General features: G+C 60.8%; 5 protein-coding genes across 13 annotated transcripts; 1 reads left to right on the top strand and 4 right to left on the bottom strand.

Annotated features, from left to right (window-relative positions):
• Window positions 1-425: 425 nt before the first annotated feature.
• LOC129405765 (cytochrome c oxidase subunit 8A, mitochondrial) lies at window positions 426-1,582 on the bottom strand. The gene is made up of 2 exons (XM_055143132.1): window positions 1,382-1,582; window positions 426-744 (listed from the first exon to the last, which is right to left on the bottom strand). The coding sequence occupies exons 1-2, from the start codon at window positions 1,493-1,495 to the stop codon at window positions 649-651; spliced, it is 210 nt and encodes a 69-aa protein (XP_054999107.1). The 5' UTR covers window positions 1,496-1,582; the 3' UTR covers window positions 426-648.
• A 4,397-nt stretch (window positions 1,583-5,979) lies between these two features.
• NAA40 (N-alpha-acetyltransferase 40, NatD catalytic subunit) lies at window positions 5,980-16,136 on the bottom strand. Of its 2 annotated transcripts, none has more exons than XM_055143488.1 (8): window positions 16,012-16,136; window positions 10,678-10,773; window positions 9,536-9,588; window positions 8,275-8,370; window positions 8,051-8,209; window positions 7,685-7,768; window positions 7,489-7,566; window positions 5,980-7,377 (listed from the first exon to the last, which is right to left on the bottom strand). In XM_055143488.1, the coding sequence occupies exons 1-8, from the start codon at window positions 16,015-16,017 to the stop codon at window positions 7,236-7,238; spliced, it is 714 nt and encodes a 237-aa protein (XP_054999463.1). In that variant the 5' UTR covers window positions 16,018-16,136; the 3' UTR covers window positions 5,980-7,235. The 2 variants fall into 2 exon arrangements, with proteins under 2 accessions (XP_054999463.1, XP_054999464.1); XM_055143489.1 differs by having other exon boundaries at window positions 15,996-16,132.
• A 14,713-nt stretch (window positions 16,137-30,849) lies between these two features.
• RCOR2 (REST corepressor 2) lies at window positions 30,850-35,401 on the top strand. 2 transcript variants are annotated; one of them, XM_055141875.1, is made up of 12 exons: window positions 30,850-31,667; window positions 32,369-32,425; window positions 32,690-32,770; window positions 32,891-32,943; window positions 33,034-33,195; window positions 33,288-33,412; window positions 33,501-33,573; window positions 33,652-33,867; window positions 34,035-34,112; window positions 34,190-34,247; window positions 34,382-34,626; window positions 34,708-35,401. In XM_055141875.1, the coding sequence occupies exons 1-12, from the start codon at window positions 31,541-31,543 to the stop codon at window positions 35,014-35,016; spliced, it is 1,584 nt and encodes a 527-aa protein (XP_054997850.1). In that variant the 5' UTR covers window positions 30,850-31,540; the 3' UTR covers window positions 35,017-35,401. The 2 variants fall into 2 exon arrangements, with proteins under 2 accessions (XP_054997850.1, XP_054997851.1); XM_055141876.1 differs by having other exon boundaries at window positions 30,861-31,667; window positions 33,504-33,573; window positions 34,708-35,399.
• A 150-nt stretch (window positions 35,402-35,551) lies between these two features.
• Window positions 35,552-92,244, bottom strand: MARK2 (microtubule affinity regulating kinase 2). 4 transcript variants are annotated; one of them, XM_012934963.2, is made up of 19 exons: window positions 91,612-92,244; window positions 47,791-47,970; window positions 47,626-47,679; window positions 45,908-45,956; window positions 45,653-45,718; window positions 45,494-45,564; window positions 45,257-45,313; window positions 44,524-44,760; window positions 44,022-44,141; window positions 43,824-43,923; window positions 43,608-43,720; window positions 41,738-41,870; window positions 41,390-41,568; window positions 41,194-41,291; window positions 40,584-40,745; window positions 39,859-40,116; window positions 38,961-38,987; window positions 37,543-37,587; window positions 35,552-37,420 (listed from the first exon to the last, which is right to left on the bottom strand). In XM_012934963.2, exons 1-19 carry the CDS (start codon window positions 91,663-91,665, stop codon window positions 37,063-37,065), a joined length of 2,361 nt encoding a protein of 786 aa, XP_012790417.2. In that variant the 5' UTR covers window positions 91,666-92,244; the 3' UTR covers window positions 35,552-37,062. The 4 variants fall into 4 exon arrangements, with proteins under 4 accessions (XP_012790417.2, XP_054997576.1, XP_054997575.1 ...); XM_055141601.1 differs by lacking the exon at window positions 40,584-40,745 and having other exon boundaries at window positions 91,612-92,241; XM_055141600.1 differs by lacking the exon at window positions 38,961-38,987 and having other exon boundaries at window positions 91,612-92,238.
• An 8,348-nt stretch (window positions 92,245-100,592) lies between these two features.
• On the bottom strand, window positions 100,593-113,445 carry SPINDOC (spindlin interactor and repressor of chromatin binding). Of its 4 annotated transcripts, none has more exons than XM_055142662.1 (7): window positions 113,234-113,445; window positions 109,458-109,784; window positions 109,227-109,370; window positions 108,965-109,117; window positions 108,688-108,861; window positions 105,546-105,612; window positions 100,593-101,326 (listed from the first exon to the last, which is right to left on the bottom strand). In XM_055142662.1, the coding sequence occupies exons 1-7, from the start codon at window positions 113,352-113,354 to the stop codon at window positions 101,197-101,199; spliced, it is 1,116 nt and encodes a 371-aa protein (XP_054998637.1). In that variant the 5' UTR covers window positions 113,355-113,445; the 3' UTR covers window positions 100,593-101,196. The 4 variants fall into 4 exon arrangements, with proteins under 4 accessions (XP_054998637.1, XP_054998636.1, XP_054998638.1 ...); XM_055142663.1 differs by lacking the exon at window positions 100,593-101,326 and adding an exon at window positions 103,123-104,378; XM_055142664.1 differs by lacking the exon at window positions 100,593-101,326 and adding an exon at window positions 103,123-104,375.
• Window positions 113,446-121,896: the final 8,451 nt, after the last annotated feature.

The raw sequence follows: 121,896 nt of genomic DNA, 5'->3' as shown, positions 1-121,896 counted from the left end.
GGCGGGGTCTGGGCAAAGGTGGGACAAGGTACAACGTGGTCAGCCAGAGCACAGCAGGGAGGGCACTTGCCTTGCATGCGGCCAACGCAGGCTAGATCCCCGGGATCCCCCTGTGGCCCCCAAAGCCCCGCCAAGAGTGATCCCTGTGTGCAGAGCCAGGAGGAACCCCCAAGTACTGCCAGGTGTAGCCCCAAACCAAAAAATAAAGATGCTGTCAGGACCCCACAGGACACCAACGCACAGCAGAGGGGACCGCCCCCCACCCCCACGAAAATGCAGGGACTCAGGAGAGCAGGCAAAGAAATCCCATTCCCGGGTGGGCGGCGGAGGACACGGGGACCACCGAGCATGAGCGGTGGAGGCCTCACCCCCCACTCCCCTCCTCAGCATCCCCAGGCGGAGAGCCAGCCTCCTCCTCCGTGAAGCCGGGTGGAAACAGACTTTATTGTTACAACAGGGGCCCTACCGCGCAGGGCCTTAGAAATCCAGCTGTGTGGCCCCGGGGTCGCCATGGCGAAATCGAGAGCTCAGGATGGCCGCGGAGGTCACTACGACTCAGGACATGATTCGGGGAGGCCGGCCAAGAATGCTGCGACATGATCGGGGCGGCCGGCGCGGGCAGGGCGGGGCGGGGCGGGCGGGCCCCCTTCACTCCCGCTTCTTGTAGCTCTCCAGGTTGGCCAGGACCCAGCCGGGCGGCACGAGGAAACACAGGAAGCAGGCGGTGAGCCCCACGACGACGTCCTACACGGCACGGAGAGAAGGGACCCCGCGGTGAGGCTCCCGGGCCCCCGCCGACGGGCCAGGACCCCCGAGGGACCCAGGACCTCCCGTTAAGCACCTGCTGGCAGGCCGGCGGGCAGGGCGCTCGCCTTGCGTGCAGGTCGCCGAGTTCGATCCCTGGCACCACCCGTGGTCCCCCAGGCAGAGCCGGAAGCCAGCCCTGCGCACTGTCAGGCGCGACCCAACCCTCCCTCAAACACAGCACCTGCTTAACCCACTCCCCCAAGGCCCTCCCCCCGTGGGATGGTGGGGGTCTCCTGACCCCCACTTCCCTTCGACATGCCCACCAAACAGGCAGCCCCGGCCAGGCTCACTGGTCCCCCAATTCCCTCTGGGCCACGGCCCCCCCGATTCCAGCTCCCACGACCACCCGGGGAGGCGTCCGTGCCCCTTGCCCGCGGGAGGCCTGGCATTCCGCCCGCGCCCGGGCACGGGCCCCGCAGCAGCGCCCGAGCTCGGGGCCCGGCTCCGGTACGGCCGAAAGGCCCCGCCACGGTCCCGCGCGTTGCAAGGGCCCTTCCCCGCGGGTCGCCTTGCGGCCCGCCGCGTCCCGCGCGCCCGCCCGAACCCCGCCGCGGGACCCGGGCCCGTTCCTCACCGTGGTGCCGAACGGCTCCCGCGGCGGCCTGGAGTGCACCTGGGCCCGCGGCACCAGGAGCCGCCGGGCCGGGCCTGCCAGACCCCTCAGGAGCAGCGGCGTCAGCGCAGACATGACGGCGGGGACCGGACCGCGCACAGTCGCGAACCGGAGCCCAAGGTCGGGGAGTCAAAATGGACGCCCCGGGCGGAAATTCCGGGCCGGGGAGGCCGGGAAGGGGCATCCCGGGACGCCGCCGGAAGTGACGCGGGACACGCCCCTCCACGCGCACGCCAGGTTTTGGCGCGTTCCTCGAAACAGCCAATCGACGCCGAGCCTACTGCTATGGGGCGGGGCTAGAGGGGCGTTGCCCTCAGGAGCGCCCCGCCTCTAAGGCGGGCCTCTTTGTGAGTGACATCTCCGACGGCCCAACCGCGTAAGGCATACAGCGAGGCGGCCTTCTTGACTCCTCCTTCCATTCATAGCGTTAAATCGCACTCTATTCAGAAACTCCACGCCGCCCTCGGCACACGCCAGGCGCCTCCACCTTACTGGTGCCAGATGCCTGACACTGATCACATCTCTAAGCTCTCCTCATTTGTTACTGGCCACATCGGGCAGTGCTCAGGGGTGGTGCCCGCTGGTACTCAAGTGACCACTGAGTTACAAATGGTGGCACAGTATGTGCAATGCTGGGGATTGAACTCCTGTTTCCTGCATGCAAGCGTGTGCTATCTCTTCTGCCTCTCCCCTCTTCTGTTGCTAATCTCTTCTATCAGAGAGGCACCCGTTGCAGCTCCCCTCTTCCTTCTATCCTCCCATCAATGCTTTATTATTGGAGGGTGGAGGCCCCACACCGGGCTCTACTCTCGGCTCACTCCTGGCTCTGTGCTGAGAGATCACGCCTGGTGATGCTTAGGGGACTATAGGGTGCCGAAGATCAAATCCACGTCAACAGTGTGCAAGGCAAGCTTCCTAACTGCTGTACTATCTCTCCAGCCCCCTTTTCTTTCTTTTTAAGCATAAATATAACTCAGTCAAATAATACTTTAAAAACTATGCTGAATGGGGCCAGAACAAAGGTACAGTGGGAAGGATGTTTGCCTTGTAGCCAGCCGGCCCAGGTTCACTCCATCTCCATAGCATCTCGTATGATTCCCTGAGTACAGCCAGGAGTAAGCCCTGAGCACTGCCAGGTATGGCCCAAAACACAAAAACAAAAACAAAAAAAAAGAAAAACTATTTTGGGGCCTAGAGAGATAGCTAGAGGACCGGAGTGCAGGTTTTGCAAATAGGAGCCCTAGGGTTTGAGCCTCCATCTCCTGTGCACCAACAGGAGTGAGGCCTGGGCAGCACCAGGAAAACATTTGGCTGGAGAGTCAGCTCGACAGGCTAGGCACATGCCAGCCTTGGTTGGTGGCTCCTGAGTACCACTAGGAGTCACCTTGAGAAAGGAGCTGAGCCCCTAATTCCTTTGTGGTGTGTCCCCAAAACAAATTTTCTGTGGCTCCCCAATGCTCACAAGAGGAAGTACCAGCTCCTGGATGTCACCCACCAGTATCATCGCTAAACATCCCTCTCCTTCATCTTTTCTTTTTTATTTTGGGCAACGCCCAGCAGTGCTCAGGGCTTAGTCCTGGCTCTGCACTCCTGAATCACTCCTGGCAGGACTCAGGGCACTATATAGGGTGCCAGGGACGGAAACCAGGTCAGCGGTATGCAAGGCAAGCACCCTGCACTCTCCTTTTGGCCTCCATCTTTCCTTTTTTTTTTTTTTTTTTTTAGCTTTTTTGAGTCACACCCGGTGATGCTCAGGAGTCACTCCTGGGGGTGCTCAAGGAACCATGTGGTACCAGTGATCAAACTGAGATTGGTTATGTGCAAGCCAAGCACTTTACCCCCTCAACTATCTCTCCAGCCCACTTACAAGGTACCGGCGTTCCCGGGAAGCTCCACAACCAGTACCCGTTGCAGATGGCATGGGGAAGGACTCTTCGGAAGTTCCAGTTTGAACTCATGTCAGTGGCCTCCATGCTGTGGTGCTGTGACTGAGAAACTTCAGCTCTTGGGGGCAGGGTGGGGGGGATTCAGGGGCAGCACCAGGCGTGCCTCAGTGTCTCAGAAGGGGCTGGGGCCTGTCCCGTGTGGGTTTGTTCATGACCAGCCTCACCCCACCGCAGGTACCAGGCCCCCCCCCACCTGCCCCCTGGCCTGGCAAACAGCCCAAGATAGAAGCTTCCAGCTCCCCTTGCACACCCCCAGGGGCCCAGGGCTGGGGAAGGGGTGCGACTTCACGCCACAGGGAGAGGAAGGGCCGGACCCCCCACAGCGGTCTGGACAGTCAAACCAGCCATCGCCAGGAAAGAGGCCAGAGTGCCTCAGGGGATGCAGAGTACCCCTGGGGGTCAACATGGTCGCCCCCACACTAAAAGCAGTGGCAGGGGGGCTGGAGTGATAGCACAGCGGGTAGGGCGTTTGCCTTGCACGCGGCCGACCCGGGTTCGATTCCCAGCATCCCATATGGTCCCCTGAGCACCGCCAGGGGTAATTCCTGAGTGCAGAGCCAGGAGTGACCCTTGTGCATCGCCAGGTGTGACCCAAAAAGCAAAAAAAAAAAAATAAAAAAAAAAATAAATAAAAGCAGTGGCAAGGCGGCAGCCAGAGCAGGGCCAGGCCATGTCAGAGAAAGGGGAGAAACTGTGCCAAGTCAGGCAGACTCAGGCCTAGGGCCTGGGGGACCCAGGGTGGAGGTGTGCTGAGGACTGGGAGGGGCTCGGGGCCCCAGGGTGCTCCCCAGATGCGGCCTGCTCAGCACGCGGACACAGGCACCAGGAGTCACTTTCGGTGGCGCCTCAGTTTCAAGTGTCTGCAGGACCCCAGGATTGGAAGGTCACAGGGCTGGACTCAGGCTCCACACAAGGGGCCCCACCTGGAGCAGCCAGAGCACTGAAAGAGGAGTAACCTCAAAGAACACCAGGTGTAACCCCCCAAAGCAAAGATGGCTTGCAGGGGCCCGGCCGCCAGCCCGTGGCAGAGCACAGTTGCTCCCCAAATGCCAAACCCTCAGGCCAACTGCCAGGATGCCGATGGTCCGTTTATTTTGGGGAGGTGCCACCCCTTGCAGTGCTGGGGAAAGATGGCAAAGACTGATAATGACTCAGCCGCAGAGCACAGGGCACCTGCTGGCACGTGTGTGTCCCCCGTTCTGTCCGGGACCCGGGGCACGGCAGCACGTGCCTTCTCTATGGTACTCAGCCCGGAGGGAGCCCGAGGGACCCCAGCGATGGCGGCCTGGCGCTGAACACTGGCACTGCCCACAGGGCACCCCCCCAAAGCTCCACTGCCAGACGGAGGCGGGCCCTGGGCCTCCAGGGCGAGAGGGCAAGGGAGCTGGGCAGGGAGTAGGCAGGTCGGACTCTTCCTGCTTTTCCCCAGATCGGGCGCTTTCCTAGGGTGCTGGGCAGCGCGTCACAGGTCCCGTGAGGGCTTTTTCTTTCAGTGACGGGGTATCATCAAGGGATGCTCAGGGGCTCACAAGGCACAAGCTCAGCCCTCTGGGGCATCTCCCCCGGCCCGTGACAGAGAGGAGCGCGGGGGCAGGACAGGCCCTCCCCTCCTGGCCTACTCGCTCACCCCTAACCCTGTTCATGCTGCTGCGATTCCTCAGTGTGGGCCGTTCCCCCGCAGGGCAGCCCCTGAACCCTGGCACTCACTCCCCGCCCCTGGACCCATCAGGCCAGGGGCTCTCCCTGACAGGGCGTCCTGAACCAGGGCTCCGGCTGTCTCCCAGCCTCTCCTGCAGGCGAATCCCTCTCCCTTCCTGGGCCCTGAGGGCTGCGCCCAGCTGCCGGCCACTGCTGACCCACCCGGATATGGAGCAGGAGGCCCAGGCAGGGGAAGAGACCAGCAGGTAAGGCCCCCTTTGCAGCCACCCACACCTTCTAAGATGTCATGTGGCAGAGCTAAGAACCTAAGCTGGCCACAGTGCAGGGGTTAAGCCTTGCACACTCGATTTGCTCAGCGGGCCCCAGTAACGTCTCCATTGTGAGACTTGTTACTGTTTTTGGCATAACGAATACACCACAGGTAGCTTGCAAGACTCTGCCATGCGGGCAGGATACTCTCGGTAGCTTGCCGGGCTCTCTGAGAGGGACGAAGGAACCAAACCGGGGTCAGCGGTGTGCAAGGCAAACACCCTACCCTCTGTGCTATCCTCCAGTCCGTCTTGCACACAGCTGATCATGTTCAACCACTTCCTGATTCCTGAGCACAGAGCCAGGAGAGCTCCCCGGGCATTCCCGGGCTTGCCCCAAACCCAGAGCGCAAAGGGCCTGCACTGCACTATCAGTTCCCTCCCCCTGGCCCCACGAGCAGGTGACGTGGGCACCAGACACCCAGGTCCCAGGAGGAGACCCCTCGACACCCCCAGAGCACAGTGCTCACAGCCTGGCCAAGGGCAAGCAGCCACAGATCTTGGGCAGAGGCCCAGGACCGCCACAGTGGCACCCACACCTGACATCATCACCCCGATAGCGGGGTCTCCCTAGGAAGGGGTGTCGGGCACTCCCAGCTGGACCCAGGACCTGTGGCTCCCCAGGGTCAGGCGGCCAGTCCCGCAGTTGAACAAAGTGGCTTTTATTTGTGACATACAAATACATCCAATGTAAAAGAGATCATAATTCCCTTTGATTCCAGTGATAACTCTAAAGAAAAAAAATATATATCAACAGGTTTATCTCCAAAGTTTCCTCTAAAAAAAAAAAAGAGAGAAAGGGCTAAAAAGAACCATACACGTCATATACAGGTCTGGCATCAATAAAAATAACCTGAAGGGCGGAGCCAACTAAAACCTTTGAAAATAGTTTAACATGCGCCCCAACAATCGAGCGCCAGCTGCAGCGGCCGCTCTCCTGAGCCCAGAGCGGGGGTCGGGAGGGGCAGGCGGGTGCCGGAGTGGGGGCTGTGGGGCGCACACGGGGGGTGCCTGTTGGTCCTGAGTGGGGGCATCAGAAACCCAGCACACCGGTGTCCTAAGAGGCGGGGCCCACACACACTCCCGCACCCCGAGACCCTGGGAGGGGCCTGTCAACCCCTGTCAGGTGCTTCGGGGGTCGGGACAGGGCCCAGGGCAGAGCCTCCAGGCTCCCCCAGGACGGCAAAGTCCTGGGGGGCAGCGGGCTGGTGACTCGAGACAGGGGGTGCTGGGAAGCGCAGGACCTCGCACTGCGTCTCCAGGCCCGGCTGGAAGGTCACAGTCTCTCCAGGGTTGGACGTGGTGGCTCCGTCCTTGCGAGGAGGCGCCCGGATGGCAGCAGGGGGCTGCAAGTGACCCCCGTCAGGAGGCGTTGTTCTGAGCCTGCCCGGTCCCTGAGTAAGCCTCTCCCCGCCCTGCCGAGCGCGGGGCCCGGGAAGGCAGCGGGGGCGGGTGGGGGCACAGCAGACAGGACCCCTGCAGAGAGCAGTGAGCACCGAGATGGGGGGGGGGGGGCTCCCTGGCACTGTCCCTCTGGGGGAGACGAGGTACCGGCAGAGGCGCGGGACAGGCACTGTGGGCGGGGCAGGCCTCTGTCTACAGATCCCGCGCGGATACGAGTGCCCGAGCCCAGAGCCACACGGAGGTGCTCCCCCAGGGGCCAAGAAGCCCCTCCAGGGCCGGCTGTCCCCTGGCGGATGCAGCTGATGAGGGTTGCCAGCAGCACTGTCCCCCGAGCCTGGCCTCAGGCCTCTTGCTGTGCCCTGATGTCACACCAGGTGGCTTTGCCCCCGAGAGCCAGCCGGAGCCGGGAGGGGAACGGGCCAGCTGCAGAGGAGCAGGGCCCCACCCCTCCCACAGCGGCCCGAGGGGGGCAGCAGGGCGCGCAGGGCAGGGAGCAGCTCAGTGGCAGCAGCCCCCACAGTGCCCGCCCGCGTGGGAGTGCTGGCTGTCCCCAAACTTGGTCCTCCGGCTCAGGATCTCGTAGGAACAATCCTCCCCGCAGCACCCCGACATGCTGGGGGACGAGTCGTCAATCTCAAACCTGCAAGGGGGCAGAGAGGCGGCTCCCAGGGCGGGTCCCCGCCAGAGGGCCCTGCCCCCGCCACCCACCCACCCCCACCCACCCCCACCCCCGCCCCGGGCCCGGCCTTACTGCAGCGCCTCTCGGAAGAACTGGTAGGCGCCGTGGTTGTGCTTGAACACCGTGAGCATCACCTTCTTCATCTGGGTGCTGGGGAGAAGCAGAGGGAAGCTTCCAGAAGCAGGAACATGCCTGGTCGCGGCCCTGCACCAGCGCCGCCAGCCTGAGGACGAGCCCGGCCCTGCCCCTGCCGTGGCCGGAGTCTCACCTGTTGGCCACGAGCTGCAGGATCTGAATGAGGAACTTGCCCAGGCCTTTCCGCCGCACCCGGCTCTCCAGCTGCACCTCGTAGCTGCAGACGGAAGCAGGAGGGGCTTTGTTTTGTTTTGTTTTTGCTTTCTTTTTGGGTCACACCCAGGGACGCTCAGGGGTTCCTCCTGGCTCTGCATTCAGGAATTACTCCTGGCGGTGCTCGGGGAACATTAATAGGGGGATGCTGGGAGTCGAATCCGGGTCGGCTGCGTGCATGGCAAACGCCCTCCCCGCTGCGCTGTGCTCTCGCTCCGGCCCCGGCCCCGGGAGACGGAAGCAGGGAGGGCTCAGGGGCGGGACGGGGCCCAGTGGTGGCGCCTACCAGTACAGGACTTCATCCCCGCACTCCACGTCGAAGCGGAAATGGGAGAAGGCCACGGGGGCCGAGCTGCTTTCCCAAGCTATGAGGTACCAGGCGCGGTCGTCCGCCATCTCCTCCCGCTTCTCTCGGTCCTTCCAGCCCCACTCGCTTTGCTCATACCTGGGGACGTGGGGCGTCAGGGACCGCGGTGCGGAGCCCCCCGACTGCGGGCGCACCCCGCTTACATGGACTGCATGTTGGTCTTGGTGAGGCCGAAGGCCCAGTCCAACGTGGCTGGCTCCAGGCCGGACACGCGCTTGCACTCGATCGAGACGTTTAACCTGAGGAGGGAGACGCGCCGCTCAGGCGCCGCAGGGCAACCGGCTTCCGGGAGGGCCGGGGACCCCCGCAGCCTCCGCCCCTCGCGCCCTCTGCGCCGCGCGGCTCTGCTTCCCGCACGGGCGCATCACGCGTGCTGGGGACTCTCACGGGGTCCCCAGGGCCCTTCTCCCCCGCACCTCACCTTCCGAGGCCCTTCCAGAGCCCAAAGGGGCCCGGCCACTGCCACCGTCCTCCTAGGCCATGGCTGGGAAGGGTCACCGCTGCCACGGCCTCCTGTACCTGCTGGCCACGCGTGCACCCCCCGGCCAGACAGCAAAGCGGCTGTCGCCAGGCCGGGCACAGCCTCATGAGGCCCCCTCGGCACTGACCCTGTCGGGGGCAGACGCCCACGCCACATGGCACAGGCCCAAGGGGAACTCCGGAGGGGAGTCTGTACGAATTGATTCTTTTTGTTTTGCTTTTGGGCCACACCCGGTGATGCTCAGGGGTTACTCCTGGTGGTGCTCGGGGGACCCTATGGGATGTCGGGGCTCAAACCCAGGCTGGCAATGTGCAAGGCAAACGCCCTCCCCACTGTGCTATCACTTGGGACTCGATTCTTCAATGATCCAAGTTCTCCAGGTACTTGTGGGTGACACCACGGGCACCCACAGCAGCCCCCGGGGAAGGAGGGGACGCCTGCCCAGAATCAGGGGTGACGGGCAAGCTCAAGCACTGTGTTGGGTCTCATCTGAGGCAGGAACAGGAAGGACGGGGACTGCGCAGTGACACAGGGCAGAGGGTGCCGACGCTGACATCTGTGTGCGCGTCTGTCTACTCCCGCCTGGTGACAGGCCAGTGACAGAGCCCAGAGGCTCAGGCAGATGAGGCGCTACCAACCGAAAGAACAGAAGGGGGCAGTGGGAGCTCCAACCCAGTGCTCAGTGCTCAGAGGGGCAGAGCCTGACCTCGCCTTTGCCCCGCCCCCACAGCGGAACTGCAGCTTGGACAGGCTCAGCACCTGCCCGTCCCAGGCCTTGTGCGGCCGGGCCATAAAGGGAAGCTCCCTGCGCTGTCTCCTCCAGAGTCACCTTCTGTGAGCCTCAGTTTCCCCACAGGAGAGAGAGAGCATCACAGCTCTGAGCCTTCCCCTGGAGACAGGGGTGGGGCCTGCTGTGCGCTCACCCGTTGCGGTCGTACTTCTTGAAGACGGGAAAGGCCTCCAAGGGGTCTCCAAGCTGCAGACAGGAAGGAAAGAGTGACACAGATGCCCCAGTGGTGTGGTCCTATCACCCACTAGGGGGCGCCACAGGCCTTCTCTGTGATGCGTCACATGGAGGGGGTGGCTCTGGCAAAGAGCCAAACTCAGCCAGTGGATACAAGCCACCTGGGCCCGAGCACCTGCGGGCTTCTTCGAAGCCCCCAACGACCCTCACCTGGTCAAACCCCAAAGAAAGGAGGCCAGAGAGAGCAGAGCTGGTAGGGCACCTGCCTTGCACACAACCGGCCTGGGTTCGATCCCCGACACCCCATACAATCCCCCAGTACCACCAGGAGTGATTCCTGAGTGCAGAGCCAGGAGTAACCCCTGAGCATCGCCAGATGCGGCCCCCCAATGCACACACAGAGAGAAAAAGGTCCTGCCCTGAACTCCATCCTTACCCACACGAGCCGGGGCAGGGGATCAGAGACAAGAGGCGGCCACAGGCCCATGAGAAATCAATCTCTGGAGCTGCAGGAGTGTTTTGCTTTTTGGGACACACCTGGTAACACTCAGGGGTTACTCCTGGCGGTGCTCGGGGAACCATGAAGGATGCCAGGGATTGAACCTGGTCACTGATCAGCCATGTGCAAGGCCAGCGCCTACCCGCTTTAATATCCCTCTGGCCCCAGGAGTGGTTTGGGGGCCACACCCGGCAGTGCTCAGGAATCACTCCTGGTGGCGTTCCGGGGATCATACGCAGTGTTAGGGACCAATCAGAGTCAGCCCCACACAGGGCAGCACCTAACCCGACGTGCACTCTCTCCGGGGCCGAGAAAAGCGGGTTCTTCTTCCCCACTGCACCCCCTGCACAGCCCCGGCGAGAAAACATTTTACAAGGGAGTTTTTCTCTCCCTGAGGCCAAACCCCGGTGTACTGTCCCCAAACCTCCGTCACGGTGAGGAAGAGAGTGCCAGAGGGGAGGGTCAACCACATTTCCTGCACACCTGGCTACCTCCCCGCCCCCCCCGTCCCTGCAGGAACTCAAGTCTGCCACACGGTGGCGCTGGAAGAACCGTGATCAGGGGCGGGGGGGGGGGGGGGGGGAGGGGAGGCAGGGAGTCACCCTGTTGGCGGCTTCCACTTTGGCACAGACGGCGTCCATGGCTGCTCGCTCCTCCAGCCGCTTCTGCTTCTTCTCCTTGCCTCTGCTCGACTTCCTCTGCAAGAGGGAAAGCGAGGCCGGCGGGTAAGGCTGCGGCAGCAGGACCGCCCCACGAGGCACGGCAGGGGTCGCACCCCAGCCAAGAGCGCCCAGACGCTGCACAGGAGAGGCCCGAGGAAGCAGGCAGATGACCCACAGACAGTTTGGGTCCGGCGCGGTTCCAAGCCTGGCAGGACAGTCCAGGCCGGCGCTCCCGCCAAGGGGTGAGGGGCCCGTGCAAGGTCCCGTGTTCCGGCCGCAGCGCCACCAGGCCCGAGCAGGGTCACGGGGTCGGAGCACAGAACCACCAGCCAAGCACTGCTGGGAGAGGCGGGACCCCCGCAACAGTGAAGGCGCCCCAGGTCACCCTGGGAAACGGGGGTAGTGAGGGCCCAGAGGGCTGGGCTCTGGAACCCTCCAGCTGCCCAAAGCCTCTCTGCGTTTGCTCCGCCCTGGGGCCCACTTGGGGGGCCACCTGGGGCGGGGAGTGGGGCCTGTGCGGGGAACAGGCGCTCCTGGTCTCCCTCGCAGAGGCTCGGGGCAGGTGCCCACATACACGGCTGCACGAGGGCGGGCAAAGTGCCAATGAAAGCCCCAGGTGAGGGGACAGGAAACCGTGAGGAGGAAGAAGTCCAGGCCCACGGGAGGAACCACTGAGCCAATGAGGACTGAGGGGGCCGCCCGGGATGGGGGATGTGTGCTGAAAGTCGACCAAGGACCAAACACGATCACCTCTTAGTAACTGCACTGCAAACCAAAATGCCCAACACTAGAGAGAGAGGAAGGAGGATGGTACCTGCCGCAGAAGCAGGGAGTGGGTGGGGTGGGGGTGGCGAGTGGGACACTGGGAACAACGGCGGTGGGAAATATGCACTGTAGAGGGATGCGTGCTTGAGCATTTGACTGAAACGCAATCACACAAGTTTGTAACTGTATCTCATGGTGATCCAGTAAACTTTTTTTTTTTTTTTGCTTTCTGGGTCACACCCAGCAATGCTCAGGGGTTACTCCTGGCTCTGCACTCAAGAATTACTCCTGGCAGTGCTCTGGGGACCATATGGGATGCTGGGAATCGAACCTGGGTCAGTCTCATGCAAGGCAAACGCCCTACCCGCTGTGCTATCGCTCCAGCCCCCAATAAAACTTCTTAAAAAAAAAAAAAAAGGCCCTGGGAGCAGAGGCTGCACCCGGAACCAAGGCTTAGGGAGACCCGCCCCAGCCGTGGGCCCTGGGCACCGGGCCGGGCCAACTATGTAACGAGGCGGGTGCTGCCCGCCCTGGGAAGCGGCGCCTGACCCTGGGCATGGGGCGCTGCTCTCCGTGGGGCGCGGCCGTGGCACCGTGTGCCCTGGAGAAGCCCGTGCTTGCTCCCGGGCACCCAACTCTCTCCCCCCTCACTTCCCAACAAGTGTCATCTGACTTCTCCTGAGACTGTTTCCTTGAGGGAAGGTGCGATTCCCGGAAGCCCTGGGTCGCAGAAGGGCCCGGCGCACCTCCCTGCAAAGAGCAATTCATTCCTCCAGCCTCAGCTCCACGGGCTCAGGGCCATTTCCCACGCCGGGCCGGCAGAGCGGGCGGCTTGAGGCCAGGAGCGCCGCGTGGGGGGCCGACTCTGGCAGCCCCAGCCCTGCCCTGCCCAGGCGGAGGTGGACAGAGGGAAGCAGGAGGGGCCGGAGCGACAGTGCAGCGGGGACGGCGTTTGCCCTGCACACAGCTGACCAGAGTTTGACCCCTGGCGTCCCACAGGGTCCCTCAAGCACCTCAAGGAGGGATTCCTGCGTGCAGGCTCAAAAGTAACCCGAGTATTGCCAGGTGTGACCAAAAAGGTTAAAAACAACAACAAAAAAAGAAGCAGGGGACACCTTTCTCCAGGCTGCCACCTTTCCCCCTCGCGTCACACAAGCTGCCCGCGACACAGTTCCAGGGCCCAGAGGACGCCCCAAACCATTGGTGGGCTGGCCCTGCCTTCCAGCAGCCTGACCCCCACCCACTCCTTGTCCCCCCAAGAGCACAGACTTGGCTGAGGAGCAATTGAGGCAAGAGCCCCTCAAGGCAGCTCCCAGGGCTGAGTCGCCCCGCAACTGCACAGCCAGGGCCGAGGGAGCGGTCGCGTGTGGGGGTGGCCAGCTCCGTCCCCTGGCCCAGGCGACACACCCTGCCCACACCTGGGGAGCGGCCCGGGGCTGGGCTGCAGGCCTCCCGCCGCCAGCCGGGACTCCCACCCAGCCTCCACTCACCCTGCTCAGATGGGATATTCCCAGCACCCCATCCTGAGGGCAGGTGGCTCAGGGCTCCCCTAAACCCAGTTCCCAGAAGCACTGGAGTGCCCGTACTGTGCAATTAGGCTGCCCGCCGTGTGGGAGCGCTCCTGGCAGCAGCCCGGGCCGGGTAAGTGCCTCCCGGGGGAGCGCTGGAGGCTAAGGTGCAGGATTCAGAGCCCGGAGACCTGGACTCGAGTCTGGGTAGCCACGGGACTGGGCACGTGCCGACGGCTCTGCAGCGTGTGGCCCGGGTCCTGCTCCGCCTGTCGCCTCACCCTAGGGGCCCCAGCGCGCTCAGCTCATCCCGCCTAGCGCCGGGCCGGCAGGTAGAGGCACCGCCAGGAGCGACCCCTCCCACACTGAGCAGGGCACAGCCCGGGACCACCCTACAGGTGGTTCCAAACGATCCCCCCAGGTTCTACGTACTGTGGGCGCGGGGGCAGTCAGCAGCCCCCAGGACAGCACACAGGGGTGGGGGTGCCACGGGGTCAGCTGCAGGCAGGGCGAGGCCGGCCCCCGGCTGCAAGTCCCAACCTGCCAGGAGCGCCGGGGAGGAGCGCGACCCTGGGCTCCACCCCCCGGGCCTCAGAACTTACGGGGTGCCGGGGATCAAACCCAGCCGCGACACATGCAAGGCATGCGCCCCACACGCCGCTGTGTTCTCTGTCCAGCCCCTTGGACGATCAGCCAGCTTCCTGCGCCCGTCTCTGACGGGGAAACCGCCTCGGGTCCAGAGAGCTGGCTTCTCGGAGGACCTCCGCCCCCCCCCTCCACCCCCACCCGGGGCAGGGACTGTCCCCTGCACACACAACGCAGCACACAGCCGCGCTCAGGCTCACGCCACTTCACAGGCACCTGGTACCGTCCCCGCCGCGCTGCCCCCGCCAAGGAGCCCGCACAGCCACTCGGCCGCCCGGGGTCACACAGCGCCAGGAGCAATCCCTGAGCTTCACCCAGGTGTGACCCAAAAAAAAAAGAAAAGAAACCCTGGCCTGTGGCTCCAGCTGCTCTGAATAATGAGGTGCCGAGGCACCGGTGGGGCCCATTTGCTTCCAGGCTCCTGCTGGGAAGACCCCAGTGAGCCTCTTAATTACACTCACACTGGGTTCCAGAACCTTCCACCCAAATCTAGGGGAAATCTGCCACCAGGGCATGAAACTTATTCCCTGCCTGTGAAGCACAGAGGATCCAAAATTCCCTTTTTCAGTTGTCTAGATAAGTATTTCCTACTACTTTTCTGCCATCAGGTTGTTTTGTTTACTACAGTGCGCGTAGGGCGCGCCTGTCTGCTGATGAGCCGCGGGGGAAGGGGCGTCCACAGCGGGCGGCGGCCTGTTCTGCCAAGGGCGCGGGGGACGGACAAGCCTAGTAACTGGCAACAGTCCCAACTGGCCTGAGACTCCTGGCAGAAGCACTCTTGGCTTGGGCATTCCTGGGTGTACATCACTTGGGGGGGCACACCCCCCACAGGGCATGGTCCTATACCCCCATCATGCCAGTCGCCCTCTGCGCCCTGAGGGGAAGACACAGGTGAGGGAACCGCGGTTCAGGAAGGCCCCAGTGTACCGCGCAGAGGCGGGCACCCCGGCACAGAGCCAGGAGTAGCCCCTGAGCAGTGACGGGAAGGGTGGGCGGGAGAGACAGTACAGCGGGTGGGGCATCTGCCTGGCACCCCATATGGTCCTCCTAACACCTCCCAGAGTGACTTTCTGAGTGCAGACCCAGGAGGACGCCCTGAGCATCATCAGGTGTGTCCAAAAAGGGCCAGGAAGAGGCACATCGGTTCCAAGTCAGGGATCCCCAAGGCGGTAGAAACTCCACGCAGAACCCAACACAGCGCGCTAGGCGGGGATGCCGGGGACCTTTCGATTTCTTTTTTGCTTCTGGGGTCGTCACTCCTGGTGATGCTTAGGACGACGGGGCCTGAATCAGCTGCTCTCACAGCAAGTGGCTCTTCCCCGTCCCCCACCCCCTCCCCCTTTGGCATTTCCAGGAGGGCGCTGACACTCCAATTAGTGACCCAGTGCCGGAGGAACGGGGACCCAAGGCAGGGCGGGCTGAGAAAGTACGCGGCAGGAGGCCGGCAGGGTGCAGCAGGGCACCCTCGCCAACAGCTGCTCCCCACGCAGCGTGCTCACCCGCAGCCCGAGCTAAGGAGCGACAGAAGGTGGGGTGGGCGATAAGGGAGCCGGCAGGGCGCTGGCCTTGCGCGTGGCCAAACCGGGATTCCATCCCCAGCCCCCCGAAAGGTTCTCCCGAACCTGCCAGGAGGTAAACCCTAAGCACTGAGGTGGGACCCCCAAAACTAAAATAAAAGAAGCTAGAAGGAGGGGCCAGGAAGACGGTGGACAGGGTCGGGGACCCATCTCGCAAGACGGAGCCCAGTTCTGTCCGGGTCCCCGGCCCGCGAGGAGGGTCCCGGAGACAGAGCAGGAACCCGGCTGAGCATCTCCGCGGGTGTGGCCCCGACCCGCAACGAAACAACCGAAAGAGAGAAAAGGAGGTTTCTCCACCCCGCGGGGCACCCTCCCCTCCCCTCCCCTCCCGCACAGGAAAGTTTCCACCGGCTCGGGCGGCGGGGCTCGGGCTGGAGCGTTCGAGAAACACCTGCACGGCCGCACAAACACGCCCCCCGGGCGGCTCGGCTCGGCCGCAGCAGCCCCCGGAGCTCGGGCCGGGCCGGCTCCCCGGGGCCGGCCAAGGTGTGACCTTGGCGCGGTCTCCCTTCTCCGGGCGGGGCGCGCCCCCGAAGGTGGGACGCGGGTGACAGCCGGGGGATGGGGGGCGGGGGGCCTCGCGAGGCGCGGCGGGGGGGCTCCCGGCCAGGCCCGGCGTGGGGACCACAGAACCACCGGGGAGTCATGTGTGGACCGGGGGTCACGTGAGGCCGTCGGGGGTCGGAGTCACGTGAGCAGGGGTTCGGGGAACAATGGGGGCGCGGGGGGCGCGCGGAAGGCCCCCCGGGGCGTCGGGGCTCACCCCCGGCCTCACTCACTCCCATGGCGGCGGCGGCGGCGGCGGCGGCCCGCGGCGGCTCCTTCTCACGCACTTGCCGGCGGGGAGGCGGCAACGGCGGCGGCAACGGCGGCGGCGGCGGCGGCGACTCCCGAGCGGCGGCGGGCCCCGCAGCGCGCATGCGCCTCTTGGGCTGCCTGGCGGGCACGGCGCCGGCGCAGAGCCGGGGGCGGGGACGCGCGCGGCCCGGCGCGCAGGTGGAGGGTCTCAAGCCCGAAAGAGGCGGGAGGCGCCGAGCCGCGTCGCGCCGAGAATGACGTCGCACCCGGGCCCGCCCCCCCTCCCCGCGCCCGGTGGCGTCTGTCGCCATGGCGACGGCGGAGCCACGCCGGGGAGACGCGCGCCGCGGGGCGGCAGCCGGGTGGGTGGCAGCGCCGCCCCCGCCGGGCTCGGGCGACCCCCCCCCAGGCGTCAAGCCCTCGGGGAGAACGGCCCCCTTGGCGCTTTGGGGAGACCTTTGGAGAAGTGCCCACCTTCTAGATCCGGAACGCTTCGGGCGCCCTTGCGAACCCGTTATTCGTGCGTGCACGTGACCGTTCACTCGCCTTCCGTTCATTGGCGCTCTCGCAAACGCTGCCCGACACCTGCACCGTGCTGAGCCCCGGCTGCGCAGGGCGGTGCAAGACGCCCGTGCTGGCCAAAGCTTGGGGCTTAGCGGGGAGACAGGCTTGTAATAAAAGTTACCGGAGGGAGGGGCCGGAGGGTCTGTGCAGCGAGTAGGGCGCTTGCCTTACATGCAGTGAGCCGGGTTCGACCCCAGCCGTCCCCGAGTACGATCGCTCAGCCATGGCTAACCCCTAAGCATCGCCACGTGGTGTGGCCCATAAACAAACGAAAAAGAGTTAACTGAGAGACTGGAGGAGTAAGTCCAACAGGCAGGCCACCTGCTTTGCACGAGACTGAGCGCCACCCAGTTCCATGCATAGCACTACATTCTAGTCTCCACTGCAGGAGTGATCTCCGAGCACCGAGCCAGGAATTAGCCCTGAGCACCGCCGGGTGGCCCAGAAAAACAAATAAACAAACGTGCAGGAGGTGAGGGAGGAAGTCCCAAGGACTCTGAGGCGGTGTGTGTTTGTGTGGGTGGCGGAACACGTGGCCTGGAGGGGGCGCGGGATCCTCCAGAACCTACAGGAAGTGAGTGGGGGCCGGGGCTGGTGAGAGTGCAGAGCCAGGTGTAACCCCTGATCATCACCTGGTGTGACCCAAAAAGAGGGAGAGAGAGAGGGAGAGAAAGAGAGAGAGAGAGGGGACGCTCGTGGACTCCTAGGGGCCTAGCTACTGAATCCAGAATAAGGGGAGGGGGTCCGGTCTGGGGAGGGGCGCAGCAGACGCCACCCCCAGAACCAAGGCTGGGGCAGGGCAGCCCAGCCTGACAGCTGGGGAACCCGGGGTCGAGATGCCAGAGGACGTGGCGGGGAAGCTGGAGTGGCTGCAGAGGGCGTGGCCGACGCCGGCCGCAGCCAGGTGAGGAATTCTGATCTGGCCACGTCACGTCCTAGTCATTCCCGGGCCGACGTGGGAATCCTCTGAATGTAGCGCCCCGGGAGCGCTTCACCCCGGAGACTCGCGTTTCCCTGCCGGCTGCGCCCGCCTCCCCTCCCGCCGCCAGACGGGGGCGCTCCGGGCAGGAGGAGGCCGGCCCAGGTGGGAAGCGGGGCCTGGGGACTTGTCCTTTAAAGGAGCAGGCCAGGACTTTCCAGGGAGGAGACCGCATCGGCCGGCCAGCCAAGTAGGAGGCGGTGGCCCAACGGGCTTTGCCAGGCGACAGGGCGGCAGGGTCGGGGGAAACGGGGTTCAGCCCCGCCCCCGCGCTCTCCCCCACCCCGAGTGGGCTTCCCTGGCCTCATGACCCCCCTTGAACTCCACCGTCAGCTGTTTCGGGGAACAGATGCCTGCTACCGACCGCCCCCCCCTCCCGCGCCCCGTTTCTCTGACCACGCCCCCAGGCGGCTGGAATGTGCTGGTGGTGACCTCATCCCGGCCCGAGGCCCGTTTCTAACCCACTGCTGAGCCCTGAGAGCCCCCATGGTGTCTCTCCCCCCACTGCTGGGTCTTGCGGGGGCGTGGGGGGAGGTAGGGGAGGGTCTCCTGGGGTGTAGACGGACTGCAGGGCGCAGGGTCTCATCTGAGAGCAATCACTGAGCTGCACCTACCTGGGTTCCATCCCACATGCTTCCCTGGACATGAACCCCCCAGCAGCAACCCGGCTGGAGCCCCCCAAGCCAAGAAAGAAGATAAAAACCGAAAAAGAAGATAAAAACCGAAAACCAAAATAAAGGTCGCCAAGGGGGGCTGGAGCGATAGTACAGCGGGTAGGGCGTTTGCCTTGCACGCCGCCGAGGCGGGTTCAATCCCCGGCATCCCAAATGGTCCCCTGAGCACCGCCAGGGCTAATTCCTGAGCGCAGAGCCAGGAGTAACCCCTGAGCATCGCTGGGTGTGACCCAAAAAGAAAAAAAAAGAAAAACAGACCGCCAAGCATGGTGCTGTCATCCCCCCTCTTTGGGGTGGGGGGAGAGGGTCTGGAGGAAGGCACTTGGCACCCCGAACCCCAGCCCCACACCCTCTTCCTGCCCAGCCCTGCCCCTCCCCATTCTCCCCCAGCCCGCCCTAGCACTCCCTCTGCTTTCGTCCAGGCTGGGTGGGGGCTGCCCTGGTCATCCACTGGCTCAAGTGCCTGGTTTCCCCAAAAGCATCAGGACACTCCCAGCCCTCCCCTCCCGCCACTGGAACGGGCCTCTTGGGGCCAGACCCCTCCCTCTATCTCTACCCGCCTTCTCCACCCTGGCTCTAATCAAACACTGAGAAACAGTGCCCCCCCCTTCCCCCCCCCCCCCGTCTGTCTGCGCACCTCAGCCACCTGGCTTCTGTTCCCAGGGAAGTTTCTCCCAGTGTTGTTTGTTTGCTTGCACAGGGGGTGCAGCTGGCAGTGCTCCAGGAACCATGTGGTGCCGGGGCTGAAGCCCAGCCCCCGCCAAGCCTGTGCCTGGCCCATTGGGCCATCTCCCCAGCCTTTGTTCAAGGGCTGCAACTTGGTTCTTATCTCTCCAGGCGTCCCCGGCGCATCTGGCCCTGGCTTTGGCCGCCCCCCTTGGAGCACACCCTTTTCCCCAAAACACATCTGCCGTCAGAGCGGGAGTTCAGGCTCTGCCCGGGGAAGGTCAGTCCCTGGCGCAGCACGATCCCCCGAGACCCTCGGGCCCCTAAGCACAGAGCCAGAACTCGCCCCAGCGCACAACTAGGTGTGACCCACACCCCCAAAACAAAATGACAAGGGGTTGGAGAGATAGGACAGAGATAGGCACTTGCCTCACCCGTGGGACACAGGTTCCATCCGTGTCACCATTTATGGTCCGTCCCGCCCAAGCCCCACCAGGAGGAAGCCCTGAGCACGGCCAGTGTTGGCCAAAAACCAGAACCCCAAATAGTTAAATGCACATTGGGTCTTGTGGGACCCCTTAAGCAGGGCTCCCCACCTCCACACCTCACCTCTGCCCCCGCTGTCCCCTGCCCCCTCCTTTTGCCTCAGGCCTGCAGTTCTCCCTCACGGAGCTGGCAGGGCTGCTGTCCCCTGCCCAGGACTGCAGGTTCCTGCGGCGGAGGGGGGCGGGGTGGAGGGCTCATAGTGCTCTCTGTCCCAGTGCTCTGAGGGTCAGTAGCTGGGACACGTGACACTCACCAGACAATCGACGTTCAGGCTGTACTGCAGCGTCCTGGCAGAGATGGGACCTGGGGACCCAGCCAGCCCTCCCTGGGGTGCTCCTGTGCAGGCTGGGGTGCACCTCCCCTGACCCGGGGCCCGGCCTTTGGGACCTGGGCCTGAGCCCAGACCTTTGCTGACTCAGGATGGGATCGGCCTGGAGTTAGGGGGCGCCCAGAGCCAATGGCTGATGTGATGTCCATGTCCTTTTTTGTTTAGGGCCCTGTGTGTGTGTGTGTGTGTGTGTGTGTGTGTGTGTGTGTGTGTGAGCGCACGCATGCTCAGGGCTTACTCTTGGCTCCATCCTCAGCAGTTCTGGGGGAACTCTACGGGGTGCAGGGGACAGGCTGGGGTGCCTGAGTACAGTGGGGAAGGCTCTTGTCCTGCACACACCCAAACCGGGTGCCATCACTAGAAACCCACAGAATTCCTGAACGCGCCAGGAGTGACTCCTGAGTGGGGAGCCAGGAGTAAGCCCTGAGCGCTGCGGGGTGTGCACCCCCAAGACGGCTGGAGCTTTGCACGGAAAGTCTTGAGTTTGATCCCCAGGACCACGTGGTCCCTGAGTAACCTGCCAGGAGTAGTCTGCAAGCATTGGGGAGTGTGGTCCCCCCCCAGAGAAAATTCCTTTGCTCACTGTCACCTTTTGGAACCTCAGGCCCCCCCCTTCACACTAGAGGCCACCTTGTCACTTGATTTGCTGGTGACGGGTCAGAGTCTCAAGGTGTGTGTTGGGGGATGCGGGTGGCCATCAAGCTAGTGGGAAACAGACCAGTTGAGGGGGTCTTGCTGAGGCAAAGGTGGGATGAGGGAGCTGCCACTCAGTTCTGGCTGAGAAGGAAGGCGGAGTCTTTGCTGGGAGGTGAGCCCAGCGCCCCCTGCCCCCTGCCGTATGGGCCCCTGTCCCCCACCCCGGCCACCCAGTGGACCTCCAACTCCCTCTGATGTGACTCCCTCACTCTTGTTTGGACCCTGCCCCTAAAGACTGCCGCATTGTGGGCTGGAGCGGGGAGGGCGTTTGCCTTTCACATGGCCAACCTGGGTTTGATTCCCAGCATCCCACATGGTCCACCAAGCACTGCCAGGAGTAATTCCTGAGTGCAGAGCCTGGAGTCACCCCTGAGCATCGCCGGGTGTGACTCAAAAAGCCAAAAAAAAAGCCACGTTCTGATTCCCTAGGTTAGGACTTAAACATAGAAATTGGGGTGAGGGCGGCTGGAGTGATAGCACAGCGGGTAGGGCGTTTGCCTTACACGCAGCTGACCCGGGTTCGATTCCCAGCATCCCATAAGGCCCCCTGAGCAGCACCAGGGGTAATTCCTGAGTGCAGAGCCAGGAGTAACCCCTGTGCATTGTCAAGTGTGACCCCCAAAAATTAAAAAAATGGGGTGAAGGCATCACTCAACCTATCCCCCCTAGTCCCCTCTTTCCAGCCAAGGTCTTTCTGCCCACCGTCATTCTGCCTCTGCTTCTTGCCTTCTCTCTGCCCCACCACCGGTTTGGGGCCTGAGGCAGACATTACTAATCCCTCCTGGCACCCTCTCTGCTTGAGCCCTCCCTGCAGTCTCCAGGGCATCCACCCACCTCTATCAACTGGTTACGACTTGCAGGGGAGAGGGAGGCATTGGGCGGGGACCGGGGACAAGAAGGACTTGTTGAGTCCCTGACCTCACAGTCCGGACCACAGGTCACCAGCCACCGCCTCATCCATCTGTCTGTCCAACAGTCTGTCTTTCCGGATGCGCGCCAGGGACGGTCTCCTGCAGGCTCTCCGGGCTGCTGTGAAGCTCCTGTCTACAGCGGGCACTGCGGGCCCTGAGCCCCCTCCCCCTGCCAGGAAGAGAACCACACCCTCAGTTCCTTCTCCTGTTTGTCCGTCAGCCAATACGCGGCTCTGAGCGCTCCCCTGCGCCAGGGGCCAGCTGACGGGTGGAGAGTTCCGGATGTCTTGGCAAATGGAGATGCGGGGGAACCCCCGCCTGCCAGATTCCAGCCCAGCCTGCAAAACCCTTTGGCAGGGGCTGGTTTAAGGGACATGGATCCGCTCCCAGGCTGCAGGGAGAGGTGCTCTCCCTGATCCAGACAGGCCAGGGGGCCAGAGAGAGAGTAGAGGAGGTAAAGTGCTTGCCGTGCACACAGCAGACCCGGGTTTGATCCCTGGGCACCCCCTGTGCCACTCCCCGAAGCTGGACAGAGGGATCCCTGAGCACAGGGCCAGGAATAGCCCCTCAGTACCACCAGGTGTGGCACCAACAACAAGGAAGACATGCCAGAAGAAGGCCACAGCCAGTCTCACTTGGAAAACTGCCTTCTGAAGTGGCATTCTTGGAGCAGCGGCAGCCATTCTGTGACCAGGAGGAGTCTGAGCAATGGAGGCCCTGAGGGCCGGGACTTCCACACTCATCTATAGAGATTGTAAAATGTCTGCTTGGCTCAAACCATGGGGACACAGAGATCAAAGTCAGTGCGCCTGTGTCTTCTGGCCTGGCGTTGTTCACAACCTGGCCAGCTCCTGGGTATGTCACCTGCAGAGGGCCCCTGGCCCATCTACTGTCGCTACAGCCCCTCAGGGGTCATTCTTTTTTTTTTTTTCTTTTTGGGTCACACCTGGCGATGCTCAGGGGTTACTCCTGGCTCTTTACTCTGGAATTACTCCTGGCAGTGCTCAGGGGATGCTATGGGATTCTGGGAGTTGAACCCGGGTCAGCCGCGTGCAAGGCAAACGCCCTCCCCACTGTGCTCCAGCCTGCCAGGGGTCATTTTTTTTTTCTTTTTGGGTCACACCCGGCGATGCACAGGGGTTACTCCTTACTCCTGGCTCTGCACTCAGGAATTACCCCTGGTGGTGTTCAGGGGACCATATGGGATGCTGGGATTTGAACCCGGGTCGGCCGCGTGCAAGGCAAACGCCCTACCCGCTGTGCTATCTCTCCAGTCCCCGCCAGGGGTCATTCTTGACGGTGCCCAGAGGACCATATGCCGTGCTGCGGATAGCAGCAGGGTGAGCTGCATGCAGGGCAAGAGCCTCACCCCTGTAACCCATCTCCCCCCGCCCCTGCCCTCTAGATAAGCTATTTTGCACCCTGTGGTGGTCACACACTTCCTTTGCTACACATTTGTTCAACAATAGTTACAGAGCCACCCACTGTCCACTCAGGCTTTGGGGATGGACTACTGTGAGAAAGGAAAGCCAGATCCAGGGAAAGAGGTCAGGGTCGGCCCGTGCCTGGCATGTATGAGGCCCCCAAGTTTACCGTCTCAAATCCCATGGCCTGAGCACCCTCCAAACAGCAAACTGTCAGACGTGAACCTCTGGGTTGAGCACCAATGGGAGTGAACTACCACTGTCACTGTCATCCCATTGCTCATCGATTTGTTCGAGTGGGCACCAGTAACGTCTCTCATTGAGAGACTTATTGTTACTGTTTTGGCATATCCAATACACACGGGTAGCTTGCCAGGCTCTCGAGAGGGGCGGAGGAATCGAACTCGGGTCGGCCGCATGAAAGGCGAACGCCCGACCGCTGTGCTATCGCTCCAGCCCAGGAGTGAACAATATTTAAAAAAAATATTTGGGGGTCTGGGGTGATAGTACAGCGGGTGGGGCGTTTGCCTTGTACGCGGCCGACCATGGTGCAATTCGTAGCATCCCATATGGTTCCTGGAGCACCGCCAGGAGTAATTCCTGAGTGCAGAGCCAGGAGTAAGCCCTGAGCATCACCGGGTGTGACCCAAAAAGCAAAAACAAATAAACAAACAAAACCAACCCATTCCTCCCCTTCCCTCTCTCCTTTTCCTTTCCCTTTCATTCCTCCTCCCCCTCTCCCTCCCCACACCTGGCCACGCTCAGGGCTTACTCCTGGCTCTCAGCTCAGGGATCACAACTGGCGGTGCCGTGGAGGGGTTGGTCCCAGCTGGCTGGAGGCAGGTGCGGTGCGTGTCCCCTGACCTGTCCCTCCAGCCGAGAATGAGTTGCAGGGACGGCCTGCAGGGGGCTCCTGCTGCGTTGGCGAAACCAGCCAGCAGGCAGGAGCAGATTTCCTGCACTGGGGTTCCAGCGAGTGAGGGGGAGGGCGCGATTTCCCTCTCCCTCCCCGTTGCAGGCACCTCCTGGGAGTCCCTGACTCACTCTGGACCTACTGGGTGCCAACTGGGGGTGCACAGGTGAGTAAGAGTCCCTGCAGCTCTTAGCCTCAGGATGGGGGGAGCTGTTGGGAGGCAGGTAGGTGGTCCTTGAGGGTGTGGGCAGTGATGAGAGGGGTGACCGGCAGGTGACAGGGTGTCTCTGAGCGTCATTTGCAACGCAAATAACCCTGTTGCGCCCTCAGGGGCAGGGGTGACCCAGGTAGGGAGTGGCGGGAGAGGCTTCCGTGGGGTGCGGTCTAAGGTCTAAAGGGTTCTGCAGTGCTGAGGTCCCGCGTGGGGGTCCCCTGGGTGCACTGGCAAGTGACAAAAGTCGGGAGCCTGCAGGCCCCAGCAGTAGCAGGGAGCCTGAGAAGGCCCGAGAAGGGCTGCAGGTTCGGGTGACGCTGCCCCGGGGGCTCCTGGGAAACGTTTTTTTCCACCTGGGGCCCTCCCCGCTCGGGCTCAGAGCCGCAGCCAGCACTACCTGGCTGGGCTCCCCGCTCGCTTCCTTTTTGGGGGGTAGGGGGCCAGAGCGGGGGGGGGGGGGGGCCCACACCTGGCGGTGCTCAGGAGCTATTCCTGGCGGTGTTGGGGGACCCTGTGCAGTGCTGAGATGGGGCTGGGGGCAAGGTGACCCCTGTCCTAGCGCCTCGCTCCTGAGCAGTTACGAAGCGCCTGTGGCAAGGTCGGTGTTGGGGGGGGCACCACACAGCACCACAGGGCCCCCCCGGGAGTGTAGGATGAGGCCAGAGCGAAGCAGCTACATGCAGCTGAGGCCCTGGCACGTGACTCTGTCGTGTGGGGGCCACACCCGGCAGTGCTCGGGGGGCCTTTGAGCCTGTGAAGGCAGCTGCCTGCGACCTTGGCAAAAACTGTCCTGTGCCCGGGTGAGCTGGCACCGCAGGGGTGCGAGAGTGGGAGGTGAGGACAGGGCCTGGGGTGCGAAGATGCCCGGTTTAAAAAAAGAAAAGGTGAGCGGGAGGGCAGCCCGGCTGAGGAGCGCGCGGGTGTGGTGGGGGGGGCCGCGCTCAGGAAGCAGGGGCTTAGCACACGCGAGCACCAGGGGCCAAGGAGCCTGTGTCCCTGTGTGCATATGTGTGCATGTGTCTCCCTGTGTGCGCTTGTCTCCCTGTGTCCAGGTGTGTCGTGTGTTTGTGCGTGCATTTGTATCTCCTTGTGTGCGTGTGTTTGTGTGGGCACGTCTCCCTCTGTCTACGTGTGTCATGTGTTTGTGTGGGCACTTATGTCTCCCTATGTGCACGTGTGTCTGTGTGCACGTGTCTCCCTCTATCCACATGTGTCGTGTGTTTGTGTGTGCACTTGTGTCTCCCTATGTGCACGTGTGTCTGTGCGTGTGTGTCTCCTTCTGTCCACGTGTCATGCGTTTGTGTGTGCACATGTGACTCTATGCACACAGAGCGGGGACTGCAGAGCTTAGGAGAGAGGGTGGCCTTGAAGGGGAGGGTCCCTGGAACTGAAGCTGAGAAGGAAGGAGCTAGAAGTGGGGGGTGGGGAGCGGCCTTGGGGGGCTCTTTCCAGCCGGCCTCCGTGCTCTGAAGCAGGAGCGAGACCAGGGTGGGAGCGGGGAGATGCTCAGTGCCAGGCCCAGAGCCCCGAGGGTCCCTGTGAAGGTACCGTCCGAGAGTGGCTGGGCGAGGGGCATGCTGACAGGAGGGCCGGGGGGCCTGGAGGCTGCTCCCCAGGCCGGCCGCAGTGGGGCGCTGACCCGTGCTGCTGGACCAGAAACAGGCCGAAGGGCCGGGAGGTGGCTCAGAGACTGAGCACGGGCTCTGCAGCCAGGAGCCCTGGGTTCTGACTCTGGCACCAGCACGTGGTCCTCTGAGCACTGTGCCAGGAGCAATCTCTAAGCGCTGGGTATGTCCCAAGGATCAAAAAAAAAAAAAAGGGCGAGGAATAAAAAGGGAAAAGGGAAAAAAAGGAAGAGGATAATTAAAAAGGAGAAAGGAAAGGGGCTGGTAAGTTTTTTTTTCTTTTCTTTTGATTTTTGGGTCATACCCGGCGATGCTCAGGGGTTCTTCCTGATTCTACTCAGAAATGACTCCTAGTGGTGCTCAGGGGACCACAGGGGGTGCCAGGGATTGAACCGGGGTCAGCGGTGTGTAAGCAGGGGTTCCCTGCTCTCCCATGGGGCTGGGAGAGTCGGGCCAGCCGGCCTGTGGGTCGGGGGCGCAGAAGCAGAGCCCGTCAGAGAGGGTGAAGGGTATAGACTTCGAAGCACTTTTTTATGGAATTTCTCACCGCAGACCCAGCCTGTGGGCACAGGTAGCAGTTTTGGGCGCAGCTGATTTTATGTGACTCTAAGTATTTTGATTCTAAAACCTGGGCCCGTGGCGGCCTATTATGACAGTTAAGAGAATACTGACATTTGGCTCTTATTTTGGTTTTAGGGCCACACCTGGTGGTGCTCAGGGCTTATTCCTCGAAGGGGCCATAGGGGTCCTGGGGACTGAACTGGGCCCGGCCACAGGCAAGGTGGGCACCCTACCCACTGTACTGTCTCTCCAGCCATTGAATTCAATTAAAAAAAAAAAAAAAGAATCCTGGCAGCTGACCCGGGTTGGATCGACGGCTCTCTATATGGCCCTCTGAGCACCGCCACGAGTGATTCCTGAGCACAGAGCCAGGAGTAACGCCTGAGCATTGCCAGGTGTGACCCAACATAACAAAACAAAACAGGTCTGCTGGTGAGAGACAGGAGGGGCTGGAGGCCGGAAGCTGGAACTCGGGCCAGCTGAGGCAGGAGGTCGCATCAGATGCCCCAGAGGAACGCTGAGCTCTGGAGCACGTGCGGGAGCTTCCAGCCCTTCTGGGGGGCCCAGGAGGGACCCCTGCTTTGGGAGGAGGCGGCACTGAGAAGACCCTGTGGTCATCCTTGGAACCACCTGAGATGGCGGGGCCCGCCGCGGAGGCTGGAGTCACAATTTCCTTTCAGAGGCGGCGGGACCGAGGCTCAGAGAGGCCAAGTCACTGCCCCAAGGCCACACAGGCCGCCAGGACTCTCTGCTCGGCTTGTTCTCGGGCCTCGCTGCCCTTCCTCCCCGGGCTTCAGGCCCGCCCCACGTTGTTCTGAGAGGTTCTGATTGGCTCTGACCCAGGAGCCTGGCTGAGGATTGGATCTGAAGCTGGCGGGCCGGGGAGTCTGGGTCCCAGAGCCGGGTCAGCCGGCGCCGGATGGACTGTCCCCCCCGCCCCCGCCCCCGCGGCCGGGCTGCCGCCGCCAGAGGGCGCCAGGGGGCCCGCAGGTGAGGGCGCGGGCGAACCCCCTGCGGGTCTGCGGCGCGGCTGGGGGCCGGGCACGCCTCCCCGTACGCCGGCTGCGCCTCCCCCTGGTCCCGCGTGCCCGGGGTCTCCCGTGAACCTGCCCTCCACGGGTGCCCTCCCGCATCCCTCGCAGGGGGCCCCGCCCCGCCTCCCGGAGCCCCCACGGTGCCAAACACCGGGTTGTCACCTCCTCCCCTGCCCCCCCCTCCCGGTGGCTGCACAGCCCAGGTGGGACGCGCAGGCCGGGCCTGGGGCTCCCCAGCTGCGCCCAGAGAGGGGGAGGGCGGCGCCCCAGGCCACACAGCCCGCCAGTGGGGCCCCTCCGGGCTGGAGGGAGGAATGGAATTCCTGTCTGGGCAGGAGTGAGGGGGTGGCTCCCCCAGGGCGCTCCCCGAGTTCCTCAGCTGCCTTTCCCCCAGGCCGCCGTGGGGTGGGGGGGGACACATCCCCTCCCAGCCCCGCCGCCCTGCCAGGCTCCCCAGGTTTCTGCCGGCTTCCCTCTCCTCTCCGGGCGGCGGCTGCCCAGGGCCTGGCTGGGGTCCCAAGCACCACACGGCAGAGGCCAGCCCCCCTTGGGCCAGCGCTGGGGACAGTCCCCGCCTGTCCAGCAGGGCTGCGGGGGTCAGGATTGGCTGGAGCTGCCCCCGCCTTTGGGAGGAGGGAGGCAGGGAGGCTGCGGTGGCTCCCTGGGCTCAAGGTCACCCCCGTTCCTTCCCAGCATCCCGGCTCAACCTTTGTCCCTTCGCCTCACCTTGGCGAGGGCCAGAGCCCAGAGCTGAGGTCAGAGGAGGCCTGGGAAGAGGAAGGCTCAGGGGGGGCTCCCGGCCTCCCGCCCCAGCTGACCACCCCTGCCCGGTGGTGCAGCCACCTGGAACCCCGCGGGGGCCCCCCAGGGGCCTGTCCCTGCCCCCGCAGCGCAGCGGGGACCCAGACAACTAAACTATCCACAGAAACCCCTGACCTGGGTCCCCAGCCTTGGGGGCTGGGAGACTGCGGGGAAGGGGTGCTGGGTGGGGGGTGGTGGGGGTGTGTCTGGCTTCCCAGGGGAGCTCTGGGGGAGGGAGCCCGCCCCCGCCTGACTCTGGGGGGCCGCCTCAGTTTCCTCCCGCAGAGGAGCAGGCCCAGGGAGCAGGCACAGGCTCCCCGAAGCCGCCCGCAGCCTGGCCCGCAGCCCTCGGAAGGCGCTGGCAGAGGCCCCGTGCCAGGCGGGTGGGAGGATGGGGGCAGGGCAGGCCAGAGTCCAGCGGCCCTCACAGCCCCGCGCCCAGGGAAGCGGGACCCCAGCTCTCAGGCCCTGCTGCCCAGCTCCGCCGGCCCCTAGGGCTGGGGGGAGTCGTGCGGCCCCTCCCAGCCTGCCTCTGCCCGGCTCCCCTCCCACACCCCTTGTTCCTGGCCACGTGGCACCTTGGCACCTCGGCCTGGGGGAGGTGGATTCCTGACCTGGGGGGCTGGGGAGCCGGGTGGGGGGGGGAAGTGGGGTGGGATTTGGCTCGGGCAGAGACCCACCCGAGGTGCTGCACCCCACCCTAGAGTCCCAGGGCGGCAGGGAAGGGGCGCTGTCTCTTTAAGAGCCTTCAGGCTGCTGGGAGCAGATGGCCAGGCCGGCCGGGGCCCCTTGTCCTTTGTGTGGCTTTGCACAAAAGAGGGGGCCAGCTGGGGAGGGGGCTGCTGCAGCAGGTGGGAGGGTGGGGCCTTGCCCCTCCCCCTGCCAACCAGTGCCCTGCACACCCCCTGGAGAGGGGGGGGTCTCTGCCTTGGAACCCATCTCCTCTCTGGGCGCGGTGGCCCCCCGCAGCCGCCCCCACTCTTAGGAGACCCCTCCCAGGTCCCATCTCCTAGGCTGCAGCCTCACCGCATGGGGCCTCGTGGCCCGGTGCACGGCCCCCCCCCAACTCCGAGGGATGGCGCTGCCCTCCCCGCCCCCACCCCCACAGCGGAATCTTCCTCTGGCCCTGAGCTGGGGCTCCAGGGAGCTGGGGGAGCAGAATTAGGTTCCTGGAGGGGGAGGGGGCGGAGGAGGGCGCCGGGGCCACCTGGGGCGGCGGGCGGAGGAGGCCGGCGGGCGCCCGCGGGTCGGGCGGGAGGCGAGAGGTGCAGGCGCTGCACCGGCCCCCCCCCCGCCCCCCCGCGGCCCGGCCCGGGGCGGGGTGCCGTGTGGACAAGATGGCAGTCTTCGCCACGGGGTGCAGCGTGCGGCCGGGGCGGCCTGCCAGGCAGGAGGGGACCGCGGAGGTGCTGGCGTGGGGGTGGCAGCGAGCCACGCCGGCCGCTGAGGCCCTTTTCATGCCGCCCTCGCGCACCCCACCCCCTGAGCTCAGGCCTGCCCCGGGCCAGTCACTCTCCATCTTTGTCCAGGCTCCCCACCCCTGGGGCCGGCGCCCAGTCCATCATTTCAGAGCAGGGCAAAGGCCCCGGAGGCGCTCCGGCCCGAGGTGTGGCCGGCAACGTGGCCACGGGCTGGGTGGCCCAAGGGCACCGCCCGCCTGCCGAGTGGGTCGTGCCGGTCGTCGCCCCGGGCCGCCCGCAGGAGCCCCCCAGGAGGCCGGGCGGCCCCGGGCCCGGGTCGTGGCCCGACCGCAGGACCGCGGGCGGCTGGCCGCAGGCGGCGGGTGGGGGCGGGGATCCCTGGCCGGGCCCAGGGCTGCTTCTAAATTTAGGGATCTGATTACAGAGTGGCCGAGGCCGGGAAGGGAGAGGTGGGCGCTGCAGCCCCGGCTCCGTCTGGGCACCGCGCGGCGGCCCGGCCCAAGGTGTGTCTGGGAGCCCTGGGCCCGCGGTGGGGGGCGGCGGGCGGGGGCTTCGGGCCGGCGGCGCCGCAGCACGTGGCCCGGACCCCGCACGGGCGCAGCCCGAAGGCCCCGAGCCGCAGGCGCCGTGCGCGCCGGTTCTTTGTGCGCCTGGCAGGGTGGCTGGGTCTGGCTCGGGAGTCTCTGCCCACCCCCTCCCCCATCTCCGTCTGTGCGCTCTCCCCCTTCCCTGTCTGTCACTCTGCCCGTGCTTGTCCTGGGGGAGGGGGGATGCTGCGCCCAGCTGGGGTGACAGAGAACCCAGTGGGTGTGTGTGTGTGGGGGGGAGCCCTGTTCCTCCCGCTCCCCATCCCTCAGCCCCTTAGGCCACGACTGAGGGGTGCGCACCGCAGCAGCGCACGGGGACCGGAGTGACCCCCCGGGGACCCACAGATGCCCCCGAAGCCCGGCTTTGGCCCGGTGGCTCTCGAGGCCAGTCATCCCTCGCCTGTCCGGCCTCCCTATCCGTTCTGGCCCCCAAGGGCGCCTGCAGGGAGGGGGGTCCCCCCTGCGGAAGGGGGGGGCGGGGAGTTCCTTGGCAGGAAGGGGAATGGAAGGAAAAGCCGGGCTCCACCCGGGCGGGCAGGCGGGCGGCCTCGGGGCCCAGGGGGCAGGCGTCGGTAACCCGAGCCCACGGGCGCGTGGGGGGCCGGTGGGCACGTGGGTGGGGTCGACCCCCGGGCTCGCCGGGGCTGTGCGGCGGGGTCTCCCCTAGGGGCAGGTCGGGGCGCCCCGGGGGGGGGTCCGGAGCGCGTCGCGGCGCAGCCCGGCCCTGACCCCACCCCCTGGAGGTCTAGCCCCGGCCCCAGGCCCCGCCCCCCGGGCCCTCCCTCCCACCCCAGGGCCAGATGTTCAGCTGGCGGAGGCATCGGCTGGGGGAGGGGTGCTGAGGCCGCAGCCGGCACTACTTCCCTGCCAGCAGCTTCATTGTGTGCGCGAGGAGCGAGCGGCGGCGGCGGCGGCAGCCCGAGCGCGGGGACCGCGAGCGCGCCGGGGCGGGTGCGGGGCGGCGTCCGCGGCTGCGCTCCGCCCGCCTCCCGGCAACTCTGCCCCAGCGCCGCGCGCCGTGCGCGCCGTCCCGCCGCCGCCTCCGCCAACGCCGGCGGCTGCCGTCGCGAGCCGGGGTCCGCTCGGGACACGGGGGGGTGGTCCCCTCCCGGCGGCTGGGACGTCCCGGGGCCGCCGAGGGGCGCCGGGGGTGGGGGCGCCCAGGGCCCCCCGCAGCTCGCGCCCCTGGCACTGCGCGTGGGCAGGAGGGGGGCGGTGGGGCTCGTGGGGGCGCCCCGAGGGCAGGGCTCCCCGACCGGTGCGGGGCAGCCCCTACCCGCTGGACGCCCCGAGCCAGCGCGCCCCAGTCGCCCCCGGAGCTGGCGCGCAGCCCCCCCCCGCGAACCCCACTTCTGCACAAACTTTTCTGACGCCCTCGCCCGCGGGGGGCGCGGGCGGCGCGGGGCGCGCCCCCCCACGCCCCGCCGGCCCCCGGCCACGCTGACCTCCCGCCGCTCGTAGCCTCAGTGGCGACCTCTCCAGGCCGGGCCGGGCGCGGCGCTCGAGGCTCCCGCGGCCGCCGCTGCCCGAAGGCTCCCGCGGCCCCCGGGGCCGCCGGCCGCGGCGATGCCCTCGGTGATGGAGAAGCCGAGCGCGGGCTCCGGGATCCTGTCCCGCAGCCGGGCCAAGACGGCGCCCAACGGCGGGCAGCCGCACTCGGAGGATGACAGCAGCGAGGAGGAGCACTCGCACGGTGAGCGCGGCCGCCGGGGGTGCGGGCGCACCGGCGGGGCGGGGGGCGCCGGGCGGGTGGGCGAGAGTTGCCGGCCTGGGCGTCTGCGCCCGCCGCCGTGGAGCCCTTGTTGGCTGCTCCCACGAACCGGGGGCTGCGGGCTCCGCGAATCGGGAGGCTGCCGAGGACGGGGTGCGACCTGTCCCCGTCCCGCCGCCAGAGCCGGCTGGGGGGGGGGACTCGGGCGAGCCTCCCTGCCGCTTTGGGCGCCCTCCCTCCCCACAGACCGTGGCACCTTGCAGGGGACCGAGTCAGAGGCGGCCCGGGGAGCTGCAAAGATTCCTCCACCCCGAGCTGCCCGGCTCACGTGGTGGGGTTAGCTTTCAATTCCTGCAGGGCACGAGTCCAGGTCTGGGGGCCGCCCTCCCACCCCGCACCCCAGACCCTTAGCCAGAACAAAGGGCTTTGCCTGAACGGGGCTCTGCCACCGGCCCCCCGGCCTGCCCCCCACCCCCTCCCGGACCATGACTAGGCAGAGGGGCTGCCCTTCCAGTTCCTTCTGGGGCTACGCTAACTGTCTGGGAAGAGCAGGGCGAGCGTCTCTGGAAGGTGGGGCCCTGGGTGGTCAGGAAGGAGCGCTGCAGGCCAGCCGCCTCCCCCGCCACATCCTCCCGGCCTCCCTCCTTCCCTGGGGCCCTCACTGCCTCCCCCTGGCCCCGCAGACAGCATGATCCGCGTTGGAACCAATTACCAGGCCGTAATTCCGGAGTGCAAGCCCGGTGAGTGGCAGGACGGCTGCAGAGGGCGGGGCGTGGAGACCCAGGGCTTGGCCTTGAGCCCCACCTGGGGGAGCCCTTGGCCGGCGCCCACTGGCAGGACCAGCGGGGGTGGGTGGCCCCGTGGCACGGGGAGTTTTCCTGCCCTGCCTTCCTGTCTGGGTCTCTGCCCCTCCGCCCTCCTGGGCCTCATCTCGGTGAGGCCGCGGGGGCCGGGCCCTGGCCACTGAGCTGGCCTGAGCGCCTCCCTGGCCCCGCCGCTTGCAGAGAGCCCAGCGCGTTACAGCAACAAGGAGCTGAAGGGGATGCTGGTGTGGTCACCCAACCACTGCGTGTCGGACGCCAAGCGTGAGTGGGTGGGACCCAGGGGCCACCCCCTGTCGGGGCAGGCGGGCTGGGTGGCACTGCGGGTGCCGAGCCCGCCCCCTCCTTTCCTGGGCCCTCCTGACACCGCCCTTGTCCCTGCAGTGGACAAGTACATTGCCATGGCCAAGGAGAAGCATGGCTACAACATCGAGCAGGTGGGCCTGGCCGCAGCCCCTGCAGCAGGGCAGGGGGTTGGGGGGGGGTCCTGGCCGGCGGGGCCTGACGTGGCGCCTCTCATGGGCCAGGCTCTGGGCATGCTCCTGTGGCACAAACACGACGTGGAGAAGTCCCTGGCAGACCTGGCCAACTTCACCCCGTTCCCCGACGAGTGGACGGTGGAGGACAAGGTGCTGTTCGAGCAGGCCTTCGGCTTTCACGGCAAGTGCTTCCAGCGCATCCAGCAGATGGTAATGCCCCGCCCCACCCGCCCCGCCCCTGCCTGCCCGCCTGCCCCAAGGGGGCCTCGGGTGGGCCCCAGCTTCTGGCATCGCCCCTCCAGCTGCCCGACAAGCTGATCCCCAGCCTGGTGAAGTATTACTACTCCTGGAAGAAAACCCGCAGCCGCACCAGCGTGATGGACCGGCAGGCACGGCGGCTGGGGGGCCGCAAGGACAAGGAGGACAGGTGGGCCCCGCGAGATGTGGGGGCTGGGGGGCAGGCGGCGCTCCCGGGCAGCCCCTGCCTCACGCCTGCCACCCCCCACCCCCGGCAGCAGCGATGAGCTGGAAGAGGGACGGGGCACCGTGAGTGAGGGCGAGCCGGACGCTGGGGACCCCAAGAGAGAGGTGAGACGACACCCCCCCACCCTCCGCCTCCCACTCTCTCCCTGGGCTCTGGCCCACTCCCCTCTCCTTCCCCGGCAGCCCCTGCCTTCTCGGCCCCTGAACGCCCGCCCGGGCCCCGGGAAGAAGGAGGCGCAGGGCTCTCAGTACCGCCACCACCCCCTGCGGACGAGGCGGCGCCCCCCCAAGGGCATGTACCTGAGCCCCGAGGGCCTCACGGCTGTGTCCGGAAGCCCCGACCTCGCCAACCTCACGCTCCGCGGCCTTGACTCGCAGCTCATCTCCCTCAAACGCCAGGTGGGGAGCGTGGTGTCCTTTCCCGACCCCGGAGGAGCACTGGGCAGTGGAAGGCGGGAACCGGGGTCCCCACGGGGGGCTGGGGAGGGAGGAAGGTGCAGTGGGGAGGAGGCGGGACCCTGAGCCCTGCTGGGAGGCTGAGGGGCCCTTTGCCGCCCACCCTCCAGGTGCAGAGCATGAAGCAGACCAACAGCAGCCTGCGCCAGGCCCTGGAGGGCGGCATCGACCCGCTGCGGCCCCCCGAGGTGAGGCTGCCTGCCGGGCGTGGGGGGGCTCAGGAGGGGGTCTCTGGGGTCTCTAAGGCAGTCTCTGGGCTCTCCAGGCCAACACCAAGTTCAACTCCCGCTGGACCACAGACGAGCAGCTTCTGGCTGTCCAAGGTGGGTCCTGCAGGGGGGCTCGGAGAGGCCCGAGCGGCTCATATGCTGGAGCGGCTCATATGCTGCTGGGCAGCCGCAGCGGGGTCCGAGTCGGAGGCCGAGGGTGCGCGCGCTCACGCCCCGGCTTCTCGCAGCCATCCGGAGGTACGGCAAGGACTTCGGCGCCATTGCCGAGGTGATCGGGAACAAGACGCTGACCCAGGTGAAGACCTTCTTTGTGAGCTACCGGCGCCGCTTCAACCTGGAGGAGGTGCTGCAGGAGTGGGAAGCCGAGCAGGACGGCGCCCCCACAGCCTCCGCCGCCGCCGCGCCAGCCCCCCGGGAGGAGGCCCGGGGAGGGGCCCCGGCGCCCACCCCGGCCCTGGAGGACGACGACGAGGTGAGGCCAAGGGGCCCCCGGCCACCCCTCAAGCGGGCCCGGAGGTGCGGGGCCCGGACCCTCACCGCTCCTCTCCCCCAGGTGCAGATCACGGCCGTGTCCACGTCCGCGCCGCGCTCCGGGCCCCCTGCGCCCCCGCCCCCGCCTGCCTCCCTGTCCCAGCCGCCCCCGCTGCTGAGGCCGCCGCTGCCCACGGCCCCCACTCTGCTCCGCCAGCCACCCCCGCTGCAGCAGGGCCGCTTCCTCCAGCCCCGGCTGGCCCCCAACCAGCCCCCGCCGCCCCTCATCCGCCCTGCCCTGGCCGCCACCCGCCACGGCGCCCGGCCGGGCCCCCAGCCGCCCCCCACATTGATCGGCGCGCCCCTGGAGCCCCCCGCACCCTCACTCTGAGCCAGGAGGCTCCCGCCCTGTGCTGCCATGCGGCATGCCTGCTTCCGGAAGGAGGGGGCGGTCCAGGCCTCGCCAAGACCCGGGGCGCCGTGGGCACCGCCCGGACCCGCGGGTCACCAGCGTTCCTGGAGGCTGAGCCGGGCGCCTGCTTCCTGGCTGGGACCGGGGGCCAGAGCGTAGCTTGGGGCCGGGAGAGGACAGTGTGGGTGCTGACTCTGTCCCTTCTTTTAGCAATAAGTGGGGTGTGGTGGGGAGGAGGGTCTTGAGGGGGGCAGTGGGGGCGCCCCTGGGAAGGGGCCCGCCCTGCTGCCACCCAGGAGCCGGCAGGAGGCTGGGGCACACGTAGACGGGGTTTATTTTTCAATGTTTTTAAAAAATAAATAAAAAACCTTCTGCCACGGTGTCTGCTAGCTCTCTCCTAGCTAGGGGGGGTCCAGGGGGAGCCCCGAGACCAAGCCGCATCCCCCACCCCTGCCCCACAGCCCACCCTGGGTCCTGTTGGGTCTGGGGAGGGTAAGAAACAGGAGGAGGCAGCTCAGATTCCAAACATTCTCTTTATTACGTGTTTGATCCGGAGGAGAACTAAGTGCAGGAGGGGGTTGGGTGGGGAGGGGCGCCTCGCCTCAGAGCACCCCCTCCCCAGGCTGCCACCCCCTTTGGGGAGTCAAGCCGTGCCCCCCACCTGCCCCCTGAGGCCCCTGGGAGCACCCGGGCAGGGGAGAAGGGGGGAGCCCGGGTCAGACCAGGGGCTGGAGAGCCTCCCTGGGACCGGGGGCTCCACTGGCCTCAGAGCCTGGCCTGGGAGGGGGTGATGAGTAGGGTGGGGTCATCATAAATCAAAAAAAAAAAAAAAACCAAAAAAAAACCCAATAATAAAATAAAAAATAAAACCCATCACAAAAAATGTACAACTCAGGTGCGGGCAGGGGCAGCCTCGCGGGCCCCTCCCCCATTTTCTCAAGAACAGAAACAGCAGAGAAATAAATTAAGGGATGCAGCGGCCGCCACCAACCAAGCGCCCGCCACCAGCCGTGCCCGCCCTGGCCGCGGGGCTGGCCGGGGGGCGTCCGGCCGCCGCTGCCCAGTGCCGCCCCCCGCGGGCGGGCGGGCCGTGTCTCCTGAGGAGGGCGACAGTGTCAGGAAGAGAAAGGCAAGGCCGAGAGATGAGTGGGGGGGAGGGGGGTCGCTGCCGCGGGGCGCGCGGTGCCCAGATTAATGCCAATGAGGGGAGCGGTGGGGGGGGCGGGGGCGCCGGGCCCGGGTTCCAGACAAAGGCTCTCCCAGAACGGAGAACGCCCCCCGGGCCCGTCTGCCCTGCAGCCCCCGCCCCGCGGGAGGGGGGGCGGGAGATGGCACAGACTTGAGGAGGGGACCCGAAGTCCCCACAGCAGCTTGTGGAGGAGATGCCCGGCTCCGGGGAGGGGCGGCGGAGGGTACAGTGTGGGGCCGCCCCCCACCGCGGGGCCACGCAACCCCCCTGCCCCCCCGCCCCCCGCAGCCGGGGGCCGGGCGCAGGGGAAGGCCACCTCTGGTGGGTCGCTGGGGGAGGGGGAGGAGCGGGGAGGAGCCCAGAGCGGGCCCGGCGGAGCCGCGGCCCCCCGCCACTCTTGCCTGAGAGTGTCCAGCCCTGAGCCGCCCTCCCGGGAGCCCCACAGATCCAGTCTCGGCTGTCCCGACGGGGCAGGGAGGAAAGGTGGCCGCTGGGCTTTGTTTTGTTTTTTTTTTTCTTTTTTTTCTTTTTGGTAATAAAAAAATTTCTTGGTTTAGGCGAAATACTCTGTGCAACCGCAGTACCGAGGGGGAGCCCCGCCCCCCCGCCCCGCCCTCCCCTTCCTTTGCCTCCGGTGGGGGCGGGGCGGGGGGCTCTGGGCAGGGGGGAGGAGGGGGCGCCGAGGACCACCTCCCGTCCCCCGCAAACAGGGGCGAGAGCCGCGAGCGGGCCCGGCCGGGCCGGGCCGGGGGAGAGGGGCCGGCGGGGGGGACGCGGGCGCCCCGCGAGCTCGGTCCGCGCCGCCCCGCGCCCCCGCCCCGGGCGGGCGGCGGCCGTTAAAGCTTGAGCTCGTTGGCTATTTTGGAGGCAATGTTCTTGAAGGCCATGGAGGTGCCCGATATCCGCTTGAAGCGCACGCCGTTGAGCGAGAGGCGCGGCAGCTTGCACACCTCCATCTCCCACTGCACGAAGCTCTCGTGGCCCGGCGTGCCGTGCATGCACAGCAGCATGTACTTCTCGTGCAGCTCGCTCTGGCAGCTGTTGGCGTCCAGCACCTTGCGGATCTCCCGCATCATCTCGTTGGGCTCCATGGAGCTCGTGGTCTTCATGCTCCACGTGAAGCGCAGCGAGCGCGGCTTGGCCTCCCGGAACTCCTCCTTGTCTTTGTCGTTGCCGCCGCCCACCACGTGAGGTCTGCGGAGGGGGGCCGTCAGGCGCGCGGGAAGCGGGGAGGAGGCTCCGCGGCTGCGGGGGTGGGGTGGGGGGGGGGACCCGGGGCGCGCAGCCCCCCAGCCCAGCCCCCTCCGGCATCTCACCTGAGCGTCTCCACCCGGTCTTTGCTTTCAGGTTCATTTAGGTTCCTCAAAAAACAGAGCGAGGGAGAGTTCAGTGGGGGGCCTTGCGTGGCTTCAGCCGCCCCAAGCTGGAGGGGCCACCTGCCCGCCACCTGGCAGCGGCCCCCAGCCCCGGGCCCGGCCCCTCGCCCCCAGCTCTGCTCTCAGTAGCCGCTGGGGACACACGGGGCCCCTGTCAGGAGGCAGCGGGGGCCAGGAGCTGAGTCCTGGAGAAGCCCAACTCCCCAGCTAAAAATGTCCTTTTTGAGATTCCGTTTGGGTGGGGGCCATCCCCCCGCGTGCTCAGGACACCCTACGCCGGCTAGTGAGTTCTCTGACCCCTGTACTAGCTCTCTGGCGCCCCCAACTCGCAGGGACGCCTGGCCCTGGGAGGGGGGGGCAGGCGGGCGGAGGGCGGGTGGGAAGTCTGGCCCTGCTGAGCGGCTGGAAGGTGATGCTGGAGCGGGACCGGGGGTGGCCTGGGGGGCAGGGGCGAGGAGGAGAGAGCAGCGGCAGCACATGGAAAAGGAGCACAAAGACACCAGACAGGAGTGCGCCCGCCCCGCGGGAGGAGCCGGCCTTGCTCCAGCCCCACCTGGCAGGGCTGAGTCACCGGCCAGACATGCAGCCGAGGTGGGGGCGAGAGGGGCGAGTCTGAAGACCCATTGGGGGGCACCGAGTGTGCCCGGGGCAGGGCCTCCCCATACCGCCCTGGCCAACTAAGGTCACCCCCCCACCCCGCCGTCCCAGCTTCTGCCTGCCACCGGCCCACCCAGGCCTCCTGGAAGAGGAAGCCAGGATGGGGACGGCTGGAACTGCCCACGGTTCCCCAGGGTTTAGGGGGACCACGGGGGTCCCCAGGTGCTCCCAGCTGGGGGAGAGGAGAAGCACTCCCTGCTCCGGGGGCCAGGGTGGGTGGGGGCCGAGTGCTGCGGGAGCCGCCAGAAGGGGGTGCTGTACCCCACTCCTGACACAACGTCTCCTTGTGCGGTGCGTGCGGGCGTCAGACTCAGTGTGGAACCCCGTGTCCCCGCAGTACCTCCACAGACGTGCAACCCCCGAGGACACAGCCCTGGCGCCAGGGAGACCAGGAGGGAGACCCAGAGCAGGAGCCCCTGGCCGAGCCCTTCACAGCGCATGCACAGACAGGGAACCGGGAGGCGCCCAGGCCAGTGACCCAACCTGGGGGCGACAATCTTAAAGGGAGACTTCCCAGAGAGGGCGCCCCGGCCTGGGCACAGGCCCATCGCTCTCAGCCCTGTGCCCTGAGCGGCAGTCAGGGGCAGCTTCGTCCCTTTAAGATGGCAGGAGAGGACACACAGGCGAGGTTAGCGGAAAGGGGAGTTAGTGGCCGCGGCAGGACACGGGACAGACACACACAGAGCGGGCTCAACGCCTACCTTCTGGCAAACCTGAAAGACAGATTTCTAAAAAAACAAACAAAAAAAAGACAAAATAAAAAAAGAAATAAAACAAACAAACAAAAGAAACCAACAAGACGGTATGTGGATAAGCAGGTAGGGGCGGGTGTCCTAGGTTCAAGGGCCACCCCATCCGTGGAAGAGCCGCTCAGCGGGGCGAGAGTCTCCAAGCTCCAGCCTGCACCCCGGCTCCCCCGCCAAGAGAAGGGGGGGGGGCCAGGAGGAAGGGCTGAGAGCTCCCCCCACCCCCGGCCCCTCTGCTGTCGGGGTGTCTGCCGAGGGCAAGCAGGTGGGGGGGAGGCAGGGAGCAGCCAAGCGGTGTTGAGGCCTCCAGGGGTGCTGGGGGTCAGGCCCACGCTGGCCCTGACCGCCAAGGGGGCTGCCTGTTCCCCCTATTTCTGCCCTTCTTTCAGGCAGCAAGGAGGGGCTGCGGCCAGACAACCCCAGCCGGGCCTGGAGGTCAAAGGGGAGCGAGACACGGTGGGGGGGGGGGCAGGACATGACACCCTGGGGGGCTCCCTGCTGCCCCAGCCTGGCTCACGCCTCATGACTCTGCAGCTGCGTCACCAAATCTAAGTTTCCATGGGAACCCAGGAGCGAAGAGGGGGCTTTTATTTTAGCATCTGAGTTCACACTCTCCGAGAAGAGGCGGCAGCGGCCATCTGCTTGGGGCCGGAGAACAAGGGGTGCGCACAGGCACTCGGAGGCGGCGGGGGCGGGGTGGGGGGTGTTGGACAGGAAGGACCTGGGCACCCGAGGGGCCGACAAAGGCCAACCTCCCGAGACTTCTGCAGTTCCCCTCTGCCTGTCAGAGCCCCACCCGAGCCGGGGCCCCCATCCCACCTGGGCCTGGCCACCCTCTGTGCCCACACCTCACCTGCGCACGAACTTGGAGGTGAACTTGCTGAAGATGCTCCCCGAGGCCCCCCGCCGGCCCTGGCTGTTGCCGGATGGGGAGGCCGGGGTCACGCCATAGGGCAGGTTCGGCTGGTCCCGCACCTGCCGCAGCTGCCCCGCGTGGAAGGTGCTCCGGCTGGACACGCCCCGGGGGAAATTAGTTCGTTCGGGGGCTCCGCCGCCGCTGCTGATGTTGTGGGCAGAGGGGGAGGCGACAGGGATGCGCTGGGGGGCTGTGCTGTGGGCGGAGAGGGGTTGGGCAGCCGTCAGGGAGCAAGCCAGGCCAGGGGCAGGAGCAGGGAGGTGCTGGGGCAGGCAGCCATCAGGAGGACACACAAGGGAGGGACGGCCACTGAGGACACGGGGACGGGACAGAGCACGGCTGCGTGGGGGGTGGCGGCAGGGTGGCCACGGGCCGGCCAGGAGAGGACAGAGGCCAGCGGGGGCCTCGGGGCAAACCAGGCTGACCATCACGGCAGAGGTGCGGACTGGCCCCGGGGTCCCTAACGAAGTCTAGGGAGGCCCGGAACAAAAAAGTTTCCTCCTGGGGGAGTCTCTGGGAGGAGATGGGGGCCAGGGGGTGTCGGTACACTCTGGTCCGGCTCGGGCCACTGCCCGGCTGCGGGGGGGACCGGCCCCCGGTGGGAATTGAGTGCGGGGGCGGGGAGGGCAGGCCGAGGGCAGCAGCTGCCCCAGCACACTTGCCTGGGCCGCGGCACCTCACAGTTACTGTCCGTGGGGGGCAGCCCAGTGGCCTTGTTGGGGTGCACGGAGGCCGACATGGATTTCTGGTGCTGGCGGGGTCGGGCCGCAGAGACTGCGGCGGAAGCAGAAGCCGTGGAGGCCCGGGACCCTGGCATGGTTAGGCTAGGAGACAAAAGCAGCGGAGAGGCCTGGGTTAGGGCGGGCAGGCGCAGCCAGAGCCGGGAGCAGCGGCAGGAGGCGGCAGCGCGGGGACGGCAGCAACCAGGCCCAAGGGGCGACATGAGGCAGCCTCGGGGCCTCGCTGGTCTCGCAGGGCGCGTGGCGACACAGAGCAGGACACGGCGTGGAGGCGGGGACCGATGCCCAGAGACGCGACAGCCAAGACTAGGGGCCGCGCCGGAGTCTCGGGAGCCCCCCCCGGCCGGGCCTGGCTGCCGGGGGGAGCAGGCGGCGGCGAGGGTGGCGCCTGACGCGTGGCCCCTCCGAACGGCGCCCTCAGAGGTCACAGGCGGAGGAGACAGAGGTGCCGGGGCGGACAGCTGGACCGGACAGAGCCAGGACGGAGCGAGACGCAGGGAGAGGCGGCGTGGGGGCGCCCCGGGCCGCTCACCTGTCCTTGCCGTTCTGGATGGAGGCCTGGCCCAGGCTGGCCCGCTCCAGCAGGGGCGAGTTCCTGCTGCGGTTTGTGCTGGTGGAGAGGACGCTGTTCTGTGGGGAGGGAGGGCAGAGCCGGGTCACCAAGACCCCGAGTCTCCTGAGCACCGGCAGCGGGGGGGGGGGGCCCCAGCCGCAGAGGGGGGGCTCACCGTGGACGGGGTGGGGGTGCTCTTCTTCCTCTCCAGGCCGGGCAGGGGGCTGGCGGGCACTTTGGCCGTGCTGCTGGCCTTGCGCCCCGACTCCCGCTCCTCCTCGGGCCGCTTGTTCTCCGCGTTGTTGCTCTGGGTCTTCTTAGAGTAGGAGTTGGAGGTGGGGATGGCAGGGCCGGCTGCGGGCAAAGGTGCCGGTAAGGCGGGGCCCACAGGACGCCCTGCCTGCCTCTGGCACCAAACCGCCACACGGCAGTGGCAGTCCGAGATCTGTCCCCCCCGGAAATTCCCCGAAGCAACGACCCTGGTTGCAGAGATGCCGCCTTGCCAAGAGCCCCCGGCACTGACCCTGGTCACTGAAGCGTCGCTGCTTGGGGTTGGCGGAGACGCTGCGCTGCACCTTGTGGGAGGGGGAGGGGGCGCTGCTGTTGCTCAGGTCGGCCGAGGGTCTCGGTTTCAAGGTGATGGTGTCGCCCTCCAGCTGCATGGGGACACTGTGTCAGCGTGGCATGCCCTTGTCTCCCCTCCCTGCCAGCTCATAGGACACAGACCCTCGGCAAGACAAACGTACATGAGGGGCTGGAGCAATAGTACAGTGGGGAGAGCGTTTGCCTTGCATGCGGCCGACCCGGGTTCAATCCCCGGCATCCCATCTGGTCCCCCGAGCATCGCCAGGAGTCATTCCTGAGCATCGCTGCGTGTGACCCCCCCAAAAAGGGCAAAAATAAAAGACCAACGTACACGGAAACACCACCTGAGCCAGTGAACCACAGACCCGAGGCAGCTCAAGACCCCCCTAGACCCCACCCCTCCACAGAGAGGAGAAACCAGGCCCCAAGAAAGCCCCGACGGGCCGGAAGATGCCCAAAGGGCTAGCGAGCAGCTCTCCACGTGGCCCCCAGCCCCCCAGAAGCAATCCCCCACCGCCGGCAGTACGGCTCTAGGACAGAAAACACAGACGAAGACTCAGGGTGGGGAGGGCAATGCTCGAAGTGCGGGACTTTCTCAGGCTTTGCCTGGGGGACCTGGTCCCCCAAGCAGTGCTGCGTGTCTCTGGGTGACACCCCTCCCCACACACCAGATACTTCCTAACTGGCTAAGAATGTAGGAGCAGGGTGGGGAGGCTGATTGTGGGGACATGGGATGGAGAAGGAGGCCCACAAACTTGACTCATGATGTGGGTTCCCAGACGGACAGAACAATCGCAAGCACCGAGACGCACACACCTGGGGCTGGGCAGAAGGACACATGCTCAAGGCTCCTGAGACACAGACCCACGTCCTGAGACAAACACACACTCCAGAGACGGACCCACATCCCTAGACACACTCACACACACTCCAGAGACAGACCCACATCCCAATACACACACATGCTCTCTCTCTCTCACACACACACAAACACACACTCCTAATGACAGACCCACATCCCTACACACACACTTCTATGAGACAGAGACCCACATCCCTAGACACAAACCCAAAGATAGACCTACATCCCTAGACACACACACCTATGCGACAAACCCACATCCCTAGACACACACACAAAGATAGACCCACATCCCTAGACACACACAAAGATAGACCCACATCCCTAGATACACACACACACACACACAGATAGACCCACATCCCTAGACACACACAGATAGACCCACATCCCTAGATACACACACACACACAGATAGACCCATATCCCTAGATACACACACACACACACACACACACACACAAAGATAGACCCACATCCCTAGACACACACACACATACTCTATGAAACAAAACTCACAATCCTAGACACACACACTCTCTCGAGATAGACCCACATCCCTAGGTATACACACACATTCCTATGCAACAAACCCACATCCCTAGACACACACACACTCCTAAGAGACAGTGACCTCCATCCTAGACTCACCCCTGCCCCCACGAAGCAGAGACCTACATACCTAGGTATGGCCAGTACCCACCCGCCAGAGACCCAGACCACCGACAGCAAGGCCCCCAGCTGGCAGGCTATCCGCCCAACCAACAGGGAAGACCTGGGTTTCAAGATGAACTTCTGGCCCCACAGGGGCCACAGGCTGGTCAGCAGGGGGCTAGGCTATGAGAGGCTCGTCTGAAGGGGGGTGCTGGATGGTAGAGGATTTGAGGGGCGTGGCTGGGCGCGGAGGGGGCGTTCCGAGGGGCGGGCAGCAGGCGGGGACACACACCTCTGAGCTCTTGTAGCCCAGGAGCAGATAGGTGGCCATCACCTCGTTGTATCTCTGGCCCACCAGTGAGTCCTGGATCTCTTCCCGGGTGTAGCCCATGGACACCATCAACTCTGCACGGGACAGGGAGGGAGGACAGCATCCCGTTAAGGCTGGTCCAGAGGCCAGGCCCCCAGGGGCTTGCCTGGGTCCCCATGCTGGCCAGCACAGCCTCACCTGTCCGCCGGGGGTCCTTATAGTCGGGGAGTGGCTCCACATAAGGCTTTAACTCGTCATCTTCGTGACCCACGTTCATCCATCGATCTTTCATGATTTGCTGGGGGGCAGAGGGAGGGGGGTGGAGAGGAAGGGGCTCAGCACGGGCATGTCCTCGGGGTCCCGGGCCTTCCAGCCGGCAGGGCTCGGGCTGCTCACCTCTAAAGTGCCTCTCTTGCTGGGATTGAGAATGAGAAATTTCTTCAGCAGGTTTTCACAGTCTGTGGACATGTAGAACGGAATGCGGTATTTCCCCCTCAGTACCCGCTCCCGCAGCTCCTGGAGGAGGGAAAGGGCAATGATCCCGGGGCCTGGGGCAGAAGCCGGCATCCAGGAGGCCGCGAGCAGGCCCAGAACAAGGCGCTTCCCCCTGAGGAGCTGCGAAGTCCAGTGCCCTGTGCCCTCCGCCTGGCCACCCAGGCCTGCCATCCTGAGCACCCCGGCGGGCAGACACACGCATCTTATCCCCTCTCAAGAAAACACCCTGCTGACTACTCGGGGTGCGGAAGACCCTCTGACTGTCGCGGCCGTCAGCAAGCTCCCCTTGGAGGCTCGGGTGCGAGAAAAAACACGGAGGCAGGTAGCAAGGGTCAGAGTCAGGCCGACATCAGAGGCTGAGGGTGAAGGAGGTGCAGGGAGGTGAGCCCACACTCCACTCCACCTTGAGGTTCTGTCCATCGAATGGCAGGGACCCGCTGACCAGGGTGTACAGGATCACTCCCAGGCTCCACACGTCCACCTCGGGGCCGTCATACTTTTTGCCCTGGAAGAGCTCTGGGGCCGCATATGGGGGGCTGCCGCAGAAGGTATCCAGCTTGTTCCCGAAGGTGAATTCGTTGCTGAAGCCAAAGTCTGCTATCTTGATGTTCATATCGGCGTCCAAGAGCAGGTTTTCCGCCTGGGAGGTAAGAAGGGAAATGTCAGGGGCTGGGCTGGAGCCACAGGACAGCAGGGAGGGCGCTTCGGCACCCATATGGTCCCCGCCAGGAGTAAGCCCTGCGCAGCACCAGGTGTGGCTCCCAAGCGGAAGCAGGCAAGTTGGGGCTGCAGCAGGAAGGAATGGGAGCTGGGGACGCAGAGAAAGCCATGTTCCGCTCTGGACTTCTGGCTGTCCGGCTGAGGATAGCCACCAGGCTACTGGGAGGATGCTGAGGGCTCAGAAGCCACTTGAGGGGTACGCAGCTCTTCATCACACCTCGTGGAACCATGCTCCTGCCCGTGAAGGCCTTGGGGTCGCCCAGGGAGAGGCCCGAGCGATTGGGCATTGGGCACGCCCCCAGGAGCCAAGCTGGGCAGCCTGGAAGTGCTCGCCACTCAGGGTGGGATCTGGGGGGCTTCCCCTGCCTCTCCAGAGAACTCGAGAGGACCGCCACGCCGCAGCCCCCGGCTCTCACCTTCAAGTCTCGGTGCACGATGAACTTCTGGTGGCAGTACTGCACGGCAGACACTATCTGGAAAGAAGGAGCAAGGCTGAGCCCAGGCCCCTGGGCGCCCCCCGGGGCTGCTCCCCCCTCAGCCCTAAAGAAGCCCCAAGTGGCCGCCAAAGGCCGCACACAGCAGACCAGCAGCACCCCTGCCACGCCAACCCCCAAAAGGCAGAGTGGCCCCCTCGACCCCCAAATCACACCCACCTGGCGGAATTTGGCTCGAGCCTCCTTTTCTTTCATCCTGCCATGAGCTACCAGGTAATCAAACACCTCTCCTGCAGGGAGGGGCATGGTCTGGGTCAGTGCTTGCCATGGCAGGGTGGGGGCACGGAGGGGGGCACAGGAAGCGGGGCGGGGGGCTACCTCCACTCGCGTACTCCATCACAAGGTAGAGCGTCTTCTCCGTCTCAATCACTTCGAATAACTTAACTGCAAGAGAAATGGTCAAGCCCCGGATGGAACAGGGATGTCCTAAGGATGGAGGGTCTCCCATTTCAACCCCACCCGCCACCCGCAGGGGCAGCCTGGCGGCCACTCCACCCGCATGGAAGGTCAGCCCGCCAAGGCTTCTGACCGCGCTGTGGGCGTGAGGGCAGCGGGAGGGCAGTGGACTCTCACCGATGTTGGGATGATTCAAAACCTTCATTATCCTCACTTCGCGGAAGAGCTGGAAAACGAAACAGCAGGGGTGGTGCCTGCTCCTCTGGCCCCCCTCAGGGCTCCCCCCAGAAGGACCCCATTGTGTGGGGGGGTGGGCTGGAGGAGCGCCCCTGGGGACGCCTGCCACAACCGCGCTGCAGTCAGTTCAGCCCCCAAACAGCAGGTGGGCTTGGTGGGGGGACTGGGAGCCCAACTACATGAATATTTAGATCCTGGGTTGCTTCTAGCAGTTCAGAGACAAAACCCACCATACTCGGGCCTGGCGTGTCTGTGTCTGTGTGTGTCAGGGGGGGGTGGGGGGAGACACAGGTGTGCTGTTGGGGGCATGTTCTAAGGGGGGCCCCGGGGTTCCTGATCTACAGAGTTGAAGGGCTCGGCACGAGCAGGGAGCCCTTTCCTCATGGGCCTCTGGGCGGTGGCAGAAGATGCCACTCCTATATATAGCTGATGCCAATTTTAATCAAATCCACCTCCACACACTCACGCTCTCTTTGTGAAACAAAATCAGGGCCTCCAAAGCCTGTATTTCCAGAAAGAAAGATGACAGAAATGAACCCCATCCCCTCTGCGGGGGCCAGAGGAGTGGAGGTGGGTTTCGGTAACAGGCCTCGCCGCTCCCACAGAGAGCCAGGCTTGCTTTGCTGTTTTTCGCTTCTGGGGGGTTGGGGGGGAGGGCACGGGCCGGGCCCTGGAGACGGAACCGAGGGAGGCCACTAGAGACACGCGGGGCCGGGCGGAGAGGCTGAGACCCGCCCGTGCGGGTGTGGCTCTGGGTCCCAGCACTGGTGCCTGAGGGTCGGGGCGTGCCGGGCCAGGTTGGAGCCCTCAAGGGGCTTGTGCGTTGGTGCCCATCCCTCGGGCTCGCTCTGGGGGCAGATGTCGGGAGGGGCCTTGAGGGGTCTGGGCGGAGCTTCTGGACTGGCTCTAGGCTTCCAGTGCAGCGCCCACCGCTGCCGCCTTTCTTTCTGGAAAGCTGCCTCCTTCGAACAGGGGCCTTGAGGGGATACCGGGTGGGGGGGCAGGGGTGGCAGTGGTCACAAAAAGGAGGGGAACACTGTGGTCCTGGCCGTCGGTGGGCCATGCTGGAGGCCCTGCAACAGCCGGGAACCTTGGGCCCGAGCTCCCCCCGCCCCGGGGCTGATCTGTGGGCAGGAGGCGAGGCCTTCTGCTAACGCGAGCAACACAACGTGCTCGTGAAGAGAAAGAGTCAGCCACGAGCTGGGGAGCTGGGTTGTTCAAGGTCAGAAAACCTGAACCGGGATGCACGGGAGCAGGAGGGCCCGGGCAGGGGCTGGAGCTCCGGGCAGGGCAGCGACATCTCAGCCCAGTCCCTGTGCCCCATCGCTGGCTGAGACCTCGGCTGCCCACTGCCGCCCCGGCCCTTGTCTGAGCGACTCTGGCGGGGAGGAGGGGGGTGCGTGTCCACATGCCTGCACTGGGGTGGGACAGACGCTAGGCCACTCTGACCGGAGGCAGTGTCTGCGCTGGCAGGAAAGGGCCACCACAAGGGATCCTGCCCGACACAGGAAGTGGGTGACAGAGGCAGGCCCGGGCGTCCACACTGGGGACCCAGGAGAGCCTGAGGCCACAGAGCCAGGCCAGGTGCCCGAGGGGGTGCGAGGAGGGCAACTTTCGGCCAGGGGCTCCCGGGGAGGTGAGGGCGGGCCGGTGCTCACCTTCTGGAGGCTGGAGGAGTTCAGCTGTGTCTTGTCGATGATCTTCACAGCCACCTGAGCACGACACGAGAGCCCCAGGACCCCCGCGTGAGCCAAGCAGACCCCCAGCAGACCCCGAGCCCCGTCCCGGCTATCCTGCCCCAGGGCTGCTTGGCGCTCACTCACCTCCTTCCCCGTTAGGATGTGCCGGGCCAGCTTCACCTTGGCGAAGTTGCCCTTGCCGATGGTCTTGAGGAGCCGGTAGTTGCCGATGTGGGGCTGCTCGTCGGCCGAGGGGGCCGAGTTGCGGGCCCGCAGCATGTTGGACTTACTGCTGGGCTTGGCGTCGAGGTGTGCCAGGGCGGGCTGCGGCAGGAACGGGCACCGTCATCAGGCGTGGCCCCTTCTGCTCTCCACTCCTCCCCCAGCCCCCTCCAGGGCGCCCAAGAGTCCAGGGGTGAGGGGGCAGCCGGGGCAAGGGTGGGGGCGCACGAGGCCTGCAGGGAGCCGACAGGCAGAGGAGAGGAGAAGCCCTCGGAGACGGGAGGCTGCGGGCGCGCCAGCGACACAGCACCCACCCTGGCAGGGCCCTTCCGGCAGGAGCAAGGAACAACAGGACCGGAACGTGAGAATGACCCCAAGGGCTCGGCACCCCCAGTGGGGGCTGGGGGCCTCCGTGAGACAGGCCGGAGCTCCCGACACCGACGGGCTGAGACAGGCCAGCCCCTCACAGCCCGGACCCCTGAGGATCCATGGGCAGTCTGAGAGTCCTGAGCCCACAGGGAACAGACCAGGCGGCGACAAGGGGGGCTCAGTCAGCCAGGAGGAGACAGACACAGAGCGACCCCTCACAGGTGAGCGGGGAAGAAGCACAGTAACGGGCAAACGGAAGGCCCAAGGCAACAGAATCCGAGTGAGACGTGGAGGGCCAGGGGTGGAGGGGGGACGGGCCCTCTGGCGGGGGTCTGGCGTTGGACAGCTGTACGCAGGGAGCCCCAGCACTGGCAACGCCGTAAGTCACTCAAATGGCAAAATTATAATAAACAAAATGAAAGAGGGGCGCTGCAGCCCCGCGGGGCCTGCCTCCAACAACCCTGCAGAGGGCTCACTCAGAGCTCGGGAGGTCCAGCCAGGGGAAACGTCAGTGGGGCCCCCCAAACTTGGGGAACCACCCTTCCCTGTCCACCCAGACCCCATCTTCACATGCGCCACCAGGTGGGCCCTGCACAGTGGCTGCCTGTGGAGTTCGGAGCCGTTAGGGAACCAAGCTGCACGCAAAGGAACCGGGCGCAGCCAGACGCGACGGCGCGGACGGGCCTGGAGAGGTGGCGGGCCTGGAGCAGGGGTCGCGGAACAGGAGAACCACAAAGAAGGACGCAGGGCGGAGGGTTCGGCTTCTCCAAGTCACCCAGAACAGGCAAATGGAGCAATGGAAAGAGACTGAGGGTCAGGCAGTGCAAGGGGACTGGGGTGTAAGGCTTCTTTCTTTTTTTTGGGGGGGGTCACACCTGGCAATGCTCAGGGCTTTGTCCTGGCTCTGCACTCAGGAATCACTCCTGGTAGTATTCAGGAGGTGCTACAAAAAAGCACCTGGGGATCGAACCCAGGTCGCCTCTATGCAAAGCAAGCACCCTCCCCGCTGTGCTATCGCTCCGGCCCCAGTGGCCGTGACTAAACGCTCAATGGAGCTGGCAACGGATTCGTAGGGCCAAGGATTCGCTGAAAACCACTTCACTGACTTTGTTACTTTACTCTTTTGGTTTTTGTTTGGGGGCCACACTGGGTGGAGCTCTGGGGACATGAACGAGGCAATGTGACCATCTGGCCCCGGAGAGCCAGAGGAGTCTGGTCTCGGCCTTGTCTGCAACCTGCCCTGGCGTCTCCCTGAAGACCCCCAGCATGGCGCCAGCACCGGTGACAGGCTGCCAGGGGCAGGGGCAGGAGGGGAGTGGGGCTTGCAGGGTCTGGGTTCACATCCCGCTGGTCTGGGGAGCCTCAGACCCCCTCACCCAGTTCCTTGGCTTCGGCGTTCCCATCCCCCCCAGTGGCCCATTGGCACTGCCCATCGGCGGGGCAGTGCTGAGCTGCTCTCCACAGGGCCTGGGAGGCACCATCGCAGCCCCGGGCACCACGTGGGGAGGAGACCACGTGCCTCAGGGCGCTGGGAAGAGGGGCCGGGAGACAGCAGGCGGGTGGAGTGCACCCAGGGATCCCCAAGCAACACCGGGTGTGGCCCCAAAACAGAACAAAACAAAACACAAGTGGGTGGGACTGGGAGAGCCCCCCACCCCCGTCTCGGAAGAGCGCCCAACCCCCTGGGGTCCTGTGCGTTGGGTGCTGCCCAGCGAGGGCCTGGAGGAGCCGTGCCCGGCGGGGAGGGTGCTCTCCGCCAGGCACCTGAGATGGGGAGGCGGGGAGGCCGCTGGGCCTCTTGACTCCCCGGTGATGGGTCCCCAGCGACAGCACAGTGGGGAGGGCGATTGTCTTGCATGTGGCTGACCCGGGTTCGATCCCCAGCATCCCCTAGGCTCCCCCGAGCACCCACTGGGAGTGACTCTGGAGAGCAGAGCCAGGAATAAGCCCCGAGTCCCAGTGGGTGTGTCCCGAAACCCAGAACACCTGGCAGGATGCAGGAACTTGTGGCTGCCCGGCCTTCCCCTGCTGGGCCGTGCGACTGTGACCCAGCTGGGACTTCAGTCCTGGGCCTGGACGTGGTGGCATCCACCTCTGGTGCCCAGCCCCGCGGGGCAGCGTGGCCTGCTCCCGGCGCAACACCCAGGACTCCATCTCAGAACCAAGCCCACGCGAACTCGAGCAGAGAGCATGGCCCCAGTAAGCACCCGGAGCCCGGGGCCACTGTCACAACCGAGCAACAGGTTGGGGGGACGGCGCAGCGTGCGGTTGTCTCTGTGGCATGGCAGAAGCTACGCCAGAATCACATGGACCCCACCTCAGCCTTTTAACACGCGTTCTACGGTCATCCAGCGCCTCCTCAGAGGGGGATGAAACTGCTGCCAAGCAGGGAGGAGGCGAGCTGGGCCTGGGCACCCACCTCGGCACCTACCTCCCCCCTGGTCTGGGAGGCGGTGGTCGCCCACTCCCCGCGACCTGCAGCGCTCAGGAAGGAGACTCTGGCCCTCCAAGGTCCACACCTGAGCGCCATGGCTCAAGTCCGCGGTCAGTACCGCGGCCAGTCCGCTGGGGCAGGGCGGCTCGAGGCTGCATGGACGGCTGCTGCTCGGTCCTGCTGCCCGGCTCACCCAGGGGGATGCTCGGGATGGACACGCTCATCTCCCCCCTGCACGGCTCTCCCCAGCTGGCGTGTGAGAGAGGGCCCGGGAGGAAGTCACCTGGACCCAGGCCTCTCTGCGGTTCTGGCCAGGCCCCGATCCCACCGAGAGCGGGTGTGGAGAGTTCGCTGCCCCTTGGGCCGCCAGCCTGGCAATGACGGGACACCAGACAGATCTTTACAAAGCTCTGGCTACACGGCACCCCGGGGAGGGCCCCCCAGCCTGCTGAAAGGAGACCCCTGGGACGCAGAAGTCATGGACGGAGGTGGCCATGGGCCTTCCTGTCCGGCCAGACACAGGCCCGAGGGGACCGAGGGTGAGCAGGGCCGAGGGCCGCGCTGCGAAAGGGCCCCGTGCCTCTGTTCCTCCGGGCCGATCGCGGGGCCTGCCAGGCCCGCTGCCAGGCTCGCCAGGAAGACGGCGCTGACTCAGGCGGGCAGGGCGCTGTCCCTGGGGCTGCTGCCCCCCCCCAGCAGCTTGCCCCTGGAAAGGCGTTGCACCCCGCTGGCGGGGGCCCCGGCAGCAGAGAGGGAAGGAAGCCGCCCCGGGTCCCCTCGAGGGCCCCGGCCGGCTCCCGCACCTCTCCCTCGGGCTGCACCCTCGGGCTCCAGCACGGCCCGCCCCTCCCCTCCGGGTGGGGCAACCCGTGCCCCCGGCCTCCACTTCCTCGTACCTGGCTCCCTCTGGCAAGACTCTGCGGGTGTTGCCTTTGGGGTGGGCGGGAGGAGAGGGGAGAGGGTGACTCCCGAGCCCGCGGAGGGGGAAACGTACCCGGCTGGAGAAGGGGGCCTGGGCTGCCGGCGACTTCCATTCAGCACAGCCCCACGGCAGAACCTGTCAGGCGGCGAGGGCAAAGTACAGAGGCCGCGCAGGAGCCGAGCCCAGGGCGGGGGCCCGCGGCGCCGCAGCCGCCCTCGCTCCCTCGCGCGGTGGCGGCGCCTTCCACCACCTCCTCGAGGACCGGGCAGCGCCGGCCCAGCTGGAGCCGCTCCTGCCTGGGAACCTGCAGGGTGTCGGTGTCGCAACCGAAACCGCCACGAGCACACAGCGGGCCCGGCCAGGAGCGCCAGGCAGTAGGCCCCACGCTTCACGGGGGCCCCTCGGGGGCAGGCGGCCTCCCCCTCACAATGTGTGGTCCCGGCAGGGGCACCTCGGCAGGAGCCAGGTGGAGGACAGGGGCAGGAGGGACCCGAAAGCCAGAGACGGGAGAGCAAGAGGCGGGTTCAGAGCAACTTCCTCCTCCCTCCCCTCCCCCTCCCCGGAAGTGGGCTGCCCCACCCTCCCAAAGGTGCTCTGCCGGGTAACAGCTGGGGCAGGCGGGAGGAGTCTCCAGACAGGCCTGTCATAAAGCCCTTATCTCCGGCTGTGGCAGGTGGGACCTGGGAAGGGGCTGGATTCCGGCTGGGAGGAGCAGGGCATGAATCAGAGCTGTGGCCCCGGAGGAGAGACAGACCAGCACTGCCCCCTCCCCGGGCGGAGGAAGGGGTGTGTGTGCAGTAACCAGGAAATGAACCTGCTCCTCAGAAAACAGTTTCATGTGACTTAGATACAAACTCAACTGATGCACAAAATGCCTTCAACACGATTCGGGGGGCCTGAGGGTTCTGGAGGCCCTTTAGCTCTGTTTTTTTTAAAAGGGTTTTGCGGGGGCCAGGGAGGTAGTACAGTGGGGAGGGCATTTGCCTTGCATACAGACAACCAGGGTTCGACCCCCAGCATCCCATATGGTCCCCGAGCACCGTCAGGAGTACTTCCTGAATGCAGAGCCAGGAGTAACCCCTGAGTATTGCCAGGTGTGGCCCAAAAAGCAAAAAGAAGTTTTTTGATCACCCATCTAGGGATGCTCAGGGATTAGTTACTATTGGCTCTGCACTCAGGAACAGTGCTTAGGGTATGATACGGGGTGGTGGGGGCCCGACCCTTGGTCGGCTGCATGCAAGGCAAGCATCCTACCCACTGCACTATCTCTCCCGCCTCCAGCTATGGGTTCCAGACAAAAACCTTTTGTCATTAATAGAGAATGGGACGTTTAACCCTCAATTTAATGCATGCACACACGCAGCTCATATGCACACCCCATATGTGTGTTTACACCACACGTGCACGCACCCCTACACACCACCCTCCTGCGCGTGGGCCCCAGGCTCTGCTGCAGCCTTTCCTCTGGGACTTAGACCGATGCTCAGGGCTTGCCCCTGGCTCTGCACTCAGAGATCACTCCTGGCAGGCTTGGGGACCGACCATACAAGGAAGTGCCCTGCCTACTGTACTCTCTTTCCGGCCCCTACTTCGTGTTCTTTCCCTGAGTTCAGACTAGGATCTACCCAGCCCAGGCCCCCACAGTGGCCTCATCATACCAGCCTCCCAGGGAGCCCTGCTCACACACACACTGAGCAGGGCTGACCCAGCCGCGGGCCTCCAGGCTGGAAGCTGCCTCACTGGGGCACGAGTAACTGCACAGCACCCCTCTGGGCTCTGGAGGCTTAAACTGCTCCCATTTCCCCCAAAGGTCAGTCCATAGCTTCTCCCCCAACCCCGAGGGCGGGCGGTGGAGGTGGGGCTGGAAAGGCCTAGCTGGGCTCTGCAACGTCATGGGGGGCGGAGAGGGGGGAACTCGCTTCCTCAGTGCTGTTTGCGGGGAGGCGACTTGAGGCTCTGCACCCTGGGGAGGTACCAGGCACTGACCTTAAACAGAGGCTGGGAGAGCCGGGCAGGGCAGCCGGGCGGGTCACGTGCTTGGTTCTTTAACCCTTCCTCCTCCCCTGTCCCTGGAGTTGACGGGGCACTCTGGGAGCCGGGCAACTGCCGTTCTCAACGGCCAGAGTCAATAAAGGCGCAGGGCACTACGGGTAGGCGAGACCTGGCCAAGTGCTGACCGGTGCACAGGCGGGAGGTGCGGTCACCTGCCCTTCTAGACTCTGCCGACGGGAGCGCCCAGCTCAGGGTGCCTATACAGGAGGCCGGCTGGCGCTGGGATGGAGGCTGGCATCCCTTGAGGCTGCGAGGCCTCTCCTGCCCTGGGCGGCTGCTGGGTGCTGACCTCTGGGGGCAGTGCTGCCCACAGGGCCTGAGCTCGGGAAGCACCCCAGGGGTTCACGGGGCCCTGGGGGAGAGTCTGACTGCAGGTCCCAGCGCAGCCAAGCGGGGGTTCCTTCCAGCTCAGGAAAGCGAAGTTCCCGCCACGGCGCCTCCTTCCTGCCGGCCCGCCAGGGGCCGGGTGCGGGAGAGGTTCCCTGCCCACCGGCCCAGGGGCTGCTCTCCAGCCCTGCTCAGTCTGGACAGACCAGGAGACTCAGACTGTCCAGACCCGAGGCCACGGCACCCGGCGCCTCCAGAGACGTACCGCCTAGAGCTAGTGGACCAGAACCACGTGGCGCGGCGGGCCGGGGAAGCGCGTGGCGCCCGCTCCTCCCGTACCACTGGGTTACCGTAACCATAGAGACCAGCAAGTTCCTCCGGAGCGCCGAGAGCAGCCTGCCAAGCAGCCAGGGCTCGGGGGAGGCACAAGGCAGAGAGGATTGTGGGGGGCTGGTGGGGAGCACCCCATGCAGTGCGGGGCCTCCTCTGAAATCCCTTCTCTTTGCCTGGTGCTCTGCAAGGCCGCGGGTGAGGCAGCGAGCTTCAGATGGCCCAGAAGGCCCCTGGCCCACCTCGCAGTGGACAAGGAAGACGCTGAAGAGCCACACGGAGGGCACAGGCCACTCTCAGGGGGCACAGGGCCACACTCAGGGCGGCACAGGGTCGCATTCAGAGGGCACAGGGCCACTCTTGGGGGGCACAGGGCCGTACTCAGAGGGCACAGGGCCACACTCAGGGGGTCAGAGGGACACACTCAGGAGGGCACAGGGCACCCTCGGGGGGCACGGGGCCACGCGCACTGTGCTCTGAAAGGATCCACACAGCAGAGCCTCGCCAGTCTCAAATCCTTCGGTCCAAAGCATTATCCAGGCCCTGTGGCGGAGACGGCCTGGGAGCACGTGTCCATCTCGCTTGCTCAGTCTCCGTGGGCCTGACATCCTGGCACTCAGCATTCGAGTGCTGTCCCTTTACACGTGCTCCACGAAAGTGCCAGTGCCCTCCCAGGCCCCTGCTGCCCGAGGTGGAACTGTGGTGAAATAAAGGTGGCACAACGGGGGCATCTGACTGCAGACAGCACCTCTGGGCGTGGCCCCCAGTCACCCTCTGTCCAGCAAGGAAGAGGCACCAGACAAAAGCACCAAACCCGAGGCCCCCCTCCCCATCTCCCCTGCCCACCCCCACGCCCGGAGAGAGGAGGACACGCAGCGCCTGCCACGCACCCCGTTCCCTGCTCTCAGGCGCCCTGAGGCTGGCGGGGCCTGTGTCTCCCTGGACGGGAGGAACTGGTGTGCGTGAGTCAGGCCACAGCAGTGCCACCCGAGACCCCTCCCTGAGCGCGGGCTCCAGGGACCAGCTTCCTCGGGAGCTGCTGAGGTTCGCGGGTCTCTCTCTTGGCCCCAAATCCCGGGGCGAAAGTAGACACCAAGGTCAAGGGCATTCAGACCGAGGGTCAGCCCGGCCCCCTCCTTCCACACGGGGCTCACAGCCATTCTCTCGGCCCCCACCCCCTGCTCCTTTGCCCCCAGGCCACCAGCCATCCCTGACAAGGCCATGCTGCCCGAGGGACCCAGTAGTGACAAGCCGGGAGGTGACGGTTACATGCTGTTCAACACTCAACAGGTCCTCCTTGGACCAACACGCTGCCTGCCAGACCCCGGCTACTCAGAATGCTCCCCGAAGCCCCATCCACACCTGCCTCCTGTGCAGCTCCGCACCCCTCCCATCCCCCCAAAACTGCCTCCTGTTCCAGAGAAGCAGGGAACTAAAAACGGCAGCTGGGGAGTTCGGTTGACTCACCCAGCATAATCATCTCCTCCCAGAATCTCCCATCTTCTCCTGGGGTTTTTGCCAACACAATGCAAAAAAGCACGAGATCTTAGAGAGAGAGAGAGAGAGAGAGAGAGAGAGACAGAGAGACAGAGAGAGAGACAGAGACAGAGACAGAGAGAGACAGAGACAGAGAGAGAGAGAGAGAGATAGAGAGAGAGACAGAGACAGAGAGGGAGAGGGGGAGAGAGAGAGAGAGAGATAGAGAGAGAGACAGAGACAGAGACACAGAGAGAGAGAAAGTGTTTATGCAACAGCCTTGCCACCTGCGGGGCTTGAACCCTCCCCCTTCCTCCAGCCCTGGGTCCGCCCTGGGTCCCGGTGAGGAGGAGCAGCTGGGGCCCACCCGCCAGAAGGTGCTGCGCGTGCCCGGGAAGGAGCAAAGGAGAGAGCCGGGCCTGCCTACCCGGCCGCCCGCCCCCTCTCCGAGAGGGAGCTGAAGGAGAGGGAGACTCAGCAAAACACACAGGGACAAAGTCAGCTGCCCCAGAAGTGAGCCTGGCCAGAGGTCAGAGCTCTAGCAAGAAAAAGGACCAGAACCACCGAAGGTCTCGGCCGGGCAGTGATGGGCCGCCCCACCCATCCGTAGGGTTCGCTAAAGTTCCAAAGCCACCTCCGCATCCCGGCACTCCCGGCTGCCACCACGCACAGGCAGTGGCTCCGTCCCACCCCCCTCCCTGCAGAGCACCGCTGGGAACCCAGAAGGGGGGCTGGGCGTGGCTGAGCAGGCCAAGGGGCACTCGCCCTCAGAGCCCCAAGGTCAGGAGAGGTCGGGGTAGGCGGGACAGCTGACATCGGTGCTGCGACTGCAACGCAGCGAGCGCACTTCCACCCGCCACATGCCAATCTGCAGGGGCAAAGCCAGGCAAGAACCCCCCAAGCTGGGACGGAGGCTGTGGCTCGCAGCAGAAACGGGGGCTCCCTAACTTCCAACCACAGGGGAGGAGCGATGCACAGCACTTGGGGGCTGGGAGGGCGGACGGAGGGTGCAGCACAGGCACTACAGCATCTCCGAGGGGCGGAAGGGCAGGGAGCCCAGGAGCGGCCTCTCGGCCGGGCAGACAGCCTCTAGCGGGGGTGCACACGCCCCACCTCGCGCAGGGACGGACAGCAGGTGTGGGACTCTGCTGACTGCCGGACACACGCAGGGCAGGGGTTTCCTCCCCCGAGGGGAGGGGGCAGAGGTGGGCTGAGTGCAGGCAGCTTTTTTGTTTTGTTTTGGGGGGCTACACCCAGTGATGCTCAGGAGTCCTTAAGGGATGCCGGGAATCGAACCCAGGTTGGCCCTGTGCAAGGCAAGCACCCTCCCCCTATACTGTCACTTGGGCCCTGAGTGCACTCTTGGCTTGTAGGACCCACCTGGCCGGCCCTGAGCAGGCCGGGAGTGACCCCCAAGCATGGAGCCGGGAGCAGCCTCCAGCGGGTGTGGCTGGTCCCAAACCAAACAAAGAGAAGAAGCGAAGGGAGGAGGCTGGGAAGCCTATTCTGAGATGCATGGGTCAGCCTGACGTCACCCGGGGTCGCCTCCCTGCTCCTGTCCTCTCTTGGGGGCCAGCCCAGCACCTGGCCCAGGGGGCAGGGCGCTAGCAGCCCACAGCCACTTCCCACTCCTGGCACTAAAACACACTTTTCTTGTTGTGGGGTCTCTCCGAGTCCCGGGAAGAGGATCCGATGGTGCTGGAGAGGGAGTGGGCTGAGAAGGGGCGCGGAGGTGTGGGCCCTCCCCTTCTGGGCTCCCAGCAGGAGGCACCCGTTGGAGGCAGGCACAGGGCAGGGGACAGGCGGCCAGATCACTCAGAGAGGGCAGGGCAGGGGCCCCACCCAGAGAACATTCTCTCCATCCGGTCCTGAAGACCTGACAAGGGAGAGGGAACCCCCCCCACCGGGCCGCCCAGACCTCCAAAGAGAAGAACCACGCTGGACAGACCCCGCAGGTCCAAGCACCCACAGGGACCCCCTACCCCCTGGCACAGTGGGTCTTTGGCGAGAAAAAAAAATGCACTCGTGTCCCGACCCCGGCCCCCAGCTCGGGGCTGCAGCTCGCCAGCGCTTTGGGCCCCGGCTTCTTGACTTCCGGTGTGGGCCCGAGGCCGGGGCAGGTCTCACGAGAGGCTCTTTCCCCACGGCACACCCCGGGCCCGGCCGGCCGGCGCCCTCGCTCGCACCGCAAGGCTCTCCCCGTTCACGGAGCCACGAGAGGCTCCGCAGCCCCACAGGTTCTCTCCCTTCCATAAAAGGCCTCTCTGCTTCCCCTTCGGCAAAGCACTTGAAACACACACATCCCACCCCGGGAAAATCCAAACCACACTCCCTGGCGCCTGCCGGCATGCTCGCCAAGACTCCCGAGCTATTCAGGGTTTAGACCCAGAACGACGCAAATCGATCGCACGGGGGGAGCTGAGACAGCAGCTGACACGCTCGAGCTGTGAGACGAGGGGAGCATGTGCATGTGCACGTGTGCAGGTGGGTGTGGGGGCACTCGGCCGCGCCCCCAGCTCTCCGCCAGCAGTGCCAAGCTCCCGTGCCCAGCTGTCCCGAACAGGATCGCCGGGTGGGTACTGGATCTCCTATCCCAGGGACTGGCTGGGGTCCGTCTCGGGGGCGTTTCCCTGAAACAGCTGCCCGCGCCCTGGACCTCTGCAAATGGGCCTGAGAGCGGGAGAGGGAAAGCGGAAGCAGGACGTGGGGGGGGGCTGTGCCTTCCCTACCTGCCCCCCACAAAGGTGGCCCCAGGCTCCCTCTCACCCTCCCACCGCCCCAGCTGGCTCTGGGCATCGCCTCCTCTGCCCTGACAGCTCTACCCTGTCAAGTGGACCCAGGAAGAGATAACCAGGGTCATGTGAGTTGGCCCGACACTTTCTGCTGCCCTTGTTTGCGGGCGAGAGGATTAAAGCAACCTGTCCAGGAGGGACAGCGACAGCGCAGGCACCGGGGCCACAGCTCAGAGGGACGCTGCCAAGAAACCCTTCGCTCATACATAAAGCAGAAATCTCTCACCAAACGCCAAACCAGAGAACTAAGCCAAACACCACTTATGATCAAGTGACCTTGAGGCACTGCCCAGCTTTTCCAATTTTCTTGGCAAAAGAAGACTCAAGTTTGTGGTATGGTGCGGGGGGGGGGGGAACGGGGGTGTGCCGGAGCAGGGGTGGGGAACAGAGGGCCCACCAAGAGCCCCAAACAAGATCAACAGCTCAGCAAAGCCCTTCTGGCTACCGAGAAGCAGGCAGGGGCAGGGAGGCGTAAGAGGGGCTTCCGGGTCCCACTGATGCAAATAAGCCCCGGCCTCTCGGGCTCGGGACAGCCCACCAGAGGCCAAAGTACGGAACAGCTCCGCTCAGGACTCGGCGCCTGACTCTGTCCGACAGCTCCGGAACAGGGCTCGGACGGCGGGGAAGCTGGGCCCCACCGCAGGGTGGCCAGCGGACCCCGGGGGTACGGCACCGGCCACAGACGGGAAGAGGCAGGCTGGGCAATGCCTGCACCCAATGCCGCGCACGCCAGCCCCTGGCTCTGCCAAACCGGCCCTTTGCCCCTGCCGCTCTGCAGAGCCATTTGTCAACCAACTGTCCCCTCACAGCCGGCACACCTGAGCAAGTCTGGGGCCTCCCCCGGGGTGCTGGGACCCAGACATGTGCTCCCGGCCCCAACGCTGTTTCCCCACCGTGGGGACCCCTGGGCCCCCCTCCACATCCTCTCTAGCAAAGGAGCAGCTACCACTTCCCCAGCTGTCACTGGACGGCAGCGGCCAGGGGAGATGTGGGGAGCGGAGTCGGGCAGAGGGAGGGCTGCCAGGACCCTGAGGATAAGCCCCACCCACCCGCAGCCCTTCGACGCGGCTCCCACTCGGCCAGGTTAGAGCACAGGGTGGGTGACCGGGCCCCCTGACACCGGCGGGCAGTGCCCGGGCTCCAGAGGCACATACTCACGCGGCCATTTATCTCTCTCCAGATCGCTGCTGTCATGCAAGGCAGGAGGGTGGCGGCCCAGTCCCTGCTCTGAGCCTCAGAGCCCAGAGCCGGTCACTCCAGTTTACTCGGCAGGGGGGGGGGGGCAGGGAGAGGGGGAGGAGGGCAGGCCGAGTCTCGATTTTCAAGCCCCGCCCCTACAACCAGGGAGGGGGCCCGCTGCCCGGTTCCCGCCAGCCCAGGGGCAGGCGGGAGCCGCGGATGGGGAAGAACTCCTCGAGCAAGCAAGGCAGCCGGGCGGGGGCAAGACCCACCTGGGCAGGGAGCTCGGCAGGGCCCCTCAGTCCACACTGGCCTGGCCTGGATGGGAGGGAGGGGGCAGGCTCAGGTCGGGGAGGGGGCCAGACTAGCAGAGGCGGGTGCGGAGAGTCTGGGGTCAGGGTTCACACACTCACTGGGAGTGCCCATATGTGACTCAAACCTTGAGTGCCCGGCCTTCCCGGGGCAGGGGAAGGGGCGTCTCACTGGCTCTGTGTGCTGGTGGGTGGGACGGACGGGGCGGACGGGACGGAGCAGAAGTCACAGAGGGGGCCCTGGCAGAGCGGGAGAGCCCAGGGTCAGAGCAGCGCCGGTGGCTGCCACACAGAGGTGCTGTTTAGTGACAAACGCCTGGAGTGGCAGAGGGAGGCCAGCGGGCACTTTCACTTTCTCACCGAGGCCACCGGCTGCTCTCCCAAGCCTTGGCGGCAGCCCTGAAAGGGGCCACCCTCCACCACCCACCGTGCTCTCTGGGGGGTGCCCGCCATGGGGACAGGAAGTGGCAGCTTCCCACTCCCGCTGTCCTTCCGCCAGGGCCAGGTCCGCCAGGCGCAGCTCCCTGTTCCCGCCCAGAGGCCAGCCTTCTGTGGCCCTTCCCAGGCCCGCTCCGGGCCCCACACCCATCTTCAAACAGGGAGGGCTCTCTCTGGCCTCGGCCACAGTCACCGCCTCCCACTCTGCACCCACTCTCCTTCCTCCAGGAAGGCTTCCAGGCACATCCCTAACTGGGCAGCCCTCTCTCGCTGCTCCCCGCGGCCTCTCCTTCACAGCTCTGGGTGGCTGCCTCGCCACCATGTCACAAGCTGGAGCGAGGTCCAAGGGAAATTTCCAGGCCTTAAGTCATCTCTGTGACCTCAGTGCCTGGCGCCCACCAGCTCTCCAGAGAGGTTTTCCCAATCCCCGAGGGCAGGCGCGGGGCAGGGGCTCTCTCTGGTGCGACTCCTCACCCAATAGCTCTTAGCACCACTGGGCATCATGGGACCGGGCACCTGGGCCAGGCGCAGGCCGGTGATGTAGCCTAACTCCATTCCCAGGCTCTGGAGCCCCTGTGGACGGTCGGCCGCCGTCCCCAGCAGGCCTTCTCACCCAGCCGGGCCTGGGCCTCCCCAGCCTCCCTCTGCCAGGAGGGCCCCTGGACACCCCGTGCAGACCTGCCTCTGCAGGGGCAGCGGCGGGGCCCAGCGCCCAGGCCAGCCCCACCCAAACAACAGAAGAGCCTGAGCCTGACACTCGTCCTCTGGCGGCCAGTGTTGCCCACCTGGACACCACCGAGTGGCTGCCGGTGAGCTCTGAGGGACTGTCCAGTGTGGATGGGGGCGGGGCGGGGGCCTGTGTGCTCACCAGCCTCTCAGCCCAGGCCCCGAGACGCCACAGGAAGTGGGCGGGGGCCGCGTGTCCTGAAGACCACATCCGGAGCTCCGCCTCCATGGACCCACCTGCCTGAGAAACCCTCAGCCAGCAGGACGGACACCGAGTGCACACACACACATGTGAACACACGCAGAACAGTGAACATGCATGTGGAGATTGGAACACACACGGAACGCACTAACTCACACGGACCACGAGGCACATGCATGCAGAATGCACATGAACACGCGGTACATGCAAAACTATGAAACATTAAACACATGTGGAATACACAGTGCGTACATGCAGAATACACATGGAACAGATGTGAAATACATATGAACATGCATGGAAATCCCCACTGCCTGGCCTGGGAGATAATACAGTGGGGAGAGCGTTTGCCTGGCACACGGAAGACCCAGATTCAATACTCAGCACCCTTGAGGACCTTGAGGACCACCAGGAGTGACCGAATGCAGGGCCAGGAGGAAGCCCTGAGCACCACGGGGTGCAACCCTCCCACCAAAAATCCATAACGGCCCTGACCCTCTGACCCCAGCGGCCGGCAGGTGGGCACAGGGAAAGACACTCACCAATCTATTTTCACAGGCCCCAGGGCTCGGGGCCCGGACCTGGACTGCAGGGGTCCCTGGCACACCTGTGCCCAGCACCCACCCCGCCCATGTCGCGGCTCTCCTCGGAGACTCCCGGATAGGGCGCTGCCCTGAGCAGCAGTTTCAGTGGCCCGGCCCAGCAGACCCGTCGAGCAGGTCCCGCCCCACCACCAAGCAGGGGCGCGAAGGAAGGAAGCAGAGGTCCGTCCTTCCTCACTCTCTCCGACCTGGAGACCCTGGGAACCAGGCCCCTGACTTCACAGCTCCGGGTCAGTGCGGGGGGGTGACTGAGCCCCCCCGCAACAGGCCTCGGGAAGATCCTCGGCCCCGGGCGCTGGCGCTGAGGTGGTGTGAGGCGGGCCTTCCTGTGCCACACTCCCGCACTCCCTCCCTATAAATAGCGCCCGCTTGCCCATGCAGCCCACATGACCGCGCCAGCTCTGGCCAGAGTCCCCCACACCGGTGGACCTCGGCTCAGCACCGGCTGGAGGGCAGGTGGCTCCTGGTCTCTGATCTTCATTTCACCCCAGAGAAGCCCGCCGTGATTGGCGCCGTCTTAACCTAGACTCCAGAGGCCCACCCTCCCGCGTAGCCTCTCATCCCGAGAGTGCTCTTAGGGAGAGCACAGCGGGTCCAGCCCCTGGGAATCTCCCTGAGCACAGCGAGGAGTAAGCCCTGAGCACCGCCACGGGGCCCAAACCAAAACAAACAAAAAACTAGAAAGCAAAACATGCCCTCATTGTAGGGCCCACTGAGACACAGGTCACAACTACCAGGGCCTCCCCTGGGCCAGCGGGAGGAAGAGCCAGGTGAGAAGTCCCCCTTCTCTGCCCTTTCACAGATAATCAGGAGACAAAGGCGCGCAGAGCCCTGTGCCAGCCCCGGGGCAGGGACGGGCAGCGCGGTCCAGAGTGCAGGTCCTGGTGGCAGAGAAGCGCACGCTGCACGGCCGAGGGCCCCCGGTGGGGGACCAAGTGACAGTCGCCTGTGCTCCCGCCTACAAGTGATCCTGGAGGCAGACCAGGAGCCGAGAGGTCCTCGGTCTCAGTGTGGGCAGACCCTCAGCCCTGCCAGGCTCGGCCTCGCCTCCAGGAGTGCCGGGTGCGGGGAGCCAGGGCCGAGGAAGCCCCTGGGCAGCAACTCCGCTTCCACCGCTCCGTTCCGGCCATACAAAGCCAGAGAGCGGCGAGAAAGACCTTCGGGCACCTGACGCGAAGCCGGCCTGCGTGGCCGGACCCAGGAACCGAGCTGCCCTGGCTGGGTCCCAGGAGGCGCGGCGACAGTTCCCCTTGACTTCCCAGCTGCCGGCTGTCCAGCCCGGCTGGCGCTCCCTCTCGGGCATTTCGAACGGTTCCTGGCTGACCCGCCGCCAGCGGGCGGCCAGCAGGGCCAGGGCGCCTCGGAAGGTCGCAGAAGGAACGCATGAACACACTGTCCCGAACACACCGGGGTAAGCCGAGTCCCGAGACGGCGGCAAGAGGAGATGACTCTTGAAAAAGCCACTTCAAGGGACCCGGGTGACTTGGTGGCAGAGCCAGTGATGGCGGGAGATTAATTCCGGGGGTGGGAGAGAAAGACTGAGGGGGGTGGGGGACGACAGGGGCAGAGGCGAGGGAATCACTCTGGTGGGTTGAGACATTGTACGAATGAAACTCTACCGTGAGCAGCATTAGAAATTAGAATGATAAAAATGAAGACTCAAGTGCTCTTGTGTTGGAGGAAAACAAATCTGAAGTTACTTTTATGTTTAGAAAGTGATAATGCTGGTAAAAAGGCAAGGTCCAAGTGTGTGTGTGTGTGTGTGTGTGTGTGTGTGTGTGTGTGAGAGAGAGAGAGAGAGAGAGAGAGAGAGAGACCCCCAAACCCAAGCCCAAGCCCAAGCCCAGCAGAGCAGGTGAGCAGGTGCGGGGCTGGGAAGCTCACTCTGCACAGCTGCCAGCAGAGCCCCGAGCAGGTGACCAGGAGGATATACCAAGCTTGAGCACTTCCAATGTGGCAGGGGGTCCTGGCCGCAACCCCCACCCCGTGTGGGCAACCCCTGGCGAGGAGCCGGCTTGATCACACGCCCGGCCACCTGCCTTATCGGCTCTCACAGCAGTTTCGGCGGCCTCAGGAAGGGCCGGGTGTTTGCCGTTAAACACTATCTGAAACGTGGATTTCGGAATCGGGTTCAATCATTCCAAGACAGAAGGAGGGAAGGAAAACCAAACTCGACAAAGGAATCTGGTGCCACCAGACAGGAACTGAGCGGGAGAAGATGACATTCTCCCCATCTGTCCCGCAAGGACGGCAAGACAGGCGCCCGAGATGGGGGCGCCCCAGGGAACCCCCTCCCCGGCTCTCCCGCGCTCCTCAACGCTCACCTGCCTCAGACCTAAGGATTTCACAACCGCACCCAACCGTGCCAAGCTCGCTGCAGCCCAGGCTAATCAATTAGTGGCCACGCCTCTCAGCTGGCTGATGTGGTAATTAAGGGAGAGACTTTTCTCCCCGGAATACAAGCACAGAGGGCAGGGCCCAGTGGGCCTGACCCATTATGACAGTCGCTTCATTAGCGAGGACGCACTGCCGCAGCCTCTGGGGACAGGCGCCCAGCTGGAGACGGGGCGTGCGGAGAGGTGGGCGTGCACTCGCAGGGCTGTCCCAGTAACTGATGTGGAGCCTGGGTTTTCCGCTGCAACACGAGAAACTTCGAAGCGGCTCGGGGCCGAGACCCTGGAGAAGGGGGAAACACCCCTGCTCTCTTCGGGACCCCTCGGGCACAGAGGCGACGCGCTGCTCCAATCAAGGGCTGCAGCATCCCCGTCTCAACCCCGAACCGCACGTGGCACCTCAAAAGGAACTCAACATGTCACAAATAGTACAGGGGTTAAGGCACTTGCCTTGCCCAAGGCCGACCCTGGCTCGATTCCTGGCACCACATATGGTCCCCTGGACACTGCAAGGAGCGATCCCTAGCACAGAGCCAGGAGTAAGCCCTGAGCACGGCTGGACATGCCCAAAGAACAAACTACACACAAAAGAAAAAGAAAGAAAAAAAAAACCCCTCTAACAAGAGGGAAAAGGGCACAGAAATGAAACCATACACACAAACTCAGGTTCGCTAAGATTCACAAAGGACCCAGACCCTTCCCTCTGCTGGGCTCGCTCAGCCTCACTCAGCGGCTGCCGAGGGCTCAGGGGAGGGTGAGCCGGACCTCGGGGACCCGGCCCGGAGACAGATGTGAAGCGAAAGCAGGACTCAAAAGGCAAACAGGAAGCAGCAGCCGGTGACAGCAGCAAAGGGCCAGGCGGAGGTCAGTGGCCAGGACTGAAGCGGTGGGGCCCAGGCCCAGAGGCTGCAGCTCCTGTGTGGAACTCAGCGCCCCGGGTGCACTCCTGTGTGAAGTGACACAGGCTCGGCACCAGAGAACGCTGATGTGCGCAACTAAGGCAGGCGCACACACACACACACACACACACACACACACACACACACACACACGCTGTTTATGAAACGAGAGTTCCGGAACGCCGTCATTCCTGAGAGACACACTGCACTGAGGCACTTACTGGTCTTAGGACTCCCTCAGTGCTGTGCTGCTGGTCTGTGAAACCAACAGGCACACGGTCACACACACACACACACACACACACACACACACACAGCATGCGCACTACTGCTCACGGGCTCACAGATCCAGTTTTGCTGCTCCCACACAGTGCTCTTAAATCAAGGACTCCCAAAGTGGGAGGATAGCACGAGCCTCAAGTGCAAGTGGGGAGATGGATTTCCCGGGGCACAATGATTTCTTTTCCCTGAAAAAGAGGCGGGATGGGTGTGGGAACGTCCGGCCCGGGGATCCGACCTTACCCGGGCCACTCCACACTCTGGGGCTCTCTTCCCTCCTGTGCAAACGGGGGAAACAATAAAAAAGACCGTCGGGCAGTGACTCATGAGCGTGAAACCACTAACGCGGTGTCGGGGCAGAGGGCGTCTGCCAGGAGCGCCGCTTATTGCGGCACGCAGGGCGCAAGGCAAGGCCGGCCCGAGGCGTGAGAGTGGCCAGGCGCTGTCCCTTCCCTCCGAGCGTTTCTCAATCCACCGGCAATGGGCCACACACGGCGCAACCCCAAGGGAGCAGCGGTCAGCTGACAGCGCCTGTGTTCCACACGAACACCACTCACGCGACTAAGCCGAGGCCGGGCTCGAGGCGGTCCGCACCAAACAAGCACCGCTCCACGGGACGTGGAGCAATAAAACTCCCGGAACAGCAAAAGCGAGCTGGAGAAGGAGGAGCGGGGCGACGTGAGCTCCGGAGATGTCTCAAAGGGCCGGAACCTTTGATGTGGGAACCCTGGGTTTGATCCCCCGGTCCCCTGGGGATGCTCGTGATCCCCTGGGCTAGGACAAGCACCAGCGAGTGACTTCGGCCCAGCTGGGAAGCAGCCCCTGAGCCCGCAGGGCAGAGCTCCAAAGCGAAGCCAAACAAACCCCCATCCACTGAATGTGTCGTCTGGTCGGGCCGCCCTGGGAATGTATGGAGACTATTCTCCAGAGCTAAGAATAGCGCTGCCCTGTGACCCAGCCTCTCCACTCCCGCACACCCACTCCACGAGCACAAATCCATGAACTCTTCAACACACCTGGGCTCCTTCTGAAGTCGCCGAGCCCCAGCTGGAGATGCGCTTCCCTCCCTGTGCTCTGCCGGCTGCCTCTGGCGCGCTCCCCTCTGGAGACGCCTCACCTCGTCTCTTTCTAACGCATTACTCTCTTCTGCCCTCCACATTTCCCCTAAACTAGTTCACTCCAAAACAAAACCAAGATATTTCACGTGGGGTGTGAAAGGCCCTGCAGGGGTTAAGGCACCTGCCTTGCATGCAGCCGACTCCCACTCACTCCCGGGTACCACGTGGGCCCCAGAGCACTGCCCAGAGTCAACCCCTAAGTACGGAGTCAGAAAGAGCCCCGAGCCCTCCTTACAAAAACAACAACCTCAACACATTCCGGAGAGACTGCCCCACAGGCTGAGCCCCCCAAGCAACACCAGATGTGGCCCAACAAACAAGGAAAGATACTTCGACTTCTATGCTCACCACTGCCTGAGCTACAACAGCCAAGATCTGGAAACGACCCAAGTGCTCAGTGGATGCGGGCAGGGACAAATTTACACAATGGGATACAGAATGATCTTACTCATGTGGAAAAAAAGACACTCAGTGAGGGAACAGACAATGGCCACGAGAACAGACCCTGAGCACGTGCAGGGAAAAGTGAGTCGGGGGGAGAGAGAGGGGGACCCGAGGCAGTGGTGCAGAGATGCAGGGTCTCTGGGGGCAGGTGTGGTGTAGCAAGACTGTACGCCCTACTATAAATTACACTGACTAAAAATTAAACAGGGCCAGGGAGAGGATTCAAAAGGATCCTGCACACATGGGAGACAGGCTCAATCGCAAGCATTACTAGGAGTCCACGTGTGGCCCCAAGTGCATTTACACATGTGCAAACATATACACACTTGGTCTATCTTCCATACAGGCCAGTGGCTGGAGGGAGAAAAGTCCATTCAGTTCATTCATGGGACTGAAATGAAAGCCACCGGGGCATCTGGGAAGTTTGTGTGAGAAGCGGAGGATTATGGGACTTGCCCACGGGAAGCGAAGCTATAATCCTGACTCTATATGCAGATCCACACCGATATAAGCGGTTGATTAAATGAGCTTTTAAAAACAAAAGATTTCAACGAGAGGTGCATCGGAGCCAACAAGATGCACTCTAAGAGGGGCTAGAGGTGGTGCGAGCTGGCGGAAGGCAGTCCGCTGAGGGCTCTCCAAAGGACCCACGCCGGTCCGCAGGCAGGGCTGAGGCTGATGCCTGAACCGGGATCTGCTGCCCTGCATGTCTCGACACGCACCATGAGGGGCCGGGGGGACAGGACAGTGGGAGGGCGCCTGCCTCGCACACGGCAGACCCAAATGCACCCCTGGAACCCGCCAGGAGTGACCCCTGAGTGCGAGCCGAGAGTAAGTCCTAAGCACAGTCGGGTGTGGCACCCCCTCACCCCACTAAACAAACAAAAAAGGGATGAGACTAAGGAGCTGGGAATGTCGCTCAGTGGTGGAGCAGTCCACTGACTATGAGTGAGACTCTGGGTTCAAAGACTCGAGATTACCCGGAGATCCCCTTAGGGGTGTGATCCCACCTGAGAGCTGCTGCTCCCTTCTCGCCTCGGCTGGTAACCCATGTAAACAATCATGCTGAATACTAACATTTTTAGTCACTTTCTATGAACACAGTCAGAGACATATTAAGCTTAAAGGGTGGCTTTTCCTGGGGCATCTCGCTAGCTATCCCAGACCACAGTCCTCAGGCCAGGCCAGTCTCTCCTAACCCCAGCAGGGTCCTTATTCGGTTACTTCTTTTTGGGTCATGACAGAGTTTGTGCCTGACCTTGCTTCTTAACATTATTCTTAGCTTGTCCCTTTTCGATTCCAGGGTAGCTTACAGTTTGCCCTGGGTCCATCTTTGTACCTCAACAGGACCCTCTTTTTGGGGGTGTTAAGAAGTAAGGGCAACTGAGGCGTAAGCCAAGTAAACAAGATGGATGCCCAGGAGTAAATATTCAATATTAGCTCCTATGTTGCAAAAGCAGAGCATCAACTGTCTTCCTGTGTTTATACAAAAAGGATATTGCTAAACTACGCAAAGGACGGAAAGGAAAGAGGAAAGCCATATAGGATTATTAGTGCCTGATGGAACTGGGTGTGCCTCAGGAGCACCGTTGTGGGAGTAACTTAATAAACCTAAGCTCCCTGCGGGAGGAGCAAGGACAACCCAATGTTATCCAACACAGTACCACCAGAGAGAGAGAGACACGCACACACACAGAAACGAGACTAAAGGCGGTACGAGATGGGCTCTGGGCTGTCCTGGTCCCGTGGGGAGGCTCACGAGGCAGGGGACGGGCGCGCGGGCGTCCTGGTCCCGGCGGGGGCTGAGACTAGCAGCCTCCAGCTCCTGCCGGCACCAAGGTGCGCCCAGGATAGAGGCGACGCAAGCTGTGCAGTTTTCAAATTTGGAACTGACCACCAGCCAACATATATGCTTTAAAAAAAAAACCACTGTCATAATGAAACCCAAGGAAGCCAAATAATCTTTTTTCCCTCCCAAATGATCTTTCTAATGAAATTAGAAAGGGCAGGGGGAGGCTGAGGCCCTGTATTTGAAGGGGAAAACAAGCTGATTTGGGGCAAAGTCCCTTGGGTGACTGAGAAGCAGCTTCCTCCGCTGGAACAACGCGAGGCCCCGTGCTTCCTATGCCCAGCCCACACGCTGGGAACCCAGACCAAGGCTCAGTGTGAGGCCCTGGGCAGCAGGGACAGTCAGAGGCCCACAGGGATGGTCCCAGAAATGCTCTCACCAGCTATCTGGGACCCTTTACACACTGACTTAGGGGCCCCAGATAGCCTTTTGTTTATGTGGGTTTTAATTACCACAGTACAACTAAGGAGGAGAAAATGTTCATCCATTGCTTCACATTGAACAGTCTCTCCACATGGCTACACAGGATTACACAGAAAATTATTCTCCAACACACCGATTGATTTCCTAACAGTAAAATAAGGAGAGATCACACGGGGTCAAGGTGCTTGCTTTGCATGTGGCCAGTCCAGGTCCAATGTCCAGACCATATATGGTTCCCAGAACACTCCACTGGATACACACACACACACACACACACACACACACACACACACACACACACACACACACACACACCTGGCCGATGCACAGGGGTTACTCCTGGCTCTACACACACACACACACACACACACACCCGGCGATGCACAGGGGTTACTCCTGGCTCTGCACTCAGGAATTACTCCTGGCAGTGCTGGGGGACCATATGGGATGCTGGGATTCGAACCAGGGTTGTTTGCAAGGCAAACACCCTACCCGCTGTGCTATCACTCCAGCCCCATTAAGAAAAAAGAAAAAAAGAACTGCAGAACATGGACAAACCTTGCAAACATTATTCTGGGCTGGAGCGAGAGCTGGACAAATCGAGCAGATGCTCCGCACGCGAGAGGCCCAGGTTCGCTGCCCGGCGCTGCACGGCCCCCGAGCACCACCAGTAGCACCTCCCAAGCACAGAGCTCAGATTAGCCCCTGAGCACTAAGTGTGGTCCCCAAACCAAAAGGAAACCAAAGCCAAACCCCGACACAACAGAAAATACTCTGCCAAATGAGCTGAAACATTCTGCCTACTGGGGAACTGGGAACAGCCCACAGGGCAGAGGCCACCGAGGCTAGGGGCAGAGGACGGGGTGAGGGTGACGGTTAGCATTTGAGGGAGGGGTGCTGGCCATCACGCCCAGGGCCTCACATGCGAGGCCAGTGCTCTATCCCTGAGCTACCACCCTAGTCCCTAAGCGAGCTGCTCATGCTGAACAGTGTGTCTGAGAGAAAGGAGAATGTGCTAGAATGGTGGACATACAACACCACGACTGTACTGAAGTTGCTGGATTACACACTCAAAACTGTGACAAGGGTCAGTTCTGTGTGCACCTTACGACAGTGAAGAAAAAGAAAGAATGAAAGCACGTAGTCATGCGAAGATTCCAGATTACCGCAATGGAGGAACTTTCTGGAAATAACTAACCAGTGTCCTTCAGAACTGTCAACGTCACGAAAGGCAGGGCAAGCGGTCAGAAAGGGTCACAGGCTGGGGAGGGGAGAGACAACCAAACCTGATCCGGACCAGAGCCCGGTACAGGAGGAGCACGCGGTGGAGCAGTGGGGCGGCCCTACCATCCTGCTGGGCTGAGGGTGCGGGGCTGCCTGGCAAGAGCATGTTCAACGCCCCGCCCCCCACGCCGAACCTGGGCCGCTGTATCCCATCAAGAGCCACTCTGAGCGGGGCCGGGAAGGCAGCACCATGGGCTAAGCAGCTTGCCTTGCACACGGGCATCTCAGACGGTGCCCGAGTACCCACCGCCAGGGGCCCGACCCCCGGGAACAGAGCCCTGAGCACTGCTGAGTGTGCCCCCCCCCCCACTGACTCAGTTTGTTTGTTTGTTTGTTTGTTTTTGGGTCACACCTGGCGATGCACAGGGGTTACTCCTGGCTCTGCACTCAGGAATTACCCCTGGAGGTGCTCAGGGGACCATATGGAATGCTGGGATTAGAACCCGGGTCGGCGCGTGCAAGGCAAACGCCCTACCCGCTGTGCTATCGCTCCAACCCCCCACTGACTCAGTTTTGATAGGTGTTCCTGTTTTATATAAAAATGATAATCTACGGGGAAGCTGGGGGAGGGAAGACACCGGAACCCAGGGTTACTTTTGCAACTCCTCAGCTTAAAATGATCTCAACACTGAAAAATACAAATTAACTGTTTGAGAAACTCCCAAGGCAGAAAAAGAACAACTATTCAAAGGCAGGAGAGAACAACTTAGGTCAAAGTCCCTCAGGTCACTAAGCAGCAGCTTTCTCAGCTGAAACAGCTACAAAGCAAGGCCCAACCAGGCTAGGCAGGGTCTGGCAATTACAAAATGTGCTTTTATTTTATGTTTTTTCTGAAATTACCAAATCAACCAACGAAAGCCAAGAAAAATTAAGCCAAATTCTGTTTACAGCTGTGAAATTTAGAATTTTTGGTTTAGAAATCCTTGAACTATTAAAAATAATTGAGGTTCCCCCAAAGGCCTTTTATGTAAAACAAATGAGCGGAAAGAAGTTAAATATATATTCGGCAGGAGAGAGAGTACAGCAGGTAGGCGCTTGCCTGGCACAGGGCTAATGTGGGCTCCATCACAGGCATCCTGCATGGTCCCCCGAGCACCGCCAAGGGTGATTCCTGAGTGCAGAGCCAGGAGTAACCCCTGTGCATTACTGGGTGTGACCCAAAAAGCAAAAAAAAAAAAAAAAAAGAAACAAAAAAAAAACCCAAAACTCTATATAGATATATCCATTAATTTAATGGAATGTTATAAATGCATTAAGATAAGCCCTGAGCACAGCCAGGAGTAGAAAATAAATAAATAAAAATAAATGCATTAGAACTAGAAAAAATATCTCAGTGGTCTGAGGGCATGCTTTTGTCTGCGGGGAAAACCAGATCAGACCCCTAGCAATAATGCACAGTCCCTGATTCCAAGCTGGGAGTAGTCTCAGTGTTCCACTGGGTGTGGCCCCCCAAACAATGTAACATGAATTATGTGTAACGCATTTATTAACGTGATTTTTTTTTGGGGGGGTCACACCCGGCGATGCACAGGGGTTACTCCTGGCTCTGCACTCAGGAATTACTCCTGGCGGTGCTCAGGGGACCATATGGGATGCTGGGATTCGAACCCGGGTCGGCCGCGTGCAAGGCAAACGCCCTACCTGCTGTGCTATCGCTCCAGCCCCTATTAACGTGATTTTCTTTTTTTTTTTTTTTTTTTGCTTTTTGGGTCACACCCAGCAATCAGGGGTTACTCCTGGCTTTGTTCTAGAAGTTACTCCTGGTGGTGCTGGGGGGGGGGGTGCATATGGGATGCTGGGAATGGGAATCAAACCTGGATCGGCCACATGCAAGGCAAACACCCTACCCGCTGGACTATCGCTCCAGCCCCTATTAACGTGATTTTTGTTTGTTTGGGGTGTGCAGGGGTTCTGGGCTCCGGTGCTGGGGATCAAACCTAGGGCTCCCGAAAGACAAGCATTCACTCTGGCCCTGAGCTGTCTGCCTGACAAGTTATTTTCCTGGAGGGAGTGATGGGAAGGAAGGGCTTGGGTCATACCCAATGGTGCTCAGGGGTGAATCCCCGGAAATGCTCAGGAGGGCCAAATGTGGTGCTGAGAATGGAAGCAGGGTTGGCTGCATGCAAGGCAAGGAAGTGCCCGATGTCCTGTAACATCTCCCTGCCCTCAGCCCCCGCACGTGAGTTAGTTTTCAGTTTGGCTTACTGGGCCACACCACACTGGCTACGTGCCTGTCAGTGCTTGGGACCCATGTGTGGTGCTGTGGATCCCAGGGCGGCCATGGGCAAGCAAGGCAAGTGCTTAACCCCCGTACTGGCTCCCCGATCTCTGTCCTACAAGAGTTAGGGGCCACACCCCATAGTACTCAGGACCCACTCAGGACCTACAGGGGGTCAGCCATATGTAAGGCAAGTGCCCCCGGCCCAGGTCATTATTTTTGTTCTGATTTGAGAGCTACACCTGGTGGTGCTCAGCGGACCATGTAGGGGGCTGGGAACCGAACCGGGTTTGACTGTGTGCAAGGCAAGCTCCCTATGCCCTACCTGTTATTCTTTATGAAAACAATGTAATTCCCACACCACCACGTAACACATACCTAAGGAAGCCCAGCCTACAAACTAATCTGATAAGGCAATCAAAACACAACGCCAGGCTTTTTTAAAAAAGAGGCACACACAAAAATATACCAACAAATTACAGATACAAAAAATAATACAAAAAGGTGGGGTTTTTTTTTTTTTTTTTTTTGCTTGATGGGTCACACCTGGCAATGCAGAGGAGTTTCCTGGCTCTGCACTTAGGAATCACCCCTGGCGGTGCTCAGAGGACCATGTGGGATGCTGGGAATCAAACCCGGGTCGGCCCTGTGCAAGACAAACGCACTACCCGCTATACTATTGCTCCAGCCCCCCGAAAGTTTTTTTTTAATGGCCAAGGGAATGGCCGGGGGAGTGGGGGAATCAAAATAAACACTAAAGGGAAAATGTGAGAAAAATAAGGAATTAAAACAGGGTGAGGGATGGAACTTGAATTATAGTAAAGCGGATAGAGCACTTGCTTTGCATGCAGCTGACCTAGGTTCTTTTTTTTTTTCTTTTTGTATCACACCCGGCGATGCACAGGGGTTACTCCTGGCTCTGCACTCAGGAATTACTCCTGGCGGTGCTCAGGGGACCATATGGGATGCTGGGAATCGAACCCGTGTCGGCCGAGTGCAAGGCAAACGCCCTACCCGCTATGCTATCGCTCCGGCCCCAGGTTCTTTTTTTTTTTTTTTTGCTTTTTGGATCACACCCGGTGATGCACAGGTTTTACTCCTGGCTCTGCACTCAGGAATTACTCCTGGCAGTGCTCAGGGGACTATATGGGATGCTAGAATCAAACCTGGGTTGGCAGCGTGCAAGGCAAACGCCCTCCCTGCTGTGCTATCGCTCCAGCCTGCTGACCTACGTTCTAAGACTGTCAGGAGTGATCCCTGAGCATTGTCAGGTGTGGCCCAAACCCCCCAACACAAAAAAGGTGGTAAGGAATGGGGCTGAACAGAAAGCAGGGTACTTGCCACAGCTGACCTAGATTGCATCCCCAGCACCCACGTATTCCCTCAAGCACTACAAGGGGGGATTCCTAAGTGTAGGAGTAACCCCTGAGCACTGCAGGGTGTGGCCCCCCCAAAAAAAACAAAACAAAAACAAGAAAAAGGGTGAGGGAGAAGAAACGGACATCACAAACCCAGCACAGATAAAATATTTCACAAGACCAACGCTTCATGTTTCAGAAGGAAATCGATTAGGTCAAACGAAGGCAACAGATCCCAAGATTTCTCATCACAATAAAAGCATTTTTCATTTTTTTTTTTTAACTGGATCCATATGAGATGATAGAAGTTAACTAACCCCACTGAGTGGGCCGGAGCAATAGTACATTGGGCAGGGCACTTGCCTTGCATGCAGCTGACCCAGGTTTGATCCCTGACATCCCATAGGGTTCCCTGAATACCTCCAGGAGTGATTCCTGAGTGCAGAGCCAGGAGTAATCCCTGAGCACTGATTGCTGGGTGTGGCCCAAGAAACAAAAAAAAAAAAATTTTTTTTAACTAAAAAAGAATAAATACCCATTGGGGTCATCCTTTCAAGACGTACAAGCATTGAATGATGAATGCCTCGGAGCCAGAGCCAAAGAACAGCGGGCAGGGCGCTTGCCTTCCTTGCAGCCGAACCAGATTCAATCCCCGCATCCCATATGGTCCCCCAGCACTGCCAGGAGTAATTTCTGAGTGTAGAGTCAGGAGTAACCCCTGAGCATTGCCAGATGTGACCCCCAAGAGACCAAAAAATAAAAAAGAATGCCTTAAGTCGTCTAAGTCGATGACTTCTGAATAAAACCCAAAACCGGAAAAGGGTCTGAGGCTTCGGGTCTGGGGCTTCAGCTCAGGGGCAGGGGGCCTGCCTGTCAGGGTGTCAGTCCCTGGGCTCCATCCCGGGTACTGCAAAAAGTAAACATCTCGGAGGTTTAGCCAGGGATTTGGAGTGGCTGGGAGCTGCGAACAAGGGCTCCTTATGAAGTCATCCCAAGTAACCAAGCCTGAGGACAGACAATCAACTCAGAGTTTTGTCTACAATAGTCTTCTCACTTTTGGGGCTGAAGGACACTTTACACGCTTTTAAAAGTACTGAGCACTGAAAAGACCTTTTGTGTGTATGAGTGATTTTTTTTTTCAGTTATCATACTAGAAATAAAAACTGACCATTTAAAAATATTTTAATAACTCATTCAAGATAACAATAAGCCCATTTATGAGGCTGAAGCGATAGTATAGTGGGGAGGGCGTTTGCCTTGGACACGGCCCACCCAGGTTCAATTCCCAGCACCACATGTGGTTCCCCCAAGGCCACCAGGAGTGATCTTAGTGCAGAGCCGGGAGTAAGCCCTGAGCACCACCGGGTATGACACCCCCACCCAAGAAAAAGCGATAAACCCATTAACACAAACCTATTTTCACACGGGGGTGGGGTGGGGGGAGAACGGGACTATTTCTTAGAATGAGATGAACTTCATGACAGGAGCTGCATTGTTCTACACTCTTATACATCTCTTTGATGCCCAACACAGAAGCAACCTTTTGTCTCTGGCTGCTCAGAGATGGCTCCCACTGAGCCCGGGTGACCATAAGAGGTGCAGGAGGGTCGAAACCAGGTCAGCTTCGGCCAGGCAAGCACCCTACCTGCGCTACTATCTCTCAGGCCCAGAGAAGTGACTTTTCCTATCTGCTTCTGTAGCCAACGTAAGCGGCTGGATAGATTGGTGAAAGCTGGGAAGCAAATGTCATTTCTCAGGTGGACAAATGAAGTTAAGAGAGGTATTGAGGATCTTCTTTCATACCAAACCGAGACTCAACAACGGGGTAGGTTGTTGTGTTTTTGTTTTTTTTTTTTAAATATGGTTGTCCAAAAAAAAAAAAGGAAAGAAAATGGCCAGAGTGGCAGTACATCGGGTAGGGCGTTTGCCTTGCATGCGGCCAACCCAGGTTCAACCTCCACATCCCATATGGTCCCCCCAGCACCGCCGGGATTAATTCCTGAGAGCAGAGCCAGGAGTAACCCCTGAGCATTGATGGGTGTGACCCAATTAAAAAAAAAGAAAAGAGGGGCTGGAGCAATACACAGCGGGTAGGGTGTTTGCCTTGCACACGGCTGACCCGGGTTCGATTCCCAGCATCCCATATGGTCCTCTGAGCACCACCAGGGGTGATTTCTGAGTGCAGAGCCAGGAGTAACCCCTGTGCATTGCCGGGTGTGACCCAAAAAGAAAAAAAAAAAAAGTAAATATGGTTGCTGTTCTGGTGTTGGGGGGGGGTCTCCCCAGCCGTGTGGGGCTGTGGGGGTAGGATGCCAGTGATGCTGGAAAGAACACATGCGGCTGGGACTGGACACAGAGCCCCATACATGACCTTCGAGCTGTCTCCCCAGTCAGACAGGTGGCACTTCTGTATTTTGGTCACACCTAGTGATGCCCAGGGGATCTCCGGGCTCTGCACTCAGGAATTTCTCCTGGCGGTGCTTGGGGACCACACGCTGGGGATCAACTCAGGCCGGGCGCATGCAGAGCAAGCACCTTACCTGCAGCACAACTGCTTCAGCCCCAGGTGGTATTTTTAAAAGACAAGTTTTATGGGGCTAGAGAGATAGGACAGGGGTTAGGAAAGATGGCTTGCATGTGGCCAACTCAGGTCCAATTCCTGGCATCCTGGATAGGCACCTGAGCCCCGCCAGGAGTGCTCCCTGGGCACAGAGCTAGGAGTCAATCCTGCGCACTGCTGGGGGTGGCCCAAAAACCAAAAGGAAAAACTTAAAAGGCAAGTTGCAATGTGCAATCACAAATGTTACCAAAGACGGCTGTGTGTATTTTAACATTAAATTCATTTGTCTGGGGCCAGAAAGACAGTATAGCAGGTAGGGTGCTTGCCTGGCACATGGCGGGCCCGGGTTTGATCCTCAGCACTCCACATAGTCCTCCAGGAGTGATCCCTGAGAACCACCAGATGTGGCCCCCAAACCCAAAACCAAATAAAATCCATTTGTCTTCTTGTACTTGTAGTGGACCTTATCCACTGGCAGTCTGGTAAATAATTCTTCCTTGACTGACTCATGCAAAATTCCCCAGTATTGGCATTTCATACACTATCAAAACAACACATTTCATAAATTTTGCCATTCATCTCATTATAAAAAAAACAAAACTCAGCGTCAGTACAAAGTTATCCAAATTTTCTCTTTGAAAGAGAAAACTTGACCTTTATCACTGGCAACAAGTGACAAACTATAACTCTGTTCAAGTTCAAGAAAACTTGCCAAGGGTAGACAGACAGCTCGAGGGCTGGAGCAAATGTTGGACAACGAAGCGAGTCCAGGTGTGATTCCAACATGGTATGGATCCCCAACCACCACTAAGAGTGACCCCTAACCACTGCTGGGTATGCCCCAACAACGCCACCCTCCCCCCCCTAAAAAAGGGAAGAAAAAGTAAAGGAAAAGAAAGCATCCACAAAACACTCGAGACTGGCCAGTCTATCCATCAAATGCTTTTTGAGTGAAAATTATGACTAGCAGGCTAGAGAGAGCACAGGGGACAAGGCATCTGCCTCGCATGTGGCCAACTCTGGTTCGGTCCCTGGGATCTCACACAGTCCCGAGCACAGCCCAGAGTGGCCTTGGGCACCAGCAGGTATGCAGCCTGAACACCCGGGTGCACGTCCCAAAGACAGTCCAGGGGCAGGGCGACTGGGCAGTCCAGGCTCACTGGGCCCAGGGCACGTTCTGCGGGTACTGCCCCCGTGCGCTGCCAGATGTCATCAAAAGGCGAAAAGAGTCACAGGGAGGCAGAGCTGCCGGCTTCCTCGATGCTTTGCCGCCTCAATTAATATCAAAGAACCCTTCACCAGATCAGGGGGCTGAGACTTAATGAAACTTAAAACGTTAATCCTTTTCAGAAGTGCTTCATCCAGAGCATTTGGCAGCGAACTTGGCTTTCCCCTCCCGCCGACAGGAACAGCAGGAAAGACGCCCACGAGCGGGACCTGACCCCCCGCCCCAGCAGGAATGGGGGCGCAGCTCTCAGTTCACGCTCCGGGGCAGGAGCTTTCTCTGTCATCCCAGCAACAGGAAGGAGGGAAGCGGCGGTGCTGCAGGATCGAGGCGGAGACTCCCTTGGTGTGCTCACCCTTCCTCTGGCGTTCACTTAAGAAAACAGTTTTTGGGGGCTGGAGCAATAGCACAGCGGGGAGGGCGTTTGCCTTGCATGCGGCCGACCCGGGTTTGATTCCCAGCATCCCATATGGTCCCCTGAGCACAGTCAGAGCTAATTCCAGAGTGCAGAGCCAGGAGTAACCCCTGTGCATTGCCGGGTATGACTCAAAACGCCAAAAAAAAAAAAAAGGAAAGAAAGAAAACAGTCTCTGGGGGCCGAGAGACAGTAGGTAGGTGCTGGCCTTGCACAAAGCTGACCTGGGTTCAATCCCAAGCATCCCAAATGGTCCTCGGAGTCCGCCGGTAGTGATGCCTGAGCACAGAGCCAAGAGTTATAGCCTGAGCACCGCCGGGCGTATCCTTCATCCCCCACCCCCAAAAGGAAACTGTCTCTATTCTTTGGACGGAAGATAGTACTGGTACATAAGCCTGGGTTTTTTTCTGCCCGTTTGTAAGATAAAGTAGAAGTCTGCAGAGGACAGTAACAGGGCCTGAGCGATAGACAGCCATGCCCTGCATCCCATATGGTCCCCCAAGCACCACCAGAAGTAATTCCAGAGTTCGGACCCAGGAGTGACCCCCTGAGCATCTCTGTGTGTGGCTCAAAATGCAAGCAAATGAAATGAAAATTAACAAAAGGAGAAAAAAAAAAAAAAGACACTAATCAGGGGACCTGAGCAGTAGCACAGCAAGTAGGACACGTGTTTTGCACACAGCCAACCTGGGTTCAATCCCCAGCACCCCATATAGTCCCCCAAGTCCTGCCATAGGTAACCCTGAGCCCAAAGCAAAATAAACAAAAGGATGTTAACCTCGACTGGAGAGGTAGGAGAGAGGGTAGCGTGCTTGTCTTGGACGAGGCTAACTGGGTTCGATCCCCGGCACCCCATACGGTCCCCCCAGCCCGGCCAGGAATGATGCCTGAGCACAGGGTCCTGAGCACCACAGGGCATGGCATGAACCTGGACTAACGTGTGCAGTGCTGGTGACAGATACACCCTCACTCAGGCCAACTCCCCGTGCAGCGGCGCGCAGGAAGGTCAGCAGCTGAGGACTCTCACGGGCTCCCCCTCAGGTGACCTGTTCACCCAGAGCAGCGGGAGGCACAGCCTGGAAGCGACCTTAGTGACTTTCAGTTCTAGGTGGAAAAGCTGGAACAAATGGGGCCCTTCAGAGAGCCCTTGGCGTGAACACCTAAATGATCCCATTCCTTTTCCTTAATCAGCGAATGGCTGGTCTCTGAAGTGATACCGCAACGTAACTGGCACTAGAATTTTCAGCACAAAAGTATCCTGGCACAGAAGACACAATAAGGGACATCACCAGCGTCCAGGAAGCAAGGCGGAAAGGCCGCCTCACCGCCTCATTTCTCCTCAGTCTGTTTCCTATTCTTAGTTAGATTCCATCGTCTCTGGAGCCCGCTCCTCCCTGTACGAGGCGGCGCATCTATTTCAGAAACCAGAGGCTGAGGCTGCAGCGACAGTTGAGAAAGCAAGACTCTAATCTCCCTTTTTCTTTTTTTTTTTCTTTGGCTTTTTCGGTCACACCCAGCGATGCTCATGCACTCAGAAATCACCCTTGGCGGTGCTCGGGGGACCATATGAGATACTGGGAATCGAACCCGGGTCAGCCGTGTTCAAGGCAAACACCCTACCTGCTGTGCTATCGCTCCAGCCCCTAATCTCCCTTTTTCAAGCCAACAATCCACCCTTAAATGTAAGAGAAATAGGGGGCTGAGAGATAGTATGGCAGGTGGGGACAGTCACCCGACCTGGGTTCGATCCCCAGCATCCCATAGGTCCCCTGAGCGCTGCCAGGAGCAATTCCTGAGTGCAGAGCCAGGAGTAACAGTTGAGCATTACCTGGTGGCTCAAAAACCCAAACAAAAAACAAACAAAATATAAACACACACATATATGACAAGTAATCTAAAGGTTTTTCCTCCACTCTAGAACAAAGTACTAAAGTTGTAAATTAAAATTTTTAACTAGGGAGGCTGGAGCAATAGCACAGCAGATAGGGCATTTGCCTTGCACGTGGCCGACCCGGGTTCGATTCCCAGCATCCCATATGGTCCCCTGAGTACCACCAGGAGTGATTCCTGAGTGCATGAGCCAGGAGTAACCCCTGTGCATGGCCAGGTGTGACCCAAAAAGCAAAAAAAAAAAAAAAAAAAGAAAGAAAAAAAATTTTTAACTAGAACTTTCTCTTTGGAGTTCTTTGGGGGACTTGTTTTGGTTTGGTTTGGGGTCATCCCCAGCAGTGCTCAGGGCTTATTCCTGGCTCTGCTTTCAGGGATCATCCCCCAGCGGCTGAGAGAGAGCATATGGGGTGCCGGGGATCGAACCCGGGTCCACTGAGAGCAAGGCAAGTGTCCTACCCACCGTACTTATCTCTCTAGTCCCTCAATTAGAACTTTTTCCAAGTATGTTTTACAGCTTACACTTCTTTTGTTTTGGAGGGTGGGCTTCCCTGGCGCTGCTCAGGAGGCCTTGGAGGACCCACCAAGGATTCTCAGGCAGCCAGACTGTCTTTTCAGGACAATTCTCGAGGGATGTCATGCCGCTCAGCCCTGCAACACTCGGGACGCACAGGCACGCGCCTAACCACCAACGGACTTTCTTCTTGACATGATTCCTTGAAGGCGCAAGGGGAACGTTGGGATTTCCAAAAGATGACTTATTGGACACCAATGAAACACGAGAGATTACGAGAGAGATCACGGCGGGAAGAACCGAAGAAAGCAAAAGAACCGTCAAAGCTTTGAGGACAAACTAAGAGTTTGTTGATCGATGAGAAGCTCCAGTCAAACCTCACTGCTGTAACAATTCTAGAAAACAGAGCCCCAACACACATACTTCCTCCAATCGGAGGATGTCAAAAGGCAAGGGTCGGGTTGGAGCAATAGCACAGCGGGTAGGGTGTTTGCCCTGCACGTGGCCGACCTAGGTTCGATTCCCAGCATCCCATATGGTCCCCTGAGCACTGCCAGGAGTAATTCCTGAGTGCAGAGCCAGGAGTAACCCCTGTGCATCGCTGGGTGTGACCGAAAAAAACAAAAACAAAACAAAAAAAAAGACAAGGGTCTCCGGAAAACTCCACTGTAAGCTGGTGAGAATGAGAGAAGCAAATGAAGAAGGCCAACAGCGCACTCGTCGTGCAAACGTTCCCATCCTCTGGACCCCCTCGAGGACCCTGGAGAGCCCACAGGGAACCAGCCTCCTCCTGAGCTTGGCACCGAGGCAGGGTCAGAGTCACGGCATTCCTGACAGGTCAAAGGAAGTGGCCCAGAACCAGCTTAGTCCCTGTCACCAGGGAAACCGGGATGCCGTCCCTCCCGAGTTGTCAGGCCGCCAAGCCGGGCTATACTGAGGAGTGAAGCTCCCAACACATGAAAGAAAATGTCCTCTAAGGCAGTGAAAATTTCTAACTTTCCAGAAATCAGAGGCCTAGGAGGAAGACAGGACTGGGGGGTTAGTTCCTGGCTTCCACACATGAAGAAGCTCTCAGGCTGATGATCAAAATGCCTCTGCGGAGGGGTCAGAGCCATAGTACTGCATGCTAAGTACATAGTACTGCATTCTAAGGCCCTTTGCATGCAGCTGAGCCTGGTTCAATCCTGGGTACCACCAGGAGCAACCCCTGAGCACAGGGCCAGAAGGAAGTCCTAAGCACTGCCAGGTGGCCCCCCAAAAAACACACACACAGACCCAGACCCAGCGACTGACAGACACACACAGACCCTTTCCTGAGTCACGCCACAAGAAAGAGGTCCGTCGAGAAACAGAAACGGGTAGGGCTGAGATGAAAACCACCAAGATGAACGATAATGGGGAACAGAGCTCAGACACCAAAGGGAAATGAAGGAAGCTACACCAGCAGAGGGGCGGGGAGGGAGGGGGAAATCCCGGCAGATCTATTCCCCCAGGCGCCAGCCCTGCGGTTACCTTGCTCCCTCTCGCCCAGGCCACAGACCCAACTTACTTGCTGTTCAGACAACGCTCGGCTCTCTAAGTGGCCAGAGATGAAGATAAACAAGGAACCAACAGAGGCCAAATCTCAGCCCAAGAGTCAAAGTCCACAAATTCCCCCAGCGACTGGGAGGTGGCGGTGGTGGTGGCAGAGGCAGCACCCCAACCCTCTGACCCTCCGGCCTCTCCTGCTGCTCCAGAGACCCACTAGGGTACCCACCTCCGGGCACCCACCTCCAAGGCGGGTCTGAGCAGGAAAAGGGACCTGAGGCAACCCGTCTGGCCACCTCCTCCCGGGCCCTGGTATTTAAGAGAAGCAGGGAACTTTCTTCTGATGCCAAAGGCAGGGAGGCACCTGAACGGGACACGCTGGAGGAAACCTGTGTCCTGAGGGCGCCCCACCCAGGGCCCCCGGCACTGATGGCTCCAGGCCTGCCTCTGCAGCCCGCCAGGCTGTACCTCTACCGGGTAAGACACATGGGCACGTGCAGCCGAAGGACGGGGAGGGAGTGGGGTTCTCATCAGCAAACCTCCCCTCACTCTGGTAACCTGGGGGAAAATGAACTATCGCTGTCCCAAAATGTGCTTCCAATCCCCCCTGCGGCATTCCCGTTTCCCTCGGAGAGCAGGGTGCCCTGAGCACACGCCTAACATCGGGGAGGCCTTCGGTCAACTGGGCACCACACGGTACCCAGGAACCACATGGGAATAGCGCCGAGCAGCACGGGGTATGGAAATTAATTAATTAATTAATTAAAATATATAAAAGAAAAAAAAAGAAACCCAGAATGCTAGCGGAACCAAAGCGATAATACAGTGAGTGGGAAGGGCATGTGCCTTGCGCGCAGCTGACCCAGGTTCAGTCCGTGGCACCTCGTGAGGTCCTCCGAGCCCTGCCAGGAGTGATTCCCCTGAGCACAGAACTAGGAGTTAGCCCCGCACACCAAAGGGCTAGGACCCCTCTATCTAAAAAAAAAAAAAAAAAAATTCAGAAAGCTGGAAAGAGCACAAAAGCTCATGGCTTTCTCTGTGGCCCAGGTGCCGAGAGAAGATGATGACGGAGAAAGCTCCGTGAACATCCCTCCCACTGACCTGAAAGGTGTGGTGCTCAGAAAAAACTCTCCATAGTGCTCGGCTGCCAACAGTGAAGAGGACGCTGACGCAGGGACGTGCCACGGACACCGTGCTAAGTGCTTCATACTCGCTAGCTCTAACCTACCAGGTGGGAATGACTGTGTCTCCCAGGGAACAAACAGGCCTAGAGGAATTAAGAACCCCGAGGTCAGCAGGGGCTGACCCAAGATTCCAACACGGGGCGCCCCGCCGCAGAATCCAACTGCAAGAAAGCGTGGCTGCGTCTGAAAGGCCCAGCTCCCCGCCAACCGGGCCTGAAGCCCGGCACCCAGCACTGGAGAGCAAGCTCCCTCAGGGCCCGCTTCCGAGACCTGAGAAGCAGTAACCCAAACTCTCGGGGGCACCAGGCCAAAGAAATAAGCCACCGTGCCTCCGAGGCCATCTGTGGGGGGGGGGGGGGGCGGCGAGAGGGGTGCAGGAGGACCCGCACATGCTCGAGGACAGGAAGGGGAGGAGGAAAGAGAGCATCCTGCAGACAGGACGTCAGTGACCCCAACACCAATGAGCCTGTAGTAGCCAGGCCCTGCCGGAGGCACCTCCCGCACTAGTAAGATTTCTTTTTTTTTCTTTTTGGGTCACTCCTGGCTCTGCACTCAGGTATCACCCCTGGCGGTGCTCAGGGGACCATATGGGATGCTGGGAATCGAACCCGGGTTGGCTGCGTGCAAGGCAAACGCCCTACCCGCTATGCTATCGCTCCAGCCCCTAGGAAGATTTCTGTCACTGGGAAATGGGGGAGGGCGACCCTGCCACCCTGGGGTGCTGCTGGTCCCAGGAGCCTTGGAATCCCGCTCTACCTGCCCCGAGATTCTGACACAGAAAAACTGCAGTACCTGCTGAACTGCCAAAGACCAAGAGCTGCTTCTTCCTCTTCCTCTTCCTCTTCCTCTTCCTCTTCCTTCTCCTCCTCCTTGTCCCTGCCACCCCCCCCCCCCCCAGCAGGCCAGGCCAGATCACTTGAACATACTCAGCCCAAAGGTCTGAGGTCCTGGGGTCTACCTGGATTTTGCAATCGAGTCACAAGGGCCCTGGGTCAGAGTCAGGGGTGCCCAGTCCCCTGAGAATCAGCGCAGCGCGGGGGCGGGGAGCCACACCAAGGAGAGACCCAGGCCCGGCTTCCTGGAGGCCGTGGGCCATCTGCCAGGCAGTGACTTGCAGAGAAGCCCGAATGAAAGGAGCAGTCTCTTGGCGGGCACTGCTGGTCAAGGTGGCAGGCCGGTCGGTACTGGGGGGAGGGGGTGTTTACAGACTTTGGTCCAACTCACGCCTGAGCGAGCAGAACCCAGAGGAGGCAGACCTTCCTGTCGCCAACTTCCCAAAGAGCGCCAGGAAACTAGGCCGGGCCCGCTGGAAACCAGCTGGACCGGTTCTACAGAGAAGCTTCTGGTCCGCTCGGCCTCCCGAGTTAAAAAGAAAAAGGCGGCTCCAGCTCTTCTCCTGCACACACACACCCCAGAACCCTGAACTCTCCCCACACCTCCCAGCCTCGCCCCAACCACCGGCTCCCGCTCCCCCCCTCCCTCCCAAATCCATCACCTAGTGCACAAGCGGATTCGGCCCCTCTGAGCCATTTCCTGATGAGAAATAGAAGGGATGAGGCAGCGGGAGCGAGTGCCCAGACAGCTGTGGAGAGAACGCCCCCGGGGCACTCAGGACCCCGGCAGATGAAGGGGTCAGGCCCATTTAAAGGCCCAGGGGAGCAGGGACAGGGCTCTTGGGCAAGAGAAGAAACTGAGGTCCCGCCTCCTCTCTGAAGGGAAAGTGGAACCCAGAGGGCCTGATTCTCCCAAGGGGCTGAGATGTTGAGTGTGACGCCCCCTGTGGCTGGCACCACCGGAAGGAATTGTCGTCGTTGGGGAGGGCACACAGGGGCCAGAGACAGGGCGCTCTCCCCAGGCCGGTGAGGGGGGAGCCACAGAGAAACCTGCGGTGCCACACACAAATAAATGACCTGGAGAGTCTGAGCTTCCCGTGCACAAAACGCACAACTCCTGGGGGGTCTCCCGGCCAGGCCAGGCAATCCTGCCAGCTTGCCATTCCGCTGAGCTTCCAGAGGAGGAAGGCCAGGCCGCCCTCTCCCCGTCCCTCTCCACCTCTGCTGTGACTCGGGAAGAAGCCGTGGGCCTGGTGACACTAGCCCAGGTCGGAGGGAGAAGGAATCGCAGCCCTCGAGGCCTCTCCGGGCCGGCCTACGGTTAACCAAGCACAGGGCGGGGGCTGGAGCCAGAGCCCGCAGGCTCCGGGAGGAGAGGAAGGAGACCACCCTCCTGCCCTTTCCATCTGCTGAGGTGACTTCATCCCCATCCATTAATGGGCTTCAAAGTGCTGCGGGGGTGGGGTGGGCAGGGGTGGGGGGTGGGGGGGAGTCCATTTAGCTGCTGTGGGGGGTGGGAGTGAGAGGTGGCGCCCAGCCCCCACCGCCCTGGGTCGATAATGGGCCCCAAAGTCTGAGGCTTGGCTGCACTCTCAGCATAAAATATTCATTCAGGTTGACATAATACATATGTAGAAAAGTCGCATGAAGGAGCTCCTGGGAGAAGAGAGATGCCAGCCAGGTGGCTAAGGACTCGGTGGCAGAGGTCAGGGCGACCTGGGCGCTGCCCACCTCCCCAGGCTGCCTCCCAGGCTAAGGCTTCTCAGCCCCGCCACCTCCCAGGGACCAAGAGTGCGAGACAGTGACGGGCCCCAGGTTCAAGCCCTGGCACCACACATGCCCACGAAAGACACTTCTGGGGCAGGAGCAACAGTACAGCTGACAGGGTGCCTGCTGTGCACGAGGCTGACCCAAGTTCAATCCCTGAGACCCCATATGACTTTCCCCGAGCCCCTCCAGGAGCAAGCAACCCCTGAGCGCAGAGCCAGGAGTAAGCCCTGAGCACCACCAAGAGTGCACCCCTACCCCACTCCACCCCCCAAAACGAGATTTCTGTTGCAAAAAAGTCTCAGGCCTTATCTTTGGTCCCCATCCAAAGAGTCGGTAATCCCTGTGCAAACTGGACTGCCGTCCAAAGCAGCCGGCCTTCATTGACCACCTTGTGTCCACTCCCAAAGTCCACAGATTAGAAATGATGACGGCTTACTAGATTGTTACCTCCAGAGTTCAAAGGCCAGGGAAGGGGATGGTCAGTCCACATGCCAGGGACCTACAGCCCCGGTTCCAACAAACAAGGTGAAACTCTGACTGATGCTTCTCCATCAGGGCAGCAGCCAGGGTCAAAGGGCAGAGGTCGGGGTCAACAACTTAGCACAGTGCCGTGCTCTCTGCTGGACAGCGCCAGCCCAGGGTCCGGACGGAGATCTGTCTGTTTGATTTTGGGGCCACACCTGGCGGAAATCGACCCGGGCCTTCTGCACGCGTGCCCGCTGGGCCCTCTCCAGCCCCAGGACCGGCAGGTTTGGATCAGCTCACTTTCCCCGGGCTTCCAAACGCCGCTTTCCAGGACTCTGGGAGAGAATAAACAAGGCCCCCGAATCCTTAGGAGAGTGAGGACGCACCACAGAGGTGGCAGAGGGCTAGTTTTCCGCTGTCCCCCAGAAGCCCTCTCCCTCGGATGTCAAGGTCCAAAACGGCGCCTCTATAACCAGGACGCCCCCCCACCCCCCCAGCTGACGCCGTGTGGGCCCGGAAGTCAGACCCCTCTGTCCACGGCCACTGCACTGGCTGAAGGCCAGGCAGCCAGACGCCCTGCTAATGGCCTCCAGGCCAGTACAGCCACTTGGAAAAGAAGTGAGGGGAAGGCTCAACTCCAGACAGGGGAGCCCCAAATACCAGCCCCAGGTCACAACCCTCCTTCTGCAAAAGGAAGATGTGAGTCCTTGGCAGTGAAAAACACACCCAGAATCAGTTGTCACCAAAAATCATCTTAAAGGCAGAAAATGACTTTCTTTTATCTCCCACTTTCACTGTTAAGACACAGAGTCGACAGCAAACAGGCAGTCTCCCTGCAACACAAGACTTATTTTTATGCTTCCATGTGTGTGTGTGTGTGTGTGTGTGTGTGTGTGTGTGCGCGCGCGCGCATGCTTATGTGCGCGCACGCCTATTCACACACGATGAAAGCTTGGGGAAACAGCTTCTTATCGCCTGCAAGTTTTAAAGAAAGGGGAGAGACAGAGCAAGAAGCTATTGGAGCTCTAAGACACCAATGGAATGTGTTTACCTATTTACTGGGGAAACTAGTTTCCATCATTTCAAAAGAAACAGGCTAAAAGAAGGCCTCTGGGGGGTGAAATAGGCAAGTGAAAACCTCACACTTTATGTCACACAAAGGCACTCCCAAGACTCCTTTTAGCAAACACTGCTCATACCCGAGGCCACTTCTAAGGAGCCATGGTCCCAGCATCCCGACCCTCGTACCCCAACTGGCTCCTTGTCCTTGTTCTTTCCAAACAACACCAGCTCCGAGGGGCCAGAGCAACAGTACAGCAGACAAGACATTGGTCAACTTGAGTTCAATCCCAGACATCCCATATGCCCTTCCAAGCACCGCCAGGAGTAATTCCTGAGTGCAGAGCCAGAAGCGACACCCGAACATCACTGGGTGTAACACACACACACACACACACACACACACACACACACACACACACACCTGTCAAAAAAAAAACAACAACACCCACACCAGCTCCTGCCTGTAGCAGGAGTCCCCCAGAGTCCCCAGGGTGTCAGACCATCAAGTCAACAGTGTGAGCAGCTACCCAAGAATCGCAGCAGAAACTAGGAACCTGCATCCATGGAGTGGAATCAGAGAGTAAGAGTCACAGTTGGCCCCAGGATGACTATGTCAGCAGTCACTGCTCCAGACAGTCATCCAAGAGCAGCTGACAGGCCCAGTCCCTGATGACTGCTCTTGGGAGTTCAGTGCTGTGTGCAGAGCTGGTGTGTGTGCAAAGCTGGTGTGTCAGAGGTCATATATGTGCAGAGCTAGTTGTGCAGAGTTGGTGTGTGCAGAGTTAATATGCGCACAGAGCTGGTATGTGTGCAGAGCTGGTGTGTGCTCAGAGCTCGTGTGTGCGCAGAGGTGATGTGTGTACAGAGCTGGTGTGCACAGAGCTGGTGTGTGCTCAGAGCTGGTGTGTGCTCAGAACTGGTATGTGCTCAGAGATGGTTTGTGCTCAGAGATTGTGTTCACAGAGATGGTGTGTGTGCAGAGCTAGTGTGTGTTCAGAGATGGTGTTTGCTCAGAGCTGTGTGTGCTCAGAGCTGGTATGTGCACAGAGCTCGTGTGTGCTCAGAGCTTGTGTGTGCACAGGTGTGTGTTCAGAGCTGATATGCACAAAGCTGGTGTGTGTTCAGAGCTGGTGTGTGCTCAGAACTGGCAGGTGCTCAGAAATGGTACATGCACAGAGCTGATGTGTGCAGAGCTGGTGTGCAGAGAGTTGTTGTGTGCAGAGCTGGTGTGCACAGAGCTCGTGTATGCACAGAGGTGATGTGTGCAGAGCTGGTTTGTGCGCAGAGCTGGTATGTGCAGAGCTGGTATGCACAGAGCTGATATGTGCTCAAAGCTGGTGTGTGCTCAAAACTGGTATGTGCTCAGAGATGGTGCGTGCGAAGAGCTGATGTGCACAGAGCTAGTGTGCAGAGCTGGTGTGTGCAGAGCTGGTGTGCACTCAGAGTTGGTGTGTGCGTAGAGCCGGTGTGTGTGCAGAGCTGGTGTGCATGCATAGCTGATGTGTGATAGACGTGGTGTGTGTACAGAGCTGGTGTGTGCATGGAGCTGGTGTGTGCTCAAAGCTGGTGTGCACAGATGATGGTATATGTGCAGAGGTGGTGTGTGCTCAGAGCCGTGTGTGTGCAGAGCTAGTCTGTGCTCAGAGCTGGTGAGTACATAGAGCGCGTGTGTGTGCCAGTTCCTGTATGTAAGTGCTGAGCTCCTGTATGCTAGCTCCGTTATGAGCACAGAACTCATGTCAGCACAGAGCTCACGTGTACACTGAGCTCGCATGTGCACCAAGCTCCCATGTAAGCCGAGCTCGTGTACATGCCGTCCTCCATCAGGCACCAGGCACAGATCTCTAGAACACACTCATGTTTAGTCCACAGCACTGAGAAGCCACACTGAGGCCATCGCTCCCTCCACTCTGCTGAACACAATGCCCCCCCAGCCCTGCTGAGAAAGTGGGCACTCTGCGGCCACTCCCCAAATGCCTAAGGGTGCCAGTCAGTCACTTGGCTTCCTCCTCCCAGCTCAACAGTTGGGTAGCTCTCTGGTTAAGCAGGGTGTACCTGCCGAGACAAAGGCAGTGAGTGCTAGGAAAAGGAATGGGCCGGGCACCCTCCCCACGGCCTAGAGAAAGTGCCTCCCTGTAAGGTGGAACAGCGGGCAGACGGCGAGCGAGCAGAGCAGCTGCCAGACCCAGCAGTCACACAGCCATCAACTGTCTCATCCATGCACCTATTCGCCCCCCAAGAGCCACCACTCCACCAGAAACCCATCACGGCAGGAAAAATTCCCAGCCTGGCCAATAACAGAGCAGGAGGGGTGAGGGCCCAAAACAGATAAACATGAAGTAAAAGGACAAGAGGGAAAATTTTTCAGAGAAAGAAATGAACGGAATAAGAACAGAACCACTGTTCTACTGGGCCCCAGAGGACAGCAGAAGGGAACAAGGACGGCTGGGGAGGAAGGAGGGGAAAGGTGCAGAGAGGAAGCCCCAGGGAGCCCCAGCTCCTTCCACCAAGTTAAGCTGCTGGCACTGAAGAAAAGTTCTCCACCAAGCTGGGTGCGACAGGCGCAGGGGGGCGGGGAGGGGGGTTTGTTCTGCCGGGCGGTCAGCATGGGACACCGGAGCTGGGGGCAGAAAGGGGAGGGGTGGAAAGCGGATGCGGCCGGGAGGTGAGACACACAGGGAAGGCTGAGGCTTAAGTGACAAATGATAGCAGTGATTGCCAGGCAGGGGGGGCAGGCGGCTCCAGAAAGCAGCCTGCCCCATGCCAACCTGGCCCCAGAGCTCCAGGGACTCCAGATTAGCAGAGGGGAAGGGGACAGGAAGCAGCAGGTGAAGGCGGCAGGGGATGGACTCGGGGACGAAAGGCAGGGCTGACACGGAGCCGGCTGGAAAAGTGACGGATCTCAGACCCAAGCGGCAAGAGGGTACCAGGGGGGGTTTGTATGGCTGCAGGAGAAGAGAGAAAGGCCAGGCCCTGGACGAGGGGCAGGGCACCGAGGAAGGACGAAGCAACAGGTTACATCCACCGAGTGGCCTTCTCTGGTTGGGAGCAGCCCACCAGCCAGCAGTAAAACCCTCACGGTGGAAAAAACGGGGTGAGGCTTCCCCCCTCCCCCCCCACTCCCCGCCAGCCCGAAGAGGGAGAAGCCCGGAGCCCCCTTCAAGGCAACCTGTGGGAAAGCCAGGCGCATGACAGCTGGATGGGGAACACGGAAGCAACAAATGCCCGGGCGGGCGCCAGGCACAGGGCGCTCGGGGAGAAGGCAAAAGTGATGAGCGAAGAGTAGGCGAACGTCTCGGAAAGGTGACGCGGGTGGAGCTGGTGGGCTGCAGGCACCGGGGAGGGCACGGCTGCGAGAGGGAAGGCGCGGGGCAGGAAAAACACGGGGAGTCTGCAAGGCGCGGGGGGCGGCCGAGGGCACCCTGCGGGCGCTAAGCAGGGCCGGGGGGGAGGAGGCCCCCGGCGGGCGGCGAGGCCAGGGCGCGCGAGTCCCGGGGGCCGCGGGAGAGGAGCTCCCCGCAAATCGCGGGGAGCAGGAGGGCGGCTGCTGTAAGCGTGGGAGGAGGAAGACCAGAAAAGGCCCCGCGAGAAAAAAAGGAAGAGAAGGGGAAGCTGCGGAGGGAGGGAACGCGGAAGAGCTCGGGAGGGCGGCCAGGGGAGCCGGGGGAGTCGACGGCAGACAAGTGTGCGGCGGGGAGTCGGCAGGAGGAGGGTCCCCGGGCAGGGCTCGAGGGGGGGATGTGCGGGGCCGGGTGACAGGGCAGCCGAGGCTGGCGGGATGGCAGCAGGGGCACGCGGACGGCAGAGGAGGGAGGAGACTCTGCAAGGTGCAGGGGCCCAAGCCCGAGAAGCCCGGGAGCCCGCGGGGCTCCTTACCTGCTCCGTGTCCCTCTCGTTCAGCGTGGGTAGGGGGGTCCGAGCGCTGGACATGGCGCCGGTATCTCAGGGGAGGGAAACGAGAAGCTTGGAGGAAGGGAGGGAAGGGAAGGCGCGGAGCCCGGTCGGGCGGGGCTTCTCACAGCAGGGGCACCCGCCGCATGGGCCCCGGCCGGGGGTGCGGGGAGGCCGGGCAGCCGCTCACGCCAGCCCGGGGATGCGCCGCTCGGGCTAGGCCGCGCCGGCTCCGAGCGGCTCCGGACCGCACCCCCCCGACCCCCGGCTGGGCTGTGCCGCCTTTCGGCCGGGCTGCGCCGCTCCGCCTACTCTCTGCCGCCGCAGCCGGCCGCCTGCCTCGCTCCTCCCCTGCCCTCAGCGGCACTGCTCCGCGCCCGGCACACAGGCAGCCGCCGCCGGACCTGCTGCTCCCAACATGGCCGCCTCCACCGCCGGCCCTCGGCTCTTTCCGCCGGCGGCAGCCGGAAACATCCGAAGCGCCCTGGAACGGGAGGGGGGTGCGCCTCCTCCTCCGAGCCCCGGACGACGGCTGAGTTCCGGAAACACCCGAAGAAGGTAACCCCCGGGGAGGCGCGCACCTCCTCGGTTCCCGAGACCGAGCTTCGGGTCTGTTTACGGAAATCCACGAAGAGAGCCCGAAGCCCGAGGCCCCGCCTACAGGTCTTGCCCCGCCCCTTCGAACCGGCTTCGGCAATTTCCGGAAACACCCGAAGCTACTCCGCGTGCCCGGAGTCGACCACGCCCCCGCCCCGCCCCGCCGCCTACGGCTCTTGTCGGCTGTTTCCGGCAACACCCGAAGCCCTCGAGCTCGGGGTCATTCCCGGCGGGAGACCCAGAATCTGACTTGGACGCGGAGCGTGGAGCACCTGTGCCTGGTATTAGCTGACTGAGTAGAAACGACGAACTTTTAGCCCTTTCCTGCGATTAGCATCCTTCTGTTTTAAAGTAACTTCCCATCAGAATCTTCGTGCATCCGGTTGCCCGGCAGCTCTGAAAATCTTTCTCATTAATTTTCCAGCCTATCAACACGTGTGTCACCTGTCAGAGGCACCGTTAGTCTATTACCTGCCATCTTCTCTTATGGCTTGTTTTACTGTGCACCCCCACGTCTAGTCTAGAAGACACCTCACCCCGCCAGGTCCCTGGCAGGCGTCAGGTCAGCACTCTTGGCTCCCAGCTGGGGGAGGCTGCGGATGTCTCTCCCAGCCATGATTCCAGAGCCAGGTCTGCTCACAAAAAAATGCTGTGTAATCTTGAAGGAAAGAAATCAAATGGCATTTCTGAGCTTAGCCTTCTTGCTCCTAAGTGAAAATGATCCATGCCATAGGTCCAACCGAGGTATTCTAAAAATGTCTTTGAATTCCGTTTCATTTTATGATTTTTATCCAAAATACAAAAATGCTGAGTTCTGAGGCCACTCCCAGTGAGTAGCGCCTGGCGGTGCTCAGTAGATCTCTTGTATGCCAAGCATGCGCTCTGGTGCTCGGAGCTTACTCCTGGCTCTGCACTCAGGGATCACTCCTGGTGGAGTTCAGGGGGATCATACGAGGTGCTAGGGATTGAACCCACATCCATCATGCCTGTTGTACTATCTCTCCAGCCCCTTGGTTAGTATTTTAAATGCCCCTGCAAAACGAAGCAGGAAAGACCGTCTTATCTTCATTCGTGTCTCAGTAAGAGAAAGAAAGTCAAAGAAATGAGAAACTGGTTGACAATGAGAATTCCTGGGGATAAGTGTGAGCACTTTCCTTTGCCATCAACAAAGTACGGCCATTGGCTCGGTGAGCTCTGAGGTCCTCGCATCTCTAGAGAGCCTCTCACCCCAACAGGAAGTCATGTGGTTACCTGAGAAGGCTGTTCACTTCCTCCCGGAGGGAGAACAACCTGGTTTCGTTCCTCAGGCTCCATGCTGCCCCTGCCCTTCCTCCCCTGAACATGTCAGAACTTGGCCCTGCTCCCTTGGGTCTTAAGCAGCTGAAGCTAGGCAGAGCCTGGAGTCCCCACACAAGCCAGAAACCAGGCTCGAGCCAGTCCCCACGGGTACAGGAGCAGAGAAACCTTGGGGAGTCCGTGAGAAAGTGCTGGTTCGGCTTCTCACCCTTGACCTCCAACCCCAGCACTGAGCGACTAAGTCACCCAGAGATGCCAGCACCCAGGTAGGAAAGTGTCTCCAGAGACAGCAGGATCTCCTACCAATGCACGGGTCTCTGGGATGTCACCCGCGCTGCGCCCAAACTCCATCTAGGCCTTCTGGTCATGGTGGAAGAAGTTGGTCAAAGAACAGAGAAGGAATGGGGCTGGAGCGATAGCACAGCAGGTAGGGCATTTGCCTTGCACGCGGCCGACCCGGGTTCAAATCCCAGCATCCCATATGGTCCCCTGAGCATGGCCAGGGGTAAATCCTGAGTGCAGAGCCAGGAGTAACCCCTGTGCATCGCCAGGTGTGACCCAAAAAGAAAAAAAAAAGAACAGAGAAGAGAGGGAAATGCCCCCCCACCCAAATTCATCCTAGAAAATCCATGAGAATGATACGCCCTCTGGTGGCTGAGGGGGGATGCACATGCGCGCGCTCTCTCACTCTCTCTCTCTCTCTCTCTCTCACTCACTCACTCTCTCTCCCATCTGTCAACTATCCAACTATCCTTTGAAGGAAGGTAAGTTTCAGGGCGTTCCCTGCTGCCTCCTCTTGATTACTCAGGTTTTCACCCTGCCTCACCCCTGCCCCCCACCTCCACACTACCCCTCTTTCCCTTCCTCTCCCTCACTCTCTCTTGCTTTTTGCCACCTAGCCAGTCTCCACCTCATCTTTCTCCAGCCTGCTTCTTCGCCAGGGGGGATGGGCAGCTGGCTTCAGGGCCTGTGACTCTGCCCTGTTTTTTTTTTTTTTTTTTTTTTTTTTGCTTTTTGGGTCACACCCAGCAATGCACAGGGGTCACTCCTGGCTCATGCACTCAGGAATCACCCCTGGCGGTGCTCAGTGGACCATATGGGATGCTGGGATTTGAACCCGGGTCGGCCCCATGCAAGGCAAACACCGTACCCGCTGTGCTATCACTCCAGCCCCTCTGCCCTGCTCTTAAGAGGGCCGGCCCTTGGGGCTAGAGCCGTAGTGTAGCAGGTAGGGTAACTGGACTTTTTTTTTTTTTAATTTTTATAAGTGAATCACCATGAGGTACAGTTACAAACTTATGAACTTTCGTGTTTGCATTTTGTTTATATCCCTCCATAGGGTGTTTGCCTTGCACACAGCCCACCCAGGTTGATCCCCAACATCCCATATGGTTCCTCTGAGCACTACCGGGAGTGATTCCTGATCACAGAGTATAGCCCCAAAACCGAACAAACAAACAAAAAACCCAAACGTTAATGCAATTAGGGGCCAGAGTGATGGTACAGCTGGTAGGACACTTGCCTTGCACATGGTTGAACTGAGTTTGATCCCTGGAACCCCATAGAGTCCCCCGCAAGCACAGCCAGGAGTGATTCCTGTGTGCAAAGCCAGGAGTAACCCCTGAGCACCGCCTGGTATGTTCCCCCCCCTCAAAAAATAGTTAATGCAGTTGTAACCATGTTACCTAAACTACAGTAAAAGTTTGACAAAACGGGGGGCTTGAACATTTTCCCCCCTAAGTTTTATTTATTTATTTATCGAGCCCCTGGAGCAATAGCACAGCGGGTAGGGCATTTGCCTTGCACGCAACTGACCTAGGTTCGATTCCTCTGTCCCTCTCAGAGAGCCTGGCAAGCTACTGAGAGTATCCCACCCGCACGGCAGAGCCTAGCAAGCTCCCCGTACGCATATTCGATATGCCAAACACAGTAACAACAAGTCTCACAATGGAGACGTTACTGGTGCCCTCTCGAGCAAATCTATGAGCAACGGGATGACAGTGATACAGTGACAGTGATTTATTTATTTGGGTAAGCCCTAAGCTGTACTCAGCACTTACTTTTTGTTGTTGTTGTTGTTGCTTTTTGGGTCACACCCAGCGATGCACAGGGGTTACTCATGGCTTTTCACTCAGGAATTACTCCTGGCGGTGCTTGGGGGACCATATGGGATGCCGGGGATCGAACCCGGGTCGGCCGCGTGCAAGGCAAACGCCCTACCTGCTGTGCTATCGCTCCGGCCCCGCACTTACTTCTGACTCTGTGCTCAGGGGTCATTCCTGGCAGGGTTCAGGGGACCATATGGGGTGCTGAAGACGGAAGCGGGTCGGCTGTGTGCAAGGCAGGTCTCCTCCCAACTGTCCTTTCTCTCCAGCCCCTTCCTTGGTTTCAGGGCCACATTTGGCCATCCTTGGGCCTGGGCTGACGGACCCCTGACATGGTATTAGCTTTGGAAATCGCTTCTAGCAGTGCTCAAGAAAACTGTGGTACAGAGCATCAGGGGAGACAACCAGGGCTCTTGCTCCAGGCCACTGAACCATCCTCCCGCCTGGCCAGGAACCTTGAACCTGACCTCGAAATCATGGTACCCACAGGGCCCTGCCTTTTCATTTTGCACTGGGCCCCACATACGCGGCCAGTCCTAGTGCCAAAAATAGTCTGTAGCCTGTGTTCAGGGCTCTGCACGATCTGGCCTCAACTTACCTTACTGACATCCTCTCCAGTTCGGCCCACCTCCACCTCACTGATACGTACCTCCTGCACCCCATCATCCCTCCTTCACCTCCATGCGGTCAGGGTGACCCGTGGCCACCTACCTCATGCGTCTAGATCCAGATCAAATGTCACTTTCTCAAACCCTTGAACCCACTGAATCCTCAAAGATGAGTTAATAGGGGCCAGGGAGACAGGGCTAGAGTACACGCTTTCAGTTGGGGAGCCCCAGGTTCTATCTCAGACCCCACATGATCCCCCAAGAACTGTCCTGGAAGAAGCCACCCCTACCCCACCCCCAGCACCGCCCTGTGTGACCCCAAAACTGAAAGGAAAGAGAAGATTACAAGGCCGGAGAGAGAGCTCCAAAGGCTGGAACACCTGTGTCTCATGCAGGAACTCTGGGTTTGATTCCCAGAACCACACGCCCCTCCCCCCCCTCCGGTGCATTAAACCAGGAGGGGTGCCGCCAGCACTGCTCAGGGGTGGCTCCAAACCCAAACCAAAGGAGTAATTACTGCCGGAAGTCCCACCCTTCTCTGATTTGCAAATACATTCATTCAAGGAATCCCAAAGGAGCATCTCCCAAGACCAGAATCAGGCTCAGTCCCTGGACACAACGCTGTCCATGGCCCTCCCCCACTCAGGCCTCGTGCACGTGCACTCCTTGTCTGTATCACCGAGGGAGGTTACCTGCAAGATGCAGTGGGTGGGGCCGGAGCGATAGTACAGCGGGTAGGGCATTTGATACGCACACGCCAACCCAGGTTCGATCCCCGGCATCCCATATGGTTCCCCAAGCACCACCAGGAGTAATTCCTGAGCACAGAGCCAGGAGTAACCCCTGAGCATCGCTGGGTGTGATCCAAAAAGCAAATAAATTAATTAATTAATTAAAATGCAGTGGGTGACACTATTTAAGGTAGTGTCTCTGGGAAGGGACTAAGCACGAGGGTGGAGCAGGCATGTTTCAGTGACTTTATACCTGTGTGTTTATATGTGCAGAGGGTCAGGCCACCCCTGGCGGTGCTTGAGTGCTACTCCCGGCATGCACTCCGTGTCAAGCTTTTGAGTCCTGGGCCCCTGGCTTAGCACCTATACAAGAGTACCCCTGGGCCACAGGGGATAGTGTAGGGGCTAAGGTGCTGGCCTTGTGTGTGACAGCTGAGCCCAGTTTGGTCCCTGGCATTGAAAGTTCCCCTGGCCACTGCCAGGACTGACCAGGAATGACCCCCTCGAGCACAGAGCAGGGAGAAGCCCCCAGCAGTGCCAGAGGTGACTACAACCCAGGGGCCCACTGTGAGTCGGGCCTCTGCTTTACATGCAACTGTCCCGGTTTTGATCCCCGGCACCCCCTATGGTCCCTGAGCCCCCCCAGGAGTGACCCCTGAGCCCAGAGCCAGGAATAAGATCTGAGGACTGCTGGGTGTGGCCCCCCAAACCAACCCAACCCACCCAACCAAAGCCAAGCCCCCCTGCAGTCCTCAGTCCCTTCCCCCGTGTGCGGTGTGGAGAGGACAGCTGTCTGCCACGCAGGCCCCGCCCCTGAAGCTGGAAGGACTCGGGCTGGGGGTTGTTTGCTCTTGTCCCCCGGCCCCCACATGCTCCGAGTGTATGTGGTTAGAGCAGACCCAGCGGAGACCATTTCCCACATCCCACCTGGCCGTGTTCCTGCCCGGCCCCAAGGTCTTCTCAGGAGCCACCGCCAGCAGCAGGGGAGCACAAGGGGTCTGAGCTTAGCTCTGGGAGGAGGTGCCCTGAAGGCCACCCCCCACCACACACACACACCACATACACACACGCACACACATGCATACACACGCATACACATGCACACATATGCACACGCACACACACACATGCACATTCACACACGCACACACATACACATATGCACACGTGCACGAAGTGCGGGGGAAGGGGAATGGCCAGGTGCAGTCCCAGCCTCAGCAAACAGGACATTCCTTGGTTCCCAGAGGGGTCCTGTATCCTCAACCATGTGTGGCCCGCAGCAAGCCCCAGTGACAAGCCCTCGGCAGCCCCACTTCCTTCCCCACAGGCACCTCCACGAGGCCTGACTGAGGAGGTCAGATGGCAGCCCCCTACCCAGAGTTGGTAGGGGAGGACTGAGGTGGGCACTAAGGGCTCCTGGATGCCACCTGGGCCAAGCAGGGGACTGGCTGACCGCTGTACCGCACGCAGAGGCAGCCAATGGCCCCTTCTTCCAGGCCCTCCCAGGAGAAAGGACCAGCTTCTTCCCTGGTTTCCGGATTCACTCACACACTGAGGTCTGTGTAGGTCTCCCCAGCCGAGGGGGACAGCAAGGGGGCCAGAGAGAGGCAGTGGCCACAGAGAAAGGGTCTGGAGATGATCACCTGTTGTCCCCTCTCCCTATAACCCCTTCAAGGTGGTGTCCCCATCACTGGACAAAGGGGCCAACGACGGTCATGGGGTCTCTGATATGATATTCTTTCGAGTCTTCCCTGAGGTGATGGGTGTGGCCCCAAACCCCAAAATGTAAAAAACAAACAAAAAAAGAAACTTTTGGGGGCCAGAGAGATAGTACAGCAGATAGGGTGTTTGCCTTGCACATGGTCGACCCAGGTTTGATCCCCGGCATCCCATATGGTCCCCTGAGCACTGGCAGGAATAATTCCTGAGTGCAGAACCAGGAGTAACCTGAGCATCGCCAGGTATGTGTAGCCCAAGAAGCTTTCTCTGGGATAGGAATATGCTCAAAGGGCTGAAACATACACAAGCTTTGCACAAGAACCGCCTCAAATCAAAACCAAACCTAGAAACTTCCTTCTGCACCCTAGAAGGACTCAGCTGCCACCCCCACCCCCGGTACCCTTGCTCTGCCAAACACTGGGCAGGGCCCTGCAGTGCTGCTTGTGCCACCACCGGCACCAGGCGGAGAACCACACTCCAGGGACCAGCTTGCAAAAGACCACAGAGGAAGACACACCAAGAGGGCACTTGACACACGTTTATTGAGCACCTACTGTAGGCCGGGGCAAGACAGGGCCCTGGGCGCTACGCAGGAGCATTTTCTAGCAATGCAAATCAAGAACCGCACCACAACTGGACAAAGGGCAGCTTGTGGACACACGTTCTCACGGGGGAGCTGAGGTCCCAAGCAACACAGCCACGTGATTCTCAAAGCACATTGGCATGAATGTAAACATAGCCACAGCAGTAAGAATGAACTGAAACATCGTAGGAACTCATAGTCGCGTCGCAAACGATGTCAGGCTTTTTGCTTATTTCTGGTCCACCCTATGGGCAAGATATAGGGTACACAGATGGGGAGGACCTGGGAGATTCTGCGCAGCATCACCAGGTACAGGTGCCTCGAATCCCATCTTGGGCCTTTCCCACCCCCATCTCTAAAATCTCCCCGAAACAATTTCTGCCCATCCTTGGGCTCCTTCTCCCAAGTTTTACCAGATAGGGATATGGCAGGGTTCTCCTGGGCCAAGCAGTCCCCGCTAGGTTGGCATAAGCTGGCCAAGGGGTGACACCCACCCTGGCAGCACCCGTAATCTTCCCAGAAAACTGCATTCTCTGGTCAGATGCTAGTGGAGGCATGAGGTGAATGTCCACCTGACACCCCTTACATCCGGATTGCAGTGAATTGTTCTACCATCACACACGCTCTCCAATTCTCACCAGGACTTGGGAGTTGAGGACCAGAAGGGGGTGGGGGGAAAAAAGCCCCATGTGTGTTCGGCCCATGCTGGTCAATTGAGGAGGAGGTGCGGGATTTGGTTAAGAGATGGAAGTGGGGGGCTGGAGCGATAGTACAGCGGGTAGGGCGTTTGCCTTGCACGCGGCCGACCCGGGTTCGATCCCCGGCATCCCATATGGTCCCCCAAGCACCGCCAGGAGTAATTCCTGAGTGCAAAGCCAGGAGTAACCCCTGAGCATTGCTGGGTGTGACCCAAAAAGCAAAAAAAAAAAAAAAAAAAAAAAAAAAAAAAAAAAAAAAAAAAGAGATGGAAGTGGACCTCTCTGGGCCCCGGGAGAGAGAAGCTAAGGTGCAGGGTTCACAAAGCCAAGACAAGGGGAGCAGCTGGAAGCAGAGTGAGCCCCTCCCCTTGGGAGAAGCTTGGTCCCCACTACAGGCAGGCCGCATCATTCCGCGTCACTAAGGCAGAGGTCAGCTCAGGGCTGAGCGTCCCTCTGCTCTTCGAGGGTGCAACTGGATGGAGGTCGGCCACTGGCCTGGAAACGAGCTTCCACTTCCAAGCCAGCGGGCGAGACTCCCCCTTTCTCTTCCCACAGTGTCAGGCCATGGCCCTGCTCGGGCCACAGCTCCAACTCCCGAAGCCCTTCCCCAGTGACAGCCCAGACGGAGCTCTCAATAAAAAAAATAATTTATTGTCAACAAACGAGTTATGTACAACAGAGAACTGGGGAAGGGATGGGGTGAATGGGCGGGGCCCCCAGGGTCGGGGGCTGCAGCAGCCTCCTGCAGGGAAGGGGCAGGTAGAGGTAATGGAGGCTTCCGGGGGTGGGGCCTAACAGACAGGGGGCTGGAGGTCTCCCCCGAGGTATTCCGACCCCTCTGACCACCTCTTGTGTAAGGCACTGTGCCAAGGGAGAAAACAGGGGCAAAGAGGGAGAGAGGGAAAGGGAGACAGAGAGGCTGGGGTCGGCGAAAAGGTAAGGGTATGGGGGGGTCTCCAGAGGCCCAATGCCCTACCAGGTGCCAGCTCAGCCCCCGCCCACCTCAAGCCTGGACTCACCCCTTGCCAGTGTCCCCTCCTCTCCTCCACCCTGCCCCGTGCCTGCTGCCATCTGCCAACTGGGCAGTTCTGGGTAATAAACCAAGGCGGTGAGGGCCCTGCCACATCCTCCTCCCTCCTCTGTCAAGCTACCACCTAGACCCCACTGCCTGCCTTTGGTGGTCCCCCTGCGGTGGCTTCGGATTCGGACAGAACCGCAGGCCAGTTGGCGGGGTCACCTGCTCCCACAGCCTTGGCACCAGGCGGGTGCTTGGGCCAGTCGGGCAGGAGGCTGATGGCAGATGGCTCCTCCGTGCACACTCGGATAACCTGGAGGTCCAGTCTCCCACGAAGCTCCGGGGTATCTAGGCAGGGAGAGGAGCAGAGAGCAGTCAGGCCTTCCTGGCACGACACCCCCACACCCCCACTCCTGCAGAGGGGAGGCCCGGGGGGTCAATGGAGGGTTTATGAGCATCTGCTGCCCAGTCGCCAGGTTCTGGGTACCCCAGGGAAGCTGAGCTGCAGCCCCACCTTTTACCTTCAGCCACGCCACTCCACTGAAAACTTGGGGGTACACTAGATTAGGGTGCTGCCCATCGTGAGTAGCTGAGGGCCTCTGCCCCCGCCATGGTACTGATGAATGATTATGCAGGTGGGCAGGAGCGCTGGCCGGGCCTGGGGTCCACCCGTCCAGCCCCCCTGTGTAGCATATTAGCATATGCATCTCTAGGGTCGCCCCCACTTCTCTGAGACCGGATGTCTCCCCAGCAGAGCAGAGGCTACAGACCAAACTGGGCGTCAAGATGGAAAAACAGGCTGCAAGTGTGACCATGCTCAGGGGCCGAGCCAGAGCCAGAGGAGACAGGCAGCCTAGAGGCCAGGGATGTGGTGGGGCAGGGGGCCCTGGGCTCCATCCCACAGAGGCGAAGACAAAGCTGGTGACTAACAGCTGCCGTGCTGGCCCTGAGTGTGACCTGCTGTGATGTTCTTCTAGGGCTTTCCCCACTTTAAATTTGTTTACTAAGGAAATCGACCCTGGCTCCCTTCCACCTTTCGAGAGGCGCCAGCTCCCAGCTCCCACTGGCCCCCTAGGCCCACCCCACTGCTCTGCCTCAACGCGGCCGAGAAGACGGTCTTGCTGGTGCTCAACAGGACCCAGCAAGTCAGCTGATGTGGCTGAGGTGGCAGAGGTCCCAGGTTTGACCCCAGCAGCCCGTGACCTCCCAGACACTGCAGGGGAGGGGCACCCACAGAGCAATACTGTCAAGCCCTTTCTGCTCGTCTCTGCCTGAGCTGATGTGATACCCCCCCAACACCCCCAAAAGGAAGTCGCCGAGGCGGGGTTGACACTAGCTCACTGGCTAGGCCATTCAACAATCTCTGAGCGAGCAGTCCCCTGGTCCAACAGGGAGCAGAGTCCTGGTGGCCTTCCAGGAACGGACAGCCCAGCAGGGGAGGCCAATCAGTGAGAGAAATTAAGCTAGAATTAAGCTAAATTTTGGGGGGCCACACCTGGCCATGCTGGGGTAGCTCCTGCTGGTGCTTTAGACCACATGACGTCAGAGATGGAGCCCTGAGCGAATGAGATTATTTGGGGGATGTAACGTGTTCTATGTGCAGAGGGGAAGCAGCTGGGGCCTCTGGGAGTGACACGTGGGCAGAGATCCATAGGGACAGTTGGGACCAGGGGGACAGAGGGGTTCCGGGGAGGTCACCAGGCACCATGAGGGCTCTTCAGTGGAGTGGTGACTAGTTTTCTTATTTATTCTTTGGGTCCCACCCGCACCCCCTATACTCAAGAGATAACGTGATAGTGGGGATAAAACCCAGGTCACGGCATGCAAGGCCTGTGCCCCGGCCCTAAGGTGCCACCCTAGCCAGCCTGTGGCTTGTCTTTTCAGCAGGGACACTGGCTGATGGATAAAGGGGACAGGACACCAATAAACAAGCATCAAAAGCCCAAAGATTGGGGCTGGAGAGATAGCACAGCGGGTAGGGCGTTTGCCTTTCACGCGGCCGACCCGGGTTCAAATCCCAGCATCCCATATGGTCCCCTGAGCACGGCCAGGGGTAATTTCTGAGTGCTGAGTGCAGAGCCAGGAGTAACCCCTGTGCATCGCCAGGTGTGACCCAAAAAGCAAAAAAAAAAAAAAAAAAAAAAGCCCAAAGATTAGCTCCAGGTTTGTTCCAGATTGTTCCAGAAACGAGCAGAGCTGTCTTGGATCAGCCACAGGGGAGGGTGTGACAGGAATGTGGATCTGAACACACTTTGGCCAAGAAGATGTGGGGTTCGAGGAAAAGGAGGACAGGGGCATAGCACAGGCAGACCCGGGAGTTCCAGAAAGGGAGGGGAGAAGGGAGGAGCAGAGGGGCTGGGGTGAGGCGAGAGACTGGGGGCTCAGTCTGGGTTTCAAACAACCACACAACGCAGTCAGAAGGACAACGGGGAGAGAGGCTGGAGCCGAGAGGCCCAGGTTAGAGGACTAAGGACAAGAGGTGGGGGGTTATGAGCAACTGACTGGTACTGAAATAGGATTGTGGAGGTGAGTGCAGACCCAGACGCGCGGTTGGGCGGGCGTTCATTCAGCCACTCGCTCCCCAAATCCTCGAGCAGCACCCACTGTGTCAGTGCTGGGGGGATCAGTCAGCACAAGACAAACACGCGGCCTCCCCCAGGAGAACTGCCGACCTTCTCCAAAAGGGAAGCGGCACCAGAGCGATCGCATAGCGGGGAGGTGCTTGCCTTGTCTGATCCCCAGCATCCCACGGGGTCACCCAAACCCCATCAGGAGTGATCCATGAACACAGAGCCAGGAGTAAGCTGAGCACTGCACTGCTGGGTGTGGCCCCAAAACAGAACAGAAACATGGAGAAAGATAACAAAGAGGGGCTGGAGCTATAGCACAGCGGGTAGGGCCTTTGCCTTGCACATGGCTGACCCAGATTTGATTCCCAGTATCCCATATGGTCCCCTGAGCACTGCCAGGAGTAATTCCTGAGGGCAAAGCCAGGAATAACCCCTGTGCATTGCCGGGTGTGACCCAAAAACAAAACAAAACAAAGATAACAAAGAGATCAGCCTCGTGAGGGTGTGAATGAACAAGAACACCGAGGGAGCAGAGAGGGGCCAGAGAGCTAAGACAGTGGGGAAAGCACTTGGCATACATGCAGCCAAGCCTGATTCGATTCCTGGCACCCCACAGGGTCACCTGAGCCCCACCAGGAATCAACCCTGAGCACTACCAGGTGTGGCCCCAAACCAAACCAAAACCAACCAAAATAACCAGAAGGCACAAGGTTCAGACCACCAGGCTCAGCCTCACAGAAGTCACCTGATCTTCCTGAGAGCCAACTGGTGTGGCGTGGGCCCAGATAACAGGTCGCCTGCTCTGCTGGATGCGATGAGTGGGACAGCTGCTGCGGGCGAGGGGAGGAATGGTTGGAGAGAGGCCTGGAGCCCAGAGCAGAAATACACCTGGCTACTCTTGACCGGGCGGCTGACCCTGAACGTGGCACTGGCCCTCCCAAGGCCCACTTTCCTCCAATCTTCAAACCCGAACTTTAGCTATGGGTGTCCTCAGGCACTAATGCGGGTTCAGAAGCAATTAAGGGGCCGGAGTGAGAGCACAGTGGGGAGGGCGCTTGCCTGGTAACACGGCTGACCAGGTTCAATCTCAGGCAGCCCATACGGTCCGCCGAGAACCTCCAGGAGTAATTCCTGAGTGCAGAGCCAGGATTAACTCCTGAGCAAGCATCACTCGGTGCGACCCCAAAAAAGCCCTCTTCCCCACCAAATCAAACCATTAAAGAGCCAGAATGATACCAGAGAGTAGGTTGCTTGCCTTGAACACGACTGACCCCAGGTGAACCCCCAACCCCCCATATGGTTTTTCGAACCCCACCAGGAGTGATCTCTGAGAGTAGAGTTAGGAGTTAGCGCTCTGAGCCTGCTGGGTATGGAGTAAAAAAATGAATAAATAAACTAATCAAAGCACATTAAGGGGTTAGACAGAACACAGCAGGCAAGGCAGCTGCCTTGCACGTGGCCAACTCAGGTTAGATCCCCAGCACGGTCTGTGGAGTCCCACCAGGACTGATTCCTGAGCACCGATGGATGTGGCCAAAAATTAAACTTAAAAAAATAGGGGAAGTCAGCAGGTAGGGCGTTTGCCTTGCAAGCGGCCGACCTGGGTTCGATTCCCAGCATCCCATATGGTCCCCTGAGCACCGCCAGGAGTAATTCCTGAGTGCAGAGCCAGGAGTAACCCCTGTGCATTGCCAGGTGTGACCCAAAAAGAAAAAAAAAAAAATATGGGAAGCATACTGTTGGCCAAGTGAGTCCTGTTTTCAAACAGGGGGATTCAGCACAAGTCCCCAACACCCCGCAGAAGGCGGGCAGTGGGCAGTGTCCGTGCAAGGAGAGGAGCGGCAGGACGCAGATCTGGGGTGCGTTCGGAGCCCCAGGGCCAGAGAAGCAGCCGCCCACAGCCAGCACTGCCCCCCTTCCCTCCTGACTGGCCCTCGTGAACCCCAGTACCATGGCCTTTCGCCCACGCCTGGGCCAGCGTGTGGACACGCACACACCTTCTCTGGGGATGAGCTGTGTCTGCCTCTCCTGTTCCAGCCTCTGGCTTGTCTCTGGGCAGCGGTTCTGGAAACATCAATAGCAGAGTGACGAGTGCAGAGAGCGGGTCCGCCTGGTCAGCCCCTTGGTAACTGAGGGCACCATGGGACACGCGGAGGCCTCAGCAGCGATGAGGACAAGGACTTGTCCGTGAGTAGTGCTTGTGCATGCCCATGTACATGTACACACACACACACACACACACACACACACACACACACACACACACACACACACACACACACAGCAGGCACTACTCAATTCAGATGCCACTCGGACCTGACCACAGTGACCTCTTCTTATTTCTAAATCCATGACTTCTCTTTGGTGTGGGGCCACCTGGCGGTGCTCAGGGGCTATTCCTGGCTCTGCACTCAGACATTACTGTTGGCGGGCTCAGGGCACCATATGCAGTGCTGGGGATCAAACCTGGGTTGGCCATATGCAAGGCTAGCAGCTTACTTGCTGGACTATCTCTCAGGGCCCCTCTAAATACTGGATTTCTTTTTTCCTTTTTTTTTTTCTTTTAGCTCCTCCCCAGCCCCTAAATCCTTGATTTCTAAGCTTCCCTTTTCAGGAGACAGAATCTTTATTCAAGTAAAATCTCTCAAAGGGGGGCTGGAGTGACAGTACAGCAGGTAGGGCGTTTGCCTTGCACGTGGCCGACCCGGGTTCGATTCCCCAGCATCCCATATGGTCCACTGAGCACTGCCAGGAGTAATTCCTGAGTGCAGAGCCAGGAGTAACCCCTGTGCATCGCCAGGTGTGACCCAAAAAGAAAAGAAAAAAAAAAATCTCTTAAAGGCTGGGGAGACGGCTCACGGGATAGGCTGGAACCCATGTACTGAGAGTGCTTCTATCCACAGCCCTCCAAAAATACGGGGCTGGGGAGACAGCTCAAGGGGTAGAGCACATGCCTGGCATGTGCAAAGCTCTGAGTTCAATCCCTGGCACACCCCCAAGCACTGCTGGGCGTGACCACTATTTTAAAAAACAGAAACCAAGATGCTGGAAAAAATAGCGAAATGGGAGGCCAGAGACACGGGATCAATCCTGGCCCATGTGGTCCCCCGGGCACCACCAGGAGAGATCCCTGAGAACCACAAAGTGTGACCCCAAAATAAAAAACAAAACCAATACAGAAACGGTAAAGTTGGGGCTGGAGCAATAGCACAGCGGGTAGGGCGTTTGCCTTGCACATGGCTGACCCAGGTTCGAATCCCAGCATCCCATATGGTCCCCCAAGCACCGCCAGGAGTAATTCCTGAGTGAAAAGCCAGGAGTAACCCCTGTGCATCGCCAGGTGTGACCCCCCCCCCAAAAAAAAAAAAACCGATCAAGTCAAAGCAGACTGGCGAATGGAGGCCTCTGGAAACAGTCAGACCATAGGTCTATACCTTCCACTTTGCACAGAACCATCTTGGGGGTTGCCAGACCAACAGTACAGAGGGTTGGGTGCTTGCCTTGCACATAGCTGACCTGTGTTTGATCCCTGACACCACATATGATCCCCTGAGCCCTTCTGGAGTGATCTGTCTCTGAGTGCTTGAGTGCAGAGCCAGGAGTAAGCCCTGAGCAACACCAGGTGTGGCCCAAAACCAAAGAAAAACCTTTGTGGGATTGGAGCTTGCTTCCAAATCCCCCCAAGACTCCCAGACACACCCACCAGTTTCTTGGGTACAAAGTAGCCTCAGTCATGGCATTCACCAGATGGCTCCTCAGGGTGGGTGCCAGGGACACCAGCAAATCACTTGGTTTCTTTAGTGCCAGATTCTGAGCCACTTTGACCTCCAGGCCCTGCCCAGATAGACAGGAAGGTGCTTGGCAACAGTCCCGGAATGCTGGAGTCCAGGCACAGTCCCCAGGCAGGGCTGAGACTCAAGACAAAAGTGAAGCACCAGATCACCAGGGCCTTCGCAGGTGGGAACCCTGGGTTCAAGCCCTGTCACATGTTCCCCAGCGCCACCAGATGTGACCCCTAAAAACAAAAGCCCGGGGGCAGGAGCGATAGTACAGCGGGGAGGGCATTGGCCATGCATGTGGCTGACCCGAGTTCAATCCCCGGCATCCCATATGGTCCCCCAAACACCGCCAGGAGTAACTCCTGAGTGCAGAGCCAGGAGTAACCCCTGAGCATCTCTGGGTGTGACCCAAAAAGAAAAAAAAAAGAAAAAAAAAAAGACCCCCAAAGCCCGCCGTCTCCTCAGGGTGAAGTCTGCCTCAAGATCAGCAAAGAGGAACCCGTTTTGGCAGCATGATAAACTCAAAGCATCTTCATTTCTGCACACAGGGTACCCTGTGGAGGAGCCAAGTGGAACTGAACCCCACCACACTCGAGCGAGGGGGCTGCAGGCACCCCACCTGCCACCTAGGGACTCTACTCTGATTGAGTGCACACTTCGAACAGGCTGGCCCTCGACCCTGCCGCACTCCCTCAGGAAGCACTTCCTGGTGGAGGCTCGGTGGGTTTTCAAGACAAGAGCAACGAGGCTCAGCCCTGGGCTGCTGGCAGGCGTGCCCATCTACTCTGAATTCTGCCCCATCCCCCTGCCACCCTGCCCAGGTCCACGTCCTAACCCCCAGGAACCGTGAATAGGCAAAGTGATGAGCCAAGGATAAATGGATTCACATGGGCTCCTGACTCTGAACAAAGTGATTATCTGGGTGATCTGGGTGGGCTGGATCAAGTGGGCTGGCTTCCACCCCCCAGTCTGCAGAGAAGAGCACAGCCCAGGGAGACCCATCCTGACTTGTGCCTTCCGGGCCTGACAGGTAATAAACTCGGGTACTTCTACGCTGCAGAGCTGGAGGTCTTGGGACTGCAGTTGAGGAGGCACAGAGATGCCACAGAGCCCCCTCGTGCCCAGAGAGGCGTGTCCTGAGGGTACCCACACCTTTGCTCTCCTGCTAACCACAGCGGGTAGGGGCCACTCAGGAGCCCACCGGACACCACCTTAAGTTTGGAAACAGGTGTTAGGTTTGAGATAAGCCCAGGGAGCACTCAGATGCACCTGCTCTTCGACTCCCTCCAGTGGGGCACATGCCTCCCCCACCCCTGCCCCCGGGGGTGGGGGGGCAGCCGGTCTACCCTGCCTAGCTCACCTGGTGCTGGCGCGCCCTCCTCCTCTTTGGGCTGGCTCTTGCTGACGGAGGCCCTGAGGTGCGTGTGGGAGAAGAGCTGAAGGACGAAGCCCGGGGGGAAGGTGCCATCGGTAAAGTGGCGGACTTCCACGGGTGCGGCAAACGCCTCTGTGGGGGAGTCTGGCGAGAGCTGGTCTGGAAGAGGACGGACACATGAGCGCCTTAACTTCCCTGAAGCCAGGCGTGAGCGGGCCTCACTTTGGCTGCCTGCCCCCCCTCAACAGGAGCTCCCTTTCACCTGGGTCAGGGTCAGGGTCAGGGTTCAGGTCCAGCATTTTGCTCACAGACCGGCCTCTTTTCTTCCGGGCTGGTTCCTCCACGGGGACCTCCTTCCATCTCTGCCCTCGGGGCTTCCTGGTCCCGGGCTCAGCAGGGGGCTCAGCAGGGGGTGCTGCGGAAAGACACAGCAGACCAGATTGACCAGGCCAGCGCCCCGCCACCTCGGGGCGGCGGAATACCCTGCCCCAGTGGCTGTTCTCCACCCGTCCACCATGACTGACCCAGGAGCTCGAGAGGGCGGAGTCCCCTGGGCCGGACCCGTCTGGGCAGGACTGCATTGTCCTCTGAATCCAGGAGAACCACGATCTCCGCTGGCATCTTGGTGGGGTCGAGCCCGGAGTCAGGGTCGCTGTCGGGGCCCAGGTCTGGAGGGGAAGAAGTGACGCTGTCCGAGTTACAAGCCCCAGAGGGCCTGTCCACCCCCCCAGCCCCGCCCTGTCAGGCCCCACTACCTGGGTTAGGCGAGCTGGGCTGCTCAGCTCTGATGTCCTGCAAGAGGGCCACCCCCTCGCTCCAGGCCTCCAGGATGTTGCTCTTCTCGGCCCGGCTCAGGTCCAGGGTGTGAGGGTGCTGGTCCAGGATGTGTGCACGGGCCGTGTCCGCTGACGGGGCCCAGATGACGGCGCCGCACACCATGCACAGGGCCTGCCCACTGCCTCCCGGACTATTCCCCACCAAGAACTCCTGCTCCCAGGGCATCTGCTCCTTGGGCTCCTCACAGACGTCAGCTGCCTCTGGCGGGCCAGCCCTGGGCAGTGGAGGCTTCTCCTGCGGGGCCACTGCAGGGGAAGACGGGGAGAGTGTCAGTGACGGTCCCGTGGCCTGGAACCCCGGGTCTTCCACAGGGAGCCCAGGGGGTGCTGAGATATTACACAGCCCTGATGCCCCCGGGACATGCATGTTCTTCACCAGAGGCTCCCCAACTTCCACAGCCTGGCGGGAGAGACAGCACAGAGGGTAAGGTGCTTGTCTGCACCCAGCCGACCTGAGTCTGATTCCCAGGATCCCATAGGGCTCCCCGGGCCCATCAGGAGTGATTCCTGAGTGCAAAGCCAGGCGTGAGCCCCAAGCACCACCGGGTGTGACTCCAAAACAAAACTAAAAAACCTTCACAGCGGCCTATAGGCACCGTTTGAGGCAAAATATCACTCGCCCCCCCATGCGGAAATCCACCTTCCTTAGGGGAACTAACAGAAAGCACCGCCTCCGTGGGTCACTCCAGCACCCACTGTCATCATCACTGGTCTGTAACGTCCCTCTGGCTTCTCCCACCTTTCCCTTCAAGCCCCCACATGTTTACTGTCCCTTTCTGGGCCACACTCAGCAGCTCAGGGATCAGTCCTGGCAGGACTTGGGGGATTATATGCAGTATGATTCGGAGAATCAAACCTGGGTGAGCTGCACGCAAGGCACACTGTCCTCTCTTTGGTTCCTTTACTATTTGGGGAGTGGGACACACACCTGAAGGTGCTCAGGGCTTATTCCTGAGGATCAGGGTGAAAGGGAATGTACTCTGGCTGGCCACACGCTAGGCAAGCACCTTAACCCTCATCTGATCTCCCCACCCCTCCTTTACTGTCTTTAAAAAAACTGCACCAGGGGCTAGAGCAATAGCACAGCAGGTAGGGCAGGGCATCTGCCTTGCATGCAGCCGACTCAGGTCCTGAGTCCGAGTCCCAGCATCCCATATGGTCCCCTGAGCCCTGTCAAAGATGATTCCTGAGTGCAGAACCAGGAGTAACCCCTGTGCATCGCCAGGTGTGACCCAAAAAGCAAAAACAAACAAACAAAAAAATGCACCCATATTTTACTTTCCTCTCCCTCCTCTGTCAGTGTTTGTAGGCCCACACCTGGCATGTGGGTCACTGCGGGGTGCGGGGGGATGGAACACAACTCAGGGTCTGATACCTACAAGGCTGAGAGCCACACACCCTTGCTGAGCTGATTCCTTAAGTCTGCAGCTTGGGCTCAGGCATCCAGATGAAGCCAGTGAGCTGGGCCAACTCCAACCTGCTATCTTGGCCCCTCTGCGGAGGGCTGCCACCTCTATCACCAGCCAGCATCCCATATACCTTCACTCTTCCTTTCTTCCTCCCCTCTGAGCCTCCCCAGCTGCCTGGTGCCAGGGTCCGGGACGGCACCTCCAGTGCCAGGAACAGTGCCTGGCACACAGGAGCATGCCGAAAAGGCAGAGTCGCACTGACTCTACTCCCAAAGTGGCACTCCTGGAGGACGCCCGAGGCAAGCCTCAGACCCTTTATCTGACTCCTTGCTCTGGTGGTCTCACTCCCTGAGCAGCTTCGCCAGCAGTGCCCCCCAGCCTCTCCCCCGAGTTCCACCTCCCAGGCTGCTTCCGCTCCTGACCTCTGCTCCTGACTGTGTCACAGCAATGTAAACTAGTCACATTCGATTTTTAACTCCCAGTCCACCAGTCCGCACCCCAGCCTTGCAGTCCCATCTGATGGAATCCTGTCCTCCGCTACTTGCAGCTGCTTGGCCCAAAGACTTTAAAGCCATGTTTTTTTTTTTCCCCCTCGCCCATCCCCATCTTTCTAGAAGCTTCTGTTTCTGGGCTTGTGTACTGTCTTGCTCTCTGCTCAGAAATACCCACCCTGGAGTTATTTACACATGGCTTATCGCTCACTTCTAGTGAGCCTCTGCTCATAATTCACTTTATTAAAGAACTCTTTCGTGACCGCTCCATGTGCAAAACAAACACTCTCAGCCCTGCTCATTTCTCTGGAGTCTGCTTCAGTGCTCCATGAACCCCTTCTCCCCACCCGACACACTTGGGCTTTGGTCATTTCTACCTCAACCACCCCAAAGGGTGTACACAGACATTTAGTAAAATTTCAAACCGTCGGGGGCCGGAGCGATAGCACAGCGGGTAGGGCGTTTGCCTTGCGCATGGCCGACCCAGGTTCGATCCCCGGCATCCCATATGGTCCCCCAAGCACCGCCAGGAGTAATTCCTGAGTGCAAAGCCAGGAGTAACCCCTGAGCATCGCTGGGTGTGACCCAAAAAGCAAAAAAATAAAAATAAAAAAAAATTTCAAACCGTCCTGGCGGGCCGGGTAGGGCGCTCTCGCCTTGCTTCTGAAGCTAACCCTGGCTCGATCAATCACGTCATTCCCAGAGCCCCGCCAGGGCCATCATCCCCTAAAAACAGCCAAGAAAAGGGGGGAGCCCCCAAAACAAAACACACAACAAATCAAACAGCGCTGTGCTCTACAATAGGTACCCCGACACACTTGTTGAATGAACCGAACCGAATCGGCGGCCGAATTGGCGGCCGCCGCTGAGAGGTCCTGAGCTGGCTCTAGGGCCCAGCACCACACCTGCTGGAAGGGGGGAGGGGTGTCCCCGGAAGCTGGTGATGGGGGGCTGGGAAGGAGCATGCCTCTGCTTCCCTCCCCTCCTCCTGGGGTGGGGATCCCCTCCCCAACCCCCTCCACAGGGGAGACATATCGGGGAATAAAAGGCACTTGCACTCCCACCCTGAGTGCGATCACCAGGGCCGGCCTTTGTGTTCTCTGGGTTTATAAAGCGCCGTGGACTGAGCCGGGGCTTGGGGGGGCTAGGGGGAGGGCAGAGAGCGCGGGCTCCCAGCTCCAATCCCCTCCTCCCTCGGGCCCGGCTCCTCCGGGGGTCGCGACGGCGCGGCCCCCCTCCCCACCCCCAGCAAAGGCGTCTCTCCCGCCCCCCCCCCACAAACTCCGGGCAGTGGGCACAACCCCCACCGCCTCCTCCCAGCCCCCCGGGATCGACACTTGTGGCTCCTGCCCGCCAGCTGGGCCCGGGGGGAGGGAGCAGCGAGGAGCGTCCACCCGCCCCTCCGGCCAGCCGCCGCGGCGGCCCCTCGGCCTAGCAGCGGGCCGGGCCCCCGGGCCTGCCTGTGCGTCCTTGGGGGGCGGGAGCGCGCGCGGCCGGGCCGAGGGGGCGTCGGGGCATGCGGATCGAAGGCTCCAGAAGGCCCGGCGCGGAGGCGGGATGGGTTCGGGGGAGGCCCGCGTCCCGCGCCTGGACCCGGCTGAGCGCGCGCGCCGGGGCCCCAGACCCCTGAGGGGATAAGGCGGGGGGGGGGGGGGGTCCGGGCCGCAGGGCTGAGGGGGGTGAGGAGTCTGAGGGAGCTGAGGGTCAGTGAGAGGCCTGAGGGGCTGAGGGTCAGTGAGGGGGCTGGGGGGCTGAGGGGCGCGGGGCCGGACGCGGAGGGCCCTCCCCTCCTCACCGCTGAGCACGGGCTCGGGCCGCGGGATCACGGCCACCACCATGGCCTCGTCCTCGTCCTCCTCACATTTCAGCGTCACCTCGAAGCAGTCGAGCGCGGCGCCCTCGGCCTTGAGGGCCATGGCGGGGCCGGGGGCGATGGCGGCGCGCCGCCCCCACACGCGCGCGGCCCCGAGCGCGCCGCCGGCCGGCCCTGCCCGCCCCCCCCCGACCCCCGACCCCCCACCCCCGGGGCCTGCGCCGCGGCCGGGCCGCCCCGAGCTCTAGCGCGTCCGGACCCCGGGCGGGGAGGGCGCATCCGGGGCCCCAGCCCCCCGCCGCGCCCTTTTATGGAGCCTCATTGTGGGCGCCCGCCTGGCCGGCTCGCCGCGGGCCCGCCCCCCTGCGCGGCTCAGCCAATCGCGCGCGGCCCCGCCCCCGGCACGCGGCCCCGTTAGGTCCCGGCGACCCGCACGGCGGCGGGAAGGGCCGAGCCGCTGGCCCGGCGGGGGCGCGCGCGCGGGGCCGGCGGCCGCCGGGCTGGGGGCGTCCTCGCGCCGGCGCGCGTCGGCTCGCCCTCCGCGGGGGGTCGGGGCGGGGATGGGGGGGTGTCGCCGTCGCGACGCGGGCTCCGGGGTTTGGATCGCGGTCGCTGTCGCCCTTCCCTGGCCACGTCGGCCTCCGCTCGCTCGGGAGATGCCCCGGGCGGGAAAACGACGGGGGGTGACATGGGTGGTGGGGGAGGGCGCGGCGACCAGCGACTCGGTCGGCTGAATCCCTCCTGATTGCCGGCTCTGCGTGACCTTGGGCTCGGTCCCCGCCAGCGGAAACTACCGCTTGCTTCTTAAGGAGAGCCCCGAGGAGCCGCGTCTGCACCGAGCGGCGCAGAGGTGAAGAATTCCGTGGGATGTGGGCGCGCGCAGACGCCTCCCCGGGGATTTTGACCCCCCGTGCGGAAACCCGGAGTCCAGAGATAAGTGACCCTCCCCAAGGTCACGCAGAGCCTTGAGAGCCCCACCAACCAGGCTGGCCCGGTGGCCATGGCAACGCTTCCCCCCTCCTGTCCCCGCCCCCACCTTTGGGTGCTGGCCACGACAGGCTGTGCGAGTCCTTGAGAGATTTCACTTCACAGATTTTTTTTCTTTTCTTTTGGGTTTTGTGGTTACACCCGGGCGTGCTCAGGGCTTTACCTCTGTCTCTCGGTGCTCAAAAGACCGCTCCTGACGAGGCTCTGGCGACCCTTTGAGGGGCCCCTGGGTGGGAGACAGGATCTGCTTGGATGCCGGGCAGGCGCCTTACTCGTGTTCGAGTGCTCAGATCCCTACAGAGCACAGTGAAAGCCCACCTTCCGGCCTGCCGTCTCAGACCTCGCGCCGTGGTCATTCGGGTAGTGTACACCGCAGGTTAGTAGGGTGGGAGAGACACGAACAGGCGTCTACGGAGAAACAGGCTGGATTTTTGTCTTCCCTTGTAGCCGTGCTGGCCTTCATACACACTTGGCTTCTTGCCCAAAATACTAGAGTATTTAACATTTAACTTTTTTTTTGCTTTTTGGGTCTCACCTGGCTTTGCGTTCAGGAGTTACTCCTGGCAGTGCTCAGGGGACCATATGGGATGCTGGGGATCGAACCCGGGTCGGCCACGTGGAAGGCAAACGCCCTACCTGCTGTGCTATGGCTCCAGCCCCTAACATTTAACATTCTTGAATCGAGGATGCTTCCTACCTAGATCTCGGGATTGTAAGAAAGTGCAAGGTGGGGAGGGGATTTGCTACACCCTGGGATGCTCGAGGGCAACTCTTGGTTCTGAGCTCAAGGCTCTCCTGGCAGGGCTAGGGGGACTATATATGGTGCCAGGAATTGAACCCAGGTGGACTGTATGCAAGGCCAGTGCCTTACCCCTAGACTTTCTCTAGCCCTAGATGGGCCTCTGGTATTGAGTCTGTGATGTTACCTGAGCATCCCTTCCAAGCTGCTTCCACTAGTGCTGGTGGGTAAGCAACCCAGAAACCTGACTGGTGGGGTTGGAGCTTTATTTGGCTACAGTAAGATAAGTCAGAGAGGGGCTGGAGCAATAGCACAGCGGGTAGGGTGTTTGCCTTGCTTGTGGCCAACCTGGGTTTGATTCCCAACATCCCATATGGTCCCCTGAGCACCGCCAGGAGTAATTCCTGAGTACAGAGCCAGGAGTAACCCCTGAGCATCGCTGGGTGTGACCCCCCCCCAAAAAAAAAGATAACACAGAGAGATAATAGGGGATCAGGGGCCGAAGCAATAGCATGGCATGTAGGGCGTTTGCCTTGCATGCGGTTGACCCGGGTTCGATTCCCAGCATCCCATATGGTCCTCCAAGCACTGCCAGGAATAATTGCAGAGCCAGGAGTGACCTCTGTGCATCGCCGGGTGTCACCCAAAAAAAAAAAAAAAAAGAGATAGTACCAGAAGTCAGACACTCGCCTGATATTGCAACCGCTTCTGTGCAACCCTGGTTCGGTCCCTGGCACTGCATCATGTGCTCGGAACATTGCCAGGCGCAATCCCTGGGCACACAACCAGCAGCGAACCCTGAGCACAAGTGGATATGTCCCAAATACTAAGAACCAGGGGCAAAAGCCAAACGGCTGGAAGGTGGAGAACTTGTAAGCACAAAGTAACCATCTCGCAAGGTCATGAAAGGTGGTTTTTATAGGAAAAAAAGAGAGGAAGGAACCAGAGTGATAGTATAGTGGGTAGGGTGTTTGCCTTGCACACAGCCAACCTGGGTTCGATCCCTGGCATCCCATGTGGTCGTCCCGAGAAATGCCAGGAGTCATTCCTAAGTTCAGAGCCAGAAGTAACTCCTGAGCACTGCCACGTGTCACCCCCCCAACTTAAAAAAAAAAAAAAGACAAGGAAGCACAAGTTTCAAGGAAGAGTGCATTGCAGAGAACAAGTAAATTCTTGGTAAGTTGGTCCCAAGAAACGTTCCATCTAACATGCAAAGTTAAACCAAAGCTGGGTCCGGAGTCATAGTACAACACGTTAGGCACTTGCCTTGTACACGGCTGGGGGTTCAATCCCCAGCGCCAATAAGGTCCCCCGAGCATTTCCAGGAGTGATCCCTAAGCTCAGAGTCCAAAGTAAGCCCTGAACACTGCTGGGTGTGACCTGCCCCCAAAAAATAAATAAATAAACCCAAAAAATAAAATTTTAAAAATTGCGTCAAAGGTTTCTGAGTGAAGGTTCAAGCCGTCTTTAGGCTTTTTAAGGAAAGGCAAGATTGGGACAGCTGGCACTGCCCCGTAGGACTGGCTGCTCACTTTTTTGTTTGTTTGTTTGGCAGTGCTCAGGGGTTACTCCTGGCGGGACTCTGGGGAACATACGAAATTCTGGGGATCGAAGCAGAGTTGGCCAGGGTACAAGACACACGCCCTCCCCGCTGGATTATCACTCTGGCCCCATTTCCCCATTTGCTGTTTACTTTTTTTTTTTCTTTTCTGTTTGCTTTTGTGGGGAGGCCACATCCTGTGGTTCTGCGGCTAGGGGAACCCCTTTCCCACTGCAGGGGGACCATGCAGTGCCAGGGGCTCTCACAAGCAAAGTCTGCGCTTCAGCCCTTTGAGCGATCTCTCTCATCAGTGTGACTTTGCTGTGACTTTGCCAGAGATCACGCCAGCCTGGCTCGCCTCCTCCTGCCGTAGCTAATACCAAGACCGCTAGCGTCAGAGCTGGGAATCTAGCTCCAGAGCCCGAGTGCACGCTTGGCATACTCAATGCCTTGAGTTCGATCCCCAGCTCCACAGGGCTGCCCTGAGCACCGCCGGTGTATTCACGGAATCCCCCCGCCCCCCCAACCATCAGGTCCAGTTGACAGAGTATCCCTGAGAGTGACCCCCTCGGGGGACTCTCTGAATATTGCTTCCCCCCAGTAAAATCATTTAGCCTCTGAATTGCTCCCATTTCTTGGCAGAAGTCGATTCAGGGCCAGAGTGATCGTAGAGCAAATAGGGCTCTTGCCTTGCACATGGCCAGTCCAGTTGGATCGCCAGGACTCCATATGATTCCCCAAATCCACTAGGAGTGACCCCTGGATGCAGTACGCCAAGAATAAGCCCTGAGCACTGCCTCAGCCACCCCCCCAAAAAAAAATTTTTTTTCAATCCCAAACCAGTTCCACTTCCCTAATCTCCGTAGACCCATGAACCACAGGCCCAGATTTAAAAACATATACGGGCGCTTCCGCAGGAGCGCTGCTCTGTGAAGCAGGGGAAAGGAAGGCAACGCTCCCTGACTAAGCCGGGTCCCAGAGGCCTCTGACAACTGTAACCAATCCATTTGACTTCTGTTTTCATTTTTGTGTTTATGGAGAGTGAGCCGTGACAAAATTCCGTGTCAAAATAACAGCAAATATAAAATTCTGTGAGATGGGGCTAGAGCAATAGTACAGCAGGTAGGGCATTTGCCTCGAACGCTGCCGACCTGGGCTCGACCCCTGAGCACTGGCCAGGAGTAATTCCTGAGCACAGATCCAGGAGTAGTTGCTAAACATCAAAGGAAATATTCCCCCTCCAAATAAACAAAACCAAGTTCTGTTCAAAGCTATAAAATATAATTTCAGGGCTGGAGTGATAGCACAGCGGGTAGGGCGTTTGTCTTGCACGCGGCCGACCCGGGTTCTAATCCCAGCATCCCATATGGTCCCCTGAGCACCACCAGGGGTAATTCCTGAGTGAAGAGCCAGGAGTAACCCCTGTGCATCGCCAGGTGTGACCCAAAAACCAAAAAAATAATAATAATAATTCCAAGAGATAAGAAACCAGGGCTGGAGCGATAGCACAGCAGGTGGGACGTTTGCCTTGCATAAGGCCGACCCCAGTTTGATTCCTAGCATCCCATATGGTCCTCTGAGCACCACCAGGATTGATTCCCGAGGGCAAAAAGCCAGGAGAACCACCGGGTGTGACCCAAAAAGAAAAGAAAAAAACGAGTTAAGAAACCATAGTACATTTGGGGCTGGAGCAATAGCACAGTGGGTAGGGCGTTTGCCAAACCGCCCCCCCCCAAAAAAAAAAAAAGAAATCATAGTACAACTGGTAGAATCTGTTTGTTTTTTTTTTTTTTTTTGCATTTTGTGTCATACTCAGCAATGCACAGGGGTCACTCCTGGCTCATGCACTCAGGAATCACCCCTGGCGGTGCTCAGGGGACCATATGGGATGCTGGGATTTGAACCCGGGTCGACCTCATGCAAGGCAAACACCCTACCCGCTATGCTATCACTCCAGCCCCCAACTGGTAGAATCTGATCTAGCCTCTCTTTGCTCTTTCTACCATGTTGCCTCTTCTTTTTCCTTTTCTTTTTTTTTTTTTTTTTGTCACACCCGGCGATGCACAGGGGTTACTCCTGGCTCTGCACTCAGGAATTACTCCTGGTGGTGCTCAGGGGACCATATGGGATGCTGGGAATCGAACCCAGGTTGGCCGAGTGCAAGGCAAACGACCTCCCCGCTGTGCTATCACTCCAGCCCCACGTTGCTTCTTCTTGAACTTTAAGTCATGTTTTGGGGGCAGGGAGGTGACGCAAAGGGTTGGAGCACATTCTTTGTAGCAACCCCAGGCCTGGTCTGGAGCGCCCCCCAAGTACAACTCTGGGAGTTACCTGAATACCCAAGGATGTGACCCCCAGACAAAAAATATACAAATAAGGGGTCTGAGCTATAGTACGGTGGGTAAGGCATTTGCTTTGCATGTGACCAACCTGGGTTCCATCCCGGGCATCCCATGTGGTCCCCTGAACACCGCCAGGAGTGATTCCTGAGTGCAGAGCCAGGAGTAATCCCTGAGCATTGCCTGGTGTGCCCCCACCCAAAAATACAAATAATAATTATTGATTAATGAATAAAAGGATAAATTAGTAGGTCTCAATGCCTTTAATATATACACGAAAAAACAGAGAATCTGAGAAAAAAAAATAAGTCATTTGAGATTAAACTGTTGTAAGGCGCCGAACAAATCTGTTCACCGGCAAAGCCAGGGCTCTCTTTAGAGTCCACTTAGATTACTGCAAACTGCCCTTTTGGCTTTTGGGGGCCACACTCAACAGTGCTCAGGATTTACTCCTAGCTCTGGGCTCAAGGATCACTCCTGGCAGAGCTCCAGGGACCTTATGCCTGAGATAAAACCAGGGCCGCCCTGTGCAAGGCAAGAGTCCGACCTGCTGTACTATCACTGCAGCATACACCCCCACTTTTTTTTGGTGGGGGCACAAAATAAAAACTAACCTAGCAGTACTCAGGGTTTACTCCCAACTCTGTGCTCAGGGATCAGTTGTGATGCTGGGGATCAGATCCAGGTCAAACAAATTCAAGGGAGTTTCCTTCCCTTCTATACTATTTCTCTGGCCCCTCATATCAACCTTTTGTTCGTTTGGGGACGCTGTTGGTGGAGCAATGCTCAGGAGCCATTCCTGGCAATTCTTTTTTTTTTTTTTTTTTGCTTTTTGGGTCACACCCAGCGATGCACAGGGGTTACTCCTGGCTCTGCACTCAGGAATTACTCCTGGCAGTGCTCAGGGGACCATATGGGATGCTGGGATTTGAACCCGGGTCGGCCGCGTGCAAGGCAAACGCCCTCTCCGCTGTGCTATCGCTCCAGCCCCCATTCCTGGCAATTCTTGGGGGACCATGCAATGCAGGGGCTATGTGAATCAGATATATGAGCTCTTGGAACTATCATCTCCCTGGCTCTTGCCTGAGATTTTTCTTCTTTTGCCGGGGAGGTGGGTGAGTCATGGGTCATGGGGGGAAACACACCTGATGATGCTCAGAGGTTATTCCTGGCTCTGCACTCAGGAATTACTCTGGGAGGTGCTCGGGGACCATATGGGATGCTAGGGATCGAAGCCGGGTCTGCTGTGTGCAAGGCAAACATCCTCCCCATTGTCCTATGGCTCCGGCCCCAGCCCTAGATTTTTTTTTTTTCTTTTTGGATCACACCTGGCAATGCACAGGGGTTACTCCTAGCTCTGCACTCAGGAATTACTCCTGGCGGTACTCAGGGGACCATATGGGATGCTGGGGATCGAACCCGGGTCGGCCGCGTGCAAGGCAAATGCCCTACCCGCTGTGCTATCGCTCCAGCCCAGCCCTAGATTTTTAAGGTCTGAGGCGGCCCCCTGGGTGGAGAGGGAAGAAACCTCCCCCGTGCACAAGTGTGTCTGTGACTTGTCTCTCCAGCTAGTGAACTTGACCTTGGAATCCAAGATCCTCAAGTGGGAAAGGGGACTGGAGACAGGAGAAGTGGCAACCGTTGGTGTCAGGCGGCTCATCCGCTCTCGCTCTCTATGCCCCCAGGAAGTCCCTCAGGGAGGGGCGGGCAGGAGGGTGGGGGACACATTTCTCTTCACAACAGCTTTTACTACTGGGAGAAGTTTGGGGCCTCGGAAGCCAGGGAGCAAAAACTGCTCAGGAAGTGGGGCCGGCCGACCTCGTCATCACCAGAGGCTGCTGGCCGGCTGGGAGGGGCCACACATGTCCTCAAGGCTCACTTGGCCATTTGTCGTGGTCTTTGACAGAAGCCGTAAGTCCAAGCCCATGCACTTCAGCTGTGCACTAATCCTATTATGGAAAGTTGCCCTGAGGTTAGCCAACAGAGGGGGAGTGAGAGAACCAGGGAGTAACGGAAGGGTTCGACCACTCTCGCTCTCAGAGAAGAGTAAAATCTCAGTTCCTCAGGGCTCAGAGAGGGCCAGAGGTGTAGGACAGCATTTGCCTTGCACGCAGCCAACCCGAGTTCGATCCCCGGCATCCCATATGCTTTCCCCAGCACCACCGGGGTAATCCCTGAGTGCAGAGCCAGGAGTAACCCCCTGTGCATCGCTGGTGTGACCCAAAAAGTGGAAAAAAAAAAAAAGGTGGGAAGGGAAAAAATAGGGACTTTGGTTCAAAATTTCCACAAAGGGAAGGGTGTCCAGAGCTGTGACAGGAGTGGACCCAGGGGGCTTTGGGACTTTTTTCCTGATGTTCCAGGCATTGGCCTTGTTCTCTCCAAGGAGCTGGGCCTCCACCCACCCCCCAAAGCAGGAAATGGGCCACCGTTTCTCGCTGTTCCCACTCTAGCACTCTAGCTTTGTCCTTCCTGGTCTCTGGTCTCCTTTCTTCTCTGCTGCTCATGTGTTGTCCCTTGCGGGGGAGGGGGCGCGGTGCTCCACTTTGGTTTTGTTTGCTTTTTCAGGGTCATCACTCCTGAAGGGCTTTGGGGGTCATCGGGGCTCCCAGGGATTGAACCCAGCCTGGCTGTGGGAAGGCAATTGCCCTACCTGCTGCATTATCGCCCCAACCCCTGCTTCTCCACTTTGTTTGTTTGTTTGTTTTGCTTTTCAGTCACACCCAGCGATGCACAGGGGTTACTCCTGGTTCTGCACTTAGGAATTACCTCTGGCAGTGCTCAGGGGACCATATGGAATGCTGGGAATCGAACCTGGGTAGGCCGTGTGCAAGGCAAACGCCCTCCCCGCTGTGCTATCGCTCCAGCCCCTGGTTCTCCACTTTGATGTCACAAGATGAGCTGGATAGTGGGCTGGAGCAATAGGACAGTGGTTAGGGCATTTTCTTTGCATGCGCTGACCAGTGTTTGATCCCCAGCACCGCATATGGTCCCCTGAGCACTGCCAGGAGTGATCCCTGAGCTCTAAGGCAAGAGTAAGGCC

The sequence above is a fragment of the Sorex araneus genome, chromosome 6, assembly GCF_027595985.1.
Source record: "Sorex araneus isolate mSorAra2 chromosome 6, mSorAra2.pri, whole genome shotgun sequence".
NCBI lineage: Eukaryota > Metazoa > Chordata > Mammalia > Eulipotyphla > Soricidae > Sorex > Sorex araneus.
This window is presented reverse-complemented; position numbering and strand designations above follow the sequence as displayed.

Bases quoted from the DNA above. Each gene is read 5' to 3' on its own strand.
- RCOR2 (XM_055141875.1), top strand. From the start codon at position 31,541: ATGCCCTCGGTGATGGAGAAGCCGAGCGCGGGCTCCGGGATCCTGTCC. The intron at 33,196-33,287 runs GTAATGCCCCGC...TCGCCCCTCCAG, and splicing joins TCCAGCGCATCCAGCAGATG to CTGCCCGACAAGCTGATCCC. The intron at 34,248-34,381 runs GTGGGTCCTGCA...GGCTTCTCGCAG, and splicing joins GCAGCTTCTGGCTGTCCAAG to CCATCCGGAGGTACGGCAAG.
- NAA40 (XM_055143488.1), bottom strand. The intron at 9,589-10,677 runs GTGACTCCCTGC...TCCTGTCTGCAG, and splicing joins AAGTGGAAGCCGCCAACAGG to CTTGGAGACCCCTTGGAGGC. The intron at 8,210-8,274 runs GTAAGCGGGGTG...CCACGTCCCCAG, and splicing joins AAGACCAACATGCAGTCCAT to GTATGAGCAAAGCGAGTGGG.
- SPINDOC (XM_055142661.1), bottom strand. From the start codon at position 113,354: ATGGCCCTCAAGGCCGAGGGCGCCGCGCTCGACTGCTTCGAGGTGACG. The intron at 108,862-108,964 runs GTGAAAGGGAGC...GTCCTCTTCCAG, and splicing joins TGACCCTGACCCTGACCCAG to ACCAGCTCTCGCCAGACTCC. The intron at 101,327-108,687 runs GTGAGCTAGGCA...CTCCCTGCCTAG, and splicing joins GGAGGGCGCGCCAGCACCAG to ATACCCCGGAGCTTCGTGGG.
- LOC129405765 (XM_055143132.1), bottom strand. From the start codon at position 1,495: ATGTCTGCGCTGACGCCGCTGCTCCTGAGGGGTCTGGCAGGCCCGGCC. The intron at 745-1,381 runs GTGAGGAACGGG...CGTGCCGTGTAG, and splicing joins GGGAGCCGTTCGGCACCACG to GACGTCGTCGTGGGGCTCAC.
- MARK2 (XM_012934963.2), bottom strand. From the start codon at position 91,665: ATGTCCAGCGCTCGGACCCCCCTACCCACGCTGAACGAGAGGGACACG. The intron at 44,761-45,256 runs GTGAGAGCCGGG...CTTACCTCCCAG, and splicing joins TCGTGCACCGAGACTTGAAG to GCGGAAAACCTGCTCTTGGA. The intron at 43,924-44,021 runs GTGAGCAGCCCG...TCTGCCCCCCAG, and splicing joins GCAAGAGAGGCACTTTAGAG to CAAATCATGAAAGATCGATG.